This window comes from Haliotis asinina, chromosome 5, assembly GCF_037392515.1.
Source record: "Haliotis asinina isolate JCU_RB_2024 chromosome 5, JCU_Hal_asi_v2, whole genome shotgun sequence".
NCBI lineage: Eukaryota > Metazoa > Mollusca > Gastropoda > Lepetellida > Haliotidae > Haliotis > Haliotis asinina.
This window is the reverse complement of record NC_090284.1, coordinates 71567503-71692552: the sequence shown is the minus strand read 5'-3', so window position 1 is coordinate 71692552 and position 125050 is coordinate 71567503. Positions and strand designations below refer to the sequence as shown.

The 125050-nt window shown below is 40.4% G+C and overlaps 8 protein-coding genes across 9 annotated transcripts; 3 read left to right on the top strand and 5 right to left on the bottom strand.

Annotated features, from left to right (window-relative positions):
* Window positions 1-2835: 2835 nt before the first annotated feature.
* On the top strand, window positions 2836-6957 carry LOC137284236 (cytochrome P450 3A11-like). The gene is made up of 7 exons (XM_067815969.1): window positions 2836-2918; window positions 3193-3553; window positions 3703-3940; window positions 4124-4251; window positions 4396-4638; window positions 4968-5056; window positions 6110-6957. Exons 1-7 carry the CDS (start codon window positions 2866-2868, stop codon window positions 6516-6518), a joined length of 1521 nt encoding a protein of 506 aa, XP_067672070.1. The 5' UTR covers window positions 2836-2865; the 3' UTR covers window positions 6519-6957.
* Window positions 6958-12136: 5179 nt separating this feature from the next.
* On the bottom strand, window positions 12137-19371 carry LOC137284200 (uncharacterized). Its single transcript, XM_067815926.1, has 3 exons — window positions 18746-19371; window positions 15698-15835; window positions 12137-13725 (listed from the first exon to the last, which is right to left on the bottom strand). The coding sequence occupies exons 1-3, from the start codon at window positions 18945-18947 to the stop codon at window positions 13223-13225; spliced, it is 843 nt and encodes a 280-aa protein (XP_067672027.1). The 5' UTR covers window positions 18948-19371; the 3' UTR covers window positions 12137-13222.
* A 6742-nt stretch (window positions 19372-26113) lies between these two features.
* LOC137284199 (protocadherin beta-7-like) lies at window positions 26114-43080 on the top strand. Of its 2 annotated transcripts, none has more exons than XM_067815924.1 (12): window positions 26114-26278; window positions 35317-35488; window positions 37057-37122; window positions 37424-37599; window positions 38019-38081; window positions 38190-38279; window positions 38370-38486; window positions 39053-39172; window positions 39541-39684; window positions 40396-40483; window positions 40564-40682; window positions 41621-43080. In XM_067815924.1, the coding sequence occupies exons 2-12, from the start codon at window positions 35425-35427 to the stop codon at window positions 42209-42211; spliced, it is 1638 nt and encodes a 545-aa protein (XP_067672025.1). In that variant the 5' UTR covers window positions 26114-26278; window positions 35317-35424; the 3' UTR covers window positions 42212-43080. The 2 variants fall into 2 exon arrangements, with proteins under 2 accessions (XP_067672025.1, XP_067672026.1); XM_067815925.1 differs by lacking the exon at window positions 26114-26278 and adding an exon at window positions 27648-27948 and having other exon boundaries at window positions 41621-43074.
* Window positions 43081-45342: 2262 nt separating this feature from the next.
* Window positions 45343-61565, bottom strand: LOC137283441 (protocadherin-15-like). The gene is made up of 11 exons (XM_067814931.1): window positions 61511-61565; window positions 52659-52715; window positions 50567-50727; window positions 50253-50315; window positions 48542-48625; window positions 48301-48408; window positions 47751-47876; window positions 47184-47345; window positions 46863-46947; window positions 46395-46507; window positions 45343-46008 (listed from the first exon to the last, which is right to left on the bottom strand). Exons 1-11 carry the CDS (start codon window positions 61563-61565, stop codon window positions 45343-45345), a joined length of 1680 nt encoding a protein of 559 aa, XP_067671032.1.
* A 7733-nt stretch (window positions 61566-69298) lies between these two features.
* LOC137284197 (endonuclease III-like protein 1) lies at window positions 69299-76123 on the bottom strand. The gene is made up of 4 exons (XM_067815922.1): window positions 75540-76123; window positions 74578-74748; window positions 70338-70603; window positions 69299-69871 (listed from the first exon to the last, which is right to left on the bottom strand). The coding sequence occupies exons 1-4, from the start codon at window positions 75987-75989 to the stop codon at window positions 69529-69531; spliced, it is 1230 nt and encodes a 409-aa protein (XP_067672023.1). The 5' UTR covers window positions 75990-76123; the 3' UTR covers window positions 69299-69528.
* A 174-nt stretch (window positions 76124-76297) lies between these two features.
* Window positions 76298-86401, top strand: LOC137285198 (phosphoribosyl pyrophosphate synthase-associated protein 1-like). The gene is made up of 9 exons (XM_067817452.1): window positions 76298-76464; window positions 78110-78162; window positions 78904-78970; window positions 79090-79262; window positions 79474-79589; window positions 80671-80887; window positions 81070-81140; window positions 82729-82875; window positions 83904-86401. The coding sequence occupies exons 1-9, from the start codon at window positions 76379-76381 to the stop codon at window positions 84060-84062; spliced, it is 1089 nt and encodes a 362-aa protein (XP_067673553.1). The 5' UTR covers window positions 76298-76378; the 3' UTR covers window positions 84063-86401.
* A 54-nt stretch (window positions 86402-86455) lies between these two features.
* Window positions 86456-101441, bottom strand: LOC137285197 (ionotropic receptor 25a-like). The gene is made up of 15 exons (XM_067817449.1): window positions 101378-101441; window positions 98551-98658; window positions 96932-97060; window positions 96425-96676; window positions 95713-95885; window positions 95142-95267; window positions 94247-94399; window positions 94005-94112; window positions 93024-93119; window positions 92493-92675; window positions 90814-91150; window positions 89738-90026; window positions 88914-89177; window positions 87847-88057; window positions 86456-87712 (listed from the first exon to the last, which is right to left on the bottom strand). The coding sequence occupies exons 2-15, from the start codon at window positions 98624-98626 to the stop codon at window positions 87575-87577; spliced, it is 2535 nt and encodes an 844-aa protein (XP_067673550.1). The 5' UTR covers window positions 98627-98658; window positions 101378-101441; the 3' UTR covers window positions 86456-87574.
* Window positions 101442-104662: 3221 nt separating this feature from the next.
* Window positions 104663-115854, bottom strand: LOC137284196 (glutamate receptor ionotropic, kainate 3-like). The gene is made up of 14 exons (XM_067815921.1): window positions 115499-115854; window positions 114558-114701; window positions 113542-113793; window positions 112914-113107; window positions 112610-112771; window positions 111721-111876; window positions 110563-110778; window positions 110263-110357; window positions 109951-110041; window positions 109369-109505; window positions 108938-109137; window positions 108214-108431; window positions 106628-106878; window positions 104663-105723 (listed from the first exon to the last, which is right to left on the bottom strand). The coding sequence occupies exons 1-14, from the start codon at window positions 115602-115604 to the stop codon at window positions 105417-105419; spliced, it is 2529 nt and encodes an 842-aa protein (XP_067672022.1). The 5' UTR covers window positions 115605-115854; the 3' UTR covers window positions 104663-105416.
* Between the last annotated feature and the right edge of the window lie 9196 nt (window positions 115855-125050).

Here is a 125050-nt window from a genome sequence, read left to right as displayed (position 1 = left end):
TATCTCCCGCCACTTTTGAACATTTTAGCTATGATTCAAGCTCTGGTCTTCAAATGGAAGTATCAGTGTGTAAGCTGGTTCACACACGCATGTCTATGAACTATGACACAGACAACAAAACAAAAGGACAAAAGGGTTACAATTTTAAAAAGAAATGAGTCACCAAAGATCAAAGACGAGCATGGCCACATTGTGATACAATTAAGATACAGGTAAAATTACTGCAGTATATACGCAAGAGCATTGTCGTTATTGTGATAAATACACACTTTATCAACACTTACATCACCATTGTCAGTATCACCATAGTCACACACTATACATAACAATAGTTGTACCACTGACAGTATTGTTACACGGTGTATCATTAGTTGTGCCACTGTCAGTATTGTGATAGTTACAAACTATATTAACAGTTGTGCCACTGTCAGTATTGTGACAGTTACACACTATATAAATAGTTGTACCACTGTCAGTATTGTGATAGTTACACACTATATCAGTAGTTGTGCCACTGTCAGTATTGTGACAGTTACACACTACATAAATAGTTGTACCACTGTCAGTATTGTGACAGTTACACACTATATCAGTAGTTGTGCCACTGTCAGTATTGTGACAGTTACACACCATATGAATAGTTTGCGGCTTGTGCCATTGTCAGTATTGTGACAGTTGCACACTCTATCAGTAATTGTACCATTATCAGTACTGAGCTTGTAAAATACACTAAGCCAACACTTGTGCCACTGTCATTAGTGTGATCAAGAACAGAGTGGGTGAGTTTAGGTTTTAACAATCTTCCAATCCTACCCATGTGAGGAATCGAACTCGGCTCTTCGGCTTGACGAGCGAACGCTTTAACCACTTGGCTACCCCACAGAAGAGGGAACCACCGAGACCATAGGAAAACATTTGTATGACAGTTTATAGTTTCCCAAGGATATCAAATAACTACTGTTGGCATGCCTATTCCTGCATGAACGTTACAGTTCTATACACTACTTAATCTTCACGTACAGTTCAATATCCACCAAACAAGGGCGAGATATATTAACGACTCTATCCAGCACAGTTGAAATATTAAATTATAAGCTAAATCTCCTCGTAGGTATCAACCTCAATATATTTACATTCATAAAGATGTAATTTGTTTGAAACAAAGGTCTATTCAATCCGTACATAATTTCGTAATATGCGTTTAAATGCACAGCGTGGCATCGCTAATAGCTTCTCATATTTGTTTGTTGAAACCCTAAAGTATAATAGTTAGGTAGATAAAACTTTTAAAGAGAACGGTATAACCGTTTCTGCTAGCACGCAGTTACATTGAAGTCATATATAATTAATTTCTAACCCATCATGCTCTGTTTTAACCCGAGAACAATCAAGGACAGATGCAATAGATTGATGATGACGTACATTGCCGAAGATACAGGTTTAATATAGATTTAACAACACCTGAATGCAAACGTCACAATGGCTTCCTATTGACTGGGTTGGGCTATAAAATATTTCAGGCCGGCAATATGTATTTATTACAGTTTGGTCTATTTCAATAACTCTGTGACCCAGTTATTAGAAGGAGTTCAATATCGTGCACATAATTATACATATGTCATCGAGGAATCATTGTAAAGCATGGTCTCCACTGCTATTATTTGGTGGCTATTTGCGTCATACTTGGAATACAATGCTAGTCCAAGCTGCTAGTGAGGGGGCGTGGGGCGTGGGGCGTGGGGCGTGGGGCGTGTGCACATTTCCATACATGACAGTTTTACAACAACATCAATAATTTGCAATTGATCCACTTCCGGTCTTTATTCATGTAACTTTTAATATTACAAACATTATAGGGAGTTATCAATGCACATAAATGTATAAGGACAATCATATAAAACCAATATAAAAACCAAACAACCCCACCCCCTCTCTCCCTGCCAAAAAACAACAACAACAACAACAAAAACCCAAATATTTAATTAAGCTATTAAATGTAGTATAGGTGTGTCATTAAGTTAGATGTAAACAAATACAAATAAGGCAAAATAGAATACAACATAGGGAGAAATAGATCGGACACGAATACGTTTAAGACTTTATACGCAAATAATTGTAACAAGTGTTACATAGACTCGAACTCATATCTTTTCAAATCTTGAAATAATCTTAGAAGGAAGTAATACTTTCATTGAAGATAACTTTGATCGCTGCGAAAAATATATATCGAATGTTCTGTATTTTTTAACTAAGGTTATAGATAGGTGTAGCCTACAGAAGCCTGAGTGAACGCAAGATTCGGGGTATTTTGTTCTCGATAAGATACCAGCGATTGAGCATGTTGTTGCATCGTGTACCCCTAGCGGGTTACCGTGATCTCTTACACTTTAGCATACACAATTTACCTGATTGGCTTGAGTGGCATGTTTACACGTATAAATCTCTTGTCATAAGTGCCCCTTCATACGTGACACGATTGGCACACAGACACTTTTGTTTTAACGTTGGTAGTACGCAAAAGACTTAATTATCGATGAAAATAAAATTGATTCCATAAATAGACTCTACTTCTGAAAGAACAGATATCGAGCTGGTATTATCTGAATCGATAATGGGAGTTTGTCGTAAATATTCTTAGTCTAAGGGTGTCTAATTCTGTCTAAAGCTTCCCCGTTTTTAGAACAGTATCTTCGCATTGTGATAACCGAGGCCTCTCCAGTAGAGAGCAAAATCTAAGAATAGGCATTTAGACTCCTCCCTCTTCCTGTATTCACACTAGGGAAAGGATACGGGGACAGTATATAAGGCCCAACATCCCCGGATCTCGCCACACGACAACCTGTATTCTACAAGACGTTATACAAGATGCTCATAGAGATAATACTCACCCTTGTGGTCCTCCTTGCTGGATTCCTCTGGTAAGACAAACGTCTCTTGTTACATTTTTGAATGGCATATAAATGAAGGCACATTCCCATCTATCTTAGTCTATTTGTATTTGAACAGAAATGATAACTTTATTATTTTATGTGTACATAATTTTATAATTGATATAGCTATACGAAGCGGGTGGGAAAAATATTCGTATGAATTAGGGCTGTTTTGAAAGTCATTTCAGTTTAGTTTGTTATTCTTTCTTTTAAAACCTGATACTTGAATCTGAAATATAATCATGATGTATTTTTTCTGAAGGCATATGAAGCGCCACTTCAGCGTGTTCAAGCGTCTAGGGATCCCTGGTCCTGAGCCTTCTATCATCTCTGGAAATCTGATGGAAATCATGAAGAAAGGCCAGTTTCAAGCTACCGTTGACTGGAGTAAGAAATATGGACGCATCTTTGGTTACTTTGAGGGTTACACTCCTGTCATGTCCGTTAGTGACCCTGACCTTCTCAAACAAATTCTGGTGAAGGACTTCAAGAACTTCCAGTGCCGTAAACAATTCCCCCTAGCACCCCGGAAGAGTCTCGGGCTGTTTCTTGAGAACGGTCAGCAATGGAAACGGAGTAGGAACCTGTTGACACCTGCATTCAGCTCTGGAAAAATGAAGCAGGTAAGCATGATAAATTTCATCCCAAAGCAAGCGTTTATACATTTCATGATATTAGTTCATACACATGTTTTTAAGTTCACATAGTTGCAGAACACAATTTAACATTAGTTTGATAATTATTCTCATCTTTTTTACATCTGTTGCCACAGATGTTTCCAATCATAACGGACACTGCTGATATTCTGATTGACAACTTGGAAAAGAAGGCAGCATCCGGGGAGTCCTTTGATATTTACAGTACCTTCCAGTGTCTGACCCTTGACGTCATCGGCAGGTGCGCTTTTGGCCTCCGTACAGACGCCCAGACCGACCCAAATGACCCTTTCCTCAACAACATCAGGACTTTGTTCAACACTCTGTCCAAGACTCTCATCCTCCCCTTAGTCAGTAAGTACTCCAAAAGTTACGTGTTGAAGTTTTACTAAAGATAGTATCTTCCTCATGTTAAAATGGAACAATATTCTAAATTTAATATCAGTATAGTTAAACTGTAATATTATTGTTATGATAAACTGTGCAATACTGTGCATTCCTAACCATTTACTTAATCTTGTCTTCCGTGTTTTGCAGTGTTTCTTCCTTTCCTCTCTTACGTGGTGTTCTTCCTCAAGAACCTCGTGGTCATCTTTGGTATGAATCCTGTAGTCTGGTTGCGCAACCAGATGAAGGAAGTGATAACCATCAGAAAAGAAATGGGGGTACGTCTTCGTGAATCTAATCTCACACTCTTTCGGGTGATACTGCTACTCTGACGTCACTATTCCAGTAAGTAATGCATCATCCCAATGTTCACTGTATGTTAACCTGGCCACATTAATATATCTGGGTGTCTTTTTTTTCAGGAAAACAGTAACATAGTGGACCTTGTGCAGATGATGTTGTTCCCCGATAAAGCCAGAGGTAACGAGAATGATCCCCTGAAGAAGCCAATGACTGACAGAGAGGTCGTGGCCCAGAGTATGACCTTCCTCCTGGCGGGATACGAAACTACCAGCACAGTGTTGGCCTTCTTCAGTCACATACTCGCAGTACATCCGGACGTGCATAAGAAACTCACCTCAGAGATCGAAAAGAAAGTGGGACAGGTAGGCTGAGATAATACTGTAGACAGTGTTTTAATTAATATGCGAATGGGAGAAGGTAGCTTCACACTGCTTCCGTAACATTAGTCACCAGAAATTGACATCTCACACTGACTCCATGTGGCGACTCGAACTCAGATATTTGGCTTGACGAGCGAACGCCTTGGCCTCTAGTCTACCCTGTCATTCAAGCGTATTTTCCAGTTATTCCGCACTGTCGTGTTCTTAGCTGCATACACGAAACTCACTTTGTCATAAAATTTCAAATCTCTCTGTTTTGCTAATTATTCTGGTGTTAGATTGTGTTATAGTTTGTAACTGATTCATTTCAGAGTGACATCACATATAACTCCGTTCAGAACCTGAATTACTTCGATATGGTGTTCGATGAAGTCTGTCGCTTCTACCCAACTGCCTCGTTGTAAGTATTGCATATCATAAGGCATACCATATACTCTTACTGAGGGGAATTATCGGAAATACCTTATACTTGTAAAAACTGTGACGTAAGGGAATGCGAAGGGCATGCGAATGTTCAATGTTTGCATTATTAATATGACAGCCCTTATACCGCAATGATTTCTCAAACATCCTTCCCCTCTTCAAGGAATGTATGAATCCAGTGTATGAAATTAGGCCCGTCCAACCGCCCGAGACGGGCTATAGTTCTGACGCACGGTCCAAATTTACAGGTAGCCAGTCTGATGGTATGGTAATTGTTTTAGAAAACATGTTTCAGTACTGTAATATTATTTGGATTGTCTGGACTGGTTAAATCCATTTTGGGCCGGTAACATTTTGGGCAATTTCCCAGCCCTGATGTCTGAGTGGGTTTTGGCTTATTTTATACGCTGATGAATCTCAGCATGTTCGTAAAGGTTTTTGGCTTCTTGATACTTGCTCCCTCGTCTACTAATCAAAGGTTTTGACACATTACTAGAACTGGGACACTGCATACCGGATCTCCTGGTTTCTAAAACGCAGAAAAAATGATTGAAATCTATTTGATCTGAACTGTACGATAAGCAGAATCAATATGATTGACAGAAATAATGGCCTACAGACATTTATCGATCTTCCTTGTAAACGTCTAAACTCTACACACGTGAGCGACACGTGAGAGCCATCGCATACACTTTGGTGTTGTGTTTCACAGACAACACTTATCTAATTGTCCTCATAGGAATTAATTATTAATACTCATGATTCCCAACTTTTTTTATAGAATAGTAGGAAAACATTTTCAAAAGATGTAACACAAGTTATTTTTGTGATTAACTTTCTGTCACTTACTATGTAATCACCCTGTAACGATGTCAATACGGTTGTTCTATCGAGACTTAAATGATGACAAATTGCCCATACGACTTTAAATATATACCCGTTATAAAAAGTTCACTTTATCTAGTTTGAAACAGAAGAGAACAAAGTACTTCTAGAACATTCTGTTACTGCATTGTCCTGTTTTGTTCAGGATTGTGACGAGAAGAGCAGCTAAAACGAAAACGTACAATGGCGTCACCATCCCTGCTGATATGAACGTCCATGCCAACGTATGGGCTCTCCATCATGACGAGGAATTCTGGGAAAGTCCTGAAACCTTTGATCCAGAAAGATTCTCCAATGAAAAGAAGAGTGCTACAGCTGGATATACCTTCCTTCCCTTTGGGGCGGGGCCACGTGCTTGTATCGGAATGAGGTTCGCCATCCTTGAAGCTAAGATTACCTTAGCCAAAATTTTGCAAAAGTTTACCATACAGAAAGCAGAAGACACCAAACTTAACCTTCAGTTAGAAGCCCGGGGTGCCATTGTCCCCAAGGAGGAGGTAAAGGTCAAATTGATGAGGAAATCATGTGACGCTGGAAACAGAAGACGGGGTTGATGGTCATGATGCTCCTATACATGAGATATAATGAAAGTCATGCCCACGTGACTCATACTCTCAGAGACCGGCTTAGGAGTTCCATCTGGAAGGCCAGTCTCGACGCCCGTCCACAGAGGTCCGTCAACAAAATCACCCCAGGACCGTCTGACCTTGACCTGAGGGGAGACTGAGGTTTCATACCGGTAGTGCTAACGCTGAAAGAACAAGCAGGTCTGCTTTAAACAGGTCAAGAACATCTGATTAAGATAGAATGGTTTTATGTGCAGTCTGTATGTGTAGCTTTATGTGATCATTGGCAAGTCAACTATTAATGATGTAAAGGTCATGTGTGTTGGTCAAAATCAGTTCCTATACAACCTTAATGCTATACCTCAGTGTTTGTCTTTAATGTTTGATATTAGCCTCTATGAAATGAATAAATAATATGTGTTTATAAGCTTTCGTCTGTATGTAATAATAGCCATATTGTGCTGTGCGATTTATGAGACATGATATGTCGACAAAACCTGTACGTCGTTACTGACATTCAGGTGTAGGTGTTATACATCTTGACTTGACTGAACCATACCCCAGTCAGAGAGTCGTATCAAACTGGTAACCGTTTATGACGCTCCTCACATTGGGTTAAACAAAAAACAACACAACAAACAAAGAAACAAACACAACAGGAACAACTGAACAAACAAACAAACAAACAGCTAAACAAAAACGACAAACAACAAAGAAAGAAAGCAAAACAACCTGGCTCACCATGATGCAACGGGAATATTGTCTGTTCGTAACAGCCGACTTCAGAAGTATTATTCGAGACATATTAAGGGGGGACACCAGAAATAGACTTTACGCACTGCACCTTTGTTTGAGTCCGCACTTTCGAGTCTGCAGCGTGATAGACTATTCAAATTTCAAATGTGATGCTTCAGGCATTTTTGAGTACAAGCAAGCAACCCACATATTCTGGGGTTGTTTTTCGTCCTAAATACGGATTTGGTGCTTGATAATCCTAAAAATGCCTAATTCCGTCACAAATTGGGGTCAAGGGTCAGTGAGTGCAAAATTCATTTTTTTAAAAAACGTTTTATTTGTCATTTTCTATTCATACAATGAACTCATTTTACAATATACACTGATTAATAATTTTACCATATTTCAAGTAAATGCTGAAAGAAACTTTGGAATTTTTACCTTTTGCATCTCCCTTACGGAACGAGTTTTAGTTTTGCGTGAATGGCTACAGTTTACAAGCATTTGTGCTGAAAAATACAAAGCAAGGTTGAAACTTTTCCTTTTTTGACAGAATTATATTCCAGACAAACTGTATTAAATCACAAAATTTGCATATTAAGTGCATAATTAATTCAAAGGTAAATGAGAGCGACAGGATGCGATGGGCATTTTATCTATTATCTATTTGACACATTATCGGATAGGGTTCCTACCTGTTTTCTGTGATTTCTTGAACTGTTACGTGGGTAAAATCATAAATCAAACACACTGCATAACTGAAAGCTGTTTCATTTGACATGTGAAGTAGTGGCATTCGTGTGGCATACATGTGGGGCGTCCATTGCATCCTGTCGCACTCATTGACCTTTGAAGTGATTGTGCGCTTAATATGCAATATTGCCATGTGAACAGTTTGTCTGGAATATAATTATGTCAACAAAAGGAAACCAAACACAAGATCCTTATTTAGCACGAAAACCTACTATATAATATGTGGTTTGCTTGCTTTTTCTCAAGAATGCATTATGCATCCTTAATCCACATTTCTGAGAATTTTTATTTAACTTTGACATACTAACGCTTTACCAGGCTCTTTCAATCACTAACGGAGTCTTCCTCTAATGTCGACTGGTCTCTTGTATCATGTACTGTCTCATCATCAGTTTGTCTGATTATAAAGCAAATGCAAGTGGTCAACACTAGAAAAGAATAACTCTCGGCCATAACAGTGTCCACTGGACGTACAAAAGCAGTACAATGGAAATAGTTTACAAACGGATCACTGAAAATCAGAAAGCTGAAAGTCACCGATAGCACCTGCTATCCTCACAAAGTGCCCAAACATGTGTATTTGTGTTTATATGTTGCTTGACAGCGTGCAGGATAACGAAAAATCTCCAAGGGCTGATAGGCCATTGTCAGGCACAAAGTACAGCTCTTCTAGTTCTCACAAAGCATTAATTCATTTGTATTGAGTCGTCTCTCAAATGCATTATCTGCATTGTATTTAATAAAATATTTATCATTGCCGCACCAGATGAAAGATGTGTTAACAGTTCCAGTCCATGAAGCGAGGCTAATGGAGTGACTCAATCATTACAGCAAGCCCTTCGTGTCAACGTCGGTAACACCATCATCAACAGCATCGACAATACAACACATTACTATCTGCAAATTCAGTCTCCTACAATATATTCCAATAATTTTGGATGTACTGCAAACATGACGTATCTTCTGACAACATAATTGTATATATGCTAACACCGATCTAGCTTGAAGCAAACAACAGGCAAAGGTATAATATACATGTACAGAGCATAATCGCCGTGAATTTATCTTCCATTACAATTATCGAGTTTTTCGTTATGTATATGTAGAGCCAATGATTTCAACTGATGTAGGGCATGCGCGAGTACAGTCGTCTATATTTGCATCCAGCACCACATGCCTTTAAGGAGTAGCTTGTATGGGACGTAGGTGCAATCGATGGCTTACAGCTTAACGTCTTGATGAGTCTATTTACGTGGCCATCAGCTCTCAGAAAAAGCCACCATGCTTTACTGTGTGTTCTGTAAAGACCGACTTAAGATGAGAACGCAAGGTATCATTAGTCATATTTGATTGTCTTAAATACAGTGAATCTAGAGATTCAGGTGATGACGAGCCTAAACTACAGGCGCTTGCTTGGAAGAATCATGAACTATCTATAAATACCAGTCAGTCTGTGAGATGTTTTGTTGTTAGCATTTTCTTTCAAGGTATCATAATCGGGAAACGTTTGACCACAACAAACTTTTCACGGATAAAATGTTTTCTTTCGACGTTTCCGGGTTATTTCATGTTAAACAAACTAAAGAATAGGTTGGTTATCCATCAAAAATCTTTTATGTCCCCAAAGTAACTGCAACACTCAGCCTCTTGATGAGAATGTCTTGCGCCGCTCACACAAAACAAAAAACCTAACTCCAGTTGTGATTCACACTAAACGGTTTCATTATCCCGTCATTTATAGATAGATTTATCGTCAAAGGATGTCTGTCCATTACGGCTTTTATCCACACAGGATTCCTGACGTAGGTTATCTTCAGGACAATGCCTACTATTTCAGGTCATTATCGATCACCATTCCGGATTAGTCTCCCATCCAAAACATATCACGTGTTGTATTGTGAGTTGTTCCATCAATACTCGAGTGGACACATCATTAATAAATAAACGTTACAGCAATACCCGTCTAGTCGCTTTATACGTGGCTGAAGATGGTGACAGTGACAATGCACGTTTGGGCTATTATGATCATGACCAATGTCACATGTAAATTTTCGCTGTTGTTTGACAGCTATTGTTCATGTTATGCATTCTCCATGCCAACCAGTAAATCGATGACAAGTTCATTTTTCGCTTGTGTCAAGCTCGGTTAAATGGGTCTGTGTTGTTCCTTTAACTTCGACACAGCAGTGTAGGTGTATATTAAATATCTCGATTAACTGGACGTATTGGAGTTGGTCCTTCAACCTCGATTCAGTGGTGTACACTCATGCCGAGTCTCGGTTAATTGGACGTATTGGAGTTGGTCCTTCAACCTCGATTCAGTGGTGTACACTCATGCCGAGTCTCGGTTATTTGGACGTATTGGAGTTGGTCCTTCAACCTCGATTCAGTGGTGTACACTTATGCCGAATCTCGGTTAATTGGACGTATTGGAGTTGGTCCTTCAACCTCGATTCAGTGGTGTACACTTATGCCGAGTCTCGGTTAATTGGATGTATTGGAGTTGGTCCTTCAACCTCGATTCAGTGGTGTACACTTATGCCGAGTCTCGGTTAATTGGATGTATTGGAGTTGGTCCTTCAACCTCGATTCAGTGGTGTACACTTATGCCGAATCTCGGTTAATTGGACGTATTGGAGTTGGTCCTTCAACCTCGATTCAGTGGTGTACACTTATGCCGAATCTCGGTTAATTGGACGTATTGGAGTTGGTCCTTCAACCTCGATTCAGTGGTGTACACTTATGCCGAATCTCGGTTAATTGGACGTATTGGAGTTGGTCCTTCAACCTCGATTCAGTGGTGTACACTTATGCCGAATCTCGGTTAACTGGACGTATTGGAGTTGATCATTCAACCTCGAGACGACAGTGTAGATGTATGGTGAACTTCGGTTAACTGGACGTATTTGAGACTGTAGGTCCTTTAACTTCGACATAGAAGTGTAGATGTATGCCAGCCTGGAGAAGTTGCTGGTTCGGAAGGTTTGTTAAACATATATGCCACTTTTTATCTGACGATATGGTATGTCAATAGATAAACACCGGGTTTGGATCAGCTCCACAAAGCGATCATGAAGCTGAAATAATTGTAGGCCTACATTGAAGTATGAACGATAATTTCTGCTATGATATTTTGGATGGCCTTTGAATGCCTTTCCATCAGCTGGAACCTTGTGCATGTGACCGGTGATTCTCAGCTGAATCTTGTGTATGTGACCGGTGATTCTATGAGTGTTGCTGGCATAACATAGTCACCTTCACCTTCTCATATCAATAGAACACTTACACAGAAAAGAAAAGCAACGAAACCACATTCTACATACTGTTTACAACTTCCGCGAGACTAGAAATTGACCCGTGATACAATGACATCTCGTTTGTACTCTTAAACAAAGTAGGGGATCGTGAAATATAGCTATCAATATAAAGTATCAGAACCAAGATCAATGCGGACGACACATTATGTATCGAGGCGTTAAGGTCTGTAAACCAAACCATATCCAAGAGTTTGACCGTTCAGCAGCAGTAAGTGCCACACACATGTGTGAGGGGATCATTCTGTAGGGTTTTTTTTAGGGTTGATTGATCTGTGTTTCTGTTTTTCTTATTGATTATGCTTACTATACAGTAGCGATTTCATCAACACTCTTCATTGTCTTGTTTGTGAGCGGTGTCTATTGGCATTGGTAGAAATCAGCGTGCAGCGTGCAGCGTGCAGCGTGCAGCGTGCAGCGTGCATCGTTCAGCGTTCAGCGTTCTGGTCTGTGATTAGCAGACTTTGGAAGAGGTACCGATAAACCCTCAATGTTGACGATTGATTCCGCGCAGGACGCCCCAGGTGAATGCCGATATTACAGGAATGATTGATTTGAAAGCAGGCTCCACAAAAGCCATGTCAAACTTTCCACAATCTCCTTATCACCATGACGCCCCGTACAAATCGTCATATTGACAACAGACGTAAATAACGTGCTTAACGTCAAAAGTGGGACAGTCGTCCGGGTTATGTGTTCTTACATGGCTTCCTTGACATGCTTGGACGCTCGATTCAGGGAGTGAGACAATGAAAACAGACTTACTAGTTCTGACACATGATAATCAAATGAGGACAACACAACTCTATTTCACACGTGTTTATTAAAGAATATTTTGTTTCGTTGAATGCCATTCTATGTCATTCATGGTCATGTTTTGTTTACAACATACCATCAATACACAAAAGATGTGGAGGAACCACTATCACAGGGTGTGTTTGTTTCTGATCGGATACATATATGAGAGCTGACTGACGGAGAGATGACGTAATGACGTGATCACATGATGGTCACCATCTGAATCACACGACTGAACAGAACTGCAGCTACGGATGTGACATGGCAACTTCATAACCAGAACTTGATTAAACAACACATAAACACCATGTAAGTATACACAAGTATATCGAGTATATGAATGGAACAAACCACAGCTAAAGCTAGAATTTATATTAAGCACACATGCAAGAAAAGTACCTTAAGAGGTGCATAATATGCCTAAAACAACGTCACTAAACAATAACATCAAATCAATAGCAGCAACCATTTTGCCAGTCTTGTTTCTATTGTTTGACTTACGGAGAATTCAAGGCAATTCACAGGATCTCAACTCTCTGAGTTCATAGTCAGGATAAAACCCGTTACTCGCGCACTAGGAAGGGTGAAGAGGATTTCAGAGTAGTTTTGTCAAATGAGTGAAAAGGTAGATTTAAATATTGCAAAGAGCTGGCTTACATCTGATATCATATAATTTCAGAACATTTGAAATGTTTGGACTTGGGGTTAGTAAAAACAAATAATTTGAAACAAATGGCATGACGTTTAGTAGTACTTGACACACATATTGATCGAAAAGATGGAGCCTCTTATCGTTAATTATATATACACAACAATTTTCATTTTCGGCATGACCGACGCATGTTTTAAGAACTTAACTGATCCAGATAGGAAACCCAGGTGTTAAGTATAAACAGATGTGTTAAGGGTTTGCAACCGCCTAAATTAGTTTCTTACCTCATTTTATCAAAAATAACTCCATGGTTAGTTTTAAATCGCCATGGTTTAAGATACAAATTCTTTAGTTACATATTCCTATGACAGTACATTCAAAGGAAACAATTTGAGCAGGTCACACCTTTGTCATTACACTATCATCAGACATCAGACTTGTTACTTAATAGGCGGGTTTAAAGTGGCAGTAGTAGGGCCTCCAGCGGGAATAAGGCCCTGGTTCCCAGTCGGCCACGCCCCAATCCCCTCAATTTGACCCGGGATATAGGCGTTGCTATTAGAGACGCTGTATGGAGGAGGCGCCCCAGGCTGACCTTGAAAACGCTGGCCATAACCTTCCGAAGGTGGATAACCGGGTTGCATTCCATGTGTGACGTCATATCCGTTAGAATAAGCTGGTAGCATGGGTCCTCCAACAGCGCTTGACTGTTGGACTACCGTTACTCCCATGTTCACCGGTTTGACGACCCCCCTGTTCTGAGGGGGCATAGGCGTGATGATGTTTCCTCTGTAGCCCCGACGATTGATGGAGAGGAAGGCACCGGCCAGTAGAGCAGCACCGGCTCCAAGAAGGGTAAACCAGAAACTTAGAGATAATTTTGTGTAGATGCTCAAGTTGATCTGTGTAGTGTAAACGATTGCCCCAACAATTGACAGCAAACCTGGGAACAAACAGAAGCGTGTAGACAGACAATAGTCTAAAACGTGTCAATCCTATTTGATGTCACACATCAAAATAACACCGCATGTGCGAAACGCTGCTTTACACGAACCTATAATTTATAAGTTATTCAATTTGTGCTTACGAGACAAATGTCAGGTTCCAAAGGACGATCTTAAGGAGAATGTAATTAATCCTCGAAAACATGTTATTGTAACCCCTGTCATTTGAATATTAAATTAAATTATAAAATTCGTTTTGAAACTGCTGAACTGCCTAACACATTTCATTGTTAGAAAAAGTCAAATGGTTGGGCAAAAGTTTTCAAACCCCCTTCCTTCTGTTTATCTAGAGACAGAGGACAGATGTGTGAGTACTGTGTGAACATGGCCGTAAGCATCACAATGTGCATCACCTCCATGGGATGCTGCATTATTTACCATATCATCAGCGATCTTTAACGTCCACCGACACTCCGTGGTGAAGGGCTAGCTAGCTTAACAGGGCTGTTATGAAGACAGATAACTTATAGAGTTATATGTAGCGTCGGATATTCACAAAGCAGTTCAAATCTGTTGTTTATCGGTTAAAACGGTTAGATGTGTATTTATATAAGGGAGCATACCAATATACAGATGAACAACTCTTAACCTTCCGTACTGCTTCAACTAACTTCTAATGCCTTTCACAGCAGTGTATCTAAATGTTCCTGTTCATAACAGTTTAACTTAGATACATTACTGGTGTTTCAGTCCTCTGGGCAACTGTCTTCAGAGGATAAATATCATCTTAAACGTCAAACTGTATTATTCTCTTTATGAATATTGGCCTTGGAATATGAGTATTGGATACCTGCTCAGTATTGCACTGGAAGAGTATGCTTGCTTCGCACTGTAATTACGGCATTTATCGTTCAATATAGGACCATAGAACCATAGCGCCATAGAAGCAGACACTATTTTTGCAGAGAATAACAGACAGAATAATTGACACCTAATTATATCTGAAAACAATAATCAATAAAGTGTTATAATTCATAGCATTGCTATTGATAAAATTGTATTGTATTAGTTTTACATGTATAAATAGTACGTTTTATTGCTATGTTATCGATACATACATGTGCCTTTTTATCCAACTTTTGTTCATTATATCTATGGAAGTACACATATGTGGGTGAGAAAAGCCTTGTCAACTTTTAATGAATTCATTCTATTTCCCTTTCCTAAATACGGTTAGCGAGACATCTGTATGTGTTTTTACGCCACCTGCGTTTCGGTTGATCAGAGAGTGCTGTCTGAAGGAATAAGTAGTTTCCGGACATTAATAACATTAAAGACGTATACAGCTGTGTCTCTGTACCCTGGTCTCTATAGAAATACACAGGATGAAGTAAGCAATGATCACTATCTAATTAGTTCTGTTATTTATTCAACACATACTGCAGGTGGATTTCACATTCTAGGCCAGTCGCACTTACTGTGTGTTTCTCCTCTATTATGTTTGCGGGGATAATGAACTACTTCGGTGGGTACTCAGGACCTTCAGCACTGGCTGCAAGGTCACACCCTCAACACTCAGTCAGGAAGGGCACGTCCCAAGCAATGGAAAGTACACAGTCTCTGAGAGGGGTTAATATATCAAACAATAAATATTATCGATACATTTCAATACGGATGTGGCAGCTGTGATTTGCAAATCATGTTTTCAGACAAGCGTTTATGACCTGGTGTTGTCCAGTTTTCAGGTGTACATATTAGTTTCATCTTACATGGTTGGTTGATCTATGATAGTATAAAACCATCTGTTCTGAGTGCGGAAGGGCATTGGTTGGAGCTTTAAGTCAGTCTGTCAGCTGGACTGTTTGGCTTGAAATCTGTTACTGTGCTTTAGTACAGTATCCATGGTCGGTGTATTTCAAGCTGTTCGAATTCGTAGTAATCAGCAAGATATGTTTTTGAAATAATGCTTACCTGTAAAAAATGACAATATGATGACACTCTTTCCATCAACATAAGTTGACGAACAGACTTGCTTTAAAAACACGCACACTGTACAGAAGTAGAGGATACAAGACAGGGCCTCGATGCCCCTCACGGCATCAAACCAGACTGCAAACATGAAAAACATCACGTGTCAAAACATCATAAACGTACAAAGGATAAATACATTTCGTCCATCCCCCAGGACATATATCTCCAGTAATGTGTTTTGAGAAAGGTGGAGAACTATACGGCCAGTAATGATGTTGATGCAGAATATTAAACAAAACAAAGGATAAATACATTGCGTCCATCCCCCAGGACATATATCTCCAGTAATGTGTTTTGAGAAAGGTGGAGAACTATACGGCCAGTAATGATGCTGATACAGAATATTAAACAAAACAAAGGATAAATACATTGCGTCCATCCCCCAGGACATATATCTCCAGTAATGTGTTTTGAGAAAGGTGGAGAACTATACGGCCAGTAATGATGCTGATACAGAATATTAAACAAAACAAAGGATAAATACATTGCGTCCATCCCCCAGGACATATATCTCCAGTAATGTGTTTTGAGAAAGGTGGAGAACTATACGGCCAGTAATGATGCTGATACAGAATATTAAACAAAACAAAGGATAAATACATTGCGTCCATCCCCCAGGACATATATCTCCAGTAATGTGTTTTGAGAAAGGTGGAGAACTATACGGCCAGTAATGATGTTGATACGGAATATTAAACAAAACAAAGGATAAATACATTGCGTCCATCCCCCAGGACATATATCTCCAGTAATGTGTTTTGAGAAAGGTGGAGAACTATACGGCCAGTAATGATGCTGATACAGAATATTAAACAAAACAAAGGATAAATACATTGCGTCCATCCCCCAGGACATATATCTCCAGTAATGTGTTTTGAGAAAGGTGGAGAACTATACGGCCAGTAATGATGTTGATACAGAATATTAAACAAAACAAAGGATAAATACATTTCGTCCATCCCCCAGGACATATATCTCCAGTAATGTGTTTTGAGAAAGGTGGAGAACTATACGGCCAGTAATGATGTTGATGCAGAATATTAAACAAAACAATCAACGATATATATGTTGTCTGACGCTGAAGTTCACAATATCACGTATACATCAGTGGACCTGTAAATGAAAGATTGTATCTTTGGACAATACAAACTAGTGATTAGGTTCCTTAGGAACAGATAAGAACATGAATATTTAATTATCGATGTTTACACGCTTCGGATAAGCAAGGGTTACCTTTACTTAAATAAATCGACAAGGGGTTATACGTTATATTGGTGAGTGGGAAATTTCGTTTGAAGAGTATTGTAGTTATCTCAAGTTGATCAGCTTTCTGTAGGAAAGTCTAACTCGATAAAACCAACGAGCATAGATCAGATGCTGACAATACTAGCTAGGAACACAAACTGTGTTAATCTTGAATTCGAACCCAGAATAAACTAGGCATCAACTACCGCGTGTAAGGCTATTGGTCCCAACCCTAATCAAATGCGCCGTTCAGCTACAGGAGTCTTATATAATGTATACGATCTTGAAGGTGTTCAGTGACGGGAATCGGGTCAACGTGGTCGACCATGAAGGCGTTCAACGGACGCTTCATCTCCATGTCCTATTTTCCAAAAGTTCTTGATTGTGGTAACAAACATTCCCGTAAAGTCTCATTTGGTCGGTTCGGTCAGTCCTATTTCCTGTGCATTTTTCAAAATCACTAACAAGGACGTATAGAAGAAACTTAAGCTTCATCTAAAGACAGTTTCAGCTCAATCACTGAGATTCTCAAACATGGATAATATACAACTGCTTAAATCTGAACATTCATGATATGACAATCTGAACTCGGCGGTAAACAGCTCTCCAAGCCCCATGGTTCCTTTTTGGGGACCATGATTGATATGTTTGTGTGTGATACATTACATCACATTTTTAGGAAAATGTTCACAATTACATAATGAAGATAGATTATCTCTATGTATACATAACAGCTGCCCTGTTCTTCGAGTTCTCAAAATGTGTTATGCTGACATTACGATAGTTACTCTCTATATAAATAACGTGGAGCGACGATAGGTCCTCTCGAAGATATATAGGCTGTGCTTTACAGTGACAGTAGCTTCTCCCAATGATGTATAGATTGTGTTTTACTGTGACAATATCTCATCTCGATGATATATAGATTGTGTTTTACTGTGCCAATAGCTCATCTCAGTGGTTTATAGGTTGTGTTTTACTGTGACAATATCTCATCTCGATGATATAGATGTGTTTTACTGTGACAACAGCTGATCTCAATGGTATATAGATTGTGTTTTACTGTGACAATATCTCATCTCAGTGGCTTATAGATTGTGTTTACTCTGACGATATCTCATCTCGATGATATATAGATTGTGTTTTACTGCGACAATATCTCACCTCTGTGGCTTATAGATTGTGTTTTACTCTGACAATAACTCATCTCAATGGCATATAGAGTGTGTTTTATTGTGTCAATAGCTCATCTCAATTGTATAGATTGTATTTTACTGTGACACAGCTCATCTCAATGGTATAAAGGTTGTGTTTTATTGTGATGAACATATTGTGTTTTGCTTTGACGATATCTCCTCTCAATGATACATTGCGTTTTGCGTTAATGACAGGTCTTCATACATACTGTGTTATGATAAGATGATAACCCCCACCTAGTCAGATGATGCGCCGCGTTTAAGGCTACTCTGTATTAAATATTTACATGATAACGTGCACATGTAAATTTGGATATGTTCTCCAACTGTATTATGAATGCTTACTGAATGTGTTACTTTTTTTACAAATATGAAAATCATTACAAAGCGACCAGGCATGCTTGCCATCTCAATGTTCATTCAAAACTTCTAAGTATAGCAGTATGACATGGGTTTCAGGTCATCTGTACACAGTAATAAATACATTTGTTTTAATGCCATGTGTTTTTTCTAAATAAACCAGTCGTACTTATTATGAAGAACTCACTTTCTTGTTCTCCAAGAGTATGCACCTGACATTCCTTCAGCCCCTCCTCGCAGATTTGCCACAGTCCAGCTTGTAATGTTATGCCATCAGAAAATAACACCCACTCCGGGTATCCCACTCCGAACGCTAGACTGATCAGGCCCAGAACTAGACATAACAAGGAGAACTTGCACCACCCTGTTTGTTCCGAAAATCCAGCCATTCCACCCCGGTATTACTCCATGACTGTCAGTGTCGGGTGGGATGAGATGGCTGCAGTCTGCCCGCAATGGGAAGAACCACCGTCTACAGGGGAACCTCCGCTCTCATTTCACTCCACGTACGTGGGTACAGTTGGCACGAGATGGAATGGATGGTGGAAGGCCGCCTTCTCGAGGTTTCCGGCTAATGCCGTACAACACTGCCTAGCTACAGGGTTCAGTAAAGAAACAATATTTTCAGTGTGACATAATTTGAATGATACCTATCTTAGAACCTGAACATGTCTATATTTTACATGATACGTATCGTGTTGACGATGTCTGATCTCGATGAAGAAAGACAGCTCAACTTTGAAGGAAAAATAGGCTTTCACTGGAGACTCTCAGCTGCTTCTGGCAATGTATTTGCAATAAACAGGTTACAAACTGGTCGATACCCGATATTGATTGATTTCACACAGACATGATTATGCTGTTGTGGTGACCCTATTGTTTCCTGACCATGACTTGCATTTAATGTGACTGACGTAAATCAATGCATTACCATCAGAAGCGGATTCATTTCACGTAGAATGGAATAGTCCACATACATTTGAAACAAAAGAAAAACTCCATAGTGTAGTCAGATAATATACCAGTGTATAGCCTGCTCGTACTGTAGAAGGTTAGTGAGTGAGACTATTCGTTACTTAAAACAGTATATATCTCGCAGAACGTGTAATTACTTCAGGATTAAGAGTGAATGAGAAGGCGTGTAAATAAATAAATGAGGAAGGGAAGCCGTGAGTAAACTAATTTTTATGCCCCATTGGTAATAATCAAACATTAACAGTAGGGGTGACACCAAGAACAGCCTTCACGTGTTGAGAATCCAACCGTGGATTCTATTTTTGACTACCATGACTACTCAAATAATGAAACGAATTGAAAATAGCGTCCCTTCGACATACGTCCCAATGTTGTGAGCTGCATACCCAGAGACACACAGCCTTAGTGTTCTCTGTTGCTGTTTATGTGGCACTAGGTCCTGTTCAGCTACACTCTGAACTATCGACCGTCAGTTGCCAGCCAACTCGTACACAGACTGGAGGAGGAACCTTCAATGGCCAGCATGTAGTCCTCTCTGTCAATACAGCAACGATATAACAACATTAGTTTTTTGTTGCAAATCGATAAAACGTAAATGTCAAGTTGCGTTATGAGAGCTACTGTTTGTCTCTTAATAACCTGAGGTGTATTGTTTGACACGTCTATCGAACTGTCTTGAACAATATCAGAGACATATATCAGTTTGAACACGCAAATGACAATGTTCAAATTCAATAATCATGTACGAATGCCTTTGTAAACATTTGAAAAGAAGCCAAATTAGGCTTCTTCTGTCGATCCTCCTGATTGCAGGGTATAGTATTGTTAGACTAGTACAATGCTTGAAACGACGAAACCATGTGATGTTTGGAGAGAAAAGAGAGTCTTATTTCAGACTATACGGACACAATACCACGATGTACTCATGACCATTAAGACGTTAACGTCTGTGTGGTAGAAATGGATTACATCAGTGAGAAAAGAATAAAATATTAAATGGTAGGAGCAGTGTTAAGAATCATCTGCAAACAGGTTTTGCTTTTTTCATAAGTTGTCAGTACACTAACATTTATGGAAGCATATAAAAGATTTCCTTAGAAAAGACGGTCAGCTGAAATTACAATAACAAAATTATGATCTGCACGAAGAATGACAATGGCATGAACATTTTCTGTACGAAGAATGACAATGACTTGCAAGTTTTCTGTACGAAGAATGACAATGACTTCATGGTTCTCTGCAAGAGGAATGACAATGTCATGAACAGTTTCTGTACGAAGAATCACAATGACCTGAAAGAATGGCACAACCAGTGTCAGCAATATATTGTAACATGACAAACAACTAATTTCGTTGTCTGACTGGCCCATTCATAAGGTGATGTATATGTATTGGTGAAATCTCATTCCTTGAGGCTTTTGTTGCAAAACAGGGTGGTCAGAGATACACTCACATATCCATAATGACATCTTCAGTTTGTTCAAAAATGAAAGCAAACGGCTAGAGCCTGTGTAAAATTTGGGCGCAAGGTTTAGTGGAAACCGGCCATGCTCCACTTGTGCAGCACCTTTACATTACACACACACACACACACACACACACACACACACACACACACACACACACACACACACACACACACACACACACACACACACACACACACACACACACACACACACACACACACACACACACACACACACACACACACACACACATATATATATATATATATATATGGTGGGTAGCCTTGTGGTTAAAGTGTTCACTCGTCACGTCGAAGACCCGGGTTCCATTCCCCGCATGGGTACAATCTGTGAAGCCCATTATGGTGTCCCCCGCCGTGATATTACTGGAATATTGCAAATTGCGGCGCAAACCTAAACTGAATCTGAATCTGCTTGGATTAGCGAAAGTCAGATCAAGATAGGTCTTGCAATTGACAGTTGTCTTACGTCATTAATTGGTTTTCAAATCAATACAAATATCTCCAAAGATAGTCACAAGTGCGTCACACAATACCTTTACCATTACAAACTTCATTGGTTCTGGAATACTCTGGCAGCATACAAATGATTGCAGTGGTAGGAGCAATTAATAATGTGATAATGATCACATAGCAGTGTATGTGGTCAAGCTTCCTGTAGCCACGACGAAAACACCACATATAATGTGAGACGGTAAAGGCATATGCTTATCAATTAATATAATCATACAAATATTCCTGGATGTTCTATACTTACCCAGATTAATTAATGTTGTTCCTCAAGATTACTCTTGACTCCAGTTACATTCAAACACTGCTACGTGGACGCTAATGCTAACTTCTGACTGTTCAACATAAATGATGAAATTACAACACTGTTCTACAATGAATTGCAATGTCTCATAACACCAATACACAACCCTGTTCTCGGGGCACCATAGGTCTGTAATCAGCTGTTATTTGTTACTGTTACAGCCCTGACTCTCTCGTGCCGTATTGACATTCTGAATCAGTGAAACGCTCGTAAAATGACGTTAGATCCTTGAGATCCAACATATTCTGAAGATGAGTGGAGTTTTATGTCACATATGCATTATTCCATCCATACAGTGACTCTGAAGTACTTGGACGCTTTTTTCTGAACACGTGCATGTCATGTTCCATTATTATATTCTGTGTTGAATAATTCGCCTATTTATCAGCCCCAATCCAAGGGAGACAACTGCTAGGTCTCGTGATAACGTGCTTCACAGGCCGGAGCACGCACAGACACGCGGTCACAAACAAATGGTGTTACACACGCGCTTGTATAGCGCTTTGTAACACAATCTTTATAATTCGTGTATATTCGCCACGTCTGTTTTCAAGTGTTTTTTATTGTTTTTAATTTGGGTGACAAAAGATCGAAAACAGACAAGTGGCCTAGTCAAAGCTGCACAACTGTAATACAGACATACAGTACTGGTGTATTTTCATCATGCCTGAATTATTCAAATATCGACAGTTTTCTGAAAAAGAATATGTAGGAGACACAATTTACAACACGTGTAATTGTATGCATTGCATTTCATTGATAATAAAAGTAATGATTATTGCATCCTGAGTAAATGAATTCATACTTTATTTCCTCCAGATTCCATCCTCCAGAAGATCATAGCTGTTGGCTGTGAGTGAGTAATCATTAGTGAACTTCCCATGTTGATTACATTTTGCAAGATAATTTTCATAAATTTAGCTTCAGTCGAGTTGCTTTAAATGCGTATGTTCTAATTACCAGTCAAATTTTCGATGATTATCAAGAATACTGGAACTATTTAAACGAAATATGTTAGGCATACCAATCAGAAGTAACATGGCTGGCATATATTAAAATTAAGCTGTACTTATCGTGCTTTAATCAGGTGTTGTATGATAAATAATCAACGGAAAGATGAAAGAAGGTTATGTATTCGTTGCTGAAAGTTGCTGAAAATGTTTTCAAAGATGTTTCCAAAATATCAAAATATAATGGCTTCAACTCATTTTATGAAATGTTTCCTTGCAACACACAGGAAACTTGCAGAGCGACCCATGGCGCACTGACATGCCATGACGTTAAAAGAAAGACACATGGCACACTGACACACCAGGACATTGGCAGATCGACAGATTGCACGCTGACACACGGAACATTCGTAGAGCGGCGCATAGCACAGTGACAGTGCAGGACATGGGCAGAGCGACACATGTCATACTGAGACCGCAGGACATTGACAGTAACACATGGCACACCGACAGAACAACTCATTGACAGAGTGACACATGCCACAGTGACAAAGCAGGACATTGACAGTGACACATGACACAATAACACAGCAGAACATTGGCAGAACGATACATGGCATAATGACAAATGAGGACATTGAGGGGCATATGAACTCACTTTAGTTTCCTATTGATACAGTAAAAGACATATTATCCCTTACTATATTGACTGAAATCGATAACTGAAACTTCCAGGCGAACAGTTTCCAAACAGGGGAATTTAAATAGTTGCTCCATGCATCAAAAACTGCCTCACGCAGTACTGTCACACCGAAATGGTTTCATTCACATGCTTGTTACAGGATATTCGTAAAGAGCGCTCCAAGGGACATAACTCTCTGGGGTTGTGTTGAAATAATGGCATCGGACAGTATTAGATTTTGTCTTGTCATCTGCAAAGGAAGATGTAAACAAGGAAGGCTTAGACAGATATTTTTCTGTGATTTTAAATCATTTTAACACTATCATCTGAACCTGCTGAGTATTTCTTGTTTCAGAAATGAACGAGATTACTTAAAGGTGTTTAGTTAGTAACACGAAGCAGAGGTCAGTCTACATATGTACACATGTATCGAAATGATCTTAATAGTGTTGTCGTTTCTTTTATGTTCACAAAACTATTCCTTTTGGCGATGAAATGATCTATGATTCTTTATTAAATCAGGTCAACGTGTTGGGCGTAAATAGACCCTTTATTGGCCCTCGTCAGCTACACTTACTCAACCAACAACCAGCCTTGAAATAAAGTTACCATTTAGAAAGGCTAGAGTCGTTAAATGCAAACTTGCATTGATTCATTCGAACTTTTTGATTTACTAGTGTAATCCAGATTCTTTTTGGAATAAATTATATGATTGGATCCCTGAGCGACTGGTTGTCAGTTTTATCGACAGAAATGCATTATTTATTTCCTGGGAAGTGTGGTATGAAACAGCGCCTTTAAGAAAGACAAAAACAACCTACACCAAGGAGTAATACCTGAACATCGGGGAAAAGATTAAAACATACAAACGTCAGCATGTCATGATATTTTACGCAACCAAATAAAGTAATCAGGATATTTATTACACGTACTTGTCGTTTTCCAGCCCGAGCTTCCAGATACCGTTGTTAAGTGAGTGATATCGACCACACTGATCCATAAATTGTACTTCTCAACGAAACAGTGCAATAAAATGAAAATGGGGTTAGATTCAGTTTAGAGGTATTCAGTATAATGATCTTGTTGTTTACCAGGATATGGTGACTATAGCATTCCTTGCACGCATTCTTTGAAATTTGTCATCAATGGATTTCTATGGCCCATGTACGCCCTGCGACATTTGTTCCGGTGGATATTCGCACTGATAAGTCCCTAGGATTTGTATTCATCAGCCACTTTCATTCAAAATTGTTTTTATATTTAAGAATTGTCCATCAAATATTAGCGAAAAGATTAATTAAATCAATGTCTTCCCCACTGCCTCATTGTCTTGACAAATAATCAAATGCATAGCGTATTACAAGTTGTTTATAGCTTACAATATGTTTCACAATTGGACGTGATGTGTGATCATTGTAACCTCGATGGATTTTAAAGTGAATGATACAGATTTCAAAAGTTTCCAACTGTCATTACTTAACAATGTACGAATATTCAGGTTTTAATTAGCTGAAAATGCACTCATGGATGCTATGTTTAAATTGCCTTGATATACAAAGGACAAAATGTACCGTTACAAAGGTTTTCATCATTGTAGCGGATATATGCAAAAAGTGGTTTCGAATGCTTTATTTCTTTTACGTTAGATACCGTAAAAACAACACGTAAATAAATCTAGTTCTGTACGGACCTGTTTGTTCCGGTTATGGTGTAAATATATCATTGATATACAGATTAGGCTAATATCCTAGCTTTGTGAACTGTGTATACAATACTTATAGCCTTTGTAGGTAACGATAGCCCGATATAGAGAAGAAGTACCGGTGTCTCCCTTATGTTCAGTAACACGCAGCAAATTATATGTTTTCAAGAAGAAAACTCACACGATGTAATAAAAGTACTCGTGCATAGATCATTATATATAGAGGATCAAAACCATATGGCAAGGGACACGATCGTATGGGAATGTTAACCACGTCGCCATAGTCAACAGGTTCCCACAGTGCTATAAAACACTCGTAATATAGCGTGACTCGGCATGCTTAAACAGCAAAACAATATGTTAACACCTACCCATGCTAATGTCTCTGTAATTACCAGACAAATTACAAATGACCCTATTTCTTTTTGTTCAGGGGAAGAGGTTATTGGTTATTGCTAGTTTTAAATATAGGTTTTATACTTTACAGGTAAAACTCTTTCTTAATATGAACAAGTGTCGGTCTTATAACGGTGGAAGTTCAATTTAATTTTCACAACACAAACATGATCTTTCAAATATGTATGTGGGGGTATATTTCGATACCGAAACCGTGCTTTTTCGAGTTTAAACATTTGTTTGCACCGCTCAGACAGGTATATTACATGTTATGTATATGTTGGCTCTTTACATGGTGTGTACATTTGTGGCGTTGTTACCAGTAATTGATTGAGTGGTTGAGTTGTTGGTTGAATTGTCGGTTGATTGATTATGTGAGTGAGTGAATGAGGAAGTGGGTGCTAAGATATTATAAACTATAAACTACATAGTATACAATACCTGTTTTGGAACCTCTACCTAACACATGAGCATATAGCAAGATATTTCAAAGCCCCAGATCACGAGTCAATCCGGATATCTCCCGGTGTTTCTGTTTAACTGTAGTAGGAAACATTAGCGAAACTGATCGATAGGTTGAGCACTTCGACTCAGCAAGAAACCGGCCAATAATGACTGAGACTTTAGATTACGGAGGCTTTATGTGACATATATGCGTCCGCGATAACACGTACGGCATAACAATTAAAGGAATACAGGACACTGGTGTAAGGTAAGATGTTGGTTTGGTTGAACCATGGCATATATTGTCCATGCCAATTTTTTTCAGTGGTCCAATATTCACATTGTCAATGTTATCCAGTGGTATCCAGTTATTTACAACCGAGTGTAAGTCTCTGACTAGAAGTGGCATGCATTGTTTACACATGGTAAATATTCCCTGAACATATTTCACGCCGTTGCAGCTACACCGTGAGCAGCGGCACGAAAACATGAAAACGATCTTTTTGTGCATGTGAAGACTTTGACAATGTGTTGCATGTCTGAAGCTGTAAGAATGTAGAATTTCTGTAATAGTCATCAGGACAAGCGTCACAAAAGACAGTGGAAAATATTTTGTTGATGTAACTTTGCTGCATAATTCTTGAAATCTGTTATTTGTCTTGCCATAACCTATTCCGCGAACCCCCAGTTTGTTGATACAGATAACCCCAAGTGTGTACCCAACAGACGGACAGAACTAAGGGGCATTAATAGACAGCGTGCCGCAAGGCGTCCTATCTCAAGTGTCTCCAGTGAACAAGGAGATATGACAATATGACCATTGTGCTCCGTTATTAGATGCGGTTTATCAAAAGTAATGTTTTCATATAGACCATACATTGTAATGCAATTTTAACATTTTAAAGTGTTTAAGTCCAGTCCTTTATAAGGCCACCTATGAGTATTTGTACCTCATTGTCTTTAATAAGGTAGGTCATCTCTGACAGGATTATACGTCTTAGGTTCTTTAAAACCAGCCCTTTTTTGTGATTTAGACACTGAAACTTAGGATACTTCATCTTTTCGTAATACCTCAATACAGAGAACAGCTTGCCTCAAGATCAGTACTACACTGTAGTTGTGTAGCTGAACACATTACTACCACCGAGTAACCATCCCGGGTTTCTAGAATGTGCTGCTATCGCTAACCACCATTTATTTGGGTTTATCCACACGAGTCTGTGTTAGTCACTTCAAGTACGTCCGATACGCTGGGCCAGGGAATGCAGTGTGTGGTTTTGTGCAGCAAACATCGACTGATATCTATTAATTATGATGGAGACAATTATAGTCATTACAAATTGATGAATTGAGAATAAAGATGTGATATATAATGGTTGGTATGAATTATTCGTTTGTCTGCGAATTTCATACCTGAGCAGACCTGTTGAGACCTTTTTAAGACCTTTACAAGACCTGTTCTAGCTACACCACGGTAGGGAACACATATTATTCCCACGTCAGGAAGTGAACGTTATCATATGTATGTGTTAATGGTGGTTTACATAGAAAACTGCTATCAAAAGGGACGTGTTACAGTCACGCTAAGAACACATTGTCACTATGGTCGTTATCACGTGACCAACGACATATTTCCTGGGACTGTCAGTACTATTCCCCACAGTGTGGTAACTTGGCTTCTGTATGTACTAATTCAAGATTTATTAAATATAATAATACAACAGATGACGGTAATTATGCATCATCCAAAACTGGCTTCCATAGAAGATTCTGGTGAGATCAGATGAGGAGATTCTGGTGAGATCAGATGAGGAGATTCTGGTGAGATCTGATGAGATTCTGGTGAGATCAGATGAGGAGATTCTGGTAAGATCAGATGAGGAGATTCTGGTGAGATCGGATGAGGAGATTCTGGTGAGATCTGATGAGGAGATTCTGGTAAGATCAAGGAAATATGGCTCTAATTATAAAATCTTGAATCAATGAAACTGCATCGCAATGTCCGACGTCTAGATGATGTGCCATCACTAATCTAACTGCTAAGGTAGTTACTATTGACAGTATCTCACCCTTAAAGTAGTTCAAATATGAAGCGTCACTGATAAAAATCAGAACGTATAATCTGATCCTCGGTTATACCATACATGTATAACACCATATCATCGTATACATGGCTGAAGTCTAGAAATGTTTCATTCACAGCACTGAAGTGTAATAACATGTTTTCATATACCCCACTAATGTAAACGAATGAGACTTTAACTCTGTAAAAATCACAATATTCCCGGGGTAGAATGGACCTAGAGCAAACAATCTGTCCTGTTAGAATGACGACCTGACAGAACTGGAGATTAAGTTAGGAGACTTGTTGAGCTGCAGGTCATCGTAACTCGAGCTGCTGGTATTGCTGAAATTACTGGATTGTCTGATTCAGTTTTGATTATTTACAAGTGGACGCCACGTATCTGGAGGAATGCATGGTGGGGAACACAAACCGACATATAGTCAAACTGCTTGACACCAGTTTCCTTGTTTATCCACCATATTTACTTGTCAGAGAAGGGGAGATATGACGATGTGAAGATATCAAGTTTCACGTTCTCTAATTCACAACAGGCTAAACACAAGTGTTACGCAACTGATGGGGCGTTCAGAATAACACACCCTATTTTTCATTTCAAAGAATGGAATATTCGTATGAAGAAAGCAATAAATTTCACGGGAGAGTGCTTGAGAGCCAGGCCAGATGTGTAGTGTTGACACGGGACATTCAGCCGACATTATGACTGACCTCAGTCCCAGAGCATGACGCGTAGGTAACGCGATGCAGGATTAAGTCAAATAAACAGATATTGTTTACGGGACTGGAAATAAATGTGTCAAGCATTCAGACATGATTGTGATGCATGTTGTTTTCCCTTATCCCTCCTCTTTGATCACAGACGTCCTTATTGAATCTGTACATGGCTGATGTCGCCTCGCTTGTTTGAGTTCTATGTCAGCTCAATGTCACGGTTACTCTTCTGTAGGGCCTTGTTAAAGGTATTGCCGGTACACCCATAGTATTTGATGAAGATTTTAACTTCGATTGCATTGATAAACGCGATGCCCAAAATGATGCTGAATACGTATTTGAAGGTCATGGTCACTATAAATTCCTATCAAAGTATCAAGGGACGTATTTCGTCTATAAAACGATTTGGGATCTGTTTGCAAACTGTATGAAACTGTATCGCTGTTTGACAGTCGGCAGGGAATTCACACGGGTATTATTCCGGATTGAAGATAAGGTATAGATATTTATATCAATGACGTTTACCAGCATATAGATCTAATAATCCTGGGAATCCAGGTCATGTATTGCCCACCTGTATCTACTGTTTGTTGTAGGACCACACTGATCCTGGGAATCCAGGTCATGTATTGCCCACCTGTATCTACTGCTTGTTGTAGGACCAGACTGATCCTGGGAATCCAGGTCATGTATTGCCCACCTGTATCTACTGTTTGTTGTAGGACCACACTGATCCTGGGAATCCAGGTCATGTATTGCCCACCTGTATCTACTGCTTGTTGTAGGACCACACTGATCCTGGGAATCCAGGTCATGTATTGCCCACCTGTATCTACTGCTTGTTGTAGGACCACACTGATCCTGGGAATCCAGGTCATGTATTGCCCACCTGTATCTACTGCTTGTTGTAGGACCACACTGATCCTGGGAATCCAGGTCATGTATTGCCCACCTGTATCTACTGCTTGTTGTAGGACCACACTGATCCTGGGAATCCAGGTCATGTATTGCCCACCTGTATCTACTGTTTGTTGTAGGACCACACTGATCCTGGGAATCCAGGTCATGTATTGCCCACCTGTATCTACTGCTTGTTGTAGGACCACACTGATCCTGGGAATCCAGGTCATGTATTGCCCACCTGTATCTACTGTTTGTTGTAGGACCACACTGATCCTGGGAATCCAGGTCATGTATTGCCCACCTGTATCTACTGCTTGTTGTAGGACCAGACTGATCCTGGGAATCCAGGTCATGTATTGCCCACCTGTATCTACTGCTTGTTGTAGGACCACACTGATCCTGGGAATCCAGGTCATGTATTGCCCACCTGTATCTACTGCTTGTTGTAGGACCACACTGATCCTGGGAATCCAGGTCATGTATTGCCCACCTGTATCTACTGCTTGTTGTAGGACCACACTGATCCTGGGAATCCAGGTCATGTATTGCCCACCTGTATCTACTGTTTGTTGTAGGACCACACTGATCCTGGGAATCCAGGTCATGTATTGCCCACCTGTATCTACTGCTTGTTGTAGGACCACACTGATCCTGGGAATCCAGGTCATGTATTGCCCACCTGTATCTACTGTTTGTTGTAGGACCACACTGATCCTGGGAATCCAGGTCATGTATTGCCCACCTGTATCTACTGCTTGTTGTAGGACCACACTGATCCTGGGAATCCAGGTCATGTATTGCCCACCTGTATCTACTGCTTGTTGTAGGACCACACTGATCCTGGGAATCCAGGTCATGTATTGCCCACCTGTATCTACTGCTTGTTGTAGGACCACACTGATCCTGGGAATCCAGGTCATGTATTGCCCACCTGTATCTACTGCTTGTTGTAGGACCAGACTGATCCTGGGAATCCAGGTCATGTATTGCCCACCTGTATCTACTGCTTGTTGTAGGACCACACTGATCCTGGGAATCCAGGTCATGTATTGCCCACCTGTATCTACTGCTTGTTGTAGGACCAGACTGATCCTGGGAATCCAGGTCATGTATTGCCCACCTGTATCTACTGCTTGTTGTAGGACCACACTGATCCTGGGAATCCAGGTCATGTATTGCCCACCTGTATCTACTGCTTGTTGTAGGACCACACTGATCCTGGGAATCCAGGTCATGTATTGCCCACCTGTATCTACTGCTTGTTGTAGGACCAGACTGATCCTGGGAATCCAGGTCATGTATTGCCCACCTGTATCTACTGTTTGTTGTAGGACCAGACTGATCCTGGGAATCCAGGTCATGTATTGCCCACCTGTATCTACTGCTTGTTGTAGGACCAGACTGATCCTGGGAATCCAGGTCATGTATTGCCCACCTGTATCTACTGTTTGTTGTAGGACCACACTGATCCTGGGAATCCAGGTCATGTATTGCCCACCTGTATCTACTGCTTGTTGTAGGACCACACTGATCCTGGGAATCCAGGTCATGTATTGCCCACCTGTATCTACTGCTTGTTGTAGGACCAGACTGATCCTGGGAATCCAGGTCATGTATTGCCCACCTGTATCTACTGTTTGTTGTAGGACCAGACTGATCCTGGGAATCCAGGTCATGTATTGCCCACCTGTATCTACTGTTTGTTGTAGGACCACACTGATCCTGGGAATCCAGGTCATGTATTGCCCACCTGTATCTACTGCTTGTTGTAGGACCACACTGATCCTGGGAATCCAGGTCATGTATTGCCCACCTGTATCTACTGCTTGTTGTAGGACCACACTGATCCTGGGAATCCAGGTCATGTATTGCCCACCTGTATCTACTGTTTGTTGTAGGACCACACTGATCCTGGGAATCCAGGTCATGTATTGCCCACCTGTATCTACTGCTTGTTGTAGGACCACACTGATCCTGGGAATCCAGGTCATGTATTGCCCACCTGTATCTACTGCTTGTTGTAGGACCACACTGATCCTGGGAATCCAGGTCATGTATTGCCCACCTGTATCTACTGTTTGTTGTAGGACCAGACTGATCCTGGGAATCCAGGTCATGTATTGCCCACCTGTATCTACTGTTTGTTGTAGGACCACACTGATCCTGGGAATCCAGGTCATGTATTGCCCACCTGTATCTACTGTTTGTTGTAGGACCACACTGATCCTGGGAATCCAGGTCATGTATTGCCCACCTGTATCTACTGCTTGTTGTAGGACCACACTGATCCTGGGAATCCAGGTCATGTATTGCCCACCTGTATCTACTGTTTGTTGTAGGACCACACTGATCCTGGGAATCCAGGTCATGTATTGCCCACCTGTATCTACTGCTTGTTGTAGGACCACACTGATCCTGGGAATCCAGGTCATGTATTGCCCACCTGTATCTACTGCTTGTTGTAGGACCACACTGATCCTGGGAATCCAGGTCATGTATTGCCCACCTGTATCTACTGTTTGTTGTAGGACCACACTGATCCTGGGAATCCAGGTCATGTATTGCCCACCTGTATCTACTGCTTGTTGTAGGACCACACTGATCCTGGGAATCCAGGTCATGTATTGCCCACCTGTATCTACTGCTTGTTGTAGGACCACACTGATCCTGGGAATCCAGGTCATGTATTGCCCACCTGTATCTACTGCTTGTTGTAGGACCAGACTGATCCTGGGAATCCAGGTCATGTATTGCCCACCTGTATCTACTGTTTGTTGTAGGACCACACTGATCCTGGGAATCCAGGTCATGTATTGCCCACCTGTATCTACTGCTTGTTGTAGGACCACACTGATCCTGGGAATCCAGGTCATGTATTGCCCACCTGTATCTACTGCTTGTTGTAGGACCAGACTGATCCTGGGAATCCAGGTCATGTATTGCCCACCTGTATCTACTGCTTGTTGTAGGACCAGACTGATCCTGGGAATCCAGGTCATGTATTGCCCACCTGTATCTACTGTTTGTTGTAGGACCAGACTGATCCTGGGAATCCAGGTCATGTATTGCCCACCTGTATCTACTGCTTGTTGTAGGACCACACTGATCCTGGGAATCCAGGTCATGTATTGCCCACCTGTATCTACTGTTTGTTGTAGGACCACACTGATCCTGGGAATCCAGGTCATGTATTGCCCACCTGTATCTACTGCTTGTTGTAGGACCACACTGATCCTGGGAATCCAGGTCATGTATTGCCCACCTGTATCTACTGTTTGTTGTAGGACCACACTGATCCTGGGAATCCAGGTCATGTATTGCCCACCTGTATCTACTGCTTGTTGTAGGACCACACTGATCCTGGGAATCCAGGTCATGTATTGCCCACCTGTATCTACTGTTTGTTGTAGGACCACACTGATCCCGGGAATCCAGGTCATGTATTGCCCACCTGTATCTACTGCTTGTTGTAGGACCAGACTGATCCTGGGAATCCAGGTCATGTATTGCCCACCTGTATCTACTGCTTGTTGTAGGACCAGACTGATCCTGGGAATCCAGGTCATGTATTGCCCACCTGTATCTACTGCTTGTTGTAGGACCACACTGATCCTGGGAATCCAGGTCATGTATTGCCCACCTGTATCTACTGCTTGTTGTAGGACCACACTGATCCTGGGAATCCAGGTCATGTATTGCCCACCTGTATCTACTGCTTGTTGTAGGACCAGACTGATCCTGGGAATCCAGGTCATGTATTGCCCACCTGTATCTACTGCTTGTTGTAGGACCACACTGATCCTGGGAATCCAGGTCATGTATTGCCCACCTGTATCTACTGTTTGTTGTAGGACCACACTGATCCTGGGAATCCAGGTCATGTATTGCCCACCTGTATCTACTGCTTGTTGTAGGACCACACTGATCCTGGGAATCCAGGTCATGTATTGCCCACCTGTATCTACTGCTTGTTGTAGGACCAGACTGATCCTGGGAATCCAGGTCATGTATTGCCCACCTGTATCTACTGCTTGTTGTAGGACCACACTGATCCTGGGAATCCAGGTCATGTATTGCCCACCTGTATCTACTGTTTGTTGTAGGACCACACTGATCCTGGGAATCCAGGTCATGTATTGCCCACCTGTATCTACTGCTTGTTGTAGGACCACACTGATCCTGGGAGCATGTATTCAGACTTGGCTGAGACATTTTCTACCACTAAATGCCCTTATCCAGACTCAAATATTTCTGGCAAATTGTTTTAGCTTTAACAACCGTTCAATCTCACAAAATATGCGCAAAAGAGATTAGATCATTGATACAGTCTTCTTAAAAAAAAATGAATAGTGTCTCTGATCGGCACTACACTAAAGTCCAAGTCTGTATTGCAACCAGCCTTTGCAAAACACTTGCCAAAACACAATTATTGTCTTACCATTGATGTGAACACCATGCAGATTTAGAAGTTGGGAAAAACATGGAAACAATAAAACACACATTTTTAGAATTTTGCCAAAATCAAACATGCCATTTACGACAAAACAAAACTGTTTGGACACCATCCTGGCCACATGCTGTCTCGTCATCAGACCTCCAGGTGCAGGTACAAGAAAACTGTATTTTTGTCAGAAATTAAACTGCATAAGGAAACTTTTTCTTAAAAAGTATATGATCCAACAACCTTTAAAGCACACGACATATTTTCATTGATTCAGTGTTTATGAGTCACATGATTTCGTCAGCTCAAATGCAAAACGTTATCAGATTATTTCAAGCTGCATATAATCCACTGTTTACTTCGGCTACGTCGATGCATTCCTGTCTGGAGATCCGTCTCTACGTCGCCGAGGGCGGGATTGACTGTTCTTTATCGTGACCCGCCAGCTGATTATCAAAGCCTTTAGTTTTTTATTTTTGACACATTGACATTAATTGTAATAAACACACGTGAATGTATGACAGTTTACCCAGTTTGACATGAATGTAACATAAGCAATCTATACAGGGTGGTGTGCGTAACATAAGCAATCTATACAGGGTGGTGTGCGTGCATATGCAAAATATATTTTTTCTGGTTAGGATTTCATATAATACTAAGGATGATACACATTGAAACTGGCTTTCAGCCAATCTGTTCAATAAATCGACTAATTTCAGGCAAATTCCAGAAACTTCAGAAATTGTCAGGCAATTTACAAATTAAGTGAGAGAATTCGGCAATTTACAAATTGACCGACTGTGCACATTGATTGTGACATTTACACCATAAACAAGATAACGCATAGTCATTATGCACTGTGTGTTTTAAAAAAAAATTACAAACAAATAAACGCCAGTTTAATATAACGTTTAATCTCTTATTTATACAGGTAATTTTGCGTCCTATCGTGCTGATCGCAAGTACGTAATTAATTTCCAGCGCTGTATGTTATCTAGGAATAGAAAAGTGTCGCAGTTAACCTCTGTCGCCTCGGTATCTGCAGTCCCAACACTGTAGTGTCGTTACATGGAAACAAATGGGGGCTACCTGTTTCGACACATATATGGCTGATTTATGGTGAGGGCTTGAAGCACGAACATTGACAGTTGTTTCTCTTTGACCTCAGGATCTGACGTGACTTCGGTGGACTAGCATGGAGGACGCCATCTTGGGGCGATAAACCTACTACACTATGTGACTGAATGTTGGGATACTGGATTCCTTCCCTCACAAAATGACATTGAAAAACCGGATATGTCTTTGGGTGTGTGTTTTCCTTTATGCAGCAACGGTTACAGGTATGCATGCGACTACAAGGTCATGTTATAATACGTGTCATGGTACGCTATACGCCAAACTGCCGTGGAAGTAATCATAGATGATTACAGGAAATTACACTTGTTATTTTCTGGACAAGGTTAAGACCATTTTTTTCAGAGCTGACTGTGATTATTTGATTGATTTAGTTTTTGTGACCGTTCCACGTTTATGATACTGCATGCATTGTATCGATAACATGGACTGAACGGTATTTCGGGATTTGTGCTGGTATTCGGGTGCGATGTATAATTAGATAAGGTATGTGGATCAGTTGGCGATACAAACAGTATGCTATTGTTTAGATATCTAGTGCTTCTTTGCTTAAATATCTTTCAATCTAACTACCTATTTATTTCAACACAGTCATCGACTCATCCATACATCAGTTAGTTAAGTCAGCCCATATGTCCACGATACAATCCACCGACTGTTGGAGGTACGCTTTCATCTGAAACGTACAAAAAAAGAATGGCAATGTTAGAAACCAAGTTTGAATACTCTGAACAAGAGCTAAAGGCAAAAATGAATTCATGAATAATGCAATATAACATCGGTGTTGACGAGGCAATATTGCATTTGTCACACCTGTAGCATTCCGTAAAGAGATCGTATGTCAGAAAACCTTAGTTCTATCGTGTATAATATAGAATTTAGAATTTTGCGGATTTGTTTGTGTGTTCATAGAAATAGGTTTCACATTTGAAAATACGAGGAGCAATAGCACACAATTCAGAAGCTTATGCATACCTTCTTAAAGAACATGCTCTATTCAGGAGCTCTCATGGAATTTCATTACCCGTGTCATAATCGTTCTTACAGAAACAAAGGTGATTTTTCATCACTATATATCTTGTACTGTACGATTGCGGTTGTATAAGGACGGGGTAGGAGTCCATGGCATTTGTTTGCTACAAAAGTTGACAGAACTATTTGCTCTTGGTGCAAATGTAATATAACTGCTTAAGGTGTATTTAGTGGTTATCCACGGTAGAGAAACTGTGTGCGTTGCATATCTTAACAGGCCATACTGTATAGTTAACAACTCATGTTAACGGTCGGTTACATTTACAAGTAATAGTATATTATGCTACATGACAAATGTCAGTGTTAATTATCCTCGGAAACAAATTATGTTTGGCGTAAAGGGCAAATAGCCGTGGACATTGTATGAAAGGATGACAGCAGATCAGCGATGACACCAAGTGTTCATTGGAAATGTCAGCAAGTTGTACCTTAGCTAGTTAGGGAAGAGGTTTGAGAAGCTTCTCGTGCAGAAAGGGATTTGTTTCGTGCAGCGGACCAAATCTCATCTTTACGTTTCAAAAGATCCACACACTTACACACGCACAAGCACACGCACACGCGCACGCGCATACATACATACATACATACATACATACATACATACATACATACATACATACATACATACATACATACATACATACATACGTACGTACGTACGTACGTACGTACATACATACATACATACATACAAGGTAAAGGTGATCATCTCTATTTCTCTATGTATTTCCTGTTGTTTCAGAATTTGCATATTCCTGTAGCGTCCTGCCTCCACAGAATGTTCAGGTGCTAGAGACAGATGGGCCAGGTAGATTCTGAATTAAATTTACAAAGTTTAAGTTTAACCCAAGAACATACCTCATCACTGTATAGAAATATTTATAATAGGTATAACCCTTGATGTATTCTGTTGATCGGTTGTTATGTCTGAACAAATGAGACACTAATTACAACGTATTGTCAAAAGTGTTTATATAATTGTAACTGTTTGAGCTTTAAAGGCAAATGGTTTGACTATGGAATGCGTTTTGTCGCTTACATTCATATACAGAAACATGCTTTCAAAATAAAGATTTCGTAAGTGCTATATGTGAATGTATGTATCCCAGGTCATGTGATATTCAGCATCAGTACCCCACTGACAAGCAAATGGACATTCACAATAAGTGAACCTGACAGCATCAAGACCCACTTGACGTCATATTTTAGGTTGGACAGCAACGGCACATTCACCACCCTCGCCATCAACAAGACGCTGGACTTGGAGGCAATATACGAGAAATGGGTACATAGTCACTAAGCGCAGTCTCGTTGTCTCCTACCAAATGGTCTGTTTGTTCTACTGACCCAGTAACAACACTGAGCCCCAAATATGTACCATGTGTGTATACAGTGGAAGCTGTGTAAACCGGACTCATTTGGACTGAAGCAATACCGGATTGTAGAGCTGATGATAAATGTACAAGCCACGAACGGAACTGAGATTTTGACAACTGTTGATAACTTGCCTATTGGACAGATACCGGTTTTGTCAGCTTTCACTGTACTGTATACGTCATCGTTCATTGATATAGCTGTAAATAAAGGGAGGGAATATTTTAAAACACCATATACCATATAAAGAAAATAATTGCATTTATCTTTCTTTGGTCAAACTAAAACACTGTATCAGTACAGGTGTTACTTGTGGAGTTTATATTTCAGCATGAAGAACTTGTGTTTGTCACGTTTTCATTTACATGCACGGCCGGAGGTTCTCCAGTGGGGGTAAGTATTGTCATCAACTCAGTAACGTTACATTCCAGAGGTATTTCAACTTAAGTGTCTTACAATGGTATTTGAGAAACTGACTGAGTGATATTATGGTTGTTCAAGGGTACGTTGGAGAGGTTCGTTACCGTTACACCAGTCAACGAATTCGACCCGGAGTTCATCAATGCCCCATTCACCATCAACGTGACCGAGGTATTGTAAATAGACTATATACGGTAGACTGTGTTATGTCCACGACCTACGCCAGTTGTTTGTTATGACAGACCTGACTTGTCTCCACAGAACACCGCCCTGAACACTGTAGTGTTCAAATTGAAGGACCACGCCCAGGACAGAGACGTCAACCCAAGCCAGGAGGAGATATATGGCTTCAATATCTACTCCTACTACAACCCAGATGTAAGTCACATACCAATTCATACTTTAACCCAAAAATATTCCCATATACCAACATTATTTGAAACAAGATGGCCCGTAGCAACTGTTGCTTCAAAAAGACCTTCACCGACCTTACCTTAATGGAAGTTTGATATGAACCTTACTTCAGTCTCATGCTAGGGATGACCAACATTTCCAAGTCACATACTATTCCGTACTATAACAACATGTACATCCGCATCGACTCCTTTATCCCCCATTTACCCATAACCAGGTGTAAATTCACATTACCCATCCTGCAATCCAGATGTAAATCTGATACACGCCTTATTTCAACGAAAACGAAAGGTCCATATCTATTTTACTTCAACCTAGATGAAAATCCAAACAATCTCACTTCACCCGAGGCATAAATCCGCTCTCTTATGTAAGTCCTAAATCTGTCCAGTCTGCTGTTCCCTGCTTCTACAATTTTACATGATGCATCACTGCTAGAACTTCTGTTGTACGTGGAGATTACACGTTACAGCAACAAAAGACAAATTAGTAAGTGGCTGAGCTTAATAACCCCGTTCATCTTTTTTCAGTTAGATGGAAGGTTTCATTTCACAGTCACACAGACACAGACAGGAGAGATCGGTGTCTCAAAGAATATTGACTTTGAAGCGATGGCCATCAAACACTACATGCTGAACGTGTCTGTTCAGGTTAGCGTTGTGGACGTGTACTCTTCTTTCTTAAAAAGGTCTGTAGGGTGGATTACTATCCTGTGTTGGCGGCTATGTCATATCATGTCAATTCGTTAGCGTCATGCCATACAGTGTCGTGTCATGTCATGTCATTTTATCCCAAGCTCTATTATGTAAATTGTTTTTTTGTTTGTTTTTGGCTTGTGTTCCATGTTTTTGACCATGATGCTATCCTCTTCCACCACGTCTGCCTCATTATGGGCTTACCTCCCTTGACATGCCTTTGCTTCATACGGTTCTCAGCTGTGTTAACGATGGTCCACGGTTCCACGTTACATGGACTTGATGCCCTCCAGTAACGCGTGTTGTGTAATTGTTACCCCCAGGACATTGGTAAACGGGAATCACTTACAACTATGACAGTCAACATAAATGATGCTGATGACCAGGATCCGGAGTTTTACAACGAGATGTGCAAGCCGGGGACGTGTTACACCTCGTACACAGCCTACGTCACCGATATGTTTGTGGTAAATACAAAAAATAACTAGAAGGGTATAGTGGATGGTTACAACCTATATTTCATGTTGTTTTCTCATTTTTCCATCACCAATAAAGGCCCCTAAAGTGTTTGATGAAGTTTACGACATTCAAACCCTCTGCAAAATATTTAATAAAATGTTGACATTGCTTTTGACAGACATTTCCAATTATTATCCATACGATATAATATTAAATAACACATAATTCCTTATTTGGATTCGAACAATGTGTCCACAAGTTTAGGTGAATAATTGACTTGTCTTTGCACCTGTTTCTTTCCGCTGACACCTGGTGTTGTCAGAATTTGATAGTAATACCTACCCATGCTGCTGATGATATTGTCCAAGTCGTTCTATCGACTAAGAGATAGCTCGTCTTATCAGTTTAGAAAGCAGCTTATAGGTTTTATGTGTGTGCGTTTCACTCTCCATTGCATTAACAAGGTATTAATTATTACAAAGAGCATTCATCATTCAAATGGAAGCCCGTCCTCTTTGAATAAAAATTTTCTCTTGCCGGGCATAATGGGAACTGAGAACACGGTAGTGTTAGTTAGGAAAGACACGTCTTCCACGGTAGCAAGCGAAAGCAGGACAATGTGATAAAATATAAGAAAATATCGGCTCCGAAATGTACACAGGACAAATATTGAAGAATTACAACTAGCCTCTTGATGGTTCTTGGTGCTCCTGTTGCAGGGTCAGATAGAGAACATCTCCCCAAACAAGATCATGGCTCGAGACAGGGATACACTCAACTACAGCATATCTTACCAGATAAAGGGAAGTAAGTACAGGTTGTAACGTCAATTTCATATACCTCCATCTATCGTGCTAAAACACCTGAACGTTACTGCTGTGTTTCAGCTAATCCATATGGGTACGATGACTACTTCATCCAGGATAACAACAGTGGCGAAGTGAACATCACCAAACCCTTGTCGACTGTGGCTGAGAGCGAAGCTCAGATAGGCTTGTTTCTGGAGGTAAGCTTCAAAGTCAGGAAGTTCCAAACCATTTAATATAGTTTACGTATTTTGTTTTTACATAAAATACATTGCTGGAGATAGTTTATTCTGAAGCTACCTAAATCTACACTTATAGATTGCCAATGCAAAACAAAACTCCTCAAACATTCATTTCCTCTTAATTAGAACAGCTACCAAGATCTGTTTCCTGGATTTCAACTATATACGCCAACGTAGATGCCTGTGAAGAAACTCTCACAACGTTACATAGCAGTACCTTAATGACACAAGTAGGCAATGGATAAGAAATATCAACTGATGACAAGACATTTCTATTTTGAAAAGTGATATATATATATGACATACATATACGTATATGCATACACACATACATGCATGCTTGCTTGTATGTATGTATGTATGTATGCATGGGTGGATGGATGGATGGATGGATGCAAGTATACATACATACATACACGTGTGTGTGTGTATATATATATATATCTATCTATATATCTATCTATCTATCTCTCTCTCTCTCTCTCTCTCTCTCTCTCTATATATATATATATATATATATATATATATATATATATATAACATGAAATTACTTGAAATTATACAACAAACTTACGATACTGCTGCAGAAACTGAAAACATATAGTGTCAGGTTTCGTTTCCTGAATTCAGTTATTTAAGCATTGCTATGGAATTTTCGAACTTTTTCTATGTTCGCAACCATGGATAGTTGTTGTTCACACTCTTCACGCTCTCGTCGATCTTCAACACACATTTTCTGTTTCTGTTTGTATGTATATGTCTTAGTTTAATTACATGAAAAAACCACCTGAAAATATGAACTGCTCATTCTGTTGTTTCCTACTGACATATCAGAATTTATTGATTTGTGAGCCAACGATTAGGTTAAACATTCTAGTTAATGTGTCTCATGCCAGGCACAGGAGGTTTCTGACCAGCGACGCGCTACCACCACCACGTTCCAAGTGAACATTCTGGGAAGATCCACTTCCACAGTACGCACTACACCAAAGACTGGAACTTCACGGAACAAAGACGACAACACTCTGACTATCGTTCTCATAGTGCTGGGCGTCATCATCTTTATAATGGCAGTGTCATTCCTTGGCGTGCTTATCTACATCAAGAAGAACAAGCGTCCAATCAGTCCATCGGTCTCGCCGTCCGTCAGCGAGAACGTGACAGACATAGACGAGTTATCCATGGACGGGAAGGAACAATGGCCGAAAATGACCACGGCTCAGGTGGAAGCACTGCCCGCCACAGGAAGAGGGAACACGTTGCCTGCCTTAAAGGACATGGGAACCGGAACCGGAAGTGAGAAGAAGAAACGCAGAAGGAAAAGGAAAAAGGAGAGGGCGAGTGAGGAGTTTGATGGAACACAGCAGTTCGAGGGCAGTGCAGATGCGGAGTTCTTCTCAAAGAAGAAGACTCGTATCAAGCAATCTTCTCGCAGCAGAGAGAAGACCGACCCTAAATACTGGATAACAGTAGACAATGACTACTAATAGAGTCAGATGACGTCACCTGAACACTCCAGGAAGGATTGTAACAGTGGCAATTTTAAAATTTTCAGTAAAGTTTTCATCCCGTCCAAAGACGTTTTTCGCCTGAATCTCAGATCTAGTCGATCAGCGTTTGTGATATTTCGTAAATATTGAAATATTTCAATATTTGAATTGAATATTTCAGAAAATATGCAGTGAAGTCATCATTTTATAAATGTGTATGCTCCTGTAAATAGATGATGTTTGGTAACTTATACACATGCGATCTGTGATACACAGGAAAATAACATTATATTTATACACACTTAACAGGCATTATATCATGTTGTGTGACCTCGATAATGTGTCAGGAATTTACACCTATGTAGTTCTAGTGCATTTATGATGAAATGATGTATAAACGTGAAAACATACAAGTGAAAAGGAATATAACGTAACGTTCATGATATCATTAGAGTTACATATCTTATCAACCAGAAATGAATTGTACTCACTTGACAGCTAACAGATCCGCTTTTCAAGGTAGGTAAGTGTGCCCTCTTTTTTCTTAAACACAATGCGCACCGTTACAGGGTTTAAGTCTGCAGGAATACCATGTATATGATTTGTTTCTAAGAGGCATTGATCCTAAATGGTGAGAAACTACTAAATTTCATACAATCAACGCAAATGTTTCAAATATCAAATTGATTCAACAACGTTCATGAGATTTATACTGGCCAGAATCGAAAACAAGATGTCTGTAATTTATGCATATATGTAAGCATTTCGTATTTGAATATTTAGATGTATGTATTAGAAACATATGCTGTGAATATTTGTTTTGATCTTATTTTAACTTATGTAACACAATAAATGACAAAAATTACTTGTTGATAGTTTACCACTATGTACATGGACCGCCGAGGCATGTCAGGCACCGTTGTCCTCTGTGTAGATCTGCGTGACAGAAACGTCACTGACGGGTTCGAACGGGTTCGAACTGACGCCAATGAATCTACGTTGCGGCCAATTATTGTCTCCCCTAACCTATTGACATCGCAAAGCGATTACTCAATAAACAGTTGCAGTCATAGAGAAATCCTAGTGTCTTCAGTGCAGGTGAATGGCGGGATTGCCCCTCCAGTAAGGCACACCACGGTACAGGATAGGCTAATACTGACAAGAGAGGGACGTGACTGTACTGACAAGAGAGGGACGTGACTGTGACTCAGGTGAGCCATGTCAACATATTCGACTAGTGTAATTCACAGTTCATGTCTATCCCAAGAAATTGGATACACCATGTCGCGTCAATACGGTATATGGAACAACAAAGACACTATACAATTCCTTTGTATTAATTTTAATGTCAACTGCACAGAACATTTATTAGAATGCAAAGTATAAATAGTGGTATGTACAAAACCAATATCACCCTCTCCTCTTATACTGAACACCAATACTCAACAGATAGCTTCATTTCGAGCGATCATATATATATATATGGAATACTGCGTGGCTGTTAAATGAATATGTACAGTTTGGAACTGGCTTACATAGGAGACGGATATATGACATGTGGTATATTGAATGAAAGTATATTTTGAGATATATACAGAGATGATGTGTGTGAAATAGCAATAGGCTCTGTCACACAGGTAGATGCACAGTGATGTGCAAGAAATAAGAGGATTTCACAAGAAATGACATGCACTGTGCATTACTGTGATGATCGAGGTTCACTCTGCATACAAATTGCATGTCTTTACAAAAATGAACTGTATTATCAATATAAATACATTACGGTATATTCAGATATAGGTGAGAGAAATGGACGTACATATACTAAGGGAAAACAATAAGGGGTGATATGAAATCACAATGTACCTTTACGTTGTTACAGGTTTCTTCACAAGTTGTGCGATACAAGCTTGTATGGAAACCTTGGAAAGAATAAAGGAACACACGTGCTTTAATCTCATCACTATTTTTTCTCTCAATATTTATAGAAATGAAACGTTTTGTACAGACATGACCGGAATACAAGCAGTAGATAGAGTATACAGAGGTGAAGTGTGATGGGTATGTACAGAAATGAATTGGGGCTATAAGAAAAGAAGTGTGATATAGAACACCGTACTGTACCAGTAAATGGACTACTGGTAAATGTCCTGTTTTTTTCACAGATGAAGTGTGGTATGTGGACTTGGGAAGTGAACTTGGACATTTAGAATGGGATGGGTTATATAGGACGTGGGGTGGACATAAATGAATAAGGGGATGTTGATAAGCTGTGGACAGTTATTCAAGAGATGAAATGTCGTATACAACAATGGACATTGATATTCAGAGATTAATTGCAGTAAATCAGAGTTGAACTGTGATATACGGAGGAGACGCGCTTCACACGTGATGAAAAATGAACACAAATGAATGGAAAGGTTTAAATATGAGACAACTACAGGGATGACATCGGCACCTTGACTGCTATGTGCACAGGTAACAACACAATATAAAAATAGGTAAACACATACACACGATATAGTCCTACAGAAACCATTAGCTTTCGTATATTCAGTTCAGGAACCAGTGTTTGGAGTGTTCAACACTGAATCAGACAAGACTATCCTTTACACCAAAAGGCCTAATACTGGCGGCTGAATGTATGTAATCCTAATCCCAAAAGGAGCAAAAACGCACCGAAGTACATATAATTAGTTTAAATAATAAGATGGATTTAATGACAGATCGAAAATATATTACAAGTTTCGCGAATCATTATCGACGTATCATCTGTATGATGTATTGATGCGGTCCGTTTGGTTTGAGGTAGTCACAGCATCACCACATCAGTGACGTTATCAGACCGACGTTCATTATGATGAGTATCACAGTACTCAAGGACGGAGCCATCGCGTTATCACGATTTGGTTTTGGTACACACCGTGGTGTATTCCGTTCAGGAAATCCTCATGTCTCTGAAGTCTCGCCTGTGCTCCACTGAAGAACACATCTTGCACTTCAGCATGCCCTTTCAACACTCTATGTACATGTAGATTGGAGACTTACTATGCTGTCTGGATTCGGAATCACTTTTAAAGTAGGAAAGATCGACGGGTCGAAAGTAGAATCTGGCCGGGGACACGGCATCAAAAGTTCGACACGTTCCGAATGTCGAATCGGACCCTAGACTTCTGCTTGGTTTTTCGGCATTTTTGAAAAGAAAAAAGCTCGTTGACCCTTTTGCGAAAGCGACTGACGGCTGTGGTGTCCTTGAGGCTGCTTTTGGGGTTGTTGGGGCTGTAGTTTCCACACTCCTGGGATGCGAAGGAAACGGAGGACACGTGTGCATCTGACTTGGGCATAGCGAAGGAGATGGCGTCGTCAAAGTCGAGTTCTATGGAGGAGTTTCTGCTTGTGGTGGAGTCACGATCATCCTCGGGGGAGGAGAACATGACGCACGTTGCCGTGTCGGTGGAGTTGTAGGACATGTCGGAGGTCGAGTCACTGGAGACCTTCCGGGCTTGAGGTACACAGGATCTGGGAGAGTCTTGGCTGGGTTTACTGCGGGCGAATTTCACGAAGATGATCAACATGCCACACATGATGACAAGGAACACACCCACAGTCGACATAAAGATGGAGAAGGGGATCTTCGTTCCCGCTGTGATGTCCACGTCATCAGATGAGAATTTCTGATTGATAGGAATATCGCGAAGGTCGGGGTGGTAGTTGTTGAAGAAGTTGCCTCTTGCGCGGAGCTGAATCCTGAGTGTTGCGGTGAGGAAGCGCCGATTCTCGGAGGATTCTTCGGCCTGCAGCAACAGACACATTGAGGAAGATTAGTACTATTAGATTAGAAGATTAGGAAACTATACACTCCTGTAATCATTTACTCCTGAACCATATGTACATATTGATATGGCTGCTTATTGCCCGTGGCTCAAACCCAGTTCACAACTTTATACGCATTGGTAAAACAATTGAGATTCGTTTTTCCTAGTTAGATAAAAAATTGATTCGGTTTTCTTTGCTACTGGAGTGTTACGATTACATGGACTGACTGATGTTTGGCGGGTTTTCTAATGTAATTTTAGAAGCGACATTTTAGATCATTGCTATATAAGAAGTAGAAGTCTGTTGTATATATTATTGCATTGAGGCATACCTCACATTCACCTCGAGGTGAGACTGCCCTTACCTTGATGACTATATGCAGTGTATCTATGTTAGGTCGGTGGACGGGTTTAATCACCTGCAGCTTGCCCTCAGACTCGTCTATGATGAAATGCTTCTCATACGTTGGGGGTTTCACTGAAGCCAAGAATAAACATGATAATTACACAATTTTTTCAAAGTTTTGTTTTATTCGGCCATATTTTAACAATTCTGTGGTCGTCTATAACTGCGCCTGAACCATGCAATCCAGTGATGGGCATCATGAACATCGATCACACAACTGGGATACTATGATAAGCATCAACCAACTGTACACATATCACCTCCCTTGAAGAAAAAAGGTGCTAATCCGCACTGAAACATTTATCACTGGGCGTGTTAATGTGTACCTGTCGACATCTATAGACAGGACGTGAAGGCTCCCAGGTGCTACGTGTATGTGATATACATACAGTCATGCTAGATATTAGACCTGAGGGGCGCGGCTTACCTTTTATAATGGAGTAGACGATGGTATTGTTCAGGGAGTCACGATCACGTGCATGGATCTGCCCCGGCCAAATGCTCAACTCACCCTGTGGAAAAAACAAATCAACTTAACTTCTGCCAGTACTGAATACCAGACGTGCATTCATTTCCTTACATAATCTACTGGTCCGTAGTTATACACGTTTCGTCATAACATAGTCAATAGTTTATAGGTACTACTGAGGCTGCGAGGTATTTCTGTTTTTCATTTTTTGGAACATGGCCAAAACGTGCATGTAACTGTAAAGAACAGTGCCATGATATAACGGAGCTAATTTTCTACCTGGAAGGAAGACTCCATGATGGCTTCATACGAGGGTGTGGCACAGTACCCGTCCACCAGTGGGCAGTTTTCATACAGAAATGCGGGACCCTGGTCATCAGCGTCAACTACAAACACCTTCAACGACGTGAACGCAACGCGGGGTCGAGGGTAACCGTCATCCTGAGGGGAGAAAACACACAATGTAATAGGCGAGTCATAGGTTTCCAGAACAATCACTTGGGAAATACTTAAAGCGCGACTGTGTGAGATAAGGAGAAACATGCCTAGTTCAAAAGTATATCTACCAAAAGGTGATATAATTATGTTAAGAAAGATTCTTTATTAACGCGCGACCGTGTGAAATTATGATATGTCTACATAAAAGTGATATAATTATATTAAGAAAGAATCTTTATTAAAGTGCAACCGTGTGAAATAAGGAGAAACATAACATACACATTTCAAAAGTATATATACCAAAACGTAATGTATCTTCGGAAAGATTCTATATTTCATGACCTTGAAAATAGTTTTGCTTCTCATTTAATCACGACCAGGGTTAATTGATGAGGATGGAACACTGACCTGGACGGAGATGTTGAGCATGTAGTAAGCAGTCTCGGCGTCCTCCATCACGTCGAAGTCCAGCTTCCTCTGGAGTATGACTTCTTGACCAGACTTGGACATTGTGAAGATCTTGCTCCCGTCAACCTGAATAGGCAACCCGACATAGGTTAGAGAAAGGGTTTAATAGGAAGCATTAATGTCACTCAACAATCGTACGATGAAAGCTTCGAATAGGGCAAAATGTATTTTGAAAACAAATCAACTCTAATATAATACTATTAACATCTGCAAAATTTAAGTGTCCTAAATTTAAAGATCTCAGTCTACTGATTTAAGCGCAAGGTTATTCTAGGTCAGAATAAGGACGTTTGCGACAAAAGATGTTAACGCTAATGATACTATGGCAAACATACGTAAACAATTGCCTTGGACAGAGAACGCTGGCAATATAGACATGACAATCTGACAACTATGATGTGCAACCTGATAGCTTCAGTATTTAATGGTTTAGCATAAATCATTTTGAGGATGGTTTTACAGACATCTCCATATATAGGTTTATCCTTACCCTGCTATCGAAATACGGCAGGATCTTAAACGCTGAGACCATCCCCGTGATGTCGGGGTCAAAAGCTCTGCCTCGAAGGTTGAAGACGCTGCTGCCAATGGATGTCATCTGCAGACAGGAGTCAGGAGTCATACGGACAATCAATGCTGTCATGATGGCACTTGCTGTGACCTCATTATTTATGACATGTATGTTCACTAGAATATGATTCACTATGGAAGGAATAGACTGTTAAACCTACCTCGTTCATTTCAGTGACGAAGGGGCCTCCTTTGAAGTAGGGGTCATTATCGTTGATGTCTAAGATGACAATCTCTTGCTTAAACTGAAAGTTTGCCTTGTTAGTCTCACACATACAGTATATATATAAGAGTATAAGAATACTTTCAGAACATTGCAACACTGTTTAATGATATGAATGATACTAAAATGTCAGCTACATGAATATATGAATATATATATATATACACACACACACGTGTGTGTGTGCGTGCGTGCGTGCATGCGTGTGTGTGTTTGATATTTCATGTCTGTGAAAAGCAAGACTTTACAGCTTCCGACTGAGCATTCTGAGTGAAAGTTTCATAATAATTTGATGATTCAATTTCGGATACATATGACCCGTGAAGGTTCCGGGGTAGGATATGCCTTCAGCAACCCATGCTTGCCATAAAAGGCGACTATGCTTGTCGTAAGAGGCGACTAACGTGATCGGGTGGTCAGGCTCGCTGACTTGGTTGACACATGCCATCGGTTCCTAATTGCGCAGATCGATGCTCATGTTGTTGATCACTGGATTGTCTGGTCCAGACTCGATTATTTACAGACCGCCGCCATATACCTGGAATATTGTTGAGTGCGGCGTAAAACTAAACTCACTCACTTACTCGGATACATATGAAGAAGGTGAGACATCTTAATGCTTGTTCTCCAATTTGGATATGTCAGACTCAGGCCTGCACTTGAACTCTATAAAGTGTCTTGTGAGAACGACTGACAATGTGGTCAGGGGTTTGTTTTGGCAAATCGAGCAAAGCAGTGTTGTTTTTGCATCCTTTGTACGTATTGGTGCACTTGTCAGTTCAAAATGAAGAAGTTGGGAAGTCGAGCCACGCAGCAGTTGTTTTCGTGTTGAAATGTGATGAGAAACAAGAGTATGTTTAGTTGTCAGTACAATACACTGATGACATCACGATCGTCCGCCCTCACCTACTGACTTGCAGATGCAGAGTCTGAAGCCGAGGTGACGCTTAGACATGTTCTGTTATCACACATTATATCGCGTATCCATAATACATATGTTCGTTCCACTAAGGTCGGGCAAATTGACATACCAAACAATGTCTCGTGTCATTCTGACGCCACCTGGGATGTTTCAACGTTTCAATTTATTTCAGTATAGCAGTTGAAGATTACCCTGATTTCATTCAGAACGTCACAAATTATCCCTAGGAATATACTAGTAGAATTTATTCTGCTAAAATGCCCCAAGTACACAGGTTGTCACGCCAGATGTGCACACTCTAAGGTGGACATTCATTTCAGTGCATGCACATCCCGTCAGTCAAGACGAGTTCAACTGCACAACTGACTGTCTGTCATCACCTCCCGACCACCCCACCTAAATTCACAACTGTATAACAAAACATACAGTGGCTGGCTATAAAAAGTCATCCTTAGTGACAGTATGATGCAGTTAGTACATAAATACTGAAAACAATTCTACCTAAACTAAATTATGAAAATTATTGTTGGAAGAGTTGATTAACATGCAAGTCTATGGGAACTTCATTAATGATTACTCATGTCTACTTCATGTCTAGAAATACCTGTCCACATCACCCTGGCTAAGGAAAGTAATACAACTTATGTTATTTCTACAATATCGATTAAAATGTGTTATTTTAAGGATTTGTTTGGATGACGTCTTATGTATTGATGTGTTTACTCACAACATGTTTCCAGCCTTTGAACATGCACTCCAGTGTGAAAGGGAGAGAATTGCGCCGAGATGACTGAAACAGTAATTAATGAATCGTGAATAGACGACAGTCAAAGAAGCTTTTCGGCGAGATTCATTTCTCAAACACAATGATGATTTCAATGCAAAACCAACAAAAGCCAGTGTTTCTATTCATTGTTTTTCTTTATTCGTAGATTATATAGAGCTCGATGTATATATTAATAACCATTATGATATTGAAAAGCATCAGATCAATAAAAAACATTGTTTGAGTGTAGTGTAGCTATTCTGTAAATGTCGTACCGTCGATGTTCCATTGTTGATTTCTTCTAAATCCGGAGACTTGAGGAACGTGAAAATGACTGTCCTGGGGTCGGTGCTGAGTCCGATGTACCCCTCCGGTCCGTCTTCCCGGAACGCCCATTTCTCCCCGTCCTCTCGGATGATCTGCATGATCAGTGTCCCTAGGAAACAAATACACGGAGGTTGCAATGTCAAGGACACCGTGTTCTGATGTATTAATTTACAAATATCATGTAATTCGCGCATGGCCGCCAGTTAGGCGTATACGGATTGGATTTTCGAGCGGTATGTAATATGTATGTTTCATCTGAGTATAGGTAATGGTTCACATCCGCGCTCTGTGGTACGGACATGCAGGAACAGAAGAGTGATGGTTGTCATTTAAACCAAGCGGACCAGGATTTCTGTAACAGCTGGTAAACTAAGCGTGCGTCACGTAGTACACGTTTAATTCTTTGTGTAAGCCACGGGTTTTGTAGATACAAACCCAAGATCGTAATTGTTTGGGATTCGAACTCACGACCATCGAATCTTGAAAGGTAACTGATTACAAGCTACACAGAAATCATGACAAAACTGGGCCATCCTACGCTCTCTCAAACAGAGACACCTGTCGAGGACTTAGCAACGAGAGACACACCAAGGTTCCAATTCCACAAAGTCATCTCCGGGCTGAGGCCATCTAATTCCGAATTGAATATTTTTATACAAATGCACGACAAATTCGGTCCCGATATGCGTTTGTCCAACGGGAACCACAATAATAATCAATCGGGGAAAATCTGGGATTCTAGATAGATCCTTAAAGCTAAAAGAAACACAGGAGCACACCGACTGGCAGCAGCACTAAGCCAGCTATGTCTTGGCTTTAAGACAACGTTGGGGCGGGGTTCGAGAGAGGGTCTGATGAAGATTAGGTCTGTATTGCTGGCTGGATTGTGAGAAGAGGGTCAAGATGTGTGTCAAGTTTGGATAGTGGTCATCTGAAGAGAGGCGTGGAGTGGCAGAGGGCCAAACAATTGACATTGCATGTGCCAGGACTGCGTTAGACTGGGCGAGTGTTGTGTGTTTGGTGGTCCTTGTTGAAAGTCAACACCCGGGGCGGTAACGTTGGTTCAAAGAAGGCTCCTCGATTTCAATATTGTTTCAAGAAGTTGCATGCTAATGCAAATAGTATTTGACGGCAAAACTGGAAAAAGACATGGCTCGTCCTGAAAGACTTTCAATTTTGAAAGAATTTAACTTCGAAAGATGCATTCCACTGACATGATAGAGTAAAGCTCAATACTGACGAATGAAAATGAACAGTACATTAAATATCCAATTAAAAATGTAGTGGATATTGGCAAGTGGTATGCTCGCAAAATGCATAGTAACCTACTTTCTTACGGGTATATCTCAACCCTAACTCGGCCATTGCCGGTACAATATTGTGCACACGACGATGACGCTGCCTGTAGAATGTCTGTTACTATAAAATGATCGTTTGTGTAAACTGTAATTGAACTGGTCAAGAAATATCATTTTGATCATCCATTTTTGCATATTTCAAAGAACAGTAACAAGTTTAATCTAGCCAAGATGGTCAATGACACGACAGAATACAGGGACATAAAAACTGCTGTTTAAAAGAAACAGTAAACATTAAAAACCACAAAACATGCTTTTAAGAAATACAGAGGTGTGGTATTTGTTTATATTTCTTACAATATTTGTCACTTTCTTACAATATTTGTCACATAATTCGGTCAGTATGAAGCAAACATGTTTTGTATTTTTTTCATAATCACGCGTGTCTTTTCTGTTGACATGATAGAGGTTGGTTCAGCTGGAAACTCCAAGTCTACCTCGGCCGACTTGACATTTACAAAAACACAAGATAAACAGTTGTCAGAAGCACGCATACCTCAACAAAACACGAGCGACACACCTCCATCCTTCTCAAACATATATCTCATGAGCATACAACTCTAGTTCACACACTTCACGTGGTCATTTGTGGCACTGATGCAGTGGCGTCAGATTAAGCATTTTAACTCCAAACCACGTGTAGTCTGGAACCATGTTAGCCAACTAATCAACATTGTCTTACCTGGTGGGACCTCCTCGTTGAAGGATAAGATGGTAGAGTTCACTGCACATGCTGATTCTGAAAGAGGCATTACGTTTGTAGTAAGTTTCGTCAAACATGACATGGCAGACATGTTTATCCACGTGCCTCCTTGAGGACGATGTAAACATGCTGTGACTTGGGTCTTTGTTTTAGAATTACCCACAGCAAGTCAACGGCCGGACAGTCAGACTCTGTTGACCGTTCAACAGTGTTGCAATGTAGTCTGTTGGCACTGTAGTGCACAATGGTCGACTGTGGCCAGTCTGTTCACACAATTAGCAAGTCGTGTAAAGAAATTACGAGAACTTGAACCTTTGAACAACCGGTTTGTACTTGGCCGTGGAACGTGGCAACACCATGCCAAGTGTACATCTTGAGTCAGGGATTTGGTACAACACGTGAGCGGCGTAGCGTAAAGTAACGGTTACAATCACCGTTATAGTGACCGATATGGGACAGCTTGACTTTCTATTTCTCTAGTGTCCCTTAAATACTGGTGAATTGTTGATCCACATTGCTATCCCCTATCGCTTTACACATCGATGTCAACAATCAGGAACAAACTGGTTAACGACGTCGCTAAGCAGTTTTGCTGCGGTATATATATAGGAAGTGAGATTAGCTTGAATATATATACTCGACACTGCAGCCGGCATATACTGATTCTTGTTTACATTTTCGTGACTCAGGAAAGCTTACATACAATGCACCATCGACCTGAATGATCACTTCCTTCAAATTACCGAACACTGACCCCTTATATAACCCCCTTACCTGGAAGACGAGCTAGCTGTCATAACTACAAGGACATATTCTAAAAACAGTTCATGAAGTAATTGCTTGAACACAAATATTCCATGAGCTATGTTATCATTCTGGTATACATTTACATCAAGTGTCCAGTACCTATGTTGGTGTATCAGCAATGTGGTGGACATTACATTCGAACGATCTTCCCCCCTGTGTCTCATTCCGTCAATGGCAGGACATCAAAGCGTGCACACGTGTAAGATCTCCAGGTCAATAACATCATAACTTAATTTTCATTCTTAAAGTCGACAAAAGATAAAGTGATTATAAACACATTTCTTCTAAACGAAACGATCTAATAGTTCGTAATATTTCCCTGTCGAAATGAAACTACTGTTTGTAAGTCCTATTGCATCTTAGATGTATCTAACTGACCAAATTATTCTACTCAGGTGAAACACGTCATACTTGTACTATTACGAGACCCTGTGTATCTGACTCTGTTTCACACAGTGGCCTAAGTGTCCCTACCCCCCCCCCCCCCCCCCCCCCTGGACGACGAGGAATGCAGCTGAATATATTTTGTTGCACTTAGGAGTTGGACGAACATTAAACAGAAGGTTTATGAGGATTTGATCTTCTTTACTTGACGATTGAAACTAATTTCAGGCTGATTCTGATCTTTTCATGTCGTATGTGGTGAAGGAATTAGCATCATAGTGTCGTCAACGTTGGCAATGTCGGCGTCTTCACCTGACTGCCAATGAACTCTTGTTAACGTGGACTTCAAGGCGCATTGGTAGAAACAAATGCACAACACTAGTATATTACAAACAAATAAAGTCATCTGGTGTTTATCCATGAGGTAGGACTACAGTCCCCGTTGATGCTGATACCCTCTGATGTTTCGCTTGTGACATGTTTCACAGAGGATTGCTCTTGGCTAGGGCTTTGGAAAGATAGACGAAAATGCATGCGCACGTTGCTATTTGATTGGTTCATTTTACTTTAAATTTCGCCTTCAAAAAATTAACCATTTGGTGCACTATTATATACACCTGGAAATTAATCAAGCAACACCCCAATTTTTTCTATTGGAGCAACTTTGAAGTGTTCTGACAATCAAAATATGCCGGGTTGATATAGTTTGACACTTTTTTATTCAACAGACGATCTCTGACAAACAACTTAAAGGGAAAAAGTATCAAGACTTTGCTTTATTGCAACGAAATCCAAATTCTTAAAACTGTCTTAAATTCATGAAAAAATGGACACAATTTACTATTCATCCACAGACGTTGTTGTCAGGTGTATTAACACAAATGTCACATGGAAAGAAAGAACAGTCATCTGAGAGTCTGCACACCGACTTTCATCAATATCTAGTGTGTCCTCCCTGCGCACGCACCACCGATTCCAGACGCCTCCTCATTCCTTGGATGAGTCTCCGGATCTGATTCTGGGGGATCCTGTTCCACTCCTCATGCAGGGCAGCCGTCAATTCGTTGAGATTATGGACTGGTGGGTCTCTCTGCCTCACACGACGGCCAATAAAGTCCCACAAATGTTCAATGGGGTTGAGGTCAGGGCTCATGGCAGGCCATGGAATTCTGTCAATTGCATTTTGCCGCAAAAAATCATTTACAGCATGCGCCCTGTGAGGTCTAGCATTGTCGTCCATAAATATGGGTCTCGTTGCCAGAGGATGGTTCTCAAAATGAGGTACCACAGCCCTGTCAAGAACCTCCTGTTGGTAACGAACACCGTTAAGGTTGCCACGGATGGTAATGATATCCAACTTGCAGTTCATGGAAATGCACCCCCATACCATAACGGAACCTCCCCCAAAGGCCACAGTCTCCTGGATGTTCCGTGGAGCCATTGCTGTGTTCCTCTGCCTCCAGACCCGAGTACGACCGTCCACCATGTGCAGCAAGAACCGGCTCTCATCTGAGAAATGGACCTTCCTCCAAGAGGCAATGTTCCAGTGCAAACGGTCATTACACCAGGCCAGTCGGGCTGCCTTATGGGCTGGAGACAGTCTGGGTCGCTTGATTGGCCTCCTTGCCCGGTATCCTGCAGCTTTCAGACGATTCCGAACAGTCCTGTTCGAGATGGGTCTCCCTGGAAGCCACTCCTGTCTCAACCGAGAGCTCGAGTCGAAGGACCTGCGCCGTACAAGTCTCAGTAAAGCTCTGTCCTCCCGGACTGTGGTCTTCCTGGGTCTTCCTGGTCTAGGCAGGTCTTTAACTTCATTAGTGGCCCGGTATTTTTTCAAAAGTTTTGAAATTATGGAATGATGTCGTCCGATTTGAGTCCCGATTTGTCTTAGAGACATACCAGCATTCCTCATGCCGATTATTTGCCAACGAGTGGCCTCTGATAATTTCCTACGTGCCATGACATTGAAATGAATGAAAAACCGAATGCAATCGACAACCTGCGCTTGTAAACACCCCAGGGAAAAAGTGCATTTTTCGAAAGTTGAGGTTAAAGCAATGCACGTGCGCTGTGCAAGCTTCACGCGCGTCATATCAACCCATGAAAAGCTCATGCTGTATGTCAATACATCAAAATTGAATAATCAATCATCAAAATTACTTCGTTATACTTTGTTAAGTTTTTATGTGTCTTTGAATTTGGTGTTGCTTAATTAATTTCCATATGTATATATTTCCATGATCATTCATCGGCTTGACAAATAAACATTGAACATACTGTTTGAAAGGCATTCAAAAAGTTACAAGTAATAAGAATGACAAATCGTTACAAATGATCAACTTCTTTATGGTATGATAGCATCATTTCGGTATAGATATTTATGCCGTTTTCAAGGATGTTCTTGTTAACTGAATGTTAGTAATGTTGATAATGTTAATAATGTTAAAAATAATGTTGACAATGTTTTACCGATGGCCATATGTCTTGAATTATGGCCATAGTGGTGCAATATTGACAACTTCTAGTCCACACAAGACATTCTATTTCTATTGTAACTGCTTATTTTGTAAATACATACATACTTATGGTGATAAGACATGTGTTCGGTCGTTTATGTATATTTGGAATTCGTCACTGTGACTATTAACAAATGTTTCACTTCGGTGCAATGTTTAGTTTGGGTAAAAATCCTTGGACCAAGTTTGCTCCTCCAGAGGAAACAAGAGACATTCTATCATAACCTACACTCAAACTTCGCGGTTCAGATTGAAACTTCCTTCCTATTTGCTGTCAGTTTGCTAACAGACATTCATCATACAAGCCGAAAATCTAACACCAAATGATGAAGCACAGGGACAAATATTTATGAAAAAACCAAACCTAGCTGAATATCCACTGCCAAAACTTGACACAAAAAATCTATCCTACAACTATGACAGGTACTTATGACGTCACCAATACAGCCCCTACACAGGCTGAGCATAAACAATGAGGGAAGCCAAACAAAATCCGATAGCTAAAAAATGTACACTTAAAAAAATATGTTTGTGTTCGATATGAGTAATCTCTTTGTGTAATGGCCGGCGCAATGTCTGGCATACATGTTGATGACGACGATATTTTTCAGCGCAGTCCAGTGCTGCCAAGCGGATGTTGGAACACAGCCTTCACTTCTCTGATTACACCGTAGAAAATCGAAGATGAAATGAAATCGTTTACGTGTTGAAATCATCAAGAATGTTCCATGTTTGTGTTATAAGATTTTTTGATAAGGCATACACGATTGAAGACCTTGGAACAATCAAACTCAACGAAGTGTCAATACTGATACAAATAGTTTCCACGTTTCAATGTTGGCTTTGTAAATTGATCGAAAAATGCAGCCACATTTGGAGACATTTTGTAGCGAATTGCGTGAAAACCAAAAGCAAGCTTCGAACAAACAACGTTTCATCCACTGTCGGTTATAGATGGAGACAACTCGGGAATCAAACAAGGAACTTTGGTATAGTAATCAACGTTACAGACATAGTCGATATAAAATCTCTGTGTTTGATAGGGCCGTGCCCTTTATTTGTAATGAGATATACTGGCTGTTTGAGTTAAGATCAAATCACTGTGTGACCTGTTCAATTTGACGTGATCAAAGCATTTGTGAAGACTAAGTTTGGAAAGTATAAACATTATTTCATACATGGCATGAAGGTCAACAACGAATAAACAATCCAGATGCTATATATATGTGGGCTGTGTGTGCATTATGAATTACAGTAATACATATCTCAATGTAGGAAAGCCCCTGATTTAGGGGAAGTGAGAAAAGGAGACAGAAATATTTTGTCTTGGCACATGATTTATTAGCACGCAAATATGGTGATATGTACTAGGCACGGAACGGGTCAAGTTTAGTTCCGTAAAAGCCTTCATCCTATAGGTTCGAGGTGTATCAGACCATCAGTCTCGGTAAAGACTTTTCAACAATCATACAATTTGATCGTTGTATTCTTAATTGAGTTTACGCTACTCAAAACCGTTAAAGACCATTGTTTCTTTCATATTATTATTGTAATTACTAGTCCAGGCATTCTGCGACAGGTCAGTCTTAAGGTCATACTTCTGAAAATCAGTTCAAGACCACGCGGTTCGTTCATACAGGGAGACTATATAGAGTTGTACGAGGTTTGGCTGAAAAGTTCTAAGCCTCACTGTGAAAAAAAGTTACCAAGTCCACGTTTGTAATTTATTTTTCTACATAGTCCCCTTCCAAGTTCACACACTTTTGCCAGCGATGCTGCAAGGCCCGAGTCCCGGTCAGGAAGAAATCTTCTTCAGCTACCCTAAAAAAATCAGTCACAGCGGAAATGACGTCATCATTACTTGCAAAATGGCGACCGGCGAGTTCCTTTTTCATTTTGGGGAACAGGTGGAAGTCAGAAGGAGCCAAATCAGGTGAGTAAGGAGGATGGTCAATGAGTTCAAAGCCACAATCGCGGATTGTTGACATGGCCACCACCGATTTGTGAACAGGCGCATTGTCTTGGTGGAAGAGGACACCTTTAGCGATCATCCCTCGTCGTTTGGCTTTGATTGCTTCTCGCAACTGGTTCAGTAGATCAGCATAGTATCTGCCGTTGATAGTTTGACCTTTTTCAAGATAATCAATGAACAGAATACCCCTGGAATCCCAAAAGACTGATGCCATCACCTTTCCAGCTTTCTTCGGAGCTGGTGAATCAGGATGCTTCCACTGTTTTGACTGTAGTTTTGTTTCTGGTTGAAAGTGATGTATCCAGGTCTCATCCATGGTTACAAATCGTGCCACAAAATCATCGGGATCTGCTTCAAAACGACGCAAATTGTCAAGAGACGTCTGGAACCTGACACGTTTCTGTTCTGCTGTCAAGAGCTTTGGCAGCCATCTTGCAGAAACTGTCGTCATTCCTAATTCGTTGGTGATAATATGCTCAACCCTCTCATGAGAGATGCCCACTACACTAGCAATATGTCGAGTAGTCAATCGTCGATCATCCATCAACATATCGAGCACTCGCGTGATGTTTTCTGGAGTGGTTGCTGTTGAAGGCCTTCCTGAGCGTGGGTCATCATCTAGGCTTTGTCTGCCACGCTTAAATTCTGCAGTCCACTTCTTTACTGTGGAAAATGAAGGAGCATTATCCCCTAGAGTGGAGACCATGTCAACATGTATCTGTGTTGGGGACATCCCTTTCTTTTGCAAGTACTTGATGACTGCCCTGTATTCAGTTTTGTCCATTTCTGATGATTTCAGAGGGTAGGTTTACCAAAAGAGCTGTAGTTGAGATAAAACTATTAGTACGTTTGTAGTTCTTGTGTCTATGATTCACTAAATGATTGTCCTCATTGGTGGCAAACACCTGTCTCTACCTGGTGGGGAAAAACCACTCAGGCTGAGAACTTTTCAACCAAACCTCGTAGATTATCCCTGGTTCATATTACGACAGATGACCAGCCGGCCAGGTATGTATGTATTATATATTGGCCTATCTGGAGTTTTCAGTTGTTCATTACCGCTAGTTGAACGGAAAGTACGTGTCTACTAGAGGTATATTTGTTACAAAGGACTGCTAATGAAGCCGTTATGTGGCTTTCTGGGTACACTAAATTCTGCATTTGTTCCACGACAAATTTTAAAAAGATTTGGCGTCAGTGAAATTCAGTTTCCTACATATGATTTAATGGTTACGTTCAAAACTCTAGTTTGTAATGGAGTTTAAAGGCAGCGGCAGGTTACATGTTGTGCGTATGCATTCACTCTGTAGATACGTAGAAATTCGTTGTTTTGTGGTCACGCTGACAGGAAATCATTGAGATCACATACTATGTACATAGCAAAGAAGTCTCTACCATTTTCTGCTTAATGCATGCCAAAATACAAATAACAAGCGGTTACGTTTTCATGGATACACCTGAGTATATAGCACAGAACAATTGGCACCAGTATCACCACATAACTATCAGCATCGTCAAAATGGATCCATGCCAACAGTTTTTCTGCATACAAATATTTTTACGATGCCGCTAGTGTGGCAGAAAATCTTCACCTATTCCCGAATGTGTGTCGTCATTATATGATAGTGGTTTATAAACATGTGCCCATGGTAAGATCAGAATGGCATAATCACCTCTGCTCAAAACACATATGAATATGGGAATGACCTGGGCGGCCTAAGTGACGCCCAGGCATTAGGAGAGTCAGAAAATAAAAACAATATTAGTCGGCAACTTGTTCTCCGTCAAATTAGTCAAAATGACTAATTTATAAAGTCCAAAAAGGAAGGATCAGTAAATTCTATTTTGATTTACTGCCAACTCCAATGTTTATAGGAAATATGAACCTCTTACATACATACAGCTAAACCTGTAAATGACCAAAGGATTAAATGGTGACGTGAAGCGTTACAACCAAACAGCTATTGCCAGCATAACGATAAGGCCATGTAATTCATTAATCCATTTTCGGTTTGAGTAATTCAACCAGAGTGTGCCACTTTGAAAATCAAATCTGTGAATATCAGTATCCTGAGCACAACTGAAAACAACGAACTATTCTGGACCGAGATATATAGTAACCTGTTCTACCAGTTCACGTGGATAGATCACTGTGGATATCCTTTAACTGCTGTCAGTTAAGGGTTTTGTGCAACTATTCCGAAACGCAGTGGAGATGAATGTTGTCAACAGATTGTTGTACATCAAATATTATCTGACGATAAAACAAAATCTGTGGTAACACTGGTGCAGGATTAGTCTCTCCATACACATCTGTCTCTGTCTGCATTTGAATGCATCTTCGTAACAGTCAATGAGTGTTCTTGATCAATCCAAAGGTATGTGCACGTAGCATTGCTCATCTTAGAGCATTCGTATCTGGAGGTTATGTAAACGTCAAAGGTCAAAGGAATGGAATGAAAAAAGTATGAGATAATTTCCAACGCTTCCACGCACGAATCATTGTCACTGTCAATAATGACACATTGTGTTCACGACCCGGGTCTGCCAGGAGAGTTTATAAGTAAGAAAATTTCTTTCTAAAATTACAATACCTGTCACGAACATTTTTTAATATAAATATTCAAATGTTACATCTTGTATATTATTGAAATAGAAACACACACACTAGGTTATAAATACGTTACCCATGCTCTTCCAGGTTGAGCTTAATGTCTAAGTAGATTATATATATTGGTAAACCAAATTTGATTTGGAATGCTTTCAAGAATAAGTTTGTTGTGCCGGATTGTTTTGAGCCATGCACAAATTGTGATTAAAGCTTTCTGTCTGGGAATTTCTTAAGAATTGAGTGAGAAATTAAGTGTATACATGACCTGTGGTTTTACTCTTTATTAACATAACATAACACATACGTGAATCAAATATCCAGTTTCAGGTATCACAGCTTCGAATGGTAACTCCTACATACTGTGCAAGTCATTGTTCTGTAAGAAACATATAGTTCAACAACAACTTCACTGGACAGGTCACTGTCATTAACTAAGATGTTAGTTGTATATGAGTTCACTTAGCATCTACTCTTTGTGAATGGTAATGTGGTGAAAACTAAATGAGTAACGATATATAAAACACGTAAACTGTATCCTTACCTGTTGTAGGAAGAAGTATCGTCGTTAAGACGAGAACAATACAACTGACGTCCATGACGCTGTCAAACTTAGGTATGGATTGAAACTGATGTTACGCTGACCAGAGAAGCAAGATCTGTGGTCAGTTGTCCAGATAATCCGCTGCGTTATTCTTTAAACGTCCAGAGTCTGCGATGGCCTGGGGTTTATGTCCTTAAGTATGTCCCGAGATGGCAAGATCACCACGCCTAGAATGTTTCGTAAGATAGTTCCCCTGTCACTTGGTTCAGAATGCTGCTGACAAGGTGTTAAAGGATGTTATGCACACCGCGTGGAAGGGATCTCTTATGAATGTGCACATCAAAACACCAGTGCTACTTTATACGGCGGCTTGTTTGCGTGACGTCACACCGCAAACCCTTTAGCCCCACGTGACCCGGATGCAGTGCTCAGAGGAGACTTGAGGCCCATGCTATAAGGACGACAAGCACTGAATGGTGCATGCCGGGAGTCTTCGCCAATACATTAAACAATAACAGTGTGATCTGAGATCCTCTCCAACCACAAGACACTCCCATAGTCTATCGGAGAATTTGCCTAGCAGCTTGAAGACGGTAAATACCTCCCATCGTCAGGTGCTTGCCAAGTTGACAATTCTCGCATCTGCAAATACACACTGACGATGGCCATAAAAGCGCCCCATTGTCTTTATGTGTAAGAAGAAAATCTCATCATCAACATTGGACACAAGCATTAAAATAGGATATTGGCGATCAACGGATGATTGGGGAACAAACGCCCTAAAGAATAAATATCCCGATTACTAGTGTTGTTTCTTCATTAGACATAAATTTGCATGATCTTGACTTTTAGGTCCCCATTTTGCGGAAGCGGTCTTCTTCAATAAACAGTACTGTGAGAAAACAAGGATAAACACTGTCCAGCCCCCGTCCATTGTGTCCTTATGCTGTATGCATGGGAACCACGTACAGTGACCGGTCGTTGGCAACTGTTTAGCTATGGTGTTTGCAAGCCTTAATTGAAGGTTAATGATCGGCCTTCTAGAATATTCTCTGTTTGTTTTGGTGGAAAGAAAGTGTAGACAGAACACATTACTGCCAAGCGTTCAGTGCTAAAATGCAGAGGCTTTTGATGGTATTTTTAAAATTATAAATCACGTCAAGCCAGGGGATTTTCTGATTGTGCACAGCTTAATATGGACGCAGATATTGTTCAAAAGGTGTTTGAACAGCGAATACCATATTTTATACAATCTTTCTGCCAAATTATTCTTGTTTTAAGTTTACCCACGACATAGTGGGTAAGCCATTGTGCGCTTATTGAAATATAACTTTGAAAAGATCTTTCTGTAGATGGTCGTGTGAATGTAAACATCTTAACTGATCACTTAATGTTTTATTTCTTTCAACAGATTTCTCACGTCTGGCAAACATTTCCGCCGTATTATAAACAGTGTGATTAAAATGGGACTACAAGACATTTGTTATATCGGCAACAGAAACATTTCTAACATTTCTCTGACGGTTAAAATGTGTTCTCCACAGGAAAGTATGTCCTCCATCAATGCTAGTCCCACGAGGTTCTTGACAGGACTTGACGGCGAGGCTTGGTTGCGGGTCAATAGGGTGATGTGAAGCCAGAGAATGAATGAACATAGTTTTACGCCAGCCCTTCAGCAATATCGAGGCGGAGGACACCAAAACTGACTTCATACATTGTATTCAGATGGGGAACCAAAACCGTCTACGAGTGCAAGTTTCTATCACTTGGCTTTCAATAGTGGCATTCTTATACATTTCATACATCATGGTTGCCAAAGGCCTCACTGGAACAGACATGTAAGTTGATATTTGTAACATAAGGTTAAAGATCAACATAATCAAACGTAGCACAAACATTTCATTCGGTGTTCAGTGCTCATCCACATCATATTTTTACGATCTGACCTTGATGTTAATCGGCTTAAACAGATACACCTTGCATAGTAATATGTTATGTGCAAGGCGTGGCGCGTGAAAAAGGCATTTGCCTATGTCCCGTGTTCAGACAGCCTCGATGTTCTTGTGACTATTTCAGCAAATGTGACGCGAGTGGTCTGACATCAATTGATAGCCTTTATATATCCTTCTATGCCAGGAGGGTGTCTAAGTAACCGTCTTGCTCTTGGCTCTCCACACCGTGATTTCAGGACGGTGTATGGGTAGCTGATGTCTTAAACGTCACAATCAACAACAACTCAACAAAAATGTACATTATTGTATAGAACCATCTAAGACACATTTTCTGTTGCGCTACGTGATTTCATATAATCCTGCACGTCATATATAAGTTCTTTGAGCAGATGATAAATTCATTTTCTACAGGAAGTCTTTTCATACACGATTATACGTTAAATATCGAGCAAACATAATCAAAACACACAAATCCATTATCCCCACCAATACATGGAATTATCACAACTACACACATCACCTACAGCGACATGGACAACAAAATACACGTGGACAACGCTGCCCTTGTTTAAACTGAACCATTGCGTGTTTCTTCTTCAGACAACGTGTATATGTATTAGTATAGGGACTTCTCGTGGAGTCAACATCGCCGACCATGTGGAGGATGTGTAGCTGGGAGTCTCAGGTACTCATACAGGACCGGTCTCTGTTTGATCACGACACGAGACCGGCACGCGAGGTAAGTCGGGCACCGTACATCGTGCATTCCTGTGGACATTTTCAGAAGCACCTGCAGTCTGTTTGATTTCATTTGAGACCGATGAATTGCTAACTAACACGAGATCTAATAATTGCAACCAAGTCTTGCACAGTCATATGAAAATGGACAAACCAACGTTAACTCTGATGATTTGCCTCGTCACTTTGGACACCCGAATGAAAATTGTTTAACAAACGATCAGTATTTTGTGGTCACTTTTCGCTACTTTTTACGAGGGGAGACCACTTGATAGTAGAACAGCCAGGTGGGCGGGTTGCACCTGTGAAATTTCAGCACACATACTTGTTGATCACCTGGATATTCCACCATTGTACTTTCGTTAGCAGCCACCATGCACACAACGTCCTTGCAAAAGTAAACGTTTGCTCCAGAAAGAGGTTTATTGAACATAACATCGTGTGATTTCGACTAAAAATTTGTATTTATGAGTCTTTATCAGATCGTAGTGATACCTGGTATTAGCAAAAAGGTTGAGTTTACTACCTTGCAATTGTTGTACACAGTCAAAGCACCTGAAAAAATAAGCCAGCATGGTTCAAGTCAAAATAGGGAAATGCGTGTTCAGCACTTACGTTACTGGTGCCTCAAAAGTGGTAATGCCCTCCACTTGTCTAGTTTAACACGTTTTGAAATCTTTATATCATACGGTTTGGGATTTTTTTAACCCTAAAATGAAACAACCGTACTGTTTATTGAAGAAAGCATCAAGATTAGTTGTACCCCAGAACTTGTGTGGATACCCAACGTTAGCTGGAGATCTGCTGACTATTGGAAGCTCTACTGGATAAATACGCGGAAGAGAATTGGATGCATGACGTTTATTCCATGTTGGCAGATCATCAAGACGCATGTAACAATTCCCAAACCTAGCAGACATGGTGACTGAAGAAATTGGTCAGAGCAGGGGACACATCATTGGTGTCCGTGAGAATTCCTATTCCTATTACCGCATTCCACTTTACTGTAATTTGTGACGTAGTCGGTCATTTGACATTCTTTTCTCGGGACACTTAAGGTGAGATGTGCTTTCACTTTTGTCAAAATGGTACATCTATGTTTAGTACGTTTATTATTGAATTTCATATTCTCAACTGAGATCACAGACCTTAAAGCAATATTATTCTTTTATGTGTTTGAGAATGAGACATGAAGTCTTTTACATGGGTCCATTTGGACAACAGATATGTTAAATGTTTCCGTAAATAACATGTATTATAACCAGATGGTGGGATGGGATGGTGAATATACTGGTACCGGGCTCGGGTTTATGCTAACATATCAATATCAGCATAACGTATGATTAAGAAGGTAGGACTTCCGGTAACCTATCATTACTACCTGCAGTACGACATAACAGTCCTGCAGAAGGAAGCCAGTGCATAACCTCAACGCATCAACTTTACAGGATGAAAGTTCGCCCGAGACTTCCCATGAGAAACATTAAATGGCCAGGAATGGTTCATATCGGATATGAAAAGATTATTTAACAAGTGGACTGCACTTCCGGGATATTTGTCTAGTCTCATACACGAAATTATGTGGATTGAATAGCTGGTCCTCAAATGTCATTGTTTGGAGAGTGCGATCTTATAACGTCGGTATTATGCAAACAGTAATAACATGCCGCTTGGAATGTGGAACGACGTCGGTGCAGCCGGTTGTTTGTGCACGCCACGACGTTGTTCTCATGGCTCCGACGAGGTATCATTCACACATGTGGGCGACGTCCTTGCTGAGCCAGATCCAAGGGTGCATGTTACCTGTGTTACCAGAGCAACACAACATCTCGTGTCGTACCAGATGTGCAAGACTTCAGAAACCACGTTGACCAATACAGGACAAGATGTTTGCTGACTCAAGGATTCGTTACAGTTCAATGATGAATTGTTGCAAGACATGACGCGTTCGTAAACTTTAACATGCATTCTCCCCATTACAATGTGTATCATATTAAGAGACATTCAGACATAGTTTAAATCGTACAAAACTCCACATAGAAACATGAAATTTTGAAGATTAGCTGTTGAGGACGCCGCCCAAAGCCCCGAATTCTGCTGGTAAATGCATTTCCTCATATTGCACGTGTCACGCTATCTTGTGATACAAATAAATCAATGTCTAAGGAACGCCGGCTTGGGTGTTTTTAATCTGTCTCACGTCAACGTTCAATACTTCGTCGGTTGTTTGTCAGCTTTTTAACTCTCAATTCCGCCCCCATTGAAGAGTGGAAGACTGGCGTAGTGTACGTGTTTCTGGGGCTACGTCTTGTCGCCTGAACACCTGAGACGGTGGGTTCTATAATCACCTCCGATAGGTAATCGATGGCAGACAGAAATAAGGCGGGAATAAAATGTTTAGATTTCCTTTATTGCTGTTTGCTAGGTCGCTAAAACAAACACAGTGGTGTGATAAAAATGGTGGTTGAGGATGCTTTTAAGTTTTTCCTTCTAAATACGGAAGGGACAAATGTTTCAAGACATTTGTTTGAAAAACGATAATGAACTTTCGGCGATGTTCACTTTTTTGCTGAATTGTTTTCGATCACCTAAACAGGAACAGGAGCTCTGGGACAGGAATCCGTCTTTTTGAATATCCCAACGTCACTGCTTGTTGGCGATTGTCCCAGTATCAACAATACCTGCTGTGTTATACATATTAAGACAAATGTCGACAAGAAGGTACAACGTAAAATGCGCGAAAGAGTTGGCTGAAATGGAATTGATGTAGCATGCTAGTGTTTACCTGTGCATAAGCTGAACTGTCCTGTTCAAATGACTCCAAGTTAACTGAGATAGTAAGCAGATGCTGCAGATGTTGCGTCAAGTACTAGTACTAGTATATTAACATCCCATATTAGTTCAGTTTGTTGAGACCCGTGAAGGTCCCGGGGTAGAATAGGCCTTCAGCAACCCATGCTTGCCATAAAGGGCGACTATGCTTGTCGTAAGAAGATCGATGCTCATGTTGTTGATCCCTGGATTGTCTGGTCCAGACTTGATTATTTACAGACCGCCGCCATATAGCTGTAATATTGCTGAGTGCGGCGTAAAACTAAACACACTCTCTCACTCAGTTTGTTGACATAGCACACCATAGTTTGCATTGTAAACTCTTGCGAGTATAATTCCATCAGTTACTCTTCTTTCTCAGTTATCTGACAACTCAGCCTGACCCCAACAATTGTGATGGGGTTCCCACCTCTTCCTGTGATTCCCTGTAGTGTTCTGTGAATGATGGTGTTGCTAAAACCATTAACCAAACCCAGTGCATGAATGAAAGCAGTGTCGTTTTACATGCATGTGAAGCAGTATAAAGGCTCCATGTGGCATACGTGTAAAACGCCTAGCTATCACATCCTGTCACATTAACTGACCTTTGAAGTAATATTATTCTTATATTATGCCTTGAATATGATTATGTCAACAAAGGGAGCAAATTCAGCTTTGCTCCGCATTTTAGAGGAAAATGCCTGTAAAATGTAGCTCTTCAGGCAAAATCTAAAGTGAGTGAGTGAGTTTAGTTTTACGCCGCACTCAGCAATATTACAGCTATATGGCGGCGGTCTGTAAATAATCGAGTCTGGACCAGACAATCCAGTGATCAACAACATGAGCATCGATCTGCGCAATTGGGAACCGATGACACCCGTCAACCAAGTCAGCGAGCCTGACCACCCGATCCCGTTAGTCGCCTCTTACGACAAGCTGAGTCGCCTTTTATGGCAAGCATGGGTTGCTGAAGGCCTATTCTACCCCGGGACCTTCACGGGTCCAAAATCTAAAAGACGCTCCCTAATTTAGATATTTGCAAAAGTATGACTTTTGTGCATTCAGCGCTTCCTTGAAATCTAACATGATGAAATCCTGGGGCAACGTTATTATTCATATATATTGTGAATTGAGTTGATTGTATTGATAAGGAATGATAGATACAACTCTTTGTCACAACAACTGCATTTTGCACTCATTGACCTTTGACCTTAGTTATTGACCTAAATAGAGGAACCTTTTTGAGCTTAGCAAACAACAGATTCGTATTGAGCATGAAAAACTACCCTGCAATATGTTTTCTTGCTTTTACTAAAAAAAATGCCTCATGCATCCTTAAAATGCACATTTCTCAGAAATTTGACTAGACAATAAGTTGATATCTGTAACACTGACCTGTGAAGCTATGGGAGAACTGGTCCACTGTAACATCAGCTTGTAGAAAGGTTCCATGTCCAATCAGGTCTGTGACCAGACACTGTGTGTCACTATACTCTCACCATGCTGGATGTCCCTCACTGTATCACTGGTTGGTTTTGTATAGATTTGACCATTCAGGCCACCAAAAACTGAGTAATGAGGACTATGGTGTTGGCTGCACTTATGTCATCTTATCTATGTCTTTCCATGGAAATCATACACAGAATTCTCATTGGGAGAAAATCAACACATAGTCCAACAACATTGTGTAGACGTCACAAGGGCCTGTGAAAATACTTGAAACTGTCTGTGGTTCAACACAACTGCATGCAGGGATCAAACTCTAACTTTGAGACAAGTATAAGTGTGACAGGTAACTGTTTGGTTGTATATCTAACAGTGTTGGGAATTGGTTGAAATCTCACAATTGATGAATGAGTTATTACCAGCAAAATTGGTTATCATCATTTTCACATTTTCCTGTCCAGCTTGTTATTGCTGATATGTATGAAGTGATGCACCTTGCTACTTTAAAGTGATGACTAATATCATGAACTGAAGCTTCCAGGATTCTTCAAGAAATACTGAGTCATCACTTTTCAGTTAGTGAAGTGAGTTTTATTAGAATTATCACACTTTCAGGTCTTGACAAATTTGAAGATATGTTCCATCATCAAGTGTTTCAAAGACTAAACCAGTAGTTCCAAGACTGTTTGTATTCCACTGTGAGAAAGTGCGACCAATTGCTTGGTCATTTGGTAACTGCGACCACTCTTTGATATTTCAATTAATCACAACACCACTAATATTAAGGCATTTCACAAAACTCAGATTATTTGTTACTCTTGTAAACAAACTGAAACTTATGTTTTGTTATAATTCTTTACTTTTATTGTAATACACTGATACTTTGATGAACTGTGAATGTTGTATGGCTGATAGGCTCACTAGAAGACATAAACTGAGTCACTAACACTGCAGTGTTGTCTACGCTGGCCACATGCAAGTGCACATGGGCACATGGACTATGAATATATGATATGAAATATAAGAATCTTTGGTTAAGACTTAACTCCACTACATAACTCTCATGTAGCACTAAACATCATCTGGCTCCTTCTTTATCTTAACAACTTGGCATCCTTGTGACGACCTTGACCTTACTCTTTCTTCAATGGATGACAGATGTTCATCTTCGACACAAGATGAGTCAACTTCACACTTAATGTCTTTCAAATCTACATCTTCCCCAGGTGAGACAGCACTCTCCTCTTTGAGGGACTCATGTTCAACCTTCACCTTGCCTTTTTGTTTGACAGTTGACCTTGCAGCTAAAGGACATATGTTTTGGTTGAGACACTGATGACACTTGGGTCCAACAGGCAGACATGTCTGCTGGCCAAACCCCACCAGTAGATGGTTGATCTCATGCCAGTATTCCCTGGAAAGAAGACAAATCAGTCATATAAAAAAAACAAACCAACAGCTTCATTTTGAATTAGAATGTTGAAATACAGAGTGTTCCGAAACCAAAGGTCAAACAAACATCATAAGTAGAGCCCCAGTAAAGTTGTGCATAGTCAACTGCACACATAAAAAAGTTAAATACTTTTACAACACACATGGCCATGTGTATATAGTATACAGATTTCAATGATGGTCATGGAGAAAACTGGATTGGAACATCTTTAACCTACCTATGTCATCAATATGGGGGAGCTGCATGCAAAGTGTCTATCAGTATTGACAAGACATATGACCCAGGCTTTCTGTGATGGAGCTGACATGTTAAATATAGTTGCAATAGCAATGCATAATGTTATTGACCAATGGACAAACAGAAAATACACTGAGATGGAATCTTCTATAAATCTGCTTGCACTGATGGGGGATAACTCTGACGCTACCTGGGCAACCACTCCTCCAATGCTACCCGAGTCTGTTCGGGTTGTTTAGTGGGTTTCTTGAACCAGTGAAGACGGTTGCTGATGCGATGAACGTGTGTATCCACCCCGATGCCTGACATGACATTCCATGCACACTTCATGACCAGATGAGCCATCTTGGGACCAACCCCTGGCAGTTTACATAAGTCCTCCACTGATCCTGGGATATCCTTTGCATATTCTGTCTTCAGGATTTCCGATGTCCTCTTGATGTACTCAACCTTTCTCTGAATAAATCAACAAACATTTCATACCACCCATAATCAGAGACCATCATGTCTCGACAGGATTAAAGATTAAAAAATTAATTTTGAGATGACCCTGGTCTCAAAATGCTTCACAGTACAATAATTCATGAGGCCACTCTTTGGTGTAAGCTATCCACCTGCAATCATCCATTTGTGACCAGATCTATAGGTTGAGGATCAAAATCAGCTTTCAGTTGACTTGCAGAAACAACAATAATGAACTGGTAGATGTCATAAGTGGTGACTGATAGGCCAACCATCCATGAATATTTACAGTGCGTTTTATTCACTTTTAATCAATTGTGATGGTAGTGCAGTCATCGGCAAAGCAGACAGGTGAGTTAAGATGAAGTGTCTGGCCTTCTCATGATTTATTGTACTGTGAAGCATTTCAAAATGGGAGTCATTTAAAAAATATTTTTTCAAAATCTTTAATCCTTAAAAGTGACTGACTTCAAGCTTAAGTCATATCAGCAACATTCCGGCCATATCTTGACTAAACCAAGTTATAGTATTGTGATAATCAAAAGTAATTTAAAAACGTTTTCAATCATCTCATAGACATGAGGGCCTGTGGTTTTAACACTGTATTAATAATACAAAACTGTCTGATTGGCACTTTAGAAGTCAGTGAGCCAATGGCAAAGCATACGACTCTATGGATAACAACTTCTTGTCTATTGCATAATCCTTTTGATGAATCAAAGGACAAAACTGAACTCTATATAATAAACAAGAATTTGTGATCATTAAGTTGTATGTTCTTCATGTAAAACTGATATCAGCCAATACTGTCAAAACACTGAAGCCTCTACTGATATCTTCCTAGAAACAGGCAAACCAGTTTTCAACATTCGGTCCATCGATCCTTGTTTGTAGGCACAGTGACATACTTACTGAGGAAGATAACAAGAAGTCTTTGAAACAAGACTATCTGAAATTCAGACTCATTATAATCAGGATCATATTTTTCTAAACTGTAAAACAAAAAGGTACACTGACTTCTGGCAACAATCTATCAAGACTGTCAATACATAATCATTTCTGTGCCTCCTAATCTTATCAGTTGACTTCTACGATAAACAATGTTACTAGGTACCAATGGTAATCTACAATGTGGATGGGAGACTCAATAGGTAGTAGTTTCAATACATCAATCGGGTGGTCAGGCTCGATTGGTACATCCAGTCTTATTTTAACTGTACAGACTGATACTCATATTGTCGATCACTGGGCTGTCTACTTCAGACTCTGTTACTTGCAGTCTACTTCCAGATTTCTGGAATATTCCTGAGTAGTAGTAACAACAAACAAACCAAACTAACACATTAATGATCTACATAACTACATTGTGCTGATGTCAATTTTTCATGAGTTCACGAGTTCACCAGTTCATGAGTGAGTGAGTGAGTGAGTTTAGTTTTATGACGCACTCAGCAATATTCCAGCTATATGGCCAACATGAGCATCGATCTGCACAACTGGGAACCGATGACATATGTCATCCAAGTCAGCGAGTCTGAGCACCAGATGGTTGCCTTTTATGGCAAGCATGGGTTGGTGAAGGCCTATTCTACCCCAGTCCTTCACAAGTCCAATTTTTCATGATAATTTTCGACAAAGTATAACGATGCCAGATAACCACTCAAATACACAAATACACAGACTGATCGACAATTTCACACTTTTGCCACATGAACCTGCAGTGCATACTGCAAGTCTATCAAAAGGTCCTTGCAAAGCCTAACAGATGATCTGTAAATAACAGTAACTAACACTGAAATAAATCTGATGCTCTGCATACAGAGCGTTTTCAGGCTCGTCATTGGTTTGCTGCTTAAACGCATCACTCTGCAATAGTCCATCTGTATGATGAAGGCCTGTCAATATGGGACCATGACCTGACAAATCATAGCTGATGTTTTGAGCACTAGTAGATGTTGGGATGCAATGACAAACAAACAACCTGTTTCACAAAGTTCTTGTAGCTCTACAATCATCTTAAGTCTATGTTACATTATAACACTATTAACAGGTATGATTGCTACAAGAAGAGATACAAGATCTTAGGCTTACACCTACAGGAAAGAGATCATTCCGTTCCCTCATATTTTTTCTTCCTCAAATTAACAGAAGTAACATCAAAGGTCACATGCAACAAAAAAATCAAACATAACTAAAACACAATTTTCATTTATTCATGACATATAATATACATTGCTGCTTATCAAAAAACAAAATTATAAGCAAACAATCACGATTCAAAAGTGCAATATTTTGTACATGGGCTTACTTCCCTCGAAACGAAGCCCTCAGGAGACCGAACCCAGTCATAGCGGGTGTGTGTGCACTCAAGTGTAACGACGATTTCCAGTTGGCTGATTCATTTGCTGATATGCTGCGGGCTCATTATATGTACAGACAGATGATCTGTTTGATGGGCATTTTAGAAGTATGGTGAGTCACAAGAAAGCAGGATTCTTTATGGATAATAACTTGTTTTAGTGTTCTTCATGGATAATAACTTCTTTTATTCTACTTGATGCATCGTTTCAGTATGGATTCATATACCATTGTCAAACAAATTCATATACACTAGAAAAAAGTTGTTATCCATAGGGAATGTACATCGAGCTGTTGGAATTTGAAATACATGTTCTCTGAATTTGCGTTTAATCCAATAAAAGAACATCTCAGTAGAGATGGTGTACTACTGCGTGGCTGGAAACGGTCATTTGTCCAAGTACAAAGCAGGACTTGAAACTGACAAGAGTTTGTACCAGTTTCCGTCAGATCCTGTCATCCGAGAAAAATGGATGTACGCCTAGTTTGTCTGCAACCCACTGACATAAAAACATGTCATGTGTACAAGTATCAGACATAAAAACATGTCATGTGTACAAGTATCAGACAGAAAAACATGTCATGTGTACTAGTATCAGACATAAAAACATGTCATGTGTACAAGTAACAGACATAAAAACATGTCATGTGTACAAGTATCAGACAGAAAAACATGTCATGTGTACTAGTATCAGACATAAAAACATGTCATGTGTACAAGTAACAGACATAAAAACATGTCATGTGTACAAGTATCACACCTGTCTAATTACATAATGTGGCAGAGACAGGACTTGGTGCACGAGTCATAAATCAGTTTATTTTGTTTATGGCGTAGAGCCTGATAGGTGTTAAGTTCATATTGCATGTGGTCAATGTTGGAGCTGTGTACTGCAAATTTTTATAGACAGGCAGACATATAGGTGTCTATAAACCAGACATTGAGCTTTCTCTGTGACAAAGGCTGCTTACAACAATCAACAAGTTTTTTGTATGTAACGAGTTGATTATTTACATATTTGTGTACACAACCAAGATTAGACTACTGCTCACGACTCCATACTCCAGGCATGCATACTGTTTCAAGCTCAGCGAACCTATTCACTGTGTAAGCATTATGGGTGCAGCACAGCTGTTGAGACCACTTTTCAACCCAGCCCTGGGGGAAATTTAGTGAATTGTTTTAACTCTGATTTCGCAGACTTTTCTCTCATTGCGTTTTTTTTCAATTTACTAGGTTGAATCGGCAGTTTTGAAGATTTGTTTTGATATGTGCATACCAAAAGGTGTCAGATTCTGCAAGTTGTGTTTTATGTTGCATGTGACCTTTAAGTAAATCAACTCCATATACTGTCCTTAATTTGGGGCTTTTAGTTATCTTAGTGAGTCCTTTAGAAATTGTTGTACTAGGATTTGTTAATAATTCTAGTATGTATCAATTAATACACATTACTTGGGATGGGGGAATGGGAGGAACTCTTATCTAACTACAAGAGTTTTGTGAAACAGAGCCCAGGTCACCAAGACAACTATCTGAGTGGCCTTTGATGATAAACATCACTTTGGATGTAGTACTAACAAAAAAAAGCACAGCTATTAGCAGAAATTACCCTCCAGAAGCCTACTGGGTAGATAAGCTGTCCTAGTTTATCATCTGATGTTCCCAAAATGTTGTCAATGTTGCATCCATGTTGACGCAGTCTTGCCATCGCTGCTGATGTTACTTGGTCCTTAGTTTGACTTGACAACATCAGTGATAACAGTACTTGGTAACGAAATACCTACAACACATGAGATATGTTAAGGGTGTCATTGCAAATTAGCTGAACCGTCACATAACTAATCTAAAAGTACTAGTGTTGGGAAATGGTTGAAATGTTGCAATTGATGATTGCTTCGCTACCACTGAACAATCATCGAAAAAAATTGGCTAGCATCATTTTTCAGATTTTCCTATTCAGGATGCTATTGCAGATATCTAATAACATGATGCAATGTGCTACTTTAAAATGACGACTAATATGTCATGAACATAAACGTCCTTGAGTCTTCAAGAAATTTCAGTCATGTTTGTGAAAAAAGTTTTCTAAGAAATAAACACGCATTCAGGTCAGGACAACATCAAGGATATGTTTCATCATCAAGTGTTTCAAAGACTAAAACAGTAGTTCCCAAGTCATGTTTGTGCAATCATGAGAAAATGTGATTGATTGGTCATTTGGTCACTGCGACCAATCTTCGATTTTTTCCAATTAATTGGAACGCCACTAACAAGCACCTCCAAAGTTATGGAGTCTTCTGATTATCTTGGCCTGGACACAAGAAAGGTCACAAAGGTGTTACTGGATCAAATCCTGCCTAAAGCGAGCAACCAAGTGACAATGACTTAGACATCTGATGTCAGCAAAATATCAGTTAATCTTCATCTCTTCTCTTTGAAATATATTCGTTTTAATATTTTATCCTCGTCACTAACTAGTATTAGTGTATCATTTTTTCATTATTACCTATTCACCATGCATGTACTTTTGAAAAAATAATGCATGACATATATATAAGCATGGTGTGTCACCTCTGGGGCAGCACGAGTGTCACTAATGACGTCACAGCCCATCGTATCCACGGGTGCATCCCTCTTGCTCCTCATCTGGTAGATGTTACTCAGCTGATTCCTCCAGTTGGGAGGCTCCCATTTCTCTCGCTTCACTTGAACCTCTGTACATGTGTTGTTACATTTTGTCTCGTGCTTAACTGCTTCCTGTTTCACACCTGCGTTCTTGTGGCTATCATACTCAATCTTTACGTGTTTTCTCTTAGCTGCAAATGCTTTCAGTCCTTTGACTTTTTGGAGTCCAATATTTGTAGATTTGTTCCCATCTATTTCAGCTTTTATTTCGGAGTTAGTCACCTGGTTAGTGATCTTGCTCCTGCCTCGTGTAAAATATGACGATTTCGACATGATATGACATAAGCGTGGGGGAAGACACCCGCCAAATAATGCAAATTTGAGAAATACTGTCATAAGACAGATGCGCTATCTCATTTTGTATGCATGTTTACTGTTTAATGGAAGCACATGACTTTTCCCGCGACGCACAAACTCTGTCACACAAGTGTTCAACTTAGACGACCGTTGTTTGTATCCTAAACGTCGATGCGCAGAGTTTACTGTTACCTTAGTTTGTTTCCATATGTTTCGATTACTTATCCACTGGGCTGTATTTTGTAACATATTATTTTATACGAAAACATATTTAGTTTAAATCGAACATTATTACACAATAAAATACGACCTGTAACATCAATGAGCATCAAGACACCCATAGACTGGGGATCAAGGTCAAGGACACTTTGTGTTGTGTACATGAGAAAAGCGAACACAGCGTTGGTTTGACTTTCTTGGAGTTAGAGATGAGTACTGTATCAACGGGAACAAAATGCCCTATGATTGTTTTGGCTGGCAACTCTCACACGGAGCTAGCAAACTCCATTGCAAAGTAAGAATGACAAGTCTTGTAGACTTCTATTTTCATGATATCTGCAAAGCACGCACAACACAAGTCAGCGTGTTCTGAAAACGCGAGCAAGGGATAGGATTGTAGAAGCGCTTCTTGCACCTCAAGGCTTGTTTAGCCTTAGGCAAACATGGATGACATGGTTGTACGTTTGGTGGAATAAATATATGCATTTAATATCAATAATGTTTCATAAAACTGTTGATGTTTGTTTCTGTTCTAATCAAACCACAGTTTTCTGTTGTTGCGTGAATTTACAGACATACTTACTGAATACAGATTGGAACGACATAGTAACCCAAAAATCCGATGCACCAGAGTGATATTAACACTATTCATCGTTCAGTGTCCAAAGAAGTAGATATCCAAGTCATGTTTTCTCTTATTAGGTGATTACGTTTCATAAAAGTGATATCATTCATACAATATATATAGATATATATACTACAGCCAAAAAGAATGAATAACACCCTAAGCTTTATAGTCATGTATAAGCTTGTAAAATGACTTGAGGCCATTTATACCCTACTGGCTAGCAACCTGTTATGGTCTTAGTTTAGCACAAATTACTCCACCGTTCGTTAATTATTGAATCTGAATTAATTATGATGCTTAATTAGCTTAGTATTATTATTCACCGATGTGTGCAGCTCATTCCCTGCAGGACCCATGAAGTTCTGGGGTTGAAAAGGTCTTCAGCAACCCTTACTTGCCACGAAAGACAACTATCCTTGTCGTAAGAGGTGACTAACAGATTGGGTGGTCAGGCTTGCTGACGAGCTTGACACATGTCACCATTTCCTAATTGCACAGATTGATGGTCTTGCTGTTGATCACTGGATTGTCTGGCCCAGACTGTATTATTTACTGATCACAGCCATATAGCTGGAATTCATTGCTGCCGATCATGTCATTATAAAACGCTGTGGAAGGGAATCATGACAGTATAAATAGATGCTTTCTCAGAAATAATTGTAACAGTTATCGCTATTCCAAATTTCTTATTCATGAAACAATTTATATTTATGTCATACAGTGACCTCATATATTTGATTGTGTGACTATTTCAGTGTTTCTTTTCAGTAAATTATAGGGAATGAAAAAACTGATGACTTGTGAACTTTAAGTTTGCTAGTATTATAAAGGTTGTGGGGCATACCCCGGACCAAGTTAAAAATTTTGTATAGAGTTAAATTCATAACTTGATCTTTCATTTTCTCTTATGTTACTTGCTATGAAGAAGTTTCTTTTGCTGTCATGTATTTTTGTCAAATACCTGTGTGAAAAATACTGGAAATGTAATTGACAATAACTGCTCACATGTGATACTGATGTATTGTATGCAGCTATAACTGTTTGCTAGCCAGTAACCTAAATGCAACTTTTTGTGTGCATAATTGTCACTTTGAATGACATGTTGGAACATGCAGTGAAGCAGCTGATTCAGTATTCATTGAGTTTGAGTGAAATGAAACATTGTCAAAAACAGTGAAAAACATGGTACTCAAACACACCAGCACTACGTTTGATTCAAATGACCAAACACAACAGCCTGGTGCACATGGATATCAGCACTTCCTACAGATATATGTTACCTTTAATATTAGACAATACTTTTCTGTTTCAGACGTCTGGGCACTAGGTTGGGTGATGCTTCTGTCTACCACAAGACTAACAGAGGTATGTGTTGTGTAGTATGATCATACATAAACATTTATGTTTTCATTTTATATTTATTGACATTGTATAATCTGGAGCACAGAGTTTGCGACTCTTGGAATAAAATTACTTTCATCGAGTTAATATGGCAATTGTATATCATAGGTTAGTGTTACTTGTTAGTGTACTGCAAGTATTTATACAATTTTACTTGTTGGAAGGTATCTTTTTAAGCTCTGTTTTATTTCTCTTTTAGTCTTGATGTGAAGTTTCAGGTATGGTAGTTAACAAGTACCCTGGTTTTGTCATAATAGATGATACGTGTGAAGGTTTTGGTTTGAATATTGGCCATCAGTAACTCATGCTTGTCTTAAGAGGCAACTAACAAGATCGGATGGTCAGGCTTTGCTTACTTGCTTGACACTTCACTGGTCCGTTATGATGCAGATCGACTTTTTGCTGTTGATCACTTGATTGTCTGGTCTAGACAAGATTATTTACAGACTACTGTCATGTAGTTGGAATATTGACGAGTGCATCATAAAACTAAACTTACTCATTCACAAGGGATGATGAGATAGAGATATCACAATGTATCACTCGATCCATGTCATATTCTATCAGATGTATGGATTTCCCTGCAACCTATACTTAGATATACAGGTCAGCGATAAGGCTTGAATACTGCTATAAGGAACCCCTTTCTCTCTTTTCTTTATTGTTGTGAAATGACTATACCTGGACTCTGGTGTTCTGCTTCAGAGACAACTGTGGAGATCAAGGAGTCTGTGCGAGGGAAGGATGTGTACATCATACAGACTGGCACAAAGTAAGTGACCCTAGTCTTCTGATGCCTCTCTGAACAGATTAGTTCTATGATTCTGGGTATATTCAGAGATAAACTTATTATAAACTCTCAAGGTAACCGTTCCATCACTCCGATTGCAGGGATGTCAACAATGACATCATGGAGCTACTCATCCTCGCGTACGCCTGCAAGACCAGCTCAGCTCGCAACATCATTGGTGTTATTCCGTATCTACCCTACTCAAAGCAGAGTAAGATGAGGAAGAGAGGCTCCATTGTCTGCAAGCTGTTAGCCACCATGTTGGGCAGATCAGGTGATCATCAGTATGCTTGTTTATATCATCACTATTCATTGTGTTATGGACACATCTTGTGTTACAGACACATCTTGTGTTACATACACATCTTGTGGGTTATGCCTAACTCATATCTTCACTGTTCTGTGTGGTGGAGATATGTCCTGTATATCAGGTCTGACACACACATGACATTGTTGTGTATATCAGTATATATCCTATATATCAGGTCTGACACACATCATCACTATGGACCTCCACCAGAAAGAGATTCAGGCCTTTTTTGACGTGCCTGTTGACAACCTCAGAGCCTCTCCATTCCTCGTTGACTACGTAAAGGAGTTCGTAAGTAAAGAAACCTATTGCTCTTGCTTCTGATTATTCAAGGTGAAAAGAGGTTATCATAGTGATTGGTTACAGCTGATATGATAGCACAGGGCGTTTGGGTAGTCTAATGGCTAAAGCGATTGCTCGTCACACTCATAGATCAGTAGATCTTCTTGTAGAGTTCTTTTAAATGGTAATGCCAGGTTAATAGCGCTTTTGAAGTTGGCAACATATGGCCACTATCACTTTACCTATCAGGTACACAGTGCTCAGATTGATGAGATGAAAGGTTTTTCAGAGATGGCCAACAGTAGGATGTTGTCTGATATTTGTTAAGGAGTGTTGAGAACTACAATCTTACTTTAATGAGATATGACACACTAAGACCCTTTCAATTTAGAGGAATAGAGTGAGAAAGGAAATTAACACTGATGGTGTCAGCTAGGCTTGTAACGATGCATCAAGGTTTGCAATTTTTTAGTCTCCAATAGCAATTAATTCATAGTGAAAACAAAAAACTTTTGATGCATCGATACTGTCTGTGACTATCAATAGTTTAGAAATTAGCCATGGTAGGTATACAGTTTGGATTGAATCCAGCAACCTGTGTCTGTCATAAGAGCTAAACGTGTGAGGTGACTAAGGTGATTGGTGACAGAGATGATCATGTGTATTCACATGATTCCAGATCATATCTCACCAATGATCATCACTTGAATGTCTGACCCAGGCTTGTAGATGTTGTATCAGTGATGTTATTAAGGAACAAGTGAATATAGAAAGAAAGAAACAAAGTTGCCATCATGGTCAGTTTATGTGACTTTTCATAAAAATTGTGTATTGATGCTGAAATATTTATTTCTGTGATATCTTCTACATCAGACTGTTTTCATGTCCCACTTCAGGACATTTGGTTGGGTTTCTTGTCAAACATAGCACTGGTTCAGTTCATGGCAATTGTGCAGTCTGTTGTTTTCTTTGCTACCATTGCTAGTATACTGGTCACAAAATATTTTCTGATTAATTGCTGATACTGAATGAATGGACAGAGAGATCCTCCCAGACACCGGGTGAGCTGTTCTTCTTCCTGGGTTGACAGATTCCTGACTACAGGAATGCTGTGATAGTTGCCCGGAACCCCAACTCAGTGAAGCGAGCGTCCTCATACGCAGAGCGGTTACGACTTAGTATTGCTGTCATCCATGGGGAGGAGAAGATTGAGGAGTTGGGATGTGATGGGAGGAACTCTCCCCCTCCCCTGCCAGAGGACGAACAGCTTCCAAGAAACCATGAGTTCGGAATAGAGACTCTGCCAAGTAAGACGTTGCAGTACAACTATCTTTCTACATCAAATATAATCAGAATATAAAGTTTGAATGTGTGCACTCGGCTGAGATTTGGTTAGGTGTCTGACAACAACATTGAAAAATAAATACTCTCTCATAATGATTTTGTTGTGTTGCATATTTCTGGATGTCAACTTTTGCCTATGTTCCAGCAATACTAGCGAAAGAGAAGCCGCCTCTGAACGTGGTGGGAGACGTTGGCGGCAGGATAGCCATCATTGTGGTGAGAATTTGGGGGAGTTTTTGGAGGGGAAGGGGCCAGTGATTGGTCCAATGGTTAATTCATAATCTTAACAGGGTGTCCTATTTATTTCCACATAAAAACCTTCTACCTTGTTTAAGAATCTCTATCTCTGTTTGGTTCACGTGACCTCAGACAAATTATTATGTATGCTCAGTGCACTGCATGCCTAGAATGGGTATAAATCTTAGTGAGCGAGAATGAATCATTCACTCCCCTGCCCCATGGGAAAACATGAATCATTCACTCCCCGCCCCATGGGAAAACATGAATCATTCACTCCCCGCCCCATGGGAAAACATGAATCATTCACTCCCCGCCCCATGGGAAAACATGAATCATGAATCATTCATTCCCCGCCCCATGGGAAAACATGCATCTACAGTAGTGAACCGTGGACCAGTTTTGATTTGACCATCTTAGTAAAATATACGGTTGAATTTCAGTTTGAATTAATGTTATATTTACATAATGAGAGATTTAAATGTGTGGTATGATAAATTAGAGTAGCATTATGAGTAGGAGACGAGAGGATTCTACTGTTAGGTTTTATCCTCCGTGTTCACACTTAATTACAAAGCCCTGTATACCTTTCATGACATTGATACAACTTATATTATCTTACTTCAAACAAAAATGTCGTTTTCTGATTGGCTAAGTGCTCTTCAGTGTACCTCATTTACAAACAAGGTACGTTGTTATGTAGCCAATGGCAACTTTTTCGGCACTTATTGATAGTACTTCTAAAACTCAATTAACATTGAATCATGCATGGTTCACTGAAATCACCGATGTCTTGCAAATGCAAATCGATGGGAGGAAGATAACTCTAACTTTGTTTTTCTTGTGTGTTCTGCCAAATCTAGTGATGATTATGAAAAAAATTGCCTTGCATTCCAATTAATTAATTTTGACAAAACCTTCACATATGGTCCCTGTGAATATTAAGAAGGGCAGTTACACACAGCGTTTTTAACTAAGACAATATCTGCAGGAAAAGCAACAATATGCAAGATTCGAATTGTTTGATTCACATAGGTTGACTGAAGTGTACATCTGATGACCTATGCTTTAAAAAGTTCAAAATTAACATTGAGGGTGTTCGGTAAGATAAATATCTTGTTCACTGGTCCCTTGGGGCCCATGGGTTGATGTACATCACCCATGCACCCCTCATGATTAGTGAACAACTTAGTTTGTATCTGTTAAGAGTGATCTTGCTTTGGGGCACTGCAGTATTCACTGTTATATTTTATCTCATGCCCTCAAAGCGGATGTTTATGTTTATGGGAAGTTTGCTGTGTTTCATATTGTCTGATGTCTGAAACCAAACTAATTGGAGAACGTAAATTCATATGTGAAATGGCAAATGGTCTGAGACCATTCCATAAATCATAGCATTCACATTTATATTTTCAGTTGGAGGGCAAATTTTAAGATTGTTGTAGTTACTAGACAGCTGCCTACCATGATATATAGTGAGTGACTAACTTGCTTTAAAGGGGATGGTATTGCATGGAGGGGAGACAACTCAGCTGTGATCATACTGACATACTGTTATGGATTGCAGGATGACATGATAGATGACGTGTTGTTGTTTGTGAAGACAGCCGAGGCACTCAAGGAAAGAGGAGCATACAAGGTGTATGTCATGGCTACACATGGCCTCCTTTCATCAGATGCACCGAGACTCATTGAAGACTCTTGTATTGATGAGGTTAGTCATTCTATGTCTTAAGAAAGATTTTATATCATTTATTTGAGGCATGTCTAGAAAACACATTTTTGTACCCAGTTGTGCCGAGAGTGGTCTTTTTGTTCACAAAAGCTGATCAGTCAATTGCAGCAGTCAGTTGCTCAGAATGACAAAGTTTTTGCTTTTGAAAGCATGAAAAATATCATGGTTACAAGGAACACCTAAAACTGAAAATGTGCTCAAAAAAACTTTAGTCATGGTTAAATGGTGACACTTCTGATTTATGTTTAACAGTTACCCTAACTCTTGCAACAAAACTTGGACAGTGTTACATGATTTGAATGGGTATATAGAAACAAGTTTCATGCAGAACTTTAAAACCGTCACTATTTCTTCACTAAACTGGGATAGGTTTGATGGTGTGCTGGTGCTTTTGGGTAGTTTCTGAATTCCGAATAAGATATTTTTTGTGTTTTTATGGCAGTAAGTTTGGATTCAACTGAATTTGGTTAATGTTCTCCTCTCATGAGCAGAACTTAAAAACCTTTCAATACTCTCCTTCCACTGTGCCATACACACCAAAACATTTGACATCAACATAACAAGTAGCCATATGTATGAAGAGTATTTTGCCATTGTAGAGGTTAATGATGAACTTTTACTTCAATGGAAGTTGGATCAAATGTTTAGTTGAGGTTCAGTTTGTGAATATTAGAAATAATATGACAGTCAAACTAGATTTACCCTAATATATATTAAGTGTTAGTGTCCACAGTCTTAGTGGTAGTATTTCCTGATGTAATGTTATTCTTCAGTCAGTGCTATGTGCAGGTAGTTACTGATAATTCATTAGCCATGGATGGATGGACAGAACTTTTACTGATTTAGCTAGTTTGTATGAAATTATCATTAATGATGTGATTTGTATGTGTTTTGGCTGACTTGGTGTATAAAATATAATATAGATGAGAAAGACAACAATATTGTTCTTGACAGTCTAACCATGAGAATTGCCAGCCAGTTATAACTGAGTTTGTGTTTCTGCCTAGGTGGTTGTGACAAATACTGTACCTCACGAAGCCCAGAAGATGCAGTGTCACAAAATCAAGACAGTAGACGTCAGCGTCATGCTAGTCGAGGCCATCCGCCGGATTCACCACCGAGAGTCAATGTCCTACCTCTTCCGAAATATTGGTGTAGATGATTAACTGTGTGTGAATATGAAGAATGTCTTCATTTATGATCTTGTGTTGATTTCTGTGTATCCTACAGGAGTCAGTGTTGCTAAAATGGTCTCATGGTTGAGAAAGTTTCATGATGTCTTAGAGTTATGTCCGCTGTGTGTTCAAATTCAAATGGTTCCTTTTTACTTTGTGTTAATACCTAGATCAAAACTGTCCAAAAGGTTTCAAAGTTAGGAATGAAAAGAGGTCTTTCCCAATACATTGATATGAAAAAACAAATTAGTGCTGTACACTGCTGTGTTACCATGGTTACATTTTTATTGCAGTATGCTGTAATTTCTTTAGATTATTTTCAATAAAATTTCACTTTGTGGTAACAGGTGAAAGGGTATCACATATTTATGCTGTGGCTGTCTTCAAATTATCCTCAGAGCTTGCCCATTTTATCATTTACGAGCCAAACATCAGTTAGAAACGTGTTTTGAATTTATAATGTTTTTGTACCAATATATTTTGTATTGAATAACAGATTTATTTCCATTCCTATTTTATGTCGATGACATTTCACAATTGAAAGTTTGTAAGTTGTCTCTATTTTCTCAACATGACTGTCCTTCAGTTTTGACTTTGATATCCACACTTAAGTGAGCCTTATAATAAAGAAATATATTTTTATCTGACCTGACACTCAGATGCTTCTGCATAATGTATTTTGATAGGTGATACACCAGTGACAGTGTGTGCTGGTGGAATATAATTTCCATACATGTTTGTCAAGGGTGGTTTTGACATTTGAAGTGCACAGGTTACAGAGTTGTGTCCCTTTCTCCCACCAGAGACTTATGATTTTGTGTGCAAATCTCTCTGTAACATTTTTATTTTTGTAGTTTTTTTCAACACCATAGCTATTTTCCTAGCATCAGTAGAATGGTAAACAATAGGAGACTGGCATCTCTTAGGGTTTTCCGACATATTCAAGTTACATGCCACGACATAGCTTGAATTCTGGTCAAAGTGTCATTAAACCAATTCACACCCAGTATCTGTTAGTGACAATACTTCATCATGTCATATAGGTTGTATTTGCAGGGACATTTCCTTGATCCAATCTGATCAGATTTTTATATTGTTAAAGATTGTTAATTTGTTGAGTTGGTGCACGTCTGCTGGTAGCTTTCGCTGTATATATTCCACATCTATGGTTTTGTCAACCCTTTGGCATATAAGTGGCTTAATCAAGATTTTCTTATTAACAGTTGAGTATGCCTAAAAACAGATTCTTTGTTGAATGTTAAATATGTGATTTCTCTATGACACTGAATTCAAACATATTTGTCGGATAATGTGTGTGGAGAATTCATTATTGTCCTGTATATAACTAGGTGTGCACGCCTGCACCAGTTGTTGTCCATCTGTGACAGATCCTGACACACGAGGTTGTCTAATCTAGGAGACATGATACAACAATGTCTGCTTGCCATACTGCATTTATCTTGAACACGCACAACATTTCAGTTCAACTTCAAGTGGGCATTGGCAGAAACAAGATGTTTTCCCTCAAGAATTTTATGCAAAATCATTTTAGTCCGATTCAGATGATGATGGTACCAATGATATTGTCTGTAAATGAAATTAAGATAAGCACATATTGAAAAAATGTATGATGCATTCAAATGAAACAGGTTTTGGTACGTTTTTGATTGTTCCTAGGTTGAAATAGTTTAATGTTACATGTTGTGTATTTAATGAATGCGAGCTGTCCCCCACCTGTGACTAATTATGTAACTCTTTTTTTGACCAGTTCTGCTCAATATGTTCTTTTCATATCTTACAGCTGGAAGTAGTTGAAATGCTAGAATTGTCTGTGTCATTTATTCTTAATTAAATTTTCAAGCATGTATATTTGAAAACTTCCTGATGTATGGTTCAGATGAGTTGATGTTTCACAATTTGACGCTGAGTGTCATGTCGAAATTGGTCCGAAGATGCAGCTGGAATCTGGTTTGTTGGAGTTAGGGTTCAAGGTTTGTTAGCACTGTGTCTGAGCCCGTGGATCTCATCAAGGTCTGAGACCTGTATCGCCTCCTCCTTTCCACCTTGAATCAAACTGACACTCGATGATACGACAGGGATACTGTTCACCGAAAAGTTAAACCCATGTTTGTGTATATTTGCTCTATTATACATTTATTCCATCTGCAAACCGTCTGTATGTCATGCGTGTGTTCACCAAACACCCAGAAATCAGTCATAGTTTGTCAGTTAAGCGTTTTAGGTGAGATATTCTCAACTGTTGGGGCTGTTAGATACGACGTTGACTGGAACCAGCCCCAACCAATTCCTAATAAAGGTAGATAAATTTCCGTGCCAGTTGTGTCCATTGATTGCATGCTACTATAGAATCAAATATGAAAATATTGTATGGCCGCTGAAGACATATGCAAAGTGATTTATTTACATCATCATTAAACACGTTCGTGAACATCGAACTTGGAAGCAGTGACAAATTCTGTAAACAGTCATGAGCAATCATTGAACAAGGTGGGATGTTTGAGACCTCGGTTTGAATGGTCTTCACTAACAGGTTAGTTATTAATTGATTTCACTGACCAAGACCCTAGTCAGCTGTTCTAAAACAATAAGTTTAGTATATTTATGTACTCGGTTGACAAAATCACCGGAAGAGAGACCGGCTATCACTTGTTAATAGTCTGCACGCGCTAAGACAAGGATCTATTCCTTTGGCACAAGAGAAAGTCATCTGAACTTCTTGTTTCTGGTCTGTTCACTGGAAGGAATATGAAACTCTGGTAGAGGTCCTCAGCGATTCTGACCTTTCAAATCGATCTTGGAACTTCGCTTACAGGGGCGAGGGACAAATCGAATGATGAGTTAGTGACCAGAACAGTTTCAATGGGACATAATGAACGTCATGTGAAGATGGCTTTGAAAACACCTTTGTCATCGACCGATTGTTATCGGGGCGAAAACGTGTGAAGATAAAATACAATTATTGATAGTTTACCACATATAGTGCAAGATTAAAAACTTGATTGAGCATTTACATTGTGCGAATGCAAAAATATCTATAATTAACCATTTTGCACACAGAAGCAGAATAACTGACCATGACAACTGTTTTACCTAATGTGATTGAAAGAGACATGAAAGTACTGGCATAGCTGCAAACAGTATTCATATTCTTCAGAACTGAAATACAGAATGTGTTCAAGGTGTTGTTAAGGTGTCGTTCTGCTTAGGAGTGGACACCGTATTCAAGGGAATCGACACCACCGGCTTGTAATCTGCAGTGTCCAGGCTCCTCGTCTAGCTGTGTAAGACACACTCAGCGTCTAGGTGTGTGGACCACAATCTACAGCAGTCTTGCTCGGCATCCAAGTGAGCGAGCTCCAAACTTCAGCTGTCCGATGACCAGATGTACGAGCCGCAAACTGCAGTTTTGCCGAGTGTGCACAAAGTAGTCATGCTTGGCATCTAGCTGTGTGAGCCCTAGACTGCTGCAGTTCGAAATGTGTTTAACTGTCCGGCTTAGTGTGCATCTCTTCTTTCAGGATGGTTGCTCCTAGAACAGTAACCTCCATATTGCCAGAGCCAGGTAGTCCCAGAGACGACTTGTTGCTAACAGATGGTCTCACCTGTGTGATTTGGGATTGCTGAAATAAAATTGGAAACATCGCGTTAGGGAGGATTTGTTGAAGTGGACATCAACGACATATTTTGTTTAAAGCCACAAAACCAAAAAGATTTTGAAACAAGAAAAAACGATGTCAAGAAGCCAAAATCGTACCTTCCTCTTTGAAAACTTATTCCAGAAGTGCTCCAGTACCAGGACGAGCAGCCCAGACACCATTCCAACAACCACCACAATGAAGCTTCCAGTGAGAGACTTCAGGTCAAGGCCCTTGTCGGTGGAACTCTCTGGACAGTTCAGTTTGCCGTCATCCCACCAACGCCTCTTGAACGCCTCGAGCTGACGCTTCTTCTGAAGCTCCAGGATGCTATAACAAGAACTACACGTAAGCCTCCAAACGCTGCACATTTAACAATACAATATGTGGCATTAAAGTATTCGGTTTGGTTGGACGAATAATGTACTTTCCTACACTAAAACTTCCTATTTGGAGTTTGGCGTGTTTGCCGGGAACGAGGCACTAAACGTGTTCATTAAATGTGATCACGAAACAATGATTTATGTATTATGTGCTCATAACAATTCTCTTCTTTAACCCGAAACCACGCTGAAAGTTTCCAGAAACAGTATTCATCGAAATCGAACCTTGAGTCAGATGTCCACCTGTGCCAACACTCCAACAACATCTATTGGATGCCAAACTGCGATGTTATACACGAAGCGTTCCTAGGTCAAAACCAATTATTGGCAGATCCAATGTCCAACGATACACCCAAATTTGTTTCAATTCACCGTTAGGTTGGCATATTATCAGAGATCATCAGAGATACTCAAAACAGCCTCTGAGAAGATTGGAATAGACATACCGTTCACAGATGAGTTAGTTTTCCAAGTGGACAACTGTAATATAAGTTTTGAGGCAGCACAAGGTTGCTGTACTGCAATTGTCTGCTGTTTTCTCTCTTAAGGTATGCCTTTTGTTTACACACACACACATACACACAGACACACACACATATATATATTATATTATATATATGACTGAATATTGACGGAATAAATGTTATGATAATAGTTTCAATAACCTTACATTTATTGTTAGGTTACTCCCTGTTGTCAAAAATGTCCCTTGAAAGACAACAAAAGTCATTTTACAATCAATGAAAATGCAGCAGCTTGTTTAACTTGTTTTCACAGTGTTAATATTCAGGGTATGTCCTTACGCTGACGATATTTTCTTGGTGTACACAGATTTTTCCTTGAGAGCGAACGCATAGGGCCTGACGCTGAACATGTCCCCGACGGCAGCCAGGTCACAGTTCCTGTACGTGAGGTACTTGATGATTGGCGAGTCAGTGATGAAGGCGACGTTATCATTCAACACACTGCTGACAGCCTGGTCGGTGGAGTTGAAGAGTCCAGTGCCTTCCATGTGCTTCCAGATATTTACGTACTTATCCCCGAGTGGGTAGTCCCATACCGCCAGGCTGGAAGGAGATGAGAGATGCGATTAACAACCTGAAGCACTAGGTAGGACAGACTGTCAACCAACGAGGAGAAGTCTGTACAGAACAGACCATAAACGTAACGTTCTGGACATGGCACACTATCAACGTAAATCTGACCTACAGCCTGAGGACCGTTATAGTGATGAACTAGAGGGGCGCACCAACGAGATAGATTGAATTTGTACTGTGGCAGCCTTTACAGCGTAACAAAGTGTTTGAAACCCCGTGTGAAATCGGAGACAGAACTGATATGATATGATAGAACTGCCCATTAAACCCGATGCTTATCCTATGCGTTTATTCGGTTCTTCACAGACTGACAAGAGTATGCAAAAAACGTTGAAGCCCCAAAAGTATTAGTAGAACAACACCGAATTTGAGCTCGCATTTGAATTTATCTCCCCAATATGGTTGAGGACCAAAGCAAAGTTGACTTCGCTCACTCAATACACTTCGTCAGTTCCTGTTTTACCCATTTTTGCAACCCCTGGTTAACCGAGACTGATTATTCTCTGGTGGTTTTGCTAACACATATTCACCTGTTGTTCCCACCGCCCATGCTCATGTCCTTCCAGATGGTGTAGAAGCTCTCCTCAATGGCAGCCATTCTCTTGAAGTAGGTCATCACTGAGGAATCGGCCACCACTGAGTACCTGATGTCTGACTGGGAGGCGAGCTCTGTCATTGAGCTGATGGCGACGCCCATGCGGGACACAGTGAGGAAAGCGGCCAGATTGGCGGTGAATGTGGACATCATGATGATAGAGAAGAACCAAAAACCAGCGACAAGGAGGCGTGCAGAAAAGCTTTTAGGAGGGACACCAGCCCCTGGATCGGTAGGGTAAAACAATCCAATATACTCCATGACACCCATTAACATACCATTAAACATCAAACATCTTTTTCTTCCACCGGCCCTAGTGTTAATAACGTTGCGCCTATCTTAACCCCAGGCACCCACCTAGACATTTACTTGGATAAAGAAGCCGTAAATCTGAAGGGTTCTCTGTAAAGTATACGTAACTTCCGGTTCCAGGGACAGTTGTGGTTTGGTTTTACTGTGGTTTGGTGTCGCAGGTATCTTTCTGTATACTGGAATGTTTCCTCACTAAATTCATAGAATACAAATGCATAATATTTGATGAAATAAGGCTTTGAAAACATAGGAAAAACCGAAAGAAAGACGTTATATTATGGTGTGTAAGAGACACGCCCGAGATCAATAGTTTCGTACTGAGATCCTGTTCAGGATCGATGAACATCTTAACATCAGTAAGACCTGATCATGACAACGGTCCCTTTAGCCCCATTGGAGATAACTAACAGAAAGCGCGGGGTCACAATCTGTGAACTGACTGATTATATGTTATCATACCTCACAGACTTAACAGGCTTTACAGAGTTGCATCCCTTTAATTGAGACATGCTCTTGCACTGTCGTGTACTCAGTTATTTCTGTGTGGCGTCACTAGCTTGGTAAGACTACCTTAGACTTCCCATCAAATCAAGCTGATATATCAGAAATACCGTACAAATCGACGTTAAGTCAAATCCACAGAGGTACTCTCGCAGAAATAATTGGACAGGATCTTCAAGTGTCCCACAGAAAACTAACCGGACATGGTAAGGGATCCCATCACAAACCAGATGCTCTCCTTCAGGTCGAAAGCCTTTTTGTCGACCACCTCTCCCTCGACAGTCGAGTCCTTCGACCCGGTGGGCGTGTAGCGGTCAAACATCAACAGCATCATGCTGGTTACTGCGATGACCACGCCCAGGCACAGCCAGGCCAGAGGAGTGAAGACGTCGGCAAAGTAGAACAAACTGATTTCCCGATTTTGTTTCTTCATGACGATCTGTATACCTGCGAAGTCGTAGTAGGGGAGGGTGAAGTCCACCACGTCTTCTCTGTCTGCTGTCACTGTCAGAGCGCCTGCTATGATGTCAGAGTCCTAGGGAGATATTTTACCAGGTGAATGTATGCTTGTTTGTTTTATTCTTTCACGCTGCAATATTCTCTGTAAATAATCGGGTCTGACAATTCCGTGATTACATTATGAGCATCATCAGTCAACGCAAATAATATAAGATAACACATATCAAACAAGCAAGCGTGTGTAACCACCCGATCTACCTATTCAATATTGCAACAAACATTGTTTTCTGAAGAACAAATATTCACGGGGTCCGGTTTAGGTTGGGCGAAGCGATAAACGATGATGTACACCCGTGCAAAAGTTAAGCACCACCAACTTCAACATGAAAGGTTGCTCCCAAAATACAACATTGAGGAAATCCGGTAAATACAGCTTACAACAATGTGGTGTTATAAAGATGTAACATTTAAAAACACATGGGCACGTCATGAATGTGCAATGTGACAGTTGATGATGCATGGTAACCCAATGCACGAAAAACTCCAAGTTGCCGTGTGTCGTTTCACATGACTGATTTCCATCATGAGGAGGCGTGTAGAAACATGTATCCCTGCCAAAGGGAGTTATAGCCGATGCTGGCACCCATTTGTGTGTACAAGGACATATGGTCTGCAAGTTCCTTCATCACATTTGTACCAAGGAAAGGTTGACTGGTTAGTGTGCACGACAATACCTTTTACGCTACTGGATTTGCCAAAAAATTCCACCACTGGAATGCTTCTAATAAAATGTGAAATATTCGATTTATATCTTCATGTTTCATGCGTATTACCCTTTAACTGCCGTACAAATACAGATTTAACATATTTACTGCACTTAATGTGGCAACTACTGTTTAACGGTAATTTTCATCTCAACTCTGACAGAAGATTCTGGTGTAATTTCGACATAGACCATCTACGTGTACAAACTTCCGTTTAATGTTACTCCCAAATGAATGTCAGTTAATGTCACGGCAGCTTATTGTGTTACCCTTGGGTAAACCTGGCAGGTCCAGAGACACATTTTCGGTTCTTAGGATGATTGCAATGAAGAAACTATAATGATGGTTCCTCAATAGGCTATGAAGAATTAATCAATGTTGTATTTCATTTTAAAATTATCCAAGAATAACACGTTTGCCCTTTCCTAAGTCAGTGCGAAAGCTGGGCACAGAACAATATGGGAGCAAAATACGTGAGATAATTTTCTAATTAAATTGCAACAATGGTGGCGGGGAAGTGTTGTTCTAATGGTAGACGATGTTTTATTACTTTAAATTACTATTTACTATAAATGTAATGCTCAAATAGCGTTTAACACAATGTTGTAACATTTCATGTGGGAACATTTAAGAAGTATATGGCTTCAACCATACCCCCTCAACGATGTTCCTGATGCAGCCAGTCCATATGCTGTTTGAGTCCATGTTACCATAGTGACCGTCGTAGCATTCCTTCACAGTGTAGGTAAAGCCGATGATTTTGGAAATGGCATTAAGCACGTCAATACTGTAGCCAGAATAGTCTCCCTTTGAGTTGCGGATTACGAAAGGAGGTTCCTGAAAATGTGAATTGTCATATATCAAAATGCATATTTTTAGATTCATTCTAAGGCCGTGGTGTACAGCATTGACTGGTTCACACCTTTTGAGATAGAGGCAGGTATTTATGAAATGATTTCAGTAATTGTGTGGCAGGTCACTTGTTGTGGCCATTATCAGTGGTGTAGTGCTGATGGAGGGGGCACCGACGGAAGATCATTCCTCGGTATTCTCATCCAGGAACGTCGACGTGTCACGGCAACGCTTTATCGGATGGACTATCCTATACCATTGGGTGCATGAGTTCAAGTGTGAGAGGTGAGAGAATTATGATGACAGAACATTTTCGGGACGTTTTTACCGTACCACAACAGCCGCTACTCTGAGGACCACGCCCTTGACACCATTGACAAACAGCTGTTCGGTCGACTCCACCCCAACGCTTTGACTCCACGTGGCCACCTGTGCACAAAGGAAACACGTCAATGTAGCCACATGTACATAACATGATGAATCCAACGTACAAATATTAGACACTTATTTCACCTGTTCTTCAGGTGAACTATCCTTGTTTTCGTCAAATTGTCAGTGAATAAGGCCTGCATCAGCTTATTGTTGGTCCACGTGGTCTGACCACTGAAGTGTTGATGCTTAATGAAACGTGAACACAGGTTAAGTAAAACTGCTGAAAACTGAACATAGTCCTGTTGGATGACACCAGGTGTTCCTTGACGTCTCAAGTTGATAGGTTCGGTAAAGAATCAACAATATACGTTATGCCTTTACTATTCTAAACGGAGTAGTCATTCTTTTCTTCGGGATCTCGTTACAGAAAAAAGCCCCTGTGTCTTAACTGTGGATCCAGAACACCATTAATCTAAAATAAAACTCCTTAGTGTTTCTGTTATATCTGGTGATATGCCAAGCGTCATGTGATCCAAGAGCATTCTAGGAACCTGTTGGATACAAACCTTTGACGTGTATGGTTATTCATGAAAGATTGTTTGGACTAAAGCTTGTCCATTAAAATTCGAATCAGAAACATATATCACTAAAGACATATTTCACACGCTAAAATTAAAAAAGCAAACTATTTCTGCTGATTCATGACGTTCAGATTCCCACATATTTAGTCCACTGTAATTGTATGCGAAGACAATAGAATGATGACGGCCCTATGCTATCTACATTTCATCGTCAGGCATACCTACAATATATTATCTACTTTCCGACATATAGCACGGCACGGCTATATTGACCAAGGGGTCACTGAGATTGTTTTGTCTGGTCCTTGTGGACATGTCTCGTGTTTGTAGAATTTAATTAAAGGAAATCGGTTTTATTGACCTGAGAGAGGCTTCTTGTGTCGTTGCCGGTGTATTTGCACAGTGTAAACTTCACTTCGCTGTTGGTGCCATCTTCTTGTCGAAATACCCGCGTGTCATTTTCTAAAACCTAGAAAACATACAAAGAAAGTTCTATTTCAGCCAGTTACGTTTATTGTGTTTCTTGGTGTCGATGGAAGCTCTAATTAACGACATCAGTTTCTATATTCGTGGATTATATTTGATATTCCTTGAAGTCTACACCTTGTTCAGCGACCTGTCGAAGAGAGATCTGCAGGAATCACATGATGAGGAACAGGCACACACTGGGTCCGAGGTGGCAGCTATGACGTCATGCATCTTCTGAATGATGTCAGCTGTGAAACCTATGAGTCGTTCTTCGTTGTTCAGGGTTTCCTGTAATGCAGAGCTTAGTAAGCACGCAGATAAACATGTGATGGAACTGGGATGCAACAAATTAACATTAGTATTCACCGGGGAGGTGTGATGCGTGGCATGATCCTATTATAAGTTCTGTATTGTGTATAGACTGAATCAAAGTTTCAGTAAATTTAATTCAGTTCGATTCATAATAACTACAACTATAGTATTCAGCAAGGTTTGTCTGCCAAAGGGACCAGGCCAAGTGTCCGTAACGTGTAGATGCATATTGTAATCAAAATCGCGGAATGACATCGACTTCCAGTTTATCAATAACATGGCGGCCGTCGTGGAGATGTCGGTCGATTGCAGACTTTGCAGTGCTTGTGTACTGTCAGCTGAGTGTAGGCAGATAGTGTTCAAGTCTTTTCAGACGTTTTATGTTGGTGATCAAATGACTTGATGCACTTCATAAGATAAGGTCTGATTTATTGTGAGAACGTTCTTTATTGTCTATGAGATTGTCTTGATTGACCCCCGCCAGTGTATTGTGTAAGTGCAAGTGATATTCAACGTGGAATCTGACTGGTCAGTTGGAAGCACGTAGATAGGACAACATTCAGCATGGCTGTCCCGAGCGGTACCGCTACGACCGAAATGTATTATTAGGTAAACAACAGTTGTCCAAAGTCATTTCTGTATGTTGGTATTAGGACTTCTGTAAATCCAAAAGGTAGATCCTAACTTCTGTGGAACCAAGACTTACGGCAAGACTTACCGAGCTGTGGAGGTCTTTGATGACGAGGATGCTGTGGTCGTAGCTCTTGTCACAGCAAGGTGTGATGCCGTCGGTTGTGTGCAGCAGCCAGTGGTAGCGCCCTGACAACATGTTCAGTCGATGTGCCTACAAACATAGATATTTCCAACTACACTATACAGTGTTTGAAGGGGATGTGTGGAATGTACACAGCTACAAAAACACAAGTGTTCAGGAGTGTGCTGACATCTTTAGCGCAAGTCACATTTCGAGAATTTTAATATCTTGAATATCTACAAGACCCTCATTTTATTTATGTATAGTGTTCCTCACATTTAAACTCAATCCTAAACTGTTAAATCACTAATGCATCAGACTCGTGGGACATGGTACTCGCCCACCAGCAAAATTAAATCAATTAAAGTCTTAAATAACTTGCAGCATTTGCATAATGTGTTCAAATCTGGCTAATTAGAAGTTAGAGCTTGTCACAACATTACTGAATTATAAAATAGCGGTCATCGAAAATATATATTTGGTGTCATTATCTGCTGTAAACTAATTTCCCTCTAAATCAGAAAACCCCACTGACATGTCTGAGCATATCTTCTATAGACGCCGATGTTCCCATCAGAAAGACGTATCGCACGTCGGTTTTCACAGTCAGGTTAGCCAGCACTTCCGGTATGTTGTCACGTGGCATAGGCAACTCGAGGTGGAACAGGAAATGGTTGACTTTGCGCAGACTGATCTGTTCATGGTACTCTGTAAGAAACTGAGACTTAGCGACCAAACCATGCCTGATAATTAGCTGCCGATACCATGCCTCCGGCCCCTGCTATGTTACTCCAGCCACACGTTGAGAAGGTGTACCAACTTACACTAACGGAAAATCAGCATGTCACATAAAATACAAATTCACAATTATTTTTTCAACCTACTAGTATTTCCCTTTTACATCTCTTCAAACATGCAAACTTATTCCATCTAGATGAACCTTTCTCGGATTCCAGATCAGAAACAACTGGGTACTTCTGACGAAAATCTGCTTACATGCTTGGAAGTTAGGAATTCAGTTAACTTTAGGTGACAACACCGTTACTACGACAAGGGCGTTCGGGTAGCTTAGTAGTTAAAGCATTCACTCGTCGCTCTGAAGACCCGGGTTCGAGTTCCCAAATGGGTACAATGTGCGAAGGTCGTGTCCGGTGTTTCCCACCGTGAAATTGCTGGAATATTAATGAGAGCGGCGTGCAACTAAACTCACTCAGAAGTGCAACAGTGTTGACAATGACTGTACATACCTCTTCCCGATTCATCGTACAAGAAGGCGACAGAGTCACTTGGGGAATGTGTGTAGTTCGCCACGGCTGCCACGATGTCGCGGTAGTCAAACGGTGTGGTATGCACTTGGAAAACAGACGTGTCATTATCAGCTCCACACGACCCCGGGTGGAGAGTTATATAGGCCAGGAGTTTCTCGTGGAAGAGGTTCAACGGACAGGACTTTGTCCGAGTGTCTAACACAACCAGCCAGCCGGTCAGGCTGGGGTATTCTGACAACAGAGGTGGGAACATCAACACACATGTCTGACATATTTGTAGAGGAATTACGATGTGATAATGTTGTCACGTCATGACTAAAATGAATGGTATTATCCCTATATATTCTTCCATTTTGTCTTTATTATTATTTCAGCGACAGTATTGCAACATTAGAAGGCTAAGTAAAGCAAAAATGCGAGGTTGGTGTGGAGGAACGTAGTGTTTGTTGTGTCTCCGTCATGAATCTTGAACAAGCGTAAACGTACCTGTCGCCCAAAAGTTAAAAATGTCGACGTCGTCCACGATGCGGGTGCTTGCAAAAGGGGAAATAATGTCGTGGAGTGTCGTCGGTGGAGATGTTGCTGCTGCTGCCTCATTGTGCTCGCGGATCACAACTACAGAGCAACATGGAAACATGAAATGCTGTTTTTGTTTGTTACTATCCGGGGCATCAATCTATTGGAAAACGCGCTCATGCAACATATACTGAAGTCCATAAGAAACGTATTATTGGATTATAACATGTTATCTCGTTGATAACTGACAAACAGAATTTGTCCATTTTTGGAAATTGTTAAGTAAAAGCAGGCATTCATCATTTAATGCAACCGTTGTTACATATAACAATGACGGGGGTCAAGTGGAATTTCATACGCACGCCAAACTTCCACACAATCATTTGAACACAGATACACATGTTTGCCATCCTCTTGCTAAGTGAGTTCCAACACATGGACGTTATTAGGTAGAGAATGTTGACATTGTGTGTAGCAGTATTGGGTCGTGTATTTTTCCTATTGCAAACTGTAAGACGGTGATCTGTCGTAATGTGGATAACTATTGCTCTACGTATCTCCGCTGTGTACTCTGAACTCGAACGTCCCAAAAATCATGACCCTCTTACCAACGATCGGTTAACCTACTGAACCCAACAATCAGTACATTCTCCCCCTCGACTCCAGACCCTGTTCCCTCCATCACCTTATCACACCGTCTAATGATTGAACGCTGATATACCTGTAAAGATCCGGGTTAGAATTGGTCTTCAGCAACCCATGCATGCGGTAGGAAGCGATCGAGAGGCCAGACTTGCAAGCTTGGCTGACACATGTCATCGTATCCCAATGGCAATGAACGATATATATGATGTTGATGACTTGACTGTCTGAATCAAACGTGATTACAACAGCTACCATATAGCTGGAATATTGCTATCACAGTCCAGCGCTGCATCACAGCGTACATAGTTGTCGGTGCCTCTAGGCCGGTATCGGAACTATATATGGGCCTGCACGCACACCGTCCTCGTTGACCTAATCGCCGTGATGGACTGATGATACCCTCAGGTCCACGAAGTGATTTTTCTGGACACTGGGGGGAACCTGTGTGAGAACGATGGGCTAGGATTGTAGCCTCAAGAAACACAGCTCTTTCTCTCTCTTTCGCTGATAAACGTGGTAAACTAATTAATTTAGTACTTTTCACGATTGAGGTCTGAATTTGGTACACGCTTGAATGTGTTGTGCAACCGCCATATGTTTTGGATTTGAAGCAATTTCAACATAAAAATGGGATTTTCAGCAAATGGTGGGTCACGTGATCACACACAGAGAGGGGCCCGTGCCTCATCGTGTGCATCACGATTTTCGGATGAACAGTCTGATCACTTCAAGCACGGTTTGGATTTGCATATACCTTGATCGACGATAATAGGTTGATGCGTTTCTAATGGGTTTCAGTATATTTTCATGAAATATGCATGCTGTTGTTCATGGTTTTCGTTTATTGTACCTTGATAAATGAAACAGCACGCGCACATGCACGCTCATCACTCGTCCAAGCCATTTTTGACTATTACAAACCACAGACTCGACTGTTAACTCACGAACGGTGACGTTGAATGCCTGTGAGGTAGAGGCCCACACAAAGACAGCAAAAGCCGCTTGACACACCCACGGCATCGTCGTCAGCCCAACGGTCAGTGACGTAACTTCTGAAAATTGCCATTGTGATGATAATATATAGATATCATACTATTTGCAACTGATAATGTATGGAAAACCTGATTTCCCCATAACTCTGTAATCAAACAGTCACGCCATGTCACAATGTTTTCTTTTCTTTAAGCGTCTGTTGGGGGTTTGCAACCGCTAGGAAAACACAATATATTCAACACGACGATAGTTCTGAAATACATCGTGTGTACTAGTTACAAGTATTCACAGACAACATATCTCTCCATTTTCTCTTGGGTGCGGCTGCTGTGTCATTCATTGTATTACCGTGTTTCAAGTGCAATACAGTCGTATTGCAGAGTAAAGTTTAGACTTGTGTTATATTTAGACAGAGCATTCTGGAAGGTACTACATGGTACAGCAAATGGATGAGAATGGATCTCACCTAGAAAATCCTGGAAAGCTTCTCACTTATCTCACATTGATATTACATCTCTTAAAAGACGTTTTATTTGGAAGATCAGTGTTTTCCAAAACACTAAGTCTAGGACTATTTTGGCAGCATGATCACTGTGGCTGTGGGGGAAATATTCTCACCACTGCCTTCATTATCATCACTCCTTTACTATAATCACTGCCTTCATTATCATCACTCCTTCACTATAATCACTGACTTTATTATCACCACTGCCTTTATTATCACCAATGCTTTTATTACCATCACTGTCTTTATTATCATCACTCCTTTACTATCATCACTCCTTTACCATAATTACTGCCTTCATTATCATCAGTGCCTTCATTATCATCAGTGCCTTCATTATCATCGGTGCTTATACACTATATTGCCACTGTTCATGTACTGCTACCGAGTTTTTACTGACACTCTGTTATGTACTTTCATTATAGTGATTTGTTTTGATTTGTAAACTCATATATAATTTGTAATTATGTCACGTTTCTTTGTTGTTTGTTCGTTTCACATCAAATTCTCTTACTGACTGATTTCCGGTTAAGTTATTCTTTCAACACGGGATTCAATACATACTAATATCACCTCCAGGAACATCACTCTTGTACCGCCATTGTCGCCAAACGACAATCCCTGTCGTTAACACTGTGTTCCTGTTTATTTGAGTTCGACCACATGCAGCTTTTATTCACGAATCAAACAATGGTAACGGCTCTTTATCGAAAACATCCATCGTTACTCATTCTTTCCACAATTGGTATTGATTAAGAGTCAGATATAGTCGGAGTTCACGTCACATAAACCTGCGATCAGCGAGACTTTTGTTTTTATCTGAATAGAATTGATTAAACTTGACGTTGCGTTGACAAAATGTGTTTTCCCTTATCTTCTCAGCGCTTTCGAAAAAATATCCATAAAATTATTCCAAAAATAGTTAAGATGAGAAGGTAGCATGGCGAATCAGAGCAGTACATCTAGAGATGCATGCCATGCACAGCATGAGGAAGCTGGTGAAACTGATGACAATCCAGTCAGCTATTAATTCCTTCCCTGGACTCAGGTGTAACTACTCTCTGTATTAATATATAAATGCCATTTCCATGTCGGCTTATGTTCTTTGGTGGGCTGTTTTACGCTGCACTTCCAGAACTGTATAATTATGGTAAAGGTATGGGTCAAACAAACCAGTGTTCTTGCCAGGACAGCATTTATTCCTACCACTGATCAAATACTTTGATATACAAACAAGCAGCTGTAGACACAGACAGCAATACCTTCATATACAAACAAGCAGCTGCAGACACAGGCAGCAATACCTTGATGCACCCACACAGCTGTAGACATGCATCAGTGCCTTGATATACACACATCCAGCTGTAGACACAGGCTGCAATACATTGGTATACACACATACAGCTGTAGACGCAGACAGCAATACCTTGGTATACACACATACAGCTGCAGACATATGCAGTGGGACAGTGGAAATGTAGGTAATATTCGACGTCACCTCATGGTAGTAGGAACAAGGCAATATCAACTTGAACTCACAGATTTTGACATATTTGGGGAAGTGATTATTTGCCTAATATCACAAAAGTCAGGAAATGGAGTATGAAATGGGTATTCTTTCGCTGAAGTTTTAGTAATTTTGATGTGTATTGCTGTATTTTGATGGGCATTGTGTATTCAACACAGGATGTGCAGCTTCAGCATGCAACTGTCGGTGGTTCAGCGTATGCCAAAGGTAGCCTTGATGTACAGAGATGTCAGGTGATTACAGCTCAGTCGTTAATGAAGCAGGATGTCCGTGTCACCCACCACCAGGGGTAACTCAGTACAGCTGTGCCAGTACCATCGCCTACACGACTACTACGTGCTCCCAAATTAGACAAGAGTAAATATGTAAACAAAGGCCAGTTTCTGTATTTCGATGCTCACATTCGTCATACCATTTATAATACCTGACGCTCGATATGAGTTTACAGCCAGAAACTCACATCACATCTACTTTGATAGTAAGCTACTGAAAATATCCAGATAAAAGCTAGGAGTCTCAAAGGACTGTCATATTAATATTTAGTATTAGGTCATATCGACACGAATAACGAAAATGTATGAATCGTACTTATACACTGCACGGAACCAGTTGTTTTCAAAGACTATTTCTTAAAATCTTTAAAAAATAGCTTACACTCTAGATGTACAAAACGTCACAACTGACGCTTTATGTTAAATGTTCAAATAGAACATGTCATTTTCAGATATAAATGGACTGTACTTACCTGCCCGTATTTCTAACTGATGGCGTCTACCTGTAATAAAAACAAGAGAGAGAACAGGTGAATATTAACGCATAACCATCACCCGAGTCTTCGATTGGCCAAACATTGCGAAATCAATCTTCCGCCCGAGTAGCTCACCTGGTCCCACCTAATCAATACCAGCAAGAGAAGTAGCTTGATTGATGTTAGTAACCCCTCCCCCCCGCGTCCATTACCTGTCAGGTGATAGTGGTGGCATCCATTAACGACAGCAGCGTTGTTGATGATGGCTAAAGATACAGTGTTTGATCTCATCTAATGGAGCAGAGCGTCATAGTTTATGGTAGTGTTCCCTTCTCTGTGACTGTCAAGGGAGGTCAACTTAAGGAAGATTGTGTTATCATCCGTATTGATGAAGCGTAATTAATATGCAGGGGATCAGTGTTGACATTGCACCGTCTGACGAATATTAAACAAATACGAGCACCTTTACACGTGAGCCTTCTGCTGCAACTCCTGTTATGTTCTCAGGGAAGATTGTGATGCTGTGGGGTAGTGGGTCCCAAGAGACGGTTTACCGTTATTAGTTCCTTTGTAGAATCATAATATGCATTCCATACAGCGATACTACAGATGGGTAGGTTGTGTCATGGACAATATATGCACGAGATACACACACACTGGTCATAACATGGAGCTATAAAATAATACTACTCAAAAGAAGTTAAGGATTGTTCGATTCTTTCACAAATATGTACATTATTTTGTCATAGTGTATCAACGATACAATTGCAGTGTAACAGAATAAGAAAATCCTTAACTTATTTTGAATTGTATATTACAAAATTGAATATAATCAGATCATCGAATTGCATATGATGTTAGACATTATATTTCCTACGTACCAGAATGTTCAGATCTGATTGGTCCATAGGATCTTCAGAGAATACTTTGTAAAAAGTCTTGGAAGTAAATACATTCCAGAGAGGCAACATGTTTACCTGGCCCCTCACCATCACGAAAAACGGCTGCACTTGATTTTCTGTTCAAGAGACTAAGGAGCTAATACTTTATTTGGGATCTCTGGCGTGATCAATTAATGAACATTCCATACATTGCGACTTGCGTGCGTGTGCGTGTGCGTGTGCGTGTGCGTGTGCGTGTGCGTGTGCGTGTGCGTGTGCGTGCGCGTGCGTGTGCGTGTGCGTGTCGCGAGGCCCACGTGCTGGTTCATATTCGTGTATCCCCTTGCACTACTCAGGTCTCATGTCCTATGTTCTTGTGCTAGCCAGAGTTAATATAATACACACTAATGAATCACTCTGAACTGAGTCCACGCACAGCAGTCCCAAAAATCAGGCAGGGTAACAAAAAGTAGCATATTTTGCTTTTGCTGCACACAGGTATTATACTACAAATTTTTGGCTTATTCTACCGTAAACACTGGTTGTTGGCTGAGTGTATACAATACACGCATAGGATAAATAACACTGCTTGTTTAACGTTTCTCACATTCCTATAGAAACGGTGATGTATATGCGTCACTGCATTAGGCTACGCAGATGCAATGAAGGGCATTGTATTTACGTTGTTCCAATGTACAAACAAATGTAGGGACATATTTACATGAGAGTATACACAACTAACCAACTCAGACTCGCGTCTGTGATTGGACGAACCGAACCCGTCACCTCCATTTTGTAATTGGGAATTATCTGTGACAATAAATGAATTTTCTATGACATCAATGTCGTAATCACAGCGTTTCTGTGACATTAGACCCGAAGATATGTACTGTCTTGCACGTGCTTTATGATGAAAGTGAATAAACCCTAATCGGAACACTTTCTATTACTTTAAAACTTCTTTCTTAGGTACTTGTCACAATGTACCGATAAAACATGTCAATTTCTTAACAATTAATGCTTTTACATGATTATCAGTATCTTTCTGAACAACATATCAAAATATTTGTAATTGTTACTGATGGAAACCTGCTTTAAGCAATATTCACTCTCCTGTAATATTGATTTTGTAGATATACAGGCCATTTACCGTACTTTACTCTTCCCTTGCTAAAATTATAAAGACACTGACAGATAGCACAGTTCCCATCGCAAAAATCACAAGGACTCCACTCTCCCTGAGATCACAGAAATCACCGCTGGACAGACACACATTGCGTTCACATCTCCATGCAAGCCTCCCATTCGTTCGCCATCTAACCGCACTGAATTTTGCCGTTACTGAACGTGTAAGGAGTATGTGGCAAAGACACCAGCTCACCCATCTCCTTTTGAACTAACGCGAGTTGATAATTGTTTAAAACCCCATTTCCTGACACGTTTGATTATCTCTGACACCATTGTGACGTAAACAGCATGTTCACATGATTCGACCTGCTCTTATCATGGTCAGACGTATAGAGCGACGCTACCAATTTGTATGAGGCTACACAAACACAGTTCCGTGCATCTATCAAAATCATCTCCAGCCGTCTTGACTCTGTCTCAACAGTAACGCGTGTAATGTCCTGTTAAATGGTATTTACCCACGCAAAATGGCTCACAAATCTATTATCGACCATGTATAAGTGTATTTCCGGGACCACGTGACTTACATAATGTTGGAATAAATGCAATCATCATATTTACCAACATTTTGTAATGGTTTGGAAAAAAGCAACACTTAGACGTAAGACGAACACACTTCCTCTCCTGGACTTCACACACGCCGTATTGATAACGTTTAAAGGGGACGCGGAATCTCTGCTGAATGCATTGATCATATATGGACATTGAATACTGTCCCTATGTACACAAGTACATACGGATGATCCATTATACTCAGTAAATGCATGCCGGTGTTATGATAGTGCAAATATGTGCTTTTGATTAAAGACTCGAAAAGTTCGATCAGCAGCTCCACAATGATCTTGAATTGTTCCAAGACTAGAATTAAAGTGTCCATACTATGGGGGATACCAGTGCTTGCCGTCTGCACAAGACTTCCTGCAAAGCGTTTGACGTAAAACATTACGTTCATATGTATCCTGAAAATCACTGCACGCGTCATATGTTTCTCGCACGAAACACGTGCGAGAAGATGGCATTGCTACCTGTGGTTGGTACATCACGGTGAAAGTCAGGGTCCATAAAGGTCAGGGTCCATGATACTGTTGGGATATTGATGCATCTTCAAACCGGATGTCCACTGTCTCGGATACTCGAGGGTGTTCCTGTTGACAAGTTGTCAGTTGTACGACCACATTGTTTGAACTGTTAACTATACCAATAAAGACACGAGTCGTTGACGAAGTGTATGTTTATTATCTAAACAGTCGTTGTTAATGATACATGCAAAATATTGATCAAGAAAACACGCCATCGTGACTCTCATTGTGGCATATTGACTGAAATGAAGTTTGTAAATTTCACGGTATATGAAGTGACATCGAAAACGACGGAGCAAGTAAGACTGCTTCAGGTCTAACAACAAGTAGCTGGTGTTCAATGAGCCGGGCTAACTGACATTTTCAGATATCAATAAAGTATTATAGAAACCAATGCAAGAATACATATTTTACGCGATTCAGATTATAGTTACCTTGTAGCTCCTCCAGGCAAGAATATCGGACATTGCATACATATTCGACACATGTACATATTCGACACATGGTAGTGACAGGTATCTACATGTATATTGTACACAGAGACTTCATAACACATCATGTTGTTGCACACGTAAATGATAGCACTCCATATATCCAGTGTGTGTGCGTGTGTGTGATCTTCAGTATACATTGCAAGTGATATGGTGATGATTGTTGTAATCACTTGGTGCACCATTACAAAACTCATGTACGTAATAACATAACACTGGTATAGGTTCAATGTATAATCGTGTATAGTTGTTCAAACACACGCTTGTGTCATCCAAGGAGTGATGATACAGCTAGACGTGTACAATGTCAGTTTTCTATGTTCATCCAGCTGCACACGTGTCGCATCTCGACATTGAATCATTGTATGAGGTAACCTAGTATTGTTATATGATTCACTTAGAACCTCTCGCCAGTGGTGTCTTCTCTGATATTGTCTTCTTCTGATTCGTGTGATCTTGTTGGTCCAGCCGACTTACAACACACCTTGCCCCTCCCTACTACCCTGAAGTACACACACTCCACCCCCAGACAGAGGAGGGCACAGGTGGTGGAGCCGGCGAACACCAAGAATGGGCCACTTGTACTCTCCAGTTCCAGACTCTGGACCTTGCTGGTCTGGCTGGACGTCGGGCACATGGAACTAGGTGACCACCACCTGTGTCGCCACTTTCCGGTCAGCCCCGCCTCCTGGAGCTGGATCAGACTGCGCAAAAAAGTGTGTCAAATTAAGGATTAAAAGGAATAGCTGTGTCGTTGTTCAAGCAACAGGTTATTACGATAAACTCTGACTGATGGAATTTACATTATTTACATATGCATGTTTAATTATAATTTCTAATGGTAATAATGCTAATGATTAGCATTATTCAATATGCATGTCGTGAGGTAAAGTTAGAAAGAGTGATCTTCAAAACAAATCCTATACGACCGAGGGTATTAAGAACCTGAAAGCCCATCGCCTCAGTTGTGAACTTGTTTAGTCTATCAGACTAACTTCATGTTACATTCCCCAACACAGGATTGTCTCAAACCCGCCCCGTTACTAGCTGTGGCCAACTTAAGTTAAGTTCCCAAACAGATGGTACCTGCATCAAATAACTTTTCTGGTTGAAAAGGGTCGGGTGGTCAGGAGGACGGGGGACGTGGCTGATAACTTGAGGATCCCGACGGCGTAATTGGTAGCTCATGATGGCACATAACACCAATCATTTGAGTGGTTGAACGACCATATAGTTGGGGTGGTGTTTAATGGTAATGATAATGGCAATTCTTGCGCCTAGAATTCAACATGATGTTGTTCTCTGGCGTTATGCTATTACCGTGACATAATTGTACTTTCAAAGCTGCTATTAAGCGCTAAGTGCTACCGTCAGATACCCATTTTAAAACGCCCGGTGGACTGAGTGCAACGTGGACGTAGTACCTAGCCCAAGGACAGAACATAGTATGAGACGCAGGTCACAAACCTTTGGTGTCCCCAGCGGGATTCGAACCCGGATCTTCGGCGTGAGAGGCCAGTATGCTAACCACTACACCATAGCAGCAAACACTGGCTAAACAGAACCCTGACTTTCCAGATTTATAAGGACTTAATGACTCTCACTTACTTAAAGGACAAGATCTCCAGCAATGGGGATGATTCTGGCACAATGAAACCCAGACCCCCAACATTGAATGGAGTCTCGCCAGACATAAGATTCTCGCAGTCCGTCATACGCAAAAACTCGATCTGCGATTGGTCAGTCAGCAGTGCATAATCACCCGTCAGAACCAAGTGGAGAGCCTCGTCATTGTTCTTCACAGGTGGCGCTGTTTTCACCATTGCCCACAACTTCCGGAAAGTCTCTGTTTCTCCTTTCTAGAACAATTCAAGACATAATACCAATAGTACTATATATACGTGTATATGATTGTGGGGCTCTCATGTTTCGTTTGGTCACATTAGGTTGTAATATGCAGCGTATCCTCATATACATTATAAAATAGTGGCATATTTTATAACTGAGCAAGGCAATCTCAAAATAGCACTAAATCGCATAAGGACGGACTGTTTAGGCGAGGTGAGCGATATGCACATTTGCTTGTAGCACATGAAATATGCCACTGTGCGGGAGTGTGTCTGGTTATAGAGAATTAAACAGCACTCGAACTGACTCGAAATTTATGATCTATGAATCATTAGAAGTCTCGACGCACATTCGATTTGGAGCACTTATTAACACCACTATGTGTGATGCATGTACGGTAAGCGTTATTTATACACAACATACGACGAAATCAATACTGCGTGTTTGTTTCACACTGTTACAAGAGGAAGTACTACCTGCTACCACCCATGCTGAACACTTGATTGCCTCTATTGATGTATTGCCGTCATGGAACATCAACACAGTCTGTTTCCGATCTAAACATATCGATGTGTACAGCCATAGCTATCACCACATATTACCATTTGACTCTGAAGTATTAAATTGCTCTTAGCTTAAACGGTATGTACGCGTTTCTCAGTTGAGGTAATTTACAAACACGATTCAAATGTGAATAATTTATTGAAGCTTGCATTTCTCTTGTAAACTCGTCAAGTTCAATAGCCACACAGTTTGGTGTAGTGTCGTGATATAGGATTTCCTCGGTCGGACTATGGTCAGAGTTCAGTTTCCAAACTACATACAGCCTGTAACACACATCCTTGGATCCACTCCGACGTATGCAGAAAAAATAACATGGTGTAAAACAATATTTGCAATCATTTATTCCAAATTATCAAAATAAATTAGTGTTCGAACTGTCTTCAAAATCCCGCGCTTTTCGTAAGAGACTATAAACGGTAATGTGTGCTGACTTAATCGACGGATGTCATCGTCTAAATGTAACGGAGATCGATGCTCATGATATCAATCACTGGACTCCCTGGAATTATCTGTAGACCGCTGTCACATAGTTGTAATGTTGGTGGGTGACTCATGAACAATGACCTTGAACAGCTGACCCTCACAAAGGGGAAGGGGATAATATGCATCATATCAAATTTCAAAGCACCTTGACAACGTCGACAAGAAAACAACGTGAGCTAGTAACTATGTATCATCACTAAGACCCGCTGTAAACAAAGAATTCGAAAGTAAGCAAGGGTGACCTCACCCTTGGGTGATTGAGAATTCCGCGTTTGCTGTGGCAATAAACGACACGTTACCTGGAGTTCTTGGTATAGGTTGGAGCCTTGTTTAACCAGGGGCTTTATAACAGACTGGTCAGCGAGGTCGTCAACGTTCCTGATGGGTTTGCCCACGAAGTTGACAGTGAGGAAGGCGACGAGATTGGCCTTGTAAGAAGCCACCATAAGTATTGTGAATACCCACCAAAACCCAAGGATGAATCGGCCCGATATGTTAGGTGGAGATATCTCAGAACCTGAATAAGAGAAGAGGGAAACAGATGAGGGAAGTAAGTATTCTCCTTGTTAATATAACTGCAACATCGACATTTTCATAATGAAAGCTTTCATAATGATATCTACACAAAATAGTGTTACTTTGATTTGTGATTCGGACGTTTGAAACTGTGAAGTTCACTACATCTCTGAAGAGAGAGATGACTTGGATGTTATATGAGATGACTGAAGCGACGTGCCGTGCATCGGGTTCGAACCCAACATTTGTAGCTGTTATCAATTTGTACCATACCCTTGTCCACGGTTTCAAGACGAACCATCTACAACTGACACCCCGTAGAATGTAAAAAAAATACTTTTCAAAGAAATGACAACCCAACGTAATCATTAGTACGTCTTGTGACGAGGAGGAAAATGGATATACTCCGAGCACTCTTCTCATCACACTACTCGAAGAAGACTAAACAAATTTATGTGCTCATCAAAATGAGGTGTTACTGGTCTACTGATGAACACATGTGGTCACCTTGCTCCATGTAGGACTCGTACACTATCCATATGTTGTCTGACGTGCTGATGTCCGTATTTCTGTTCCCGTCTTCACCCTCACCCTGCTGTTGCAGCTTCAAGGGACTGAGGTGGTTGACCAGGGCCAGAGTGAAGCCCACCACCAGCACGGCTCCAGCAACGGCCAGCCACACACTCTCAGAAAACGGCTTGAACACCCTGGAACAGAACAACAGGTCCACAATGCTTTTACTTATAGCCTCAATTCAATTAAATCGAGTTATTTGGGAAAGCGATGCTTACGATGCTTGTTGAAGCACATGGGCCGGTGCAGATCTTGGAATCCTTGCGATACTGCCGCTATTCACAGACCAGAAGGTTAATGTGTGAGTTGACTGTCTTTCTTGGATGTACAGCAAAAGACATAATGTAGCGAGATAAATCAGTTACCTGAAAATCTTACTGCTTTTGTCCTCGAAACGCCTAAGGATGATGCCCGCTCCTTCTTCCATATATGGCTTGGTGAAGTCAATCACCCGCTCCCGCTCTGACGTCAGACTTATGGGTCCAATACCCAGGTCAACTGACTGAAGACATGACAAGGTAAACAGAGGTGTGATCTAGGTGACCTCTTCTTGCAATCACCACTACAACACTGCTACCGATTAGGGGAGATAGTGAGGTGGTCCTTTGATGACCCCCATACTTATATACTAACTTAACAAACACTTTGTTTCACAAATGGAAAGCCGAAGAATTTACACATCAAACAAAACTGTTTCAGATACTGCATTAAGATGTACACTTAATGGTGGAACCACAAGACATTGTCACAGCATCCATGTAAATAGGTAGACTGAAATATTCTGCTTGTTGTGAACCAAATATTCCTTTTTCAAATAGGTCCCGTGACAAAGCCAGGTTATCAGACACCCAAAGAAAAGCTGACAATCGTAACCATCTAGTCACTGGATGATCAGTGCCAATGAAAACCTTCACGAGACATGCCAGTTACACAGCGGATGCACCAACCCTTGTTCTCGTCATCTCTACAACGCCGTTCCAGTTGCCGTCTTCATCAACAGTGCCCCAGAACTCATCAGGAGACTGTATCAGCTCGTACCTACACAAGATGAAGCTCTTTGGGACATCAACAGAACAGCTTCGGTGAAATATGAAAAGTGAGTGGTTGATAACAGCGTCTTCACGCCTCAGATCAAATTCGAATTTTCCTCAGTGGGCACAACTAAGTCACTACCTTTTTCGTTTTGTGTGAAAGCTTGAACATTACTAAATCGGCGCAAGACCAAACTCACTCTCACATTGCCAAGTAGCTGCGCCTACCTGAAGTTAAGCCTCGCCGCCAGCTCGTCCAAGATGTCGACACAGAAACCCTCCCAGCCGGTGTTGTTAGGCAGCTTCATCACAAATGGTGCAGCCTGATACAGAAAAATATAGGGTCACACTGGCCTCCCCATTTACTGGATCTGCCGCATTCTACCGTTAGGTCGTGTACATAGTATCTAATATAACGGTCAGTAGGAATATACATTCAAAGAGTATGCATCACCGTACATGTACTGAAGGCTGATAATAACCTTAATCTTAGAGCCGAACTCAATAAAGCTACCGACATATCCTTACCACGGTTGTGCCCACCCTCAGGGTGATGTTTCCCAGACCCTCGGTACGTTCACGGAACAACTGAGTCCCCCAAGGTATGTCCAGTCCACTCAACCTTGACCACCTGGCCACGTGCTCTGATGTCAACGTGTTGTTCTGGTATTTCAACCTATCGATGTTGTAATGACCCATCATATTGTATCCGTTGTGGTCAAACAGTGTACCGTTTGTTTCCAACTGAAATGAATTACGTTATAAAGTATTTAATGTTTTCACATGCAACACAGTTATTAACATTGACATATGTATTTTCTTGTCAAGGGAATCTATGATTGTTTACAGGCTGTTTCGCACATCAGGAAAACTGCTGTAAGGCGTCATAAAAAAACAACAAACATTTGTGCGCACGCCGTGTCAGCTGAAGGTGCTGTCGCTATTGCAGGACATGACGGCCCTTTCGGCGAACATCTGGCATAATCACTTTTAGTGATCCATTCCTACAATTGTCGCCTCTATTTGGACATCCTGTTCTGACCGAGACTGACTATTCCATAACGTTAACGAAACATCAGAACGAAAGTGAGTTTTACGTCGCTTTACCGATATTGCAGCCTTACGCTAGAAATAGGGCAACAGGAACCGAGTCTTCGATGAGGGTGTCCAAGACTTTAACCAATAAACTTTTGCATTTTCTCAGAGGGAAAGGTCACGGATCCGATCCCCGGCCGCGTCATACCAAAAGACTTTAAAATATGGTTCCTGTTGGTCCCTGCCTAGCACTCGGCAGGCATTAATGGGTACAACTGGTAGGTTCAGAGTGGAGTATAACTGCGGCCTGTTATCTCTGGCACACATTAAAAGGAGCTTTAGTCAGAGCTATTACATGCAACCATGCCTACACATATGTATCGCAACATATGAGCAAAATATTCTTAAGTTCGACGTTAAACCCCACTTCACCTCACCTCCTGTATTTTCTGAGTGAGTGAGTGAGTGAGTGAGTAAGTTGGGTTTACGACGCTGTCAGCAATATTCCATGGCCGTTGTATTTATGGAACTGAACTAAATAAATCTGATGTATATGTGTATATTGATCACATAAATGTATCTGATCGTTTTCTTTGAATACGTGCGAAATACACACTGTCTTCACTTCGTGTGATAAGATTGTATGTTTACCTGACGTAAGCTTTGAGCCACTCGCTGAACTACAGATGAGATATTGACATAGCTGTCACCGCAGGGTTTGGTGGTGACGTTGTCTGTCGTTGCCAGGTTGGCGTTGATCGCCGCTAGGAGGACTTTGAATGAGTCCACCACGTGTGTGTCTGTTGTCTGCCATCAGTTGGAGAAGAGAGGAAGTCAGCAAAGGAAGATCATGTTAACCGTTAACATGTGGCCTACAACAATATCTGGACAGGGATGGGTGTAGCTTTATGAGAAAGTGGGTGTGGGGTGTGGGTGGTGCACGGTTTTGAGAAAGGGGGTCTGTGCGCATTTCATTTTCACCTGTTTTCACGAGAGTTTCAATGGTCTTTTAATAGACTTTCAGGACAAAATGTGGATGAGCACCCCTGCACCCCTGGTTGCTCTGGATACGTCTATTCTGGAAGATTGAGCTAAACTGATTTTAACAGCTATCGTGTCTATTTTATTCTTAGAGAGATTAGAAACTGATATCAGCGACACTGGTCAGTGATCCAATTGCCACCTGGTGCCACACCTTAGTTCATCTTGTAATGTCTCTAGTAGGTTCACCTGGATATCCCGACTATTAGCACTAGTTAAGTCCCATTGTAGATTTGAATATGACGTCAGCACTAGTTACGTTCAATGGTAGATTTGAATATGACGTCAGCACTAGTTACTTTCCATGGTAGATTTGAACATGAAGAACATACCACATTCCGACCTGTGATAGACAGCCCTATGTTTTTGATATAAAGCAATCGAACGGGTAGATTGACTTTTCTATACATAAAATATTTTATCATATCATATTATGTAATAAACTTAAAATATTTTGACTATTCACTAGCTTTTTGCCACAACATGTGAGACAGCCTACATTTAAACTCTTGGCATCGTGGGGAGAGTTGGGCGTGACTGCAGGTATGTAGAGGACGTCCTTGAACTTGGAGAAACCGTCTAGTCCGTGTATGGAGCTCACAAATGAAGATGGCGCAACGATGGCTATATGATCTCCGAAATTGTTGTCCATGGTGTTCAGCTGAACAGGAGTAGAACGAAAAGGAATGACTGTTTTACACAATGACCATCCCAAATAATTCATTTATTGGCATAGATGATAAAGTAGGATTACGTGATGAAATATTACTCCTTTGGTGGCAATTTTACATGTAGAAACTTACAAGACGTGACACTGCTTTAAGTGATACCTCCCCCAGCATCAGGAGGAGACACGTCGTTGACTCGTCGTTGTCTGTTACCCTTGACAACAGTGATGTCGCAGTTGGTGCGTTGTAGCCTCCATACATGTATGTCACGGACATTTCAACAAAGGCCCCAGACAGTAGGGACCGTAAGTGTGTAACCTGAGTCTCCGCTACAAGATAACATTTCAGTGATCGTAAGAAAAAACAATGATCAACAACAGACAATAAATTTATCGTCAGATACACACTATGAAAACACGTTGCTTACACTCACCTGTGAAGGCGTATACTACTTACACCTATACGTATCTATGAAGACACGTTACTTACAGCCATCTATGAAGACACATTACTTACACACGTCCATGAAGACACATTACATACACATATCTATAAAGACACATTACATACTCACATCTATGAAGACACGCTATTTGCACACATATAATGATACACATTAATTACATACACACACCTATGAAGACACATTACATACACACATCTATGAAGACACGTTATTTACGCACTTATAATGAGACACATTACATACACACATCTACGAAGACACATTACATACACACATCTATGAAGACACATTACTTACATTCATCTGAGAGAATGATAACATGTAGAAAGTCGCCGGCAAGCACCAGACTTGTGATGGCGGTATAGCGGTACACCACGGGAGGCTGTACCCGGAAGACTGAGGGCACCGTGACCTTTTGATGACAGGGGTCAGTGTGAATACCGAGAACAGGGACATCGAAACGACCCAAAGCGCCCTCTAGGATGGTCAGCAGGTGACAGGGTGAGACAACAACGAACCCAAGAGTGTTATTCTGAAGCTGTTCACAAACTATAAGTAGAGAAGCAATACAGTTAGGAGTGTAACATAACGAGATGGGGTGTGTTTGTTTTCCGACAGTACGATTATTACACTTAGCCTCGGGGATCAATATCTAACTTTGGAAGGTTTATCCTTAAAGATACAGAACCTATACCAGACACCGGTAACACTTTTGTCCATGTTTACTTTGAACCATAGCCAAATCAATGAGCAAGAAAATGTTATCCAAAAGTACTTAAATATTTTGTTTTTACACTTAATTTCCATAATTATTAAATCGTGTTTGCAGAACTGAAACTGGATCGATATTATGGTCTGTTATGGACCAGACATTCCAGTAAGTAGCATCATGAGCTGGAACACCATGTCATGTACCAAGCACCTCGGTGAGACTTGCGTTTTCACTGTAAACAGACTACGGAATGGGTTGTCGTAGATTAGGCCTAACCCTGATTATCACGGCTCTCGCGTTGAACAGGTGGATAAAGTGAAAACAGCAAGTCTAAAATGTGGTGTAGGATTCTACTCACTCACTAACCCACTCACGACGTAATACACCAGCCTGTCACTGACCCGACTTTACAGCTTCAAGATGCCACTGAGCACGACTGACAGATCAAAGATAGAAAATGGCTCATTTCGAACCCAGCATATACTGGCGGTTATGAGAAAATTAAGAGATTATAATGATGCAGACAACTAGACTATCGTTACATCGGTCACTGACTGTCTAATCTAGTGGACTCTAGTCTAGTGAACTCGCAGTGCTGTACCTTCAAGTATGGCGTCCCCTATCTTCCCATCTGTCAGGCGTATATCTGCAATAACCACAGCGGTTGATGAGTCGTTCGCGGTGATGTAGGGCAATGTCGTCGTCCGGACGTTGCTAGCATTGTAAGATTCATGGTAGATGAACCCTGGAAGACAACCAACAAAACACATAGTTTTTCAGGTACCAAGACTCGGTGTTTATACAAAAAACATAATGAATCTTCTCCAGATTGTACTATATCTGGTCCAAAATATTTGATGTTCGAACCCCACTAGTGGTTAGAACTTTCGCTCGTCATGCTGAAAGCACGGGTTTGAGTCCCCACATGGGTACAATGTGTGAAGCTCATTTTTGATGGCGATATTCCTGGAATATTGTAAAAGCGGCGTAAAACCCACCTCACTCACTCACACATATACGGTGACGTATCCTAGTGGTTCAAACTGTGGCTCTTCACTCTGCAGAATCAGATTTGATTCCTCACTTTGGTAATTTGTTTTATTGATAAAAGCAGCGTGAAACGATTCTCTCTTACATCATATCTCTGCATCATATCACATGTACATGCATACTGTGGTCCTTTTCTTAGAAATAACTAGCGCCCTGGCTGACGATAAACATTAGTCAGATTTCTTCTGAAACATGCATTGAGCTTTACAGTGAAACATTGTATTAAAACCGGGATGCATTGTAAGGTTAATAACACGTAAAATAAAAAAAAAAACCCAAAACAATGATCTTTCAAAAACACGCCTGCGTGATAATCTCGGAGGTGTGACCTTTCACTGGTTACCCTGCTGAAATCTGTCTAATGCACCTAAAATCCTGGTGCCGCTATATACCTGTCAGAAGGATGTCCCCACGAAGATGTAGATACCGGTAATCTAGTACTATGACATCATACTGCTGTAGTACTGGCACACTGGTACTGATGCTACTTACCAATATTTACAGCACAAGTCAGACTGGGCATCAGGTAGGCCAGGCTGACCACAATCAAACTGTGCAGCCGCACGTCCGACATCGTCATGTCTTCCCATTTAAACATTCCACTTGTATTTAGGCATGGCTGTCGTCGTGGTGGAGAGATCGGAGAAATGAGGCTTATTGTTGTCTCTAGTCGTCTCCATCTACCTCTGATTCAGTGACACTGGGAACCTTCTCTCTCAGGTGAATCAATCCCACATGCGGATCAATGGAAGGAATTGGTGCTGGGGAGAGCTCCTCATTATCCATAAACCACATTTAGAACCCAGGTGATCAATTACCAGCCATTGCTGCCACTAACTGCAGGTTTGCTGCACAATCTATCTGTCAGTTACTGTGATGTTAAAATAAGCATCTTGCTTTACCTGGACGATAAACATGTACACATGTTGTCTGTGTCAACAGAGTATGTTACCCTCAGACACAGTGGGCAGTCCAGTAGTCCACGACAGGACGGTGTGATAGCACGGCTTCCACCACTATCTGTATCACGCGCAGCGTGGGTACGGCACCGCAGTTCGTTTTCTATTAGTGTTTGGGTAGATAAACATCACGTGTTGAAGGGTTGTATTTGTTTTTGCATTCAGGTTTAATTTCATTCAAATGGACTGTATCTCTCCAAGCACATGTTTTACTTCTATGTTAAAAGCATTTAAAAGTAAACTCTCTCGGCCGAAAAGAACTGGTCACTGCCACTGTCTCCATCCCTCCCAATGTTTCAGACCTGCAAAATCCACACACACACACACACACACACACGCGCACGCACGCACGCACACACACACACACACACACACTCACACGCGCGTGCCCAATGATATGAACGGAACATACTATTAAGTGTTTGCCGATCAACGATTGTCCTCTTGTCGTATACACCGACTGTATACACAGCTCATCTCGAGTGTTAACAATGAGTGAATCAGGACAGCCCATGATGGTCCACACAGCTGTCGGCTCTTGAGATAACAACACACAGCTAAAGCTTCCACTGGAAAATGCCTAGAAGGCTACTGGCACGTGTACCAAAGTAGGCAGGGCAACTCTCGACCTGATGCTGATTGTATATGAAGCTGCAGTTCTGTGCTGAATCCCTTAAGGGGGATTCGGGACAAGAATCGACCCCTAAAAACAGTGCTTTTAAAGCATGCTGACTTTGTTGACTGCACGTCACTGTGAGGGATGAAGCGTTTATCATTATATCAATCTCAGGGTTCTTTGGACCAGACTTAGTTATTTATCAGACTTGTTTTCAAGAATATTGATGGGGTGTGTTTACAACCAAGATGCTTGTGTGTCCGCCCTTCTGATCAATCAGTTCTATCCATTCAAATAACATACGATCTCGGTGGTACATTTCATCTTAGGAATATTTTATTCTTCCATCTCATGTGGTACAAATACTCAATATTACAACCGTTATTGACAACATGGCTCTTGAGTATACTATATCAGTACTTCTGTATATTTTTCAAACTGGATTCCGAAAAGAGACACCATTCCAGTAGCGAAAATATAGCGAAATTACATATGGATGGTGACTTAGTAAGTCCCCAGTGGTACCACGTCCCAGTTCCTGAGAATCAGATGGCTGCAAGTGTTTTCTTGCTCCTTGCTTACCGTCGCATCCGGCATCATTGATTAGCGTGTCTTATATATGGCACTCCTTTGTCTGTAATTCTAATATTGACGTATATTTACTACTGAACGTAAAGGCCAGAGAATAACCAGTCTAAAATATCTGCAGAAAAATAGTCTACTGGTTGTTAAAGGACTAAAAAGAAAAAAATCAGCGTGAAATTAACTGATTGGCTCACGGACATTGCTGATAAAAACAAGTGAAACTCTTCGTCAAATCCTTTTCCCACTTTACTTTGTGTGTATTCAGATTTTCGAGTTAATAAACAACGTTTTCAGCAAAGTGTATATAACTGAGGCTATCACCAGTGTGGCGTCATTGTTGACAAGGCTGTACGACTTCAGTGATGTATTGTCTAAAATATGTAATATCATGCCATACTTCGATCACTACAAGTACACGTAGATCGATACAGTCACGGTGTTGGAAGAATGGGTATATAGATATTTGAACACACGGGTCTAGACAAACATTATGCAGCATTCACTCGCCCGGGTGAAGACTGTGTACACACTTGGGTATGTGAAGTGATTGAGTATCTAACGATTGACTCATTTAGATACTGTGTACATCTGCAATGGGGACGGAACTTGGGAGAGTGGTCGGTCAACGTCATACAGAAACAATTAAGTCCTTTGTAGTACGCGGCTTACAGAAAATGAGAGACCTAAGTACCACATTTCCAGTAGCGTGATGAGGTCAGATGGGAGACCAGGAACGCTACTTTACTGATTATTCTAGTCATCTACACTAATGTCGCAATCAGGTAGCTCTCCATAGTGCCATTACTGGAGATGTTGACCGCACTGAGTGGGTATGTTGGGTACGCTGTTCACTAGTACATGTTCGAAGATGTGAATCACCATGTGCACATTCTACACCATTATTGAAAACAAGATCCGTAAAACAAGGTGAACTAGAAGACGGCCCTAGTTCAAAACTGAATTTGAGAATGACCAAGCTATTTTATAAATTACGTTTATAGATTACGATTCTCTCCACACAACGTTTCGGGATCATTACAGATCAATTCATCAAGTAATGTGACACTTGAGACTATCACCTCACCTGATGAAGGGATCTCTAATGACCCCGCAACGCTGTATGCAAAGAATATAGATCTGAAGCCTGTTCAATAAAGTGTCTTTGTCATCTACAACTAAATGTCGATAAGACGTCATATGAATTTGAAAAGTCATTTCATCAGGTTTGTTTTGTATGCATTTAAATCTCTTAGTTTGGAAACATTAAATCGTATTTAAGTCAACTGGAGACATTATTTCTATGTTCTTATTATCACAGAAACGTAATTCACCAACAATGCACGTCTTCCTTAGGTACAAGATAAGTGTTATTTAAAATACAACATGACTGTTGTTAATAAATCATATGTCAACATTTCGATTTTCATACCAGTTGTTTTAAAAACTTCAGCGTTGTTGAAAGCGGTAACCGAGAATGGAATGACTGACCGAGTTGTCTATTTGTACTACAAAAGATGACTTCCAGTTTTACAATGCCTGAGATCCGATGCTGTTGATAACCGGGAATATCCTCAAACACCGAGTCCAACAACACTTGTCAGGCAAGGAACAACATACTAGTCGTGTCACTTATAGTGAATACCAGCCAAAAGACCAACCCATGAGGGTAAAACTACTTGTCTTGTCCCTTTAATGATGAATATCTGTTAAAAAGACCAACACATATGGGTAAAGTATTTATCTTGTCACTTTAATAATGAATATCTGTCAAAAAGACCAACACATATGGGTAAAGTCTGACCCTTTTAATGATGAATACCGGACGAAGGAACAACACATACGGGTAAAGGTATTTGTCAGCCAAACCTCATTGTGTTATATTGCTGTCAGGTGGGTACACATTTCCACTTGGTCTGACTGCTCCAGATGAGGGTCCACTCTTCTATCGTCTTACGTCTACGATCTAGTAGATAGAGCGTCTAGCCAAAGAGGGTGAAGTCAGTGTTCGATCATCCTTTGCGCCACAGCAAAACTCCTAACACGAATACTCTTGTAACCCACACAATCCAAGACGAGGTCGTTTGAAAATAACACAGCGTTATTTAATACTAGCAGGAATGATTAGGAATCTTGAAAAGTGATTTCTTAAGAAACGTTACATTAAAGCATTTTTCAGTAACCGCATATGAACATAAACGTCCCGAATGCTTTGCCTGAACTTCCAGTGAAGTTGGACATGTCGCATACGTCTTTATCAAAACAAACAAAGATACAAAGCCCGACATAAGATGCTTACAGGGTTTGCTTCATTTAGAAAACCTAGCTTATTTGAAATCCTAGTTTGGAATCTCACAACCAGGATATACATACAGTAATATTTCGGTACACAATTATCTCAGCTGATACTATATTTTGGACAAACTAAAACAAGGTGAATAGTCATCATGAGTTACTGGTGGTGACACTTTTTACTCATTTGTATGGACCAGTTTTTTCTTCCGGTTAATGCTGTTTTCCCACATTTATATTATGCAAGCATTTCTCCAAATTATTTCCACAGTGGCTTGATAATAGATGATATTCCGGTATTACCAAGGATTCGGATGAACCGAAGTGGGATAAATAGTGCGAAATGCATATTATCTGGAGTCATGTTTTAGTTTCAAAATACACATCTTTGCAATGAATACAATGCCTTCGCAGTCTTCAGAAATGAAAACATATGACCATTTTGTTTTAAACAGTAGGGTTTTAACACGCGACACCTTGTTAACCCTACCATGAGTGTGCTTACCATGGATCTTCAACACAGAATACAATGCGTTGGGAAACCTATCGAGGTCCACACAGGTAACAGTAAACAGTAAGTGATACATCTTGTTAAATGGTTTGTACACAAGCTATGCCGACATTATGCACAGCACTTGATGTGGAATGTTTACTTAAGACAAGATATCGTTTATGGACATTGTGGTAACATGTTGTTTTAGGATGGCAGCATGGCATTAATCAATAATCGAAATGACGGTTCAGACACGGCTCGACAACAAGAAAATATGTACAACATAGGATGGAATAGAACCTGGTATTATACTAGTTTTTATGAGTACATCAAACGTATTCACCTAGAGAGTACTTGTATTAGTTTTAATAGTGCGATGGTAGATGACTGACAGGGGTTAAAACAAGAAGCAAAAATATCCGACACGTTCACCAAAACCACATGAATGACGATGATTGCTCATGCATGCTATTGACCACTGGATCGTCTGGTCCAGATTCGACTGTCTACAGCTGGACTCATTTCGATTGCTAACAAACCTACTACCATTTCGACCGGACACTTGAAAGATACTTTTATGGGCGCTTCAATCTATGTTACTCCCCCCACCCCACCTCTCACCACCACATCTACATTTTACTCCGCTGTTGATAATGTCTAGGTGCTGTCTGTGCCACAGATACATCATCAATTGACTACATATCGATAACGTCAGCGTCTTGTTCCGTCCTGGTTTTTTCTATCGATCGACGAACCGTGAGCATTTACACAAAGATAAACATGGGAATTTTTTTCTCTCTTTCTTGCAGACTTTTAGATAATATATTACATTTCGTCGCATAATTGGCAACAGTGTAATGATTTATTCAACTTTTAGAAAACTGTCTTTGCCGAAATACTGTCCACAAACGCCAATCAAAGTCGAAAGTGTTCAGTTCTGTGATAAAAGGGCAAAGTGTGATATTTTTACATTACGTTTCATTGGTCGAGATTATACTGGGTTGTGTAAGTTGCTCGCAGTATCAACAAATGCACTTTTGGAATATTTTAGTCGTTTTTTAGCGTTGAATTTTAGCTTTTACAAAGACAGCTGTCTCCATTTGAGATGTAAAAACCAAACAATGTAAAAACCAACAACATGACTTTTTGACCTCTGGTAATCAAAATGTGAAAAAAATAATATAAAAAATCCCACGTAATGTCAAACTATGTACTTGACACCCTTATACAAATATAAAACATGTTCAAGGGTAAACTAAACTTTTCAGCACCCTGAGCAGTACGATATCTATATCAGGTTTTAGGAGTATCTTGATTATGAAATATATTAGTCATAATGGGTCTTGAAAATTGAAAATATAGATATACATATGTATTACATACATTGCACAGAATTTTCCCTTGATATGTGAGACAAGGGCTATATTTGTTAGATGATTTTGTAAAACTACATTCTCCTTCATTTATATCGAATAGGATGATTATTTGTGCTTTCATACACATACGTTAGCCCATGTGGGGACATCTAACAGAAACTGTCCGACGGGGCCAAGAAAAATTAAATGAAAAACATTTCTATAACAAACAGTCTGAAGAGCTGCATGGCGGAAGTTATCCGAGTCGGGCTGTAGGCGGTGCATTGTTGATCGGTGCAGTAAGTGACGAGAACCAACTCTCTGTGCTGAAGCGCTCATAAAATGTTACGACATGCCACAAACATCTACATTCAACTCAAGAATATGCTTGTGTCTGACTTCGATACAGTTCAACTTAAGACAGGATTTCATTTGTTTGTGTCTACACCTTCCACGGTTAACTAGAAGGACTGACGATATGACCAACACAACAAACAACCACTAACTGCATGAGGTAACGACATGGAGACCGAAGGATTACAGACTTTTCCCTCAATATCCTGTGCTGGCCGTAAGAGCTGATAACAAACTGTTATCAGGTAGTTACTTTACTCAACCTATCAAACTCTATATAAGGTTTGAAGAAATACTCACTGGTGGAGGATAGCATAGAGCGTCATAAAATCACATTCACTCGCCAGCTTATGTTCGCTTAATACCTTGCCCATTGTTTCGGTTTTCGATCGGAGCGATTTCCTTTAAATTTGAGCAAGGTACCAAAATGCGTAGGTTTCAATGCTACCAATGTATCGGGAAGTTACGATTTCAAATGAATCTTAATATGTTTTTCTTTTCCGTAAATATGAGAAACGAGACCAATTGGAATCCCGTGTTTGGGGGAATCCCCGACTGGAGATCCATGTGAGTGAAGAACTATAGAAAATATCTTTGTATACATAAATAGCAACGTAACACCATAAATACTAGCGTGCGCTATAACACGGTCTACTATCTCACGAAGGTTATTCATCCGATAAATCATCAAGCTCTTTTCATTAACCTCCGTCAAAACTTTTGCGTTGGGTCCTTTCTGCGTTCGACACTAAACAGCAATAGCCAAACGTCTGCAGACTAAGATAATCCTTATGGTGTATCTTCTAAAACAAATGCGTCTGTAACCTTTATAAACATAAACTATAATCCGTTGCACATGTTTCATAAAAATGAGGTTTACCCTTCACAATTAATTCTCAAATTGTGGCGAGTTTCTTCATTTCTTGGGGTGGTGGGGTAGCCTAATGGTTAAAGCATTCGTTCGTCACGGCGAAGACTCAAGTTTGGTTCTCCACATGGGTACATGGGTACAATGTGTAAAGCCCATTTCTGGTGTCCCATGACTTTGTTCGAATAATGCTAAAAGAGGCGTAAGACCAAGCTCACTTCATGTCTTTCTACTTCAGATGATAAAGAAGACAAAACTCTCGGATATATGATTCAACCTTGTGAGCCGAGGATGGACATTAGGGTCACAACTCAACCCCGAGTTGAGGGAATTCTCATGAAGCGGCATTCATTATATTAAATACCGAGAAGCTGAAGTAGTTTAACACACGTCCCCCACATCATTAAGATCAGTCATGCAGGTTATAACTTTATTTTATCACTTCAACGTGTATCACTTCACACACTGTAAGGAGCCAGGGCACTGTGAACGAATCAGATCTCGGCCACAACACGTGGCATGATTCTATTCTTCGGTTGTCGATTCCGTTTCTAAAAATGTTTGCGAGGCATAAAGTCACCAACGAATGTGGGTTAAACATATATGCTGAACAGTCACTAAATGAAGTGCACTGCTGAAGATTACAGCTCTCTGCTCAGCTCTATGCCGACGTCACTGCCACGCCCAGCAGCGTTTCCCATACAATACCTTTCCTTCATCACTGTATGGGTGAGCTTCATCGAGCTCAGTCACTGAAACGAGAGAAACATGGATATGCTCTAGTTAATGCGGGTCCACGTACGTCGTATATCACTTATTCCCTAAGGTGGTGCCAACTTACCCGAGGACACGGCTATTATCTACAGTGTTGTGTTATTAGGTTATCCCGGAGTGGAGTTACTTGAACATAGAGTAAGGTCGAGAGGTCGGCAACAGGCACTATTTGGTTACGTCAGAACTATTTAGTTAGAAACACGTTATATAATTCGGTGTGTACAGATGGTTCGTTTGATCTGAACATGTTCTGTTAACGATGAGATAAAATGCATATGACTGGTTGGAAATATAATTTGTAACATGGAGACGTTTGGACGGGGAACTCTGTTTTAATGGATGATTTGTAGTCAAAGTCGAAATCCCACCGACCCAGCCGAAGAGGCGAAGAATGAACATTGCCTTTATACCACCTACTCTCATTTATGAGATCGACTGGACTGATTTAGGACGTGTCGGTTACTGAGATTCCTACATGTCGTGTACGCAACTTCCATCCCTCACCGAACAAGCAACCTAATTATGGATTCTTGAAGAAGATTGGTTTATGTTAACTAACATTATTGCTTTGACTGTTTGGTGGGTATTTGATATATACCATAACCCTTTGACCTGTCAATGAGCAAGGGTTTAACAATGCTATCAAGTCATATCATTTTCATGACTGGTGTGGCTTGTTGGCCACACATAGATTTTCTGGTGGGCTTGAAACAAGCCACAAGTTAGGCAAATTTAGAGCAGAGACGGACATATACAACCACGAAGACAACAGATAACCAATCTGCGGCCAACTTTCGGGTAAAAGATATTACATCTACAGACATGATACGGCTGTTACAGCCGGACCGTATTGTATGTGAGATAGTACTGTTGACATATGGTATTAGGTTATAGATCATCCGATATAATGGTGGCCGAGGGGCTACACTTGTGTGTGGGCACAATTTTGGTTGAAGTGGGGTATATTCATACCTGAATATCTGGTTTGCGATTATGTCGTGACCTGACTTATAAACATTATAACCCTATTAATACGGACACCCTTTACCCCGATAAAGTTAGATATTTCCCGGATTAACTAACTGTGAAATTATGAGGTGTCCTTTATATGTCTGTTAATGATCGACGCCCGGAATGGGAGTTTCCCATATTAAAGGGGTCCGTGCTACCGAGGCTTCCGTGTTATAAGCAATCAACGATGTGTATACAAGTGACATGGTAAATCAACATTGTGAATGTATTTATATAATAAATTATGTAGATAGATACAATGTTTAAAATATAAACTGGATATTTCACTGACACTAATACTGGGAACACCTGAAGCTCTACATTCTAGGGGCTTCAAACTGATATCAGCGTTTGTAGTTTGTCAGTTCATATATGCGGGGTTAGTGGAAAGTAACAACTAACATTGATCACACTGCGATGTTTCATCGACACATTACGTAGACAAATGAGACAAATTTGGCAGATTGTGTTTGGTTCTGTTGTAGTCATGTTTATCATCTACAACCAAACGTCGTTCAACACACTGTGTGACCCTTGGCGTCGCGTACCGTAGTCAAACCCATGTATGTCTCTCCTGGAAAATATCGCCATTGATGCCTTCAATAGTCCCAATGTCGGTTTAAATGTGTGTCATTCAGTCAAATCTTCCATTTTCTATCGTGACACAACGTTAACAAAGATATAAATAGAACCTTTTCACACAAAACATACTGTAACTGACTAATTACAAAGCCTTTACA

Excerpts from the sequence above, each read along its gene's own strand:
- LOC137283441 (XM_067814931.1), bottom strand. The coding sequence starts at position 61,565 with ATGGACGTCAGTTGTATTGTTCTCGTCTTAACGACGATACTTCTTCCT. Across the intron at positions 47,877-48,300 it reads TGCCGTATTTCGATAGCAGG|GTTGACGGGAGCAAGATCTT; the intron begins GTAAGGATAAAC and ends TTGCCTATTCAG. Across the intron at positions 46,009-46,394 it reads CACTGCATATAGTCATCAAG|GCCGAAGAATCCTCCGAGAA; the intron begins GTAAGGGCAGTC and ends CTGTTGCTGCAG.
- LOC137284196 (XM_067815921.1), bottom strand. The coding sequence starts at position 115,604 with ATGTTTAAATGGGAAGACATGACGATGTCGGACGTGCGGCTGCACAGT. Across the intron at positions 112,772-112,913 it reads TTAAAGCAGTGTCACGTCTT|CTGAACACCATGGACAACAA; the intron begins GTAAGTTTCTAC and ends ACTCCTGTTCAG. Across the intron at positions 109,506-109,950 it reads TAGAGATGACGAGAACAAGG|TCAGTTGACCTGGGTATTGG; the intron begins GTTGGTGCATCC and ends TCATGTCTTCAG.
- LOC137284199 (XM_067815924.1), top strand. The coding sequence starts at position 35,425 with ATGACATTGAAAAACCGGATATGTCTTTGGGTGTGTGTTTTCCTTTAT. Across the intron at positions 38,280-38,369 it reads TCACCATCAACGTGACCGAG|AACACCGCCCTGAACACTGT; the intron begins GTATTGTAAATA and ends TTGTCTCCACAG. Across the intron at positions 40,683-41,620 it reads AGATAGGCTTGTTTCTGGAG|GCACAGGAGGTTTCTGACCA; the intron begins GTAAGCTTCAAA and ends GTCTCATGCCAG.
- LOC137284197 (XM_067815922.1), bottom strand. The coding sequence starts at position 75,989 with ATGACAGTATTTCTCAAATTTGCATTATTTGGCGGGTGTCTTCCCCCA. Across the intron at positions 74,749-75,539 it reads ACACTCGTGCTGCCCCAGAG|GTATTTCGTTACCAAGTACT; the intron begins GTGACACACCAT and ends CATGTGTTGTAG. Across the intron at positions 69,872-70,337 it reads TTGGAGGAGTGGTTGCCCAG|GGAATACTGGCATGAGATCA; the intron begins GTAGCGTCAGAG and ends TCTTCTTTCCAG.
- LOC137285197 (XM_067817449.1), bottom strand. The coding sequence starts at position 98,626 with ATGCCGTGGGTGTGTCAAGCGGCTTTTGCTGTCTTTGTGTGGGCCTCT. Across the intron at positions 95,886-96,424 it reads GTACGATGAATCGGGAAGAG|AGTACCATGAACAGATCAGT; the intron begins GTATGTACAGTC and ends AGTTTCTTACAG. Across the intron at positions 93,120-94,004 it reads ACACAAGAAGCCTCTCTCAG|GTGGCCACGTGGAGTCAAAG; the intron begins GTCAATAAAACC and ends CTTTGTGCACAG.
- LOC137284200 (XM_067815926.1), bottom strand. The coding sequence starts at position 18,947 with ATGGCTGGATTTTCGGAACAAACAGGGTGGTGCAAGTTCTCCTTGTTA. Across the intron at positions 15,836-18,745 it reads TACTCTTGGAGAACAAGAAA|TCTGGTTTGATGCCGTGAGG; the intron begins GTGAGTTCTTCA and ends TCATGTTTGCAG. Across the intron at positions 13,726-15,697 it reads CATATTGTCATTTTTTACAG|GTTTGCTGTCAATTGTTGGG; the intron begins GTAAGCATTATT and ends GTTTGTTCCCAG.
- LOC137284236 (XM_067815969.1), top strand. The coding sequence starts at position 2,866 with ATGCTCATAGAGATAATACTCACCCTTGTGGTCCTCCTTGCTGGATTC. Across the intron at positions 2,919-3,192 it reads CTCCTTGCTGGATTCCTCTG|GCATATGAAGCGCCACTTCA; the intron begins GTAAGACAAACG and ends TTTTTTCTGAAG. Across the intron at positions 3,941-4,123 it reads TCTCATCCTCCCCTTAGTCA|TGTTTCTTCCTTTCCTCTCT; the intron begins GTAAGTACTCCA and ends CGTGTTTTGCAG.
- LOC137285198 (XM_067817452.1), top strand. The coding sequence starts at position 76,379 with ATGAGTACTGTATCAACGGGAACAAAATGCCCTATGATTGTTTTGGCT. Across the intron at positions 76,465-78,109 it reads CTAGCAAACTCCATTGCAAA|ACGTCTGGGCACTAGGTTGG; the intron begins GTAAGAATGACA and ends TTTCTGTTTCAG. Across the intron at positions 80,888-81,069 it reads CGGAATAGAGACTCTGCCAA|CAATACTAGCGAAAGAGAAG; the intron begins GTAAGACGTTGC and ends CCTATGTTCCAG.